Raw genomic sequence first — 121,896 nt, 5'->3', positions numbered from 1 at the left:
TCGCCCAGCACCAGTTTCAGCGCTGTGGGATTAGGGAGCGCCCTTGCTCAGAGGACTGAGCACGCAGCTGGAGCTCAGTGCAGGTTTAGAGAACGAACGATGAGGCACCACAGGAGGCGGAGCAGCCGGCAGGCCTAGTGAACCCAGACGCTGTCCCGTCTCCCCGTTCACTTTGCACGGCGCAAAATAATGGCAACGTGCGACCCCAGGGGAGCAAGCTCGGCCTCCCCAGACCTGGGCTTCCTGCCCCGCAATCTGTGCGCAAACAGCAGAGGGATACGTGAAAGATTCCTTCTTCGGGTCTTGGTGATTCCCAAACCCGGCGTGATAACAGAATCTAGCTACACTGCACCAAGAGCACACTAACGCCTTATTACAACCTCGGCTCGGAAGCGGGAGAGAAGCCACGCCCCCGACTCTAACCATCCAATCCAAGCTGCCAGACTCAGTAGCGCGGTGTCTTCTGGGACTCGTAGGCTCCTGAGCTTAGGAGCTGCCAGACTCAGTAGCGCGGTGTCTTCTGGGACTCGTAGGCGCCCGAGTTTGGGCCTTCCTCCGGATGCTGACTACAATTCCCGGAGGCCACTGGGCTCCGAGGCCAGCCCTCCTTTTGGGGGAGGAGCCCCGAGAGCCCGGGGGCGGGGCCGGCGGGCCGTGGCGCTCTGTGCTTCGCGTGGACGGTAGTGGTAGGAGAGCACCGGCTGGCGAGTCTCACGTGGTGGGGTCTCCACCCGGGTAGCCGGGTTTGGTCGTGTTTGACTTCCCGGACCCTTGGGTCCGAGTCCTGCCGAGATGCCGAAGGTTAAGTCGGGAGCCAAGCGGCGGGAAGAGCGCCGGGAGCTGAAGAGCGCCGGAGGTGCGACTGCGGGGGCAAGCAGGGTCGGTCGGCGTCTTGCGGCGCTCGCCGAGGTCCGAGCCGCGGCCGGAGGCTGCACGGGCTCCCGCAGCGTCGGCCCAGGCCTGCGCGCCGCGGCCGGGTGGACTGGGCGCCGTTCGTCAGCCCTGCCCCGGACCCGTGGGGCTGTCTTCTCCCGGACGGCCTAGCGTGTCCTCCGCGCTGGGCAGTGACGGCTGCGTTGTGTTTTCTTCCAGGACTCGTGTTCAACAAGGGGATCGGGCAGCACATTTTGAAAAATCCTCTCGTTGTTAACAGCATCATTGAGAAGGTGGGTGTAGACGAGGAACGGGGAGAGTCGTTCTGTTGGTCTCATTCGCAGGAATGTGTAAGCCCAGAGTGTGCGCCCGGCCCGAGCTAGATGCCAAGTCTTCACTGAGTGGATTCAAGGGTTGTTTAGGATTCAGACCCTGCGGAGTGTGCCGTGGGTCTGGGCTTCTCCCGACCCAGTTCTCTCGCTGAGGAGTCCCTGCTTCCTAGCTGGACGTTTGTACTTGTTCCATTCCAGACTCTTCTGTTCTGATGGCTTTTCTGGGCACCCCGTCACTGTTAGCTTTTATTTACTCCGGAGTTTAAAACAGGGTTAAACCATGCATTAGGAGGTTTGTTCCCCAGAAGAAACCACCCAGCTGGTATCATGCAAGTTATTTGGAGTCTTTTTTTCTTTCTTTCAAAGATTTACTTTATTTATTTGAAAGAGTTACAGAGAGAGGTAGAGACAGAGAGAGAGGTCTTCCATCCACTGGTTCACTCCCCAGATGACCGTAATGGCCAGAACTGAACCGATCCGAAGCCAGGAGCCAGGAGCCTCCTCCGGGTCTCCCACGTTGGTGCAGGGGCCCAAGGACTTGGGCCATCTTCTACTGCTTTCCCAGGCCATAGCAGAGAGCTGGATCAGAAGTGGAGCAGCCAGGTCTTGAACCGATGCCCATATGGGATGCCACTGCTTCAGGCCAGGGCTTTAACCAACTGTGCCACAGCACCGGCCCCTGGAGTCTTTCTTCCTCTTGGGTTACTGATATGCTCTCTCTCTCTCTTTTTTTTTTTTTTTTTAAGATTTATTTATTTATTTATTTGAAAGTCACAGAGAGAGCAGGAGAGGCAGAGAGAGAGAGAGGTCTTCTTTCTGCTGGTTCACCCCCCAGTTGGCCGCAATGGCCGGAGCTGTGCCGATCTGAAGCAAGGACCCAGCTTCTTCTGGGTCTCCCACTCAGGTACAGGGGCCCAAGGACTTGGGCCATCTTCTGCTGCTTTCCCAGGCCACAGCTGAGAGCTGGATTGGAAGTAGAGCAGCCAGGACTCGAACCGGCACCCATACAGGATGCCGGCACTGCAGACAGTGACTTTACCCACTATGCCACAGCGCCGGCCCCAGACTTAGTGTCTTTTGTGCAAAGAGGGTTGCTGTAGCTTTTTAACCTTTTTTTGTTGTTGTTGTTACTTATTTGACAGGTAGAATTAGACAGTGAGAGAGAGAGAGAAAGGTCTTCCTTCCATTGGTTCACCCCCCAAATGGCCGCTACAGCCAGTGTTGCGCCGATCTGAAGCCAGGAGCCAGGTGCTTCCTCCTGGTTGCCCACGTGGGTACAGACGCCCAATCACCTGGGCCATCTTCCACTGCCTTCCCGGGCCACAGCAGAGAGCTGGACTGGAAGAGGAGTAGCTGGGACTAGAACCCAGCGCCCATATGGGATGCCGGTGCCGCAGGCGGAGGATTAACCAAGTGAGCCATAGCGCCGGCCCCGCTTTTTATGGATTTCTTTTTCTGATGAAACCTGTGGACCTACAATATCACAGTTGTGTGCACACACATACCCAGTTTTCTGTACAATTTCTCCTACCCTTGTATCCCTGAAACTATACATGGCGTGGGAATTAAGAAATGCTGGTCCAACAGGCTGTGATTCACAGAGAAGTTCATCATATATAGTCCTCTAATTGAACTTGATATGATCCAGTTTGGTAACAAGAAGCTATTGCAATCATTCCCAAGACAGAAAACAGTGTCAGTCCCAGAAAGAACTGCTGTTGAGAAGTATCCCCCATTTTAGGAGGGCTGTTAGATTTTCATTTGTACCTCTTGTTATCAGGGTGATTTTGTTAGCCACATGAATCCTGATGAACTCTAACACAGGAACCAGGTAAGGCCTCAGATCCCAGAGCTGCAGCTGTCAGGTATGTGTGCAGACGTGCTGTGGGTGTTAAAGTGACTGTGCTTGCTCTTAGGCTGCCTTAAGACCAACAGATGTGGTGCTGGAAGTTGGACCTGGAACTGGCAACATGACTGTAAAGTTGCTAGAAAAGGCAAAAAAGGTACAAGGGATTTAGTGTTTTGGTATTACGTTAACTGAATACAGGTTGAACATCCCTGATCTGAAAATTTGGCTTTCAGGGTATTTTGGAAGTTGAGTTTTTTTTTTTTTTAAAGTTTATTATTACTTTTTGATTATTTGAAGGCAGAGTGATAGAGAGATGATCTACCTGCTGATTCATTCCCCAAGTGGTCACAACAGTCAGGGCTGAGCTAGACTGAAGCCTGGAGCCAGCAACTCTCTCCTTGTCTCCCATGTTGGTAGCAGGGACCCAAGTACTTGTAGCCAGTATCTGCTGCTTCCCTTGGTGCACGTTAGCAGGAAGCTGGATTAGAAGTGGAGGCGGGACTTGATCCCGGGCACTCCTGAACAGAGGCAGGAAGTGATTCTAGGTGCTCAGGTGTGGGATGCAGGCATCCCAAGTGGTAGCTTAACCCACTGCACCGCAGCACCTGCCTCAGCATTTTGAATTTCCGATTTTCAAATTAAGAGATGCTTAAAATCTGAAACACTTCTAGTTCCAAGCATTTTCGATAAGGTACACTCAACCTGTAGTAATTCTTGATCCCTCACTCAGTTTAATGTTAGAAAGTATGAGGTACATCACTCAGGAAAACAGACCACATCAGGTTATTTTGATGGGGAATTTATTACTTATTCATAGTCTTTACAGTTTTCCTCATTTGACAGAGAGAGAGAGAATCTTCCATTTGCTGGTTTACTCTCCAGATGCGTGAAATAGCCAGGGCTGGGCCAGGCTGCAGCCAGTTTAATCTGCTTCTGCCACAGTGACGGAGTGAGAACTTCACTCTGCTGTGAGATGCCGGCATTCCAAGCAACGTCTTTTACCCACGTGCCAAACACACACCCTCAATAGGGAATTGAATACATGGGACTCGGTTACGTGTTTCTTAGACAACTGAAAGGGGAAAATGGGAACATTAACATAACCCAAAAATAAAACCGCAAGCAGTGGCTACCGGCTCCAGGCTGGAGGGAATAAAGCAGAATGGAGTTATTGGAACCCTGAACTTTGGAGGAGGAGACATGCAGGGCTGGAGCCCAGGCCAACCTGGCCACTGCTGATGCCCTTTTTGTGTCTTGGTTGACCTGGCTTCCAATTAAATGGAGACATTGTGTCCCTGGTGGAAGCAGGCAGCTTATATAAAAGGGCTTATCTGAGAGTTTAATGATGTCTGGGAGTGGGGTTAAGGGAACCAGTATATGTCAGTGAGTCACTGGGGACCAGCCCCAGCAGGAAACAGGAGACATCCAGGCAAAGGGAGAATTCTCCAGAGCCCAGTGAGTGGGAGCCGCTGAAGAGGGGCACTCGTGGCGAATGCGGCCACTATGAAAATTGCAAGGCAAAGGCTAGCCATTGGAAAGTAAACGCCCAGCCTAGCACTCCGCGCCCTGCAGCGCCGGTGCCTTTCACTGGCTGATCCCAGCCAGAAGTAATGGGGCTGCCTGCATTTTCTGTGGGGCACAGAGAAAGTAGAGCATGGATAGGGAAGCCACACAAAATAAGCAGTACATTTTCTACCCTGTGTCAATGAAGCCTCAGCTAATATTGCAGTAAAATCATATTCTTTTTTTAAACAAAATGGCTGCAACAGCCAGAGCTACACTGATCAGGAGCCAGGAGCTTCCTCTGGGTCTCCCACGCAGGTGCAGGGGCCTAAGGACTTAGGCCATTTTCTGCTGCTTTCTCAGGCCATAGCAGAGAGCTGGATTGGAAGTGGAGCAGCCGGGACTCGAACCAGTGCCCATATGGGATGCCGGCACTGCAGGCGGAGGCTTTACCTGCTATGCCACAATGCTGGCCCCATCATTTTCTCTTATTTAAGAAGTTATCCATACTGTGTGTTCCGGATCTCAGTTGATGAGAAGAGCAGTGTACCCTCCTAAGAACTGACAACACAGACACATTGTGTGTTATTTTCATCATCTGTTCAGTTACAAAACATGGAGACAGATGAAGCATGGTAACTCTTGGTTATTTTGGGGGGGACTCTCACATAATCCCTTTTTCTGAGTGGTGGTTTTCGTTGTTTGAAATGGTAGAGTACAGTGGAAAAAGAAGTTTAAATCATTTAAGAATTTCTATTGGGATAAGAATAAATCTGCACTCTGTAATTAACCTAAAGAATTTTTTTTTTTTTTTTAATTCAGGTCATCGCCTGTGAACTTGACCCAAGGCTAGTAGCTGAACTTCATAAAAGAGTTCAGGGCACGTGAGTAAACATAATAAAATTAAAGTGTATTTCAGTCTCATGACAGAAACATTCTTAAATTTCATCCTTTTTACTTTCTTATTATCAGGCCCTTGGCGAGCAAACTCCAGGTAATGGTGGGCGATGTGCTGAAAACAGAACTACCATTCTTCGATACGTGCGTGGCCAATCTGCCTTATCAGGTACGTCTGCAGACTGTCAGGAAGTCAGACTGTTTCTGGTGTGTCTTTCTCGGTAGTAACTAGTTAATTCTCTTCCAGATCTCGTCTCCCTTTGTCTTCAAGCTGTTGTTGCACCGACCTTTTTTCAGGTGTGTGACAAGAGACCAGAGTTACTGCCAAATTTGTGAAAGACTGACAACTTGGGGTGTGAATACAGTTGAAAATGAAAGTCAATTGGAAAAGTACTGGAAGAATTTTTGTAGAAAATATTGACTTGTTTGGGCTGATGTCTCTCCCTCTCTATCCTCCCCACTCCCTGCCCCCTTCCCCCTATTCCCTGCCTTCTCCCCAGAAGTTACTTGGGGACGGTATGGTCTACGTTCTGTTTCAGAGACTAGACAGTGTTTCCCTGCTTTCCAACCCTCTTGCCATTGCCTAGGTCTGGTTTTTATGACCGTATGGACAATTGCAGTGGCTTGCTGACTGGTCTCTAGTCATGCCAGTGGCTTTCTAAATGCAAGTCAAAAACACCTCAGTGGTTATAAAATATACTTAGTAAGTCATGACCATCCTGTTTTTTCAAATGTTTATTTATTCGAAAGGTAGAGCAACAGAGACAGAGAGAAAAGAGTGATCTTCCTTCTGGTCCACTCTCCAGCTGCCTGCAACAACCAAGGTTGGGCCAGGCTGAAGCCAGGAGCCCAGAGCTCCGTCTGGGTTGCCCACATGGGTGGCAGGGACATGGGAGGGACTCAGTTATTTGAGTTATTATCTACCGCCTCCCAGGATCAGAGCAGAGAAGGTGGGCTGGAGGAAGAGTGGGTGGGACTCTAACCAGGCACTCCCATTGCTATTCTGATGTCCCAAGCAATGACAATTCCTGCCCCTCCACTCCCCCTAATGACACGGAATGGAACTTACCAGAGGGCACTGCATGCGGTCCAGGTGGCGTTTGTTTGAGGTATACGAACACGGATACATACAGGTATTTGTCAAATCTCTTTTTTGCTGTGATTCATCATCAACGTCCTTTGAAAGTGGAAGGCCTCTTTGCAGACGCTTTGCCACTTGGCAGCCTCCGCAAGGCCTAGCGGCTCACGGAGGAAGCAGCCCGTGTCCCTCACCCGTGGACACCAAGCGTCACCTCCTCCTTGAGGCGTCTGCTGCTTCGTGAGTGGATTCTGCTCTTGCAGGAAGGGAGATGGACTGACAGGAGCTGATGAGAAAAACTGTCTCATCCGATCTCTGAGGGCTTGTGTTTGCAAGGCATCTTTCTCATGGTTATGAAACAAAACCAGCTGTCTCATCTTGTGGTAATAAAGACTGAAAGTTTCCTGCCTTCTAACCAGCTGAGTTATCATTAGTAACATGTTGAAAATTCAGTACAGATAAAATATACTTACAGTTGAAAGTGACCATTTCCCTTGCATGAAAAAAATTAGATCTTTCATACTTGAAAGAGGTACAGAGAGCAAGTGAGCATTTTTCACTGACCGACTTACCAAATGCCGACAACAGCCCGAGGTGGAACTCCGTTCAAGTCTCCCACGGGGGTGTCAGGGGCCCTAGCACCTGAGCTGTCATGTGCTGCCTCCCAGGGTGAATTAGCAGGAAGCTGGACCAGAAGCAGAGTGGCCAGGACTTGACCTAGGCACTCTTGACATGGGATGCAGGCATCCTATGTAGCAGCTTAATCTGCGGTACTGCAACACTCACCTTTCCCTAGTGTATTTGTATGTATTCTTTTGAAAGACAGAGCCTTCCATCCACTGGTTAACTCCCCAATTGTCTGCAACAGCTGGGATTAGGTACTCAGTCTCCCACGTGGGTGGCAGGGATCCAGGTATGTGAGCCGTCACCTGCGGCCTCCCGGGGTACAGAGCAGCAGGAAACGGAATCGGAAGAGGAATCGGGTCTCAAACCCAGGCACTGTGATGTGGGACGCAGGCATACAAGTCGTGGTTTAACTGCTGCACCAAATGTCTTCTGCTTTCCTTTCAGATGTGCTGTACTTATGTTTCAACGAGAATTTGCTCTCCGACTGGTTGCAAAACCTGGAGATAAGTTGTACTGCAGACTTTCAATTAATACACAGCTGTTAGCACGTGTGGATCACCTAATGAAAGTGAGTGGTTTTTACTGAAACCACCTTTTATTGAAACTTTCAACATCTGGCTGTCCCTTCTGTGAAAAGAGCACCTTTGATTCCTAATGAAAAGCTGCCTTTGAGAGGAATACTTAAACATTTTCTGATCCACAGGTGGGAAAGAATAACTTCAGACCACCACCAAAGGTGGAATCCAGCGTTGTAAGGATAGAACCCAAGAATCCACCACCACCTATCAATTTTCAGGTGAGGCTAAAGTACTGGACATTTTGTAAAGGAAAAAAGCAGTCCAGACTGGAAGACACTGTGTCCACAGAAGCAGAAAAATACTGGGCCAACCTCAACGTCCAAATGTAGGAAAATGTTCATTGTAGTAAGTGTGACAAGTGATGGGGCAGAAGGAATAATCTGACAAACAGTTATAAAGACCACAAAAAAGCATGGGAAATATTTGTAAAAAGTAGGTTAAAATGCAGTTTATTTCCTTCAAACTTACAGTCATAGAAAACAAAAGAAAATTTGGAAAGCAAGGTAACATGAAAATTGTTCAGAGTAATATTGTGGGTGACACTTTTCGATCAGACTTCATTTTGCAGTTCCCACAGAAGCCAGCCACAGAGCACCTGGTTTAAACCTGCTGCAGTCACCTTTGAAACACCGTGACTGCGTGCCAAAGTGCTGCTGAACAGCCTGTCAGCAACTCCATGGAGGAGGTGTAGGTGTGTTAAATGGGCTACATCCTACACCATGTCTGTTTTGTTTTTTTTTAATAGAGAGGTAGAGACAGACAGACAGGTCTTCCATCTGCTGGTTCACTCCCCAAATGGCTGCAACAGCCAGAGCTGCGCCTCTCTGGAGCCAGGAGCCTCTTCTGGGTCTCCCACATGGGTGTAGGGGCCCAAGGGTTTAGGCCATCCTCTGCTGCTTTTCCAGGCACATCAGCAGGGAGCAGGATTGGAAGTGGAGCAGCTAGGACTCAACTGGCGCCCATATGGGATGCCAGCATTGCAGGCTGGGGCTTTAACCCGCTGTGCCACAGCGCTGGCCCCATGTCAGTTCTGAATCTTATTTTTGAAAAACAACTTAAGATTTAAATAAGTACTGTATTCTTTGGTCAGATGTAGAAAATTTTTATAATTTTTCCAATTTTTAAGAAATTAAGGATGAAATACACCAATGAGGTGCCTAAAAGTACAGAAGTCAAATATGTGTACCTCTTAAGTCATGCATGTATGCCAACCAACTCAAGACAGAATATTTCATCATTCTAGAAGGTTCTCTCTAAGGTTTTAAAAAACAACACCTAACAGGCATGGACAAGTTTGAGATGCTCAGGAAAATACCTGTCTTCTGTTCCAGGAATGGGACGGTCTAGTAAGGATCACCTTTGTTAGGAAAAACAAGACACTGTCTGCTGCATTTAAGTAAGTGTTTGACGCATTCCTTGTGCATTGAAGTCCAGTGACCCAGATACTGTGCTAGACTCTGTTCTCTTCCTGAACAGCTACCCCAAAGCATAAAGATTATCCACGTGCCAATACACTTCACCTTTCTGACTCATACTTTGGAAGGTGAGAGAATTTAGAGAAGAGTTCCTGTATTTCAGAGTCAGATGGTTTTTAGGTAAAAGGAAAACTCCAAAACTCTTTTTTCTGTATTAAAACATTTATTAATTTTGAGAGGCAGAGAAAGGGAGAAAGAAATCTTCCATGTGCCAGTTCTAAATGCCCACAACAGCCCAGGCTGGGCCAGACCAAAGCTAGAAGCTGGGAACTCAATTTAGATCTCTTACATGGCTGGCAGAAGCCTGACTTCTGAGGCTGTCACCTGCTGCCTTCTTAGGATCTGCATTAGCTGGCAGGTGCAGCTGGGACTGGAACTGAAGCACTGGATGCTATTGTCCTGTGGCTTAACGACCTCCGCACTCTAAGCTCTTGCCTACACATCTGTTTTGGGGTTTGTTGAAAACTGGGGTGATAAGGGACCTCTTCCATACTTGTGAACAATTTGTGCCATCTTATTAACTTGGGAGAATGTAACACAGCGGGGGTAGAAGTGTGATGGCCCGTTTAAATGAGGACTCCGTGATTTCTAATATTTGGGGGAGGGTCTAGGAGAATAAGAACTAAGATGCTTATTAGGACTTTACTTTTAACTATGAATGTTTGTAAGTTTAAATGTTCAGCACTTTTTAATTCCTTAATTTTACCTCAAGTATTATGGACTTAATCCTGTACAAACTCAAAGGAAATTATGTATGATCAGTGATTTTGGAATAATGTCACTTCTTTGTGCTATAGATCAAGTGCAGTGCAACAGCTATTGGAAAAAAACTACAGAATTCACTGTTCGGTCCATAACATTGTAAGTAGGAAATGTTTCTGTAGTTCCGTGTTTTCTTTTAATGTCCTATTTTTTTATTTTTCATCTGTCATTGAGATGTCTTGTTTTGTACATCCTACAGGATACTTAAGATAGTGTATACTGCACAATTAGGTAATTCTGACAGGTCAGTGTTGTGTATTCTGTGAAAGAGCTAAGAGTAATCTTTATTCCTATACTCTCCTCTTTGAGTCCTAACGAGCAGATTCAAGGGTGGGTGTATGGCCTAACAGTAAGACACTGGTAAAATGCCCATGTGTCCTAATGGACTATCTGGGTTCAATGCCCATGTCCAGCTCCTGACTCCAGCTTCCTGCTAATGCAGACCCTGGGAGGTAGTGGTGATGGCTCAAGGAATTCCTGCCACTCACAAAGGAGACCTGGACTGGGTTTCAAGCTTTGGCACAGTCCTGGTTGTTGCAAGCATTTCAGTGCATAGGAGCTCTGTGTCTCAAACAAATAAAAAACAATTTAAAAGCATTCAGCTGAGTTGTAACTTCCTCAAAGCGGTAGACATGTGGTTTGTTCAACTTAAAATAACTGCACAATTTGGCTGTTTCCTGAATTTTCTTCATCCCTTGTTTGCAACAATTACTAGTTAACTGTTTTCTGATGCCCAGGAATTGGAATAATTAAAAGTGTAGGCAGAATGGCGGATTTCAGGTTTTGAGTCTCCTGCCTCTTATCTGTGCAGTGCTCACAGCTGTGGGTGCATCATGCACAGGCACTTACCTGTGTCATGAACACCTGATGTCTGCTAACTTTTTGGCTCTTTCAGTTTAATTAAAGCTGACACAGGCAAATTGCTTTTCTATTTTTTGGGGTGACTTTGATCTCATTATGGTTTGATGCTCCAAAACAGAATCTCCACTATTATCTTCTCTGGACAAGGAGTCATTAAATAGCTGCCTAAATAAAAAAAAATATTTAGCTGGATTAAGAAAAACCTTTACATAGATGATGTGAGTTAAATATGAAACAGTATTTTTGAGGATTAAGAAGTTAACACTGAGAAAAATTAGCTGGTTAGGTATAATGTATAATTTTGAAAGGAGTAACAGTTGCTTTAAGAGTTTATAATTTTATGAGGTCAGAAACTAAACTATTTGAGAATTTTAAAGAAAAAGCATAATGTACATGATTACTCACTCAAGGTATTCTAAGTATTTGTTACACAATAAAGATTAGCCACCTACCTAGATATGTCATATCAGAATCATCAGGCTTTTCAAACTCATTAACACATACGCTAAGATGACTATTTTATGACTTACTGAACTTAAAAAAAGAGTCAAAGTGACTTCATTAAAGATATGTTGTTCATTTATTCTGAATCTTATATTGATAGATAATACCAGAAGATTTCAGCATAGCAGATAAAATACAGCAAATCCTAACCAGCACAGGTTTTAGTGACAAAAGGGCCCGTACCATGGACATAGATGACTTTATCAGGTAATGACATTTTTCTGTTTTCCTGTTTACATTTCTTTACTGTGACACCTTCTGATTAGAGTTAAAGGCTTTAAAGCGGTATAAGGTGCTACTTGGGAGAGTTATTGCATAGCACTTCCATGGCATGGAATAGTATTTGGTGTAGAAGATGGAGGCTAGTCAGCTGCAGCAAAATGAGCATTTTTTTAAGAACAGTAATAAAGAACAGTCCGAGCCAGAAGTTTGCCTCTGTGTTGATGTGTACAGTGATGCACGTGTCCCTCCCCTCTGCTCCCCTACGACTCCTACTCATTAAGTCTTAATAGCTTATGCCTCCAGAGTGGACAACACACTACAGAGTAGAAAAATTTGTCATACGTATTATTCATTTAATAGGATTAGGTTCTGTAGCCTGAGGCAGGTTCTACACATATCTAGCACATGGGTATCATGATTATCTGGGCAGGTTATGCCAAAATATATCTTCTCTGAACTAAGCAAGTGAGGCTTCAATTCACTGCCCACTTTAACTTTCAGAAGCTCCTGACTATTTAGCCAATTCATATTTAGAATTTCCATGTTCTACAGGCTACGAGTAAACTAGAGGGCAGATTGTATGTCATTTGCTTTGATAAGGTAGAAACACAATATACTATGTAACTAAGATAGATGGAGTTAACGTTTTCTTGGCTGGCTGGCAGTACCACTGAGTCTGTTAGAGAATCCTAGGAGTAGAACACTATTCCTAAGTACCTGCTTTGCTTTTTCGACACTAATCCATCTGGACTTATTTGTATGGGCCAGCCTGAAAATAAACTCAGGCCTAAATAGGAATATTTTCTTATTGTCCTTCATTCTCAATATATATATTTATCAAGGTCATATATCATATGCAGTTGGCTACCCAGAGTTGGATAAGTACTTAGGTATGCAGAGAAACCATGTGTATTCAACCTCAATAAAAGGTAGGGGAAGAATGGGCACGTAAGCTTGGGCATTCATCTGATTTCTGCCTTAATTTCTAAGAGTTTCTTGTAGAGTTACCATGTTGAAATGGAACAAGTGTCAGTGAGCTCACAGGCCTAAGATAGGGGAAGTCTAAGATAATCAGTGTCACATTCATTATTGTAACTTATGATATACAGGCTGTAACCAAAGAGGTATTAGTAGAACCTGGTTTTAACCAATATAAACCTTATAAATTTAGTTAGGGATGAGGTTTCTTTAATGAGTAGTGTTAGAAGTGGTTGGGCTGCATTTTAATATATTGATAGCTTCCTGTTTTAGAATTCATGATACAAAATATACATAACTATTTGCTACAATATTAGCTTTTCAATACCTTCCCTTTTTGGTTTCTTTTTTCAGACTTCTACATGGATTCAATGCAGAAGGTATCCACTTTTCCTAGCTATTTGGAAAACAGAATAATTCAAGGTCAAGAAAAGAAGCAAATTATATATTTTTAATATTTGAGAAGATGAACTATGCTATTGTTCCTCTGGGACATTATCTGCATGATAATTTTTAATACTACTGTTGTCATCTTTTACTATTCTGAATCTTTAAGGTGGTCAGTTCTAAGTTCCCAAGTGTTTTGTTGTTCTTGGTTTGCTTTTAATATACATCATGATATACAACATAATCTTCAAGTTTAAGAGCCGCAGATGCGCACAACTTTACACTAAAAGTTATTATTTCTAACAGTTTATTGTATGAAGATGTTAGTTAATAACCTTTTTTACTGTGTTATACGATGAGGCCATCTTTAGGCATTAGCTGTCCCTTAAGTAGTAAAAAAATTAAAATATGCTTAACTAAACCGCATAGTCCCTAAATCATTTCTTCTTGTCATTCATATGTACAGTAAAACAATTAGTTTTTTGTTTGTTTGTTTCTCTCAACTGTTTCTCTGTTTATCCTATACAATTTCTTTTCTTGTTGCTTGCCTCTTTAACCATCCCATAGCACATAGTCTACATGAAGGTTTGGGTAAGCCTGAGTTTGCTGCTGCCATGATGCAGTGCCAGACATATTCTGGGGCAGGGCTCAGCCCATGAAACAACGAAGGTTAAGTAGAATTAAATTAATTAAATAAAGTATAGAATTACATGCTTTCTTGGGGAAATAATCATAGACATAGCAAAATTATATATCAAAGTAGGTTTTAAAGTTAAAATCTCTACCTTCAATCTCATTAAAACAAAACACCCATTTTTCCAGTGTTATTGGTTCCCATTCCCAGTATTCATATGACATCGGAATAATTAAAATTTCCAGTACTTTTTCATATACCTGATGCTTACTTTAAGCTATTTTTAAATTGTCAGAGTGAGAATGTATAAACAAGGTTAATTAGCTACTATGTTTAAATCTGTGCAGTACCAAGTGTTGTTAACATATTTTAATAAAATTATAGTAGCTATTTTGTTTATATAAGAAAATTAATAAAAATATCTTAATTGACATTTGGCTTTCTGTATACATGCCAATAGGAGAGTTTACACTTAATTTCGCAAAGGTACATTGAGTAAATCTAAAAGAGAAGAAAAGCTGTTTTTGTCCGACAGATTTTTCTGAGTTCTAGCTTCAAAGTCATTCTCATATAGTAACAGGGACATATGCTTTCAGGTGTGAGAAAGTACTGTTTAATTCAGAACAAAAAGTTTGGCTGCATTAAGCCATTTTTGTCACATGAACATTAAATATACTCAAGGGTAAATTTTTTTTTCTCTCATAAAAACACTTCTCCAACATTCATTTGTACCATCTCTATACTTACATAAAAATGTTAAAATTTAATTCTACTTTCTGAGGTTATTTTTCTTTCCCCTATGAAATGCTGAATTTACTCCCTTTTCTGGCCTTTACTCTCCCGTCTGTAAAGCTGAGGGAGTGGACTGCAGTACCGCCAATCTTTGCAGGTACTGGGTTTTTAAATACCTTGACTGCTGATGAGAAGGAAGTTGTGACAGTATAAGGCAGCACGTTTGACTGGAAGGAGACTTCCCAGAGACAGCAGCCATCAGCGCAAACACTAACGCGTTATCTGCTATGCTTTACAGCGAGCAAGTTCTCATGCCTGTGTTGCTCTCGGAAGACTGGTCATTCTCAAAACCCATCCTTTTAAACAGCCTCTCTACAAAATCAATAGTAACAGCTCTCCATTCCTCCTCTTCTCAGAGACAGAATGTACCTTAAAACTGAAAGAAAACCTGAGTCCCTTCCAAAACAATGATGACTGTAGTGAAGTAAACTCTCAAACTCATTCCCTCATTTTATTAATAAGTATATTGTGAAAAATGTTTACAGAGATTTGCAACTTGGTATCAGGATTTCTCACAAGTGCTCTGGGTTTTATGAACAGTAGCATGGAGACTCTGGCTCAGGTGACTGTCATAGCTCCCCTTTGGCCCATATGGATGACTTGTAGTTCCCTAAGGGAAACCAAATGAGACACCTCTGGGAGGTTTTTCATGGTCAATCTACTCCTGGACTCTATCCTGGAAACCAAGGGAAAACTAGAGAGATAGAAATCTTTTAACAAAATATTTACAGGAAAAGTGGCCAGTTTCCTTGTTTGGAGTAGCAATCTGTAAAAATAAATGCTGCCATTTAAAAAGTAGCATACCCTACACCAATCTATTGGTGAGAATTTGGTAATTCTCACCAAATAGTTGTAAAACATCACATATCAGGTACAAGGTGGAGCTTGGAGTAAATCTGCCTTTTAAGGCAAAGTCAATTGTTTTTTTCAGCTTAATTCTTTCTCAAAGGAGTTTAGTACTGTCTACACTTGGCTTAAGCTAACTTCTATTATGGGCTACTTTCAATGTACATGTAAATGTTCATGCATCAGAAGCCAATTTCTTTTAACAGTACATTAAAAAGGTATGTTCTGGGGAGCTAATGGACATTTCAACTTAAGTAATGGTATTGGTAAGGATCAAATTGCACTATTAGTCTTGTTAATACCACACTGGCACACACACTGCATATATATGTATTCTCCTAAGATAAAACTCTTCTCAGAATTTTATTACTTTTTATTATACACCAACTAGTTTATATTTTAGTTCTTTACAAAGAAAAATGCTAAGAAAATTAAAATCACATGTTATATGGTTTTAAATCATAATTCCAGATTTCTTTACATATAAGATGGAATGGTCCAGCAGCTATGTCCACTGTCACAGACTTTAGTTCCGTTCAATGATATGGCACATCCTGCAAAATTAACTAGTCACACACAAAAATGTCTCAAATACAGTAAAAATGTACACACAATAAAGGTAATTTACAATGACGAATAAGGAATGTAATTTATCTTGGCTGTGCTTCAGAAATTCAGGGTCAATAGCCTTAGTCAAGGCACAAAAGCAGGAAGAGGTGAGCACAGCTGTCTCTAGAAGTGGGCCAAGTATGTACAATCACTGATGAGGTATGCATGCACGCAAAGGATTGAAAACTGCTCAGTCTTGCAACGAAAACTGAACTGAGTTGAAAGGAAATGCTGTGGCTTCCCCCTACTATCCACCTCTGGATCAAGTCCACAATTTACTTCATCATATAGAAAATAAAATTGGCAAGGATCTCCAAAAGTAAATCACTATTTGGGTAAATGAAACATAATGCTTCACTAATCCCAATTCTTGGTTGTGCCTCCTGGACTAGAAGCATTTTGGAGACAGAGGTGTTTCACAAAATTGAAATGTCATTCAGGTGAAGGACAAGACATTTTCCACAGACACTTAAACTCTTAAACTTTCAAACGGCCCTTACAGCTAAACCATTGTACGTTACAGTAGTAAGGGTGCTGGGGGTCCTTTAGCAGCAAATGCCAATTTAAAGGGCACGGGGTCTCTTCGGGTTGATTTGCTTGCTGGCTTGTTCTTCTTCTTGTAGGGCAGCACGAAAAGATTTCACTTTATCTTGGAAAAAGAAAAGAAGAGAATAAGTATTGCATTTATATGGAATACAGTGTGCAGCTAGCTTTGAGTGCTATCAAGTCAGCTTTCTTATTTCAGGAATGGTCACTCAGAAGTTTCCCTTTTGTTCTTTGTGGTCTAGAAATTCAGGAGTAAAGCCAGTGCTCAATTACAGCAACAGTTTCATTACAAATTCCTGGAAAACACATGTTACAGTGTGTTTTCATGTATTTGACTTCCTTTTGGAGTACACACAGGCTTTAGACATATAAAAATACACAATCATGTCCAAAGGGGAAAGCACTGCGTTTCAGTGATTTTTGCCTCACAGGGGAGATGCAGGAGTGTCTAAAGACATTTTTGGTGATCACAATTGATGTGGTGCCACTGTCACCTAGTGGACAGAGCCCAAGGATACTGGAAAACACTGTCGTACACAGGACTGCACTGGCTCAGAACGTTCAGTGCCAAAGCTACAAAACCCTACTCCATAATCGTCAGAGGAAAGGGAAACAGAGCAAGAATCTCCATTCCCTTCACCTTTTCAGAAGTGCACTGATCTTAAAAATGTAGGTGTTTAGGGACTTCTGAATTTGCCGCCTCCTAATGACAGCTCTAAAACATCTATTAATCCAAAATTATCTCTGTATGGTAAAAGATAGGTAAGGGCTGAATAATGCAGTATCTAGATGGCAAACTTCTTCAACGTGATGGAAGTGCTTGATAAGTCTGAACTTTGAAAAAAATGGAAAAGAAATCAAGTCGAATACTATGTATTACAAAAAAACAAAACAAGTGCATTGCGGTCTCTTCTGAATACAATGCACATACAAAAGCTATTTGTCGATTCTTAGATTAGAAAACTGATCACTTTAAATCAAGGCTCACATATGAATATAAAAGACATATACTGCTGACTATAGGATGATTTTGTGCCCGGCGCCGTGGCTCAATAGGCTCATCCTCTGCCTGCGGCACCAGCACACCGGGTTCTAGTCCCGGTTGACCCTCTTCCAGGCCAGCTCTCTGCTGTGGCCAGGGAGTGCAGTGGAGGATGGCCCGAGTGCTTGGGCCCTGCACCCCATGGGAGACCAGGAGAAGCACCTGGCTCCTGGCTTCGGATTGGCGCGGTGCGCCGGCCGCAGCACACCAGCCATGGTGGCCATTGGAGGGTGAACCAATGGAAAAGGAAGACCTTTCTCTGTCTCTCTCACTGTCCACTCTGCCTGTCAAAAAAAAAAAAAAAAAAAAAAAAAATTTGTATGACCAACTTCATGAAGGGGTTAAAAACTTAAGGAGCTTATTTTCTACTAAAAACTAGTAATTTAAATCTGGTTTCATGTTGCATTGTGTGTGCACATACATATGGATGCCTGCTAACACATAAATAGCCAATAATTTGCCAATGGCTAAGAAACCAGCACATATAAGAAAGAAGTATCTGAGCTACAGAGGTGAGCCTATTAAAAGCCACAAAGGCATAGCATGCAGGTGGCCACATGCTTCTCTTCGTCCCTTTCATTTAAAAAGGAAAAAATGTAGTGTAAGATGGCACAGAAGGGAGAAGCAGATAGAAGACCTGAAAGAGGACCCTGAGTAGACCGGAACCGCGGGGAAAAGCCTGCCAAACCCAAGATCTAAAGGGTATATAAATATGTACAATTTGTTAAATCCCTACTCTTTATCTTCCCAAAAGAATAAAGAAAACCCATGATTAGAGAACTGGAAATGACACTCCATATTTTTAAAGAAAAAAATCCAGAGAGTTGGTTTGTCTATTTGTGAAAAGGTGCTACCCGGTGTCAATAATTTTCACTTAATATTTCCCCTTGAGATAGGAAAGCCTCCCGCTAATATACATACCAATACCAATCAGATTTCAAATACTAAGAACTAAAATGAAAAGAATTACCCCGCAGCTCAGTTAAAATGTCTATTTTTTGCTCAAGAATTGCTTCAAGTTGTGTAGCATATGAATCTACATCATAATCTACTTCTTCAGTCATCTCTAGAAGAGCCTTTTCGTCTTCTAACCACCGAATAGATTCCTAAAAGAACAAAAATTCAACAATCCAGTAAACTCTTAATTGTTAAATATAACCCAATGTATTAAGATGGTATTCTCTAAAATATTAATAGACATAAAACATCTTTATTCAGACAGTAAAAAAAATTCAAACAGGAATACATGTATAATGGTGGGTCAAGCAAGATGGGTTCATTTCTCTATTTTGACTCCACCTCAAGTGGGAATTTGGGGAAGGGAATGAATCAAACACATCAACGTCACTGGGCAGAGTAAGTTTCAAAACCTTAACAGCTGTCCCTAAAAAAGGTTAAGAACAGGCATAATTAAACTACTGAGCAATCCGCCCGGGGCTACAGTAGCCTAAAACTTCTGAACTATCTGGAAATAACAAATCCACCCGGGCCTCAGAGTAGCTGGGCCAAGAGGGAACTAAATTCTAAACACCAGCTCTTCAAAATTACTATAAGGGACCAATGGATAGCCATTTCTATTTTTAATTTTAACTTCTATTCTTTTCATTTTATTTGAAAGGCCTGAGAGCCATACAGAGATATTCCATCTGCTGGTTTATTCACAAAGTGCCTGCAACAGCCAGGGAAGGCCAGGCCAAAGCTAGGAGGCTGGCCCAAGCTGTAACTCCATCAAGGTCTCCCATGTGGTGGGGAGGCAGGTCTGAGAGCCATCATCTGCTGATTTCCATGGTATGCACCGGCAGATCAGAGTAGAGTAGCTGGGACGCGATCCTGGTACTACAATAGGGAATGTGGGCATCTCAAGGGGCAATTTAACCACTGCATCACACGTCTGTCCCCTAGTTGATTTTAAAAAAGATTTATTTATTGAAAGGTAGAGTGAACAAGCAAGCAACCAGCCGCTGGTTCATTCTCTAAATGGCCACAAGGGCCGAGGCTGGGCCAGGCTAAAGCCAGGAGCTTCTTCTGGGTCTCCCAGGTGGCCTCCCACCGGAGTCCAAGCACTTGGGCCATCTCCTGCTACTTTCCAGGTACATTAGCAAAGACCTGGATTGGAAGTGGAGCAGCCAGGACTTGAAATTGTTTCCATATGGGATACCAATACTGCAGGCGGTGGCTTAACCCACTACTCCACAGTGCCAGCCCCCAACCAGTGTCTTAACACCTACACCACTCACTCACTCACTCCACAGGTGTCCATTCTTAATTTAAACACCTAATCCTCTAAAGAGATTCTCACCAAAAGAGTTTGACTAAAATTTATTTTAATGAATGCATATCTGAATCCAAATTAAAGTGTTCGCTCTAATGTTTGAGCCCCAGAGTTTCTTAATTTTGCTTGCAAATAACAAGATTTCTTCAACATTAGAGAAGGAATATAGATAAACAAGGAGACTGAGTTATTGTTTATTTTTTCTCAAGAAGTATTCATAATACTATAGGAAGCAGGAGGTGTGGTAAGAAAAGTAAAATAAACCAATTACACACAGTCTTCACAAAAATATCCAAACGACACCTTCACTTCCTCATGAATATCACCATCTCGGATATTATCTTGTGAAAATAACAGCAGAGGTTATATAGTAAAAGTACTGTAATAAGTTGAAGACACATTGGGATGAATGCCTAAGGAGTTACTGCTACAGGCAGGAACTTTTAAACCTTTCTCCCAGTTCAGAGCAGTAACTGTCTCCTGAGGAAGTCTTTTTTGCTTGCTGCCATCAAATAAACAGGAGTAATGATGGGCAGAAGTTCAACTCTTCTCTAAAACTGGACAAATGTCAAAAACAAAGTAGAGGGGCCGGTGCTGTGGCATAGCTGGTAAAGCTGCAACCTGCAGTGCCAGCATCCCTGGTTCAAGTTCCGGTTGCTCCACTTCTGATCCAGCTCTCTGCTATGGTCTGGGAAGGCAGTGGAAGATGGTCCAAGTCTTTGGGCCCCCTGCACCCGGGAGGGAGACCCAGAAGAAGCTCCAGACTCCTGGCTTTGGACTGGCACAGCTCCGACCATTGCAGCCATTTGGGGAGTGAACCAAAGGATGCAAGACCTCTCTCTCTCTCTGCCTTTCAAATAAATAAATAAATCTTTAAAACACAAACAAACAAACAAACAAAAACAGGGACCAGCGCTGTGGCACAGAGGGTTAACGCCCTGGCCTGAAGCGCCGGCATCCCATGTGGGCGCTGGTTCTGGTCCTGGCTGCTCCACTTCCAATCCAGCTCTCTACTGTGGCCTGGGAAAGCAGCAGAAGATGGCCCAAGTCCTTGGGCCCCTGCACCTGCGTGGGAGACCCAGAGGAGACTCCTGGCTTCAGATCAGCGCAGCTCCAGCTGTTGGGCCACCTGGGGAGGGAACCAGAGGATGGAAGACTTCTCTCTGTCTCTACCTCTCTCTGTAACTCTGTCTTTCAAATAAATAAAATAAATCTTTAAAAAAAAAAAAAAAAAAAGAAGAAAGAAAAAACAAAGGAGAAGCGCAGCAAATGAAGCAGATGCTTTTACCACGAGGCAAAAGAAATGCTATCTGCATCCATCAATCATTCTATTTAAAATCTATCATGCTTTTTGCCACCTAAATATAAACACGCACATATTTTTTAAAAAAGAATAGTATGACAGTAAAAGAATCATGAAATCAAATTCATATCCAGATTTCATAATTTTTTTCTAGATTTTTAAAGAAAGGCAGAGCCTTTCTTTATCTTTTTTTCCTTTGTTCTTCAAAGGTACTTTCTTACTTTACCTGGAACACGGCTCTGTGATCTTCCACAACTTGTTCTTCCATTTCTACCATTTGTGAAACAGCTTCATGGAAAGTAAACAACTGTGGAGAAACCTCTTCTTCCTTAAAATAAAAACAGCATAAAAATTATTACATAAAGCATGTATTTTAAATGTTTTAAAATTAGTTTTTCAATGTCATTTTGAATTTGAGGAAGCCTGAATGCTAAGGACAACTAAAATACAGATGGCTTAACTTTTTTTCTTAAAAGAAATGTAAGATAAAAGTCTTTTACGATTGTGATTATCAATTAGTGTTCTGAGGGACTCAACTCTTAGTAAATCTGAATTTCCTAATTACAATTTGCTTGCCAGTTTTATGGAAATATCAACTGATAGTTCACAACTTTATGTCACTAGAAAGGAAAAACTCTACACACAATCTTGTACTTCATAATGAGGTTTGGTTGATGATCATATATGATGATGGTCCCAAAACATAAAATGGAGCTTAAAAGTCCCCATCATCTACTGAAGCTATAGCCGTTCTATTGGGGTAGCACAACACTTCACTCATGTGTTTGTAATAATGCTGGTATAAACAAACCTATGGTGCTTCCAGTTATAGAAAAGTAAATAAAGCACATACAATTATGTACTGTACATTACACAATATAAACCATATTACTCATTGATAGATTATATTTTAAAATTATTCAACTTCTCTATATAGGAAAGCTTATTATAAAATAGTATATCATGTTATGCTAGCAGCAGCTTCACACACCTTCTATTTACTGTTTCTTCTCTTGTCCTTGATTTAATCTCATGTTTTTATTCATCATGGCTCTTGAAGCAATAGGATATAGCACACATATATGTATGTCCTTATACATACAGCCTGTGTGTGTAGTAGGCTATACCACAACCATATGTTTTTCTAAGTACACCTTTTATGATTGATGTACAACAATGAAATCGTCTGATGCATTTCTCAGAACATTTTTGACTGTATATACGTAACACATTCGTATTTTGGTCCTACATTGAGTTAAAACTTCTCTGGATTAGCTTTCTTTATGAGCCAGTGTGTCTAATGACTTTTTTATTTCCAAACCTTTAGTTATATAGGCAACCACGTAGGCTATGTAAAATTGTTCAAAAAAATAAGCAGAAAATTATTTTTCAAATAAAATACATGACTCTAAGCATATACACATATTTTCATTAAATAATTTAAGTACACATTTGACTCTTTCATCAATAAATTTTAGATAGTCAAGTTAGCTGAAGAATTATTTTATATTATTTTCAGGAAAATATGTACTTATTAACACTATATGCTGGAATTTTCTCAAATTCTCTCTCTCCTTCTGACACACACACACACATATACACACTCATACATTCTGACCACCTCTCCACCAAGCCCAGAATATCCTTTCTTTCCCTTGCTTCAAGATTCTAGACAAAGTTCTTTTATTTCCATAAAGTCTATTCCAAATACTTTATTTTGCACAAATTTCTTCTACCTCTGAAATTCCAATACACTTCTAATTTGTCTACCAGTATTAATTTTCTCTACAAAGGATGTTTTAGATACTATTCTAATCTTCCCTGTTAAGACTTAATATCACAATAAGAATATGTACACTTGTACCAATTTTTAACTAAAAGCTAATATTGAACCATCTCAAGATAGTCTCCTGAGAGTAGCAAAGCTGAAAGAAATGTAAGTTGTCTCAAACACAGAGCTTGCAAGAAGGCATGAACTCCTTGATTGGTTTTGCATCTAGCCAACCTCTCCAAAATAAGGTGTTAACAGAGGCCCAACAGATGCTCCGAATAAAAAGGGAAGCTATACAATAGAGAGTGCCTGTCTTGCTCTGGATTTCCAACTTTAGGAAGTACTTTATCTAGGTGCAATGGGTGGCAGGAGAGGTTTGCTTTAAACAATCTAAGAGTTGGGAGAGGGCATCTGACAAATGCCTGCATTCCATATGGGAGTGCCTGGTTTGAGTCCAGGTTCCATAAAGTTTATTTACTTATTTGAAAGGCAGAGTTATGGAGAGGCAGAGGCAGAGAGAAAGAGAAGTCTTCCATACGCTGGTTCATTCCCCAAATGCCTGCAACAGTTGGAGCGGGGCCAATCCGAAGCCAGCAGTCAGAAACGCCTTCCGGTCCCAACGTGGGTGCGGGGGCCCCAGGACTTGGTCATCTTTCACGGCTTCCCCAGGTGCATTAGCAGGGAGCTGGGTCAGAAGCAGAACAGCTGGGACTAATGCCCCTATGCTGGCGCTGAAGGCAGTGACTTTGGCTCTGGTTCCTCCACTTTTAATTTAGCTTCCTGCTAATGGACACTCTGGGAAGCAGTGGGTAACAAAGTACTCGAGTCCTTGCCATCCACGTGGGCAATCCAGATGGAGTTCTAGGCTCCCGCATTTGGCCTGACCCAGTCCCAGCTGTTGTAGGCACTTGGAGAGTGAACCAGTGCATGGAAGATCTCTCTGCCTCTCCAATAAAGTGAAAATAAATAACATTCTAAGAGCAACTAGTCTCCTTCAAAACTTCTGGAGACACATGACAGTAACTGACGTCAGGATCTCATTTTTAGTTCTTTATCATCTATAGTTCCAAGTTTAGAACTCTTTATCTTACATCAGATTTCCCTAATCTTGGAACTACGGACATTTTAGGGTGTGTGTGGATGCGAGAAACAGTCTGTGCACTGTATGATGTTTAGCAGCATCCCGGCCTTTATCTACCAGCTGCCAGCATGCTATCTCAGCTGTCACAAATAAAAATGTATTCATATGGGGGCCAGTGCTGTGGCACAGTGGATTAAGCCCCCACCTGCAGTGCTGGCATCCCATATGGGTATCAGTTTGAGTCCCAGCTGTTCCACTTGCAATCCAGCTCTCTGCTATGGCCTGGGAGAGTGGTAGAGGATGGCCCAAGTCCTTGGGCCCCTGCACCTGTATGGGAGACCCAGAGGAAGCTCCTGGCTCTTGGCTTCAGCTCCAGCCATTTGGGGAGTGAACCAACAGACGGAAGACTTCTTTCTCTCTCTGCCTTTTAAATAAATGAATAAATCTTTATTTTTTATTTTTTTGACAGGCAGAGTGGACACTGAGAGAGAGAGAGAGACAAAGAGAAAGGTCTTCCTTTGCCGTTGGTTAACCCTCCAATGGCCGCTGCAGCCGGCGCACCGCGCTGATCTGAAACCAGGAGTCAGGTGCCTCTCCTGGTCTCCCATGGGTGCAGGGCCCAAGCACTTGGGCCATCCTCCACTGCACTCCCGGGCCACAGCAGAGAGCTGGCCTGGAAGAGGGGCAACCGGGACAGAATCCGGTGCCCCGACCGGGACTAGAACCCGGTGTGCCGGCGCTGCAAGGCGGAGGATTAGCCTAGTGAGCCACGGCGCTGGCCAAATGAATAAATCTTAAAAAATAAAAAAAAAAAAGTATCCATACAGGGGTCAAATTACCCCTGGCTGAGAACCACTGCTTCAAACTCTGCTTTAGTAATAGTGATTTAGAACAAAATAACAAAAAGTAACTATGCCCATATAATGTATACTTTATTTCTTTAAAAATATATTTATTTTCATTTTATTTAATAGGCACAGAGATAAAAAGATCTGCCATTCATGAGTTCACTTCCCAAATGGTCACAAATAGCTAGGACTGCGCCAGGCTGAAGCCAGGAAACCAAACTCAACCCAGGTCCATGTGGGTAGCAGGGACCCAAGAATTTGAGCTATTAGCTGCCAGCCTGGGTGTACATGAGCAGGAAGGTAGATTCAGAAGCAGGGCGGAGACTTCAACGCAGTCACCGCAATGTGGAATGTGCACAACCCAAGCAGTGTATAACTGCTGTGCCCAAGTCTACCCCTACAATATTTTAGACTTACGACCTGCTAGAAACTATTACAGCTAAAGTTGTGCGTCTGCATGTTTCAAAGAATCGTGCATTGCAAGTAGCAATAAGTTTAGCTGACGCAGATTTGGCTCTGGGTTCACAAAGATCTAGGTTTAAATCCTACCTATGTCACTCACTACTTGTAAAATAATCTTGGTCAAGTTACTTACACCTCTTAGGATATCAGTAATAAAACCAAGAAAACCACAGCACCTACCACACTGAATTGTGAGGATTAAATCAATAAGTAAAATACTTAGCAAATGAACATCACATAGTAAGCAACTAATAAATTCTACCTTTTAACATTTTGAGAAAATGTCAGGATAGGTGTCCTAGTGTGAAGAGTCATACAAAAGTACAAAAACATTTTAAAAATGAAGTTTAAAAAACTACATAATTTTTATATATCTCATAGAAAGGAATCCTCTCAATACATTAAAAGCAATTTTGTGAAAGTATGTATTATTTGTGTTTTTAATATATAGCTTTCTGTCCTTATAATGGGCATATGTATCATTATTATTTTTTGAGTAATTGGGCAATCAAATTTTTAAATTAGGAAGTACCATTGAACATCTCAAACACACAGAAAACAACCGAATTTAACAGATGTTAGCATTCTGCTGTGTTTACATAGTTTCATTCATACTTTTAATGCATATGTATATAACCCAGTTTCTTTTTTGTTAAGCTTTATAAATGATATACTAGTGGATGAATGAGCAAAATTCTTAAGTTTGCTTTTCCCCATGCTATTTAAAAAATTCCCAAATTTTAATACTGGCATAAACTCTGGAAAAACAACAGTTTACATCAGAGGATCAGAGAACCTGATAGTATACATTTTGAGTTCGTGAGTCATACATTCTGTGACTACTGTTGTGCGAAGTACCCAGACTACTATACGTGAATAATCACGTCTGTGTTCTAATTCAACTTTACTAATAAAAACAATGAATGACCTACAAACTATCATTTGCTGACACTTGATTTAGATGATAATTATCAATCTAAATCAGTAGTTTTGTCTCTCACGAAATGAACCCAGATTAGATCAATCACAACTATATTAAGTCACTCACGTTTTGTTCACAAAGAAGTTTTAGATCATCTCTTTGAGGGGAACTCCCCACACCCCACTGTGTCTCTAAATCATCAATCTGGTTTGGTGGATGGTGTATTATTGGACGTACATCACCAGCAGCAGTTGGATCTACAGTCAATTCTTTCACCCTATAAATATATAGGAAGTATCTAAGATTAACAAAGACTTGTGAAGAAGAGTAAAAAAATACCAACATATTTAATAGAAAGGCAATTCAATTAACATACTATGATTAATGATGTCACCTTTATAGGTCTAATTTAACATTAATCTGTGTTGAAACACTTAAGGGGATGTTGGGTTGTTTAATTTTAGGAATTTACTTCAGCAACTTTACAATTACTTCAAATATACTCACTGTACATAACAAATGATAATTAGCAAAGTACACAGTCAGTATTTTAAAAAAATGTTTTTGCAATTAATGGCATTTAGGTCAACAAATGGATCATTGCTGATACACATTTTGTAAATTTCTGATAGTAGTGATATTAATAAAAATAGCTCTATGTGAAAAAAAATTATTTCTGATTTAAACAGTTTTTACATTCCATCACTTAAAAAAATGTTGACTCATTATAGTTAAATTTAAACATTTGGGCAAGAGTACAGCTTCTCAGTCAAAAAGATGCTTGGTTTTTCCTTGCAGACAAAGAAATTTGTAAGAGCATACAGAATAAAAGTAAACTCTTCATTTTAATCAAGACAATTTATCTTTCAAAGGTAAGTATGCAAAAGTGACATCATATTTAAAAAATATGAGGGGAACAGGAAGTCTGAATTCTAACAACATTTTAAAGCAAATAAATTAATAAAGGACACAAAAATGCAGATCATGCATTAAAACCACCACCTGTCAAATGAAATGAATATGAAAAATAAAATGGCTTAGGACGAAAGTAAATGAAATGCTTATATACAGCAAAATTCAAAGCAACTATTAAATATTAAAACAAACAGCTTATGTATAGAATGAAGTAGACCTGGTAATCGAAGGAGAAAAGTCGTCATACTCATAAGAAGGAGAGAGATCGGGACGACTGCCACTACCCTGTGAGAAGGGAATGTCTGATGGACTAATTCCAAACTCCTTTACTCTGCAGCACCAAAACAGCAACAAATTAAAAGAAAAATGCTCTTGTAAACACAGCAATGCACAGTTCACGTTTTCATTTAGTATTCAGTTTTGTTTAGAAAATGAGAAACGTTGTGTAACAATGAATTTAGAGTATCGTTTTACAAATAATGATGGAGTTATGAACCATTCTGTCCTACTCTAGAATTCTAAATCCTTCCTTTCTCGTGTGCTTTCCCCTTGTCTCATAATCTTAGAAGTTTAACTAGGCTAGCACCTAAATCTGGAATGTCCCTTATTCTAAGTACACGACCATCCAAACTAACTTCTTCACATGGTCAATTCCATGAATATTTTGTTTATTAGCATTAATCAACACTTTTGCAGTCTTTCTCAAACAGTATTTGAGAGAATTAAGTTTCAATGTCTTAAGTCATTCAATGTACCAAATTAATTTTTTTCCTATGCATCTAGAATAGTATTAGCTGTGAAACATCCTTGGGACAAATGAGAAAATAGTCACTCAGTTTTCTGTGGCTGCTGATTCAGATGAAGAACCTACATTGAGAACAGTCTTTGGCAATGGAATTTACTTTTGCTAATGTTTCTAATGGTTATATTTAACCAAGTTACGACTTTTCTGAACACATCTATGTGAATTCCCTATTTCCTTTTTGGTTCAACCTCATTTCAAAGCAGTAAGTATTTATTAAGTACTTACTATATGTCAAGATTAGTAATTTTTAGGCATTATATTATGTAGTCTTAATAACATCTTATAGTATTATCTCCATTTTAAAGATGAGAAAACTGATCCAGAGAAAGGAAGTATCTTATCCAAGGCCTTTCAATAAGAAATATGGCTTATGAGGCTCAAACTAAGCCCTGAATACAAACCTTATACTCTTTAAGCATTTCAATATACTATCCAAATTCTGTTTTTCTCCTTACTTCTCTAAGGTTGACTAAATGGGATTTCCTTTCTTTTATACGTCAAAAAGTCCAATAGCAGTAATTCATACACATTAAATTAAAACAAGAGTATATCTTCCACTTAAAATAGCTGACTTATTGGTAATATCTACTGTCAAAGGTTCAATATTATATCCACATATCATTTAGCCTTTAATAGTCAATCTAAAAAGTTTATTTTACCACATGCACTTTTAAAAAATCTAAATTTCTAATACTAACTTAACTCCCAGCCCCATTTCCTATCTGCTTCAGAATCTAATTTGCACACTTTTAGTCCCATCTACGTATTTTTCTTCCATCCAAAATCTTCTTATCCAAGGCAAACTAAATTATATCCAGGAACTGTACTCCTCAAATATGCTATTAAAAAACTCAATGATTCTTCTACCCAAGGACCAATCACTAGAACCTCTTCCGTTACAAAAAGATTGCAGTCTCAGGCACATGCTGTGGCTTATTAGCGGGTTAAGCCCCACCTGCAATGCAGTGCTGGCCTCCTGTATGAGAGAGCCAGTTCAAGTCCTGGTTGCTCTGCTTCAATCTAGTTCCCCGCTAATGCACCTGGGAAGGCAGCGGAAGATAGCCCAAGTCTTTGGGCCCCTGCACCCACTTGGGAGACCGGGTTGGACTTCTAAGATTGGTCCAGTCCCGGCTGTTGCAATCATTTGCGGAATGACTAATGCAAGATCTCTTACTCTGTGTGTGTGTGTGTGTGTGTCATTCTGCCTTTCGAATAAATAAATATTTTTTAAAAATATACAATTACAAAAAAGATTGCATTCTTTGCTTCAGGACAGAAGCGACTATGTTTCTGACTTTTACTTCTTTATGGGACAACTACTACTTCTGAAGGTCTTGTGCTTTACTTCCCTCTAAAATACTTCAGTTTTCTCATCTGATTTTTGTTCAAAGATTTATTTATTTATTGGAACAGAGTTACAGAAAAAGACAGAAGTAGATCTTCTATCTGCTGGTTCACTCCCCAAATGGTCCCAACAACTGCTGCTGGCCCAGCTGTCCCCAGGAGCCTGAAACTCCATCTGAGTCTCCCATGTGGGTTGCAGGGGCCTCAGTGCTTGGGCAATCTTTTGCTATTTCCCCAAGCACATCAGCAAACTGCCTACTGAAGTAGCAACATAAATAATGATTAATACACTTAAAATATTCCAAGCACTATGCTAAACATTATACACAGACCCATCCCTTTTCATCCTCAAAACAATGCTTTAAGATGGACATGATCATTAATCTCTGCGTTCAAACGATAAGCAAACAAGGACACAGAAAGGGTAATTAACTTTCTTGAAGCTTTTGCTACCATTAAGTACTGAAGGAAGTATTAAACCCATTTGGTCTTGAGAACGGAAACTCTTCAATCACCATGCTGAGTCTTAAATCCAAACTGTAAACAATTAAGAGATTTCCTAAAAATGTAGAAATTTAATGTAATACTACTATCACCTTAAAATACTTAACTAAACAACACGGGGTAGATTTAATACTAAAGAGGAATGGATTCTCATTAATTGTAAAAAGAGATAAAGAAACAGTTATTCACTCTTAATGTTATAAAACAATGCCATGAAATTATCAAGGGAAGGTGAATATCTTTATTCCTAAACATATGGAAGTAATTTTTCCTAGATGGTTGGTCATACTGAGTTACATTATGTGATAAATGTTAAAATATTTTACTTGGACCAAAACAAACTAGACAAATATACAGCTATAGACTGATCATCCCTACTCCAGAGAAATGAAACCTTTAGCTTAAAATCCAAAATTTTTTGAGTATCAACATAATGTCACAGGTGGAGAATTCCATACCTCATGTGAAGAGTGGCAGTTAAAGTGCATGTGCACTAAAAATACTGTATAAAATTACCTTCAAGCTACATGTATGAGGTGTATATGGAACAGAAATGAATCTTGCCTTTATATCCGGGTTCCATTCCCAAGATATTTTACTATAAATATATATAAATATTCCAAATCTGAAAAACACTGAAGTCTCAAAACACTTCTGGTTCCAAGCATTTGAAGAGATACTCAACTTGAACAATATTTTCGTATTAGGGGTAATCCTCTGCAATCTGAAGTTTTAAAACACAGAGGGCTTTTGTTTTAGTTCTGTAATATATTTTACTATACTAAGCCCTTCACGTTTCCCAGGAAATATTTAAAAATAAGCAGCATTTTACATTAATGATAAAAAAATTCCACATCATCAAAATGAACAGAACAGTTTACAGCCAGGTGCTCATAATTCAAACTTAAAGACATTAAATTTTGAGGCCGGTGCCGTGGCTCACTAGGCTAATCCTCCGCCTTGCGGCGCTGGCACACCGGGTTCTAGTCCCGGTTGCCCCTCTTCCAGGCCAGCTCTCTGCTGTGGCCAGGGAGTGCAGTGGAGGATGGCCCAAGTCCTTGGGCCCTGCACCCCATGGGAGACCAGGATGAGTACCTGGCTCCTGCCATCGGATCAGCGCCAGCCGCGGCGGCCATTGGAGGGTGAACCAACGGCAAAGGAAGACCTGTCTCTCTGTCTCTCTCACTGTCCACTCTGCCTGTCAAAAATAAATAAATAAAATAAATTAAAAAAAATTTTGAAAATGAAGTTCTATCACATTTTTAAGGAGTATTATATTTTAATATCTTTTAACAAAAGGTCAATACATCTACACTTTCCATCAGTATTTACTACCATTCAGAATCTCTTTAGCTGAAAACAAATGCAGCAAGGAGAGAACAATCCAATATGGGAAGCAGGATACACAGCAGACTGATAGAAAAACAGCACTCTGGCCTCAGAAACAGCCCTTAAGGCATTTGGATCTGGCTGAAGAACTCATGAGAGTATTTTAGGCATGGAAAGCCAAGACACTCTGGCAAAAACAAACAAACAAACAAACAAACAACACCCTATATGAAAGATCTCTGCGAGGGAGATCCCAGTAGAAAGAACAGACCATCAAAGAAGGAGGTACCTTTCTCTGAAGGGAGGAGTGAACCTCCACTTTGATTATGACCTTGTCTAAATAAGATCAAAGTCGGTGAACTCAAACGGCTTCCATAGCCTTGGCAACTCATGACAAGAGCCTAGGGAGATTACTGACGCCATAAACAAGAGTGTCAAATTGTTAAGTCAACAACAGGAGTCACTGTGCACTTACTCCTCATGTAGGATCTCTGTCCTTAATGTATTGTTCAGTGTGAATTAATGCTATAACTAGTACTGAAACAGTATTTTACTGTTCTGTGTGGGTGCAAACTGTTGAAATCTTTACTTAATATATATTAAATTGATCTTCTGTATATAAAGATAATTGAAAATGAATCTTGATGTGAACAGAATGGGAGAGGGAGTGGGAGTTGGGAGGGTTGCAGACGGGAGGGAAGTTATGAGTTTAATTTAATATTATCAGCAATACTTTTTAGCATATACCACAACAATTAAAGGAATACAGAATGGCCCCATCACTTTCACGTACTTTTTGCAGGGGTGGGAACCAGCCTGCTGGCCTTAAATCATTTGCTCTGGCTCTGCCAAGGCAACTGCAGGCAGGACTTGAAATTCAATCTATACCAGGCTAGCTTTTAGGCTGGTAACTTTGTATGGTCTGGGAATTAGGTTATAAATATCCAAAGGGCTGTTAAAAGAAAATGTTTTCCCAACCCTGCTTTAGAGTATTAACATAGTAGGAAGAATCTGCATGATTTAAATATATAAATTATAAAATATAACTTGGTTGAAATGGATAGAACAATTTTACTAAAGTTACCTATACCTCTTCCAAATTATAAAACACATTTTCATTTATTGCTAGAATCTGACAAAAATGATTCTAAATATTATCTGAAAGAATTAACATGCAAAAAATGTTTTTCAAAAACTGAAAGAGGGCTGGTGCTGTGGTTCAGTGGCTTAAAACTGTGGCCTGCAGCACTGGCATCCCTCATGGGCACCATGTCGAGTCACAGCTGCTTCACTTCTGATCCAGCTCCCTGCTAATTCAGTGGAGGGTGGTTTAGGTCCTTGGGCCCCTGCACCCACATGGGAGACAATGGAAGCTCCTGGCTCCTCTCTTTGGCCTGGCCCAGCCCTGGCCATTATGGCCATTTGGGGAGTGAACCAGCAAATGGAAGATCTCTCTCTGTCTCTCCCTCTCTGTAACTCTGCCTCTCAAATAAATAAATAAATCTTCAAAAGCTTTGGAAAAATAAAAGACCTATAAAAAATTTGAAAGAACAATGTAGTTAAGGTTTGCTCTATGAGATATTATACTATCCACCACATTAATCCTTTCAAATCTCAAACTGAAGAATCACCACTCATACCTATTTGCATATCTTAATGTATTGAGAGTATTTTCACAGGATGCCATTCCTGGAGAGATTGTGGCAATCTAGGAAAAAAATCCAAAAATTAAGAAATGGCTGTAAAAATGATCAAGAGAACAATACTAACAAAAAACTTATATAGATAATCCTACCATTGTTATTTAATAAAAATAAAGAGTAATGATGTCTAAACTCTTACGATAATTTGCCATCTCATATCCATAACCAGATAATAAACATAAAGCCCGGTTGATACTTAAGAAACGATCTAAAGGCATCAGCAAATAATAAAGACCCAGCAGCAAAAGAAGAAGGGAACAGTATGAGGGACTGCCCCTCACCTATCTCTTACACTTGGAAATGGCAGAACGTATTATAGCTGCAGAATAAGCCACCCCAGAGGGACAAGGGACTACATCTTAAATACTACTATATTTCTCACAACAGGAGTGAAATTACTGTCATTAATATACTTTATAACTATCTACAGATACTGTCTAGTTCTTTCTTCAGGATTAAAATGAAACAAACTTACCATGCAGGTACGAGAATTTTCACCTATGAATGAATCTCTTAACACCTGAGTGAGTTTACTTGCTCGGAAGGGAGTATGAGGTTTATTTCTACCTAAGGCTCTGATGCACTCCTGAAAATTAAGAAAGCAAGTCACACAGATTAGACTTTCTTAAAAAGAGGAACCCTGGTTAACATAGTTTAAGAAGTCTCTTAGTACAAACTGTTAACACTGAAGGTATGTTCAGGTCTGAAAATATGAAAAACTGTTTTATAGCATAGTAAAGATGTTTCCAGAAATGCTAATTCAATAAAATGAACAACAAAACCAGCTTTATTATTCCAAAAGATAATTCTGGAAATGACTAGTGTTTAAAAGTGGCCAGCAGTAAGATAATTGTAAAAAATTAAAATTTAAAAGTGTCACTCCAAAAGAAGAAAAAAAGAATGTATTACTGTGATTTTTTTTCAACTTTTGTTTTTCTAGGTAAAAGAAGAGATATAATGTGTGCAAATAAAAACTCTAGGTACAATAAAATCTGTAACTACAAGAACAAATAACTAAACTTTAAAACTTCTCTTTTTACTAGGTAAAACTACTCTTATTTTGCAAGTGAGTAAACAAAATTAAAGTCAAAAGTAAAAGACCTTTCACAATTGAATAAATTTTACTTACCTTGAGTGCTAAAAGGCTTTTATTAATTTCAGCACCTTCAAGCCTCGTTTGCCTGTCTGCACTGGAAGTATCAGCTCCTCTTTCATTTCCAGCCAAATCAATGAGAGAAAATTTGCCATGTAGTTTTCCTTTCCTTCTAAGAATAATCTGAAACACCGCATGGCTCCGAGATGAATGTGCATTGGCAGATGTTTGACCAGATGTTCTACAATGCGATCAAGGACATCTTTAATTTACATGTTCAAACCACGACGGTTTTGTTCAAATAAAAAGCAACATGCCCCCGCCCCCATCTAGCCATTCTTTTTTTTTTTTTTTTTTTTTTTGACAGGCAGAGTTAGTGGAAAGAGAGAGAGACAGAGAGAAAGGTCTTCCTTATCTGTTGGTTCACCCCCCAAATGGCCGCTATGGCCGGTGCACTGCGCCGATCCAAAGCCAGGAGCCATGTGCTTCCTCCTGGTCTCCCATGCAGGTGCAGGGCCCAAGCACCTGGGCCATTCTCCACTGCCTTCCCGGGCCACAGAAGAGAGCTGGACTAGAAGAGGAGTAACCGGGACAGAATCTGGCGCCCCAGTTGGGACTAGAACCTGGGGTAACAGTGCCGCAGGCGGAGGATTAGCCACGTGAGCCACGGTGCTGGTCCATCTAGCCATTCTTTATCATTAAATACAGAGAGACTCTACTTAACATTAAATATAGTGAGATCAAACAATTTAATCTGACATACTTTGAATATATCTGCAGTATATTATCAATATAATACAACCCACTCTAGTTTATATGTAAAGTAAGTTTTTAATATTTTTATTTCCAAGATGTGTTGAAGAATACACGTGCTTTGTTTTTTATGCTATACCCAAAGTATTTTTAAAGTGAAGTTTCTCTTTCTTAATCAAAGTGAGACCTACCTGCAGCTGTTGCCTATGTCAATGAGTTTCAGTACATCTTCAACACACTTGACCTCACGTTCCTGTAATCCCACCACTTGAACTTGCTGTTTTCCATCTTCTAGAACTCTCAATTTTGTTTTCCTATTTAGCAGGTCAAACACCTATGAAAAATCATATTCAAGTTAGGAAACTAGTTTTAAAAAAAAGAATCCGTTTCATAAAAATGAATCATCAGAATAAAAATTTCATGATGAAAATAATGGTCAGAATAATAATATTTAATGGAGTTTTAAATTCATTAAAAAAACATAACATAAATTCTAACATAATATTCCAGATACACATAAAACATTTGTGTGGGACCGTGTTGTGGCACAGCGGGTTATACTGCCTCGTGTAATGTAGGCATCCTATTTCAGAGTGCCAGTTGAGCCTCAGCTGCTCTGAAGCTTCCAATCCAACTTCTAGTTAGTGTGCCTGGAAAGGCAGCAGAAGATGGCCCAACTACTTGGAGTCTTACACCCATGTGGAAGACCAGGATGGTGTTCCTGGCTCCTGGCTTTGGCGTACCCCACACCCTGCTGTTGCAGCTATCTGGGGTGTGAACCAGCAGATGGAAGCTTACTCTCTGTCTCCTCACCCTCTGTCTCTCCCTCTTTCTGTTGTTCTGCCTTTCAAATAAATAAATAAATCTTAGAAACAAAAGTTTTGTAGTAAAGGCTGCACAACAATGTGAGTGAACTTAATGCAACTGAATAGTACACTTAAAATGATAAAATGGTTAAATTTTGTATGTAAATTTTACTACAAAAATTAAAAATTCCCATTTACCTTTCCACTATAAATTTCAAAAAAGGTTGCATATACTTGAAGTTCTAGCTTCTTATAGTTTGGCTTCTTTAGCATTAAAAAGACATCTCGAGCTGTTAAGAATTTCATATACAGAAAGTTGTTAAATACAGCAATATTCTTTTTAACAAAACAATTCATATTTTCTATTTTTAGAGAAGTTAATCTTTTTCTAGGAATACAGCATTTATGATGAAAAATGAAGACTAAAGGGAATATTAATTTTACCAAAAAGTAGGGTTAACAGTAGCTACTCTCCCTTATATTGATAAAAACATGCTACTATTTATCCTTACAAATAACATAAAATTATAGGTAGTAATAATTATTTTCATTACTATGCCAAACAGAATCTTTTTTACATTTTAGTGTTTTGACAGTTAGTACTAACCAACAACATACCAGACAGACTACACTAACATAAACAGGAAAGGACCTCAAAAACTTCATGGAAAAATAGAATTAAATATTTATTCTAGTAAAAAAAAAAATTGATGGGGCTGGTATTGTGGTGTAACAGGTTAAGCGTCTGCCTGCAACACCAGCATCCCATACAGGTGCCAGTTCAAGTCTCAGCTGTTCCACTTTCAATCCAGCTCCCTGATAATGCCCCTGGGAAAGCAGTAAAAGATGGCCCAAATTCCTGGGCCCCTACACCCATGTAGGAGACCCGGATGAAGCTCCTAATTCTTGGCTCCTGGCTTTGGGCTGGCCCAGCCGTGGCCACTGCAACCATTCGAGGAGTGAACCAGCAGATGGAAGATCTTTCTATCTCTCCCTCTCTTTATAACTCTGCCTTTCAAATAAAGAAAGTAGGTCTTAAAATTTTTTTTTGAAACTTATGCCTAGTTTTGTTATAATATGCATTTTCCCAGGAACTCTGAAAAGCACCCTCATATAATGAAGATTTCTATCCCCCAAAATTTAATCTTACAGTTCCTTTTAAGCAATGGATGACCTAACAGTGACATAATAAATAGTAGTAAAGTATTACAGTTGCTGGATAATATCTTAAAGTCTTATTTCAAGCTACCTGAATAATGTCCAAGAATATTACCAATTATATGAAAAAAGGACAGTTACCTGCTAATGCATATATTCCTTTAGAACAATCTTGATTCTTTCCTGAAAAGTCACCACCCATGGTCTGTATTTTAACAAGAGAATAAAGAATAACAGTCATTAATCAGGAGTAAGTTATGAGAATTTAGATCTTAGAATTAAGCTGTAAGAGAGAAAGTGCAGCTTCATACCAGGCTGTAACATGAATGAATTACTTACATGAGTTTTTCCACTTCCAGTCTGCCCATAAGCAAAGCATGTAGCCATCCCCCTTTCAAATATAGTTTCCACCAGCGGTCTAGCAGTAAACCTTAAAAACAGAATGCAGCAGTCAGAACATGTTGCCAGTATTTAAGTGAAAGATAAAAGCAATACCAAAAATACAAAGTTTACGTTATTAATACATAAAATTTACAGCAAGATTTTAAACAAATCTTTTTGAAAAATTTTAAATAACCAAATGGGGTACTTAAAAAAGTTTGTAAAAAATGGAATTTAAAAGTTTATTTTGGTGCAAAAAATTTTGAATGCACATATGAAAGGTCTTCAAAAAGTCTAAGAAAATGCATAGTAAGAAAAAACTATGCATGCATTTCAAAACTTTTACACAAAAATAAACATATCTTCTAATTCCATTTTTCCACCAAGTTTCTGACATACCCTCATATCTGAAAATTGCTTATAGACACTTAAAGCATTTCAAGTAATAACTTCAAAATAAAGAATGGTCATACTACTAATTTATATAAAATGAAAACAGAAAGTTTCAATTACAATTCTGACAGAAAACAAAATCAAAGAGTAGTAACTTCTTTAAAAAAATTTTTTTTCCATTTTATTTGAAAGGCAGAGAGACAGAGAAAGATCTGTTTCACTCTGATACCTGCAACAGCCAAGAGCAGACCAGGCTGAAGTTAGGAGCCCAGAACTCAATCCATGTCTCTCATGTGGGTGGCAGGGACCCAAGTACTTGAGCCATCATCTGCTGCCTTTAAGGACTCACATTAGAAAGAATTGGATGGGAAACAGAGTACCTGATACTCAAACCAAGGACTATGATATGGGATGTGGGCATACCAAGCAGTGTTGTAAGCTGCTGTGCCAAATGCCTCTCCTGGAGTGGTAATTATTCAATGTATTCTAAACCAGTAGAAAAGTGATGACGACTTTGAATATGCATATGCACAGGTAATTTATACTTAAGGGAAAAGAATATAAATAGCGCTTATAGGACACTGAATCTGAGTTGACAGTTTTGATTCAAGAAAAGGATGGCTAAATATGATTAAGTTTTCAAACATATTGGTATAATCCACTAGTAGAGTTGAAATAAAAAGGTACACAGGGGAAAGAAATATGACTTCAGAATGCAGAGCACTGAAAATTACTATTCAAAACAAATCTACAGATGGAACATTTTATATACCTTCACTGATTTTTAAGATAAAACTGGAGAAGGTACAGAATAAAAGGAGAAATTAGAGAATTAGAAATGAGTATGCAGGGCAGCTAACAACAAAGAATGTGTAACTCCTCAATCCACAAAAGTTAGTCTAAGAGATAGAGAATAAAGACAAATATTGGAAAAAAAACCATAAATACAGGGTGAGACACATTCAGATATGCTGAAACATACCCTTATTTACAATGAATTCTTGAAAACTATTATAAAAGTCAAACAGACTGATATTTTATGGGGCAGAAGTAGGAGGAGGTGTGGAGGGACAGGACTCTATTCTCAATAAATTAAAAAATACACAATTCACAACTGTAATTCTCTTTTCCGTAACATTTTTCACAGCACCTTTATGGGCAGCCATATGCTAATTGTGTTTTTGTTTTGTTTTGCTTTCCAACTGAACTCCCAGTTTACTGGCAAAGCCCACTGAAGTTGGTCTCAACAGTATTTCATGTGGTTGGTTTTATTCAAATTAATAAAGGAACAGTGGCTTTTCTATTTACACTTACTGAATTATTTATTTAATGGCAGGTTTAGCTTGTGATTATAAAGTAAATTTAAAGCATGTCATTGTAAAAATTAAAAGGAGTAAAGGAGGGAGGGTAGGGTAAGAAGTATCATTATGATCTTAAAACTGTATTTGTGAAATACATGAAATTTGCTATCTTTGTATAAATAATTTTTTTAAATTTCTTTGAGAGGCAGAGAAAAGAAGAGAGATATCTCTCCAATCTGCTGGTTCATTCCCCAAAGGCCTAGGAGCCAGAAACTCAATTGTCTCCCACATGGGTGGCAGTGTCTCAACCATCTGAGGCATGCATCACCTGTGCACTAGCAGGAAGCTAGAGCTGGAAACAGTACTGGCATCCCAAACCAGGCACTCTGATTTGGCAAGCAGGCGTCCCAAGCAGCATCTGAACCACCGCACCAAACACTAGCTCCAGCAATATTTCACATGTAACACCTTCAGTTACAAGGATTTTTTTATAAATTTTGTAAGGTTTATTTTATTTATTTGAATGACAGAGTTACAGAGAAAGAGGTAGAGACGGAGAGACATCTTCCATCCACTGGTTCACTCCCCAAATAGCCACAAAGGCCATAGCTGAGCCAATCTGAGGCCAGGAGCCAGGAACCTCCTCTGGGTCTCTCATGGGCCGTCCTCCACTGCTTCCCCAGGCACATCAGCAAGGAGCTGGATCGGAAATGGAGCAGCCGGGACCCGAAACGGCACCTATATGGGATGTTGGTGTTGCAGGCTGGGGCTTTAGCCTGCTGTGCCACAGTGCTGATCCCTTTTATTAACTTTTAATGTTTGGCTTTCCAGTCATTTTTATAAAATAAAAGAGCAGTAAAACATAGCACAAGTAATTGTAAAGATACTTCTATGTAGATTAAGATAGCAATGCTGCTAAAACGAGTCTATTATAATATCAGAAATGTTCATAAATTGACTAAAATCTGAATGACATAAAAATTTGGAATATCCATGTTTAATACATGTAAGGCTGGAATTGTTTATAAATTGAATATATAAACATAAAAAAATCTCATTTACTAAAAATGACCCTAAGTTTAAGGATGATAGAAAATATAGGCAAAATGCAAGAGGATTTACAGAACTTTTTTACTTTAGATGGTTGTACATGTTAAAAAGACTTAGACAAATAGTGATTGATGTGTACCAACAGGTATTTCAAATTTCTTTAACAGTAGAATGATTACAACATAAAAACTAAAATCCTCTACCTACTACATCCCATTCCTAGGAGTTATATTAACATTTTTCATAAATTTCTTATCCAAATATATGGTGCACATGTGATACATATACGTTAATCAACAACTACCAATGAAAAAACTATGATTTGGGGGTTGCACTACAAAGAATCACTATTAACATTCACTTAGCATTTACTACAATTTCTTCCATTTAAATCACAATGAAGAAGTTTATTATATCTCCAGAGAGCCATACCAAGAAAACATTAAGTTTCAGTACGAGAACAAAACTCAGACTTAAAATGAATTTACCTACCTGTAAACCATTTCATTAGGAGCTGAGTCATCAAAGGCATAATCAAAACGAAATGTTTGGTTTTCTAGGTACCTTGTTAAATCTACTTTTTGTTTTGGTTCATGTACCATCACAACATCTTTACTAGGGATTGTGATTACATCAAGATCTTTCATTTGAGTTTCTGAAAGAATAAATGAAAATCAATGCTCAGTGATCTTCACAGCATTTGACTTAGTGTACAAAAATTATTTTAAGAATAATTCAAATAAAAACAGTATATTTCATAAATGTAAAATCCAAAAAAAAATGCCATTCAGTAAGACAGAATATTTCAATAACAAAGTAAAAAAATAAATCAAGATTTTTATGAAGCAAGAACCATGAGTGGAAATAATTCAGAGCACTGCCAAACCAACAGGTCTAGCCACAGAAATGTGTAGAACAGTCATGTACATATGAAATGAAAGGACTTACATTTTAACTGTTCCAAACCAAATTTATTTGTGCTAATATCAAAATACATTAAGAGTAACATAAAAATCAACCTTGTGTTAGAACACACTAAGCAGCCTACCTTTTTTATTGAGTGGTCGTTTTCTCACACAAACACATATCCTATGTTCATCAATCTAGGAATAAACGATATTTTATTTCAGTGATTATCAACAATTCTATTAAATCCTAACACCTGCCTAACAGAAACGTATTTTTGGTAACTGACACACATTCTTATTTTATTTCTTCTTTTTTCTTTTGGGAACAGTTTTAACAGAGTCAGAACTAAGGAAGAGAGAATAGTTTTACTGGAGTTGGCTAGAAAAATGACAGTCACCAATTAGACAAAACTATCAAAAGAGAATGCTGCAGGTTTTAAACAGATTCTGAAGATAATTTCAAAATATTATAAAAACCTCACTGCTTTAACAAAGGCTCCGATTCTACTTCTGTCACGGAGAAAAGAGCTGTGGAAGCTATGGGGTTCTTGTCTTCACGCAAGAAAGAATTCAGGTGTGAGACAGAGAGTGAAGTACTAAGGTTTTAGTGGGGACAGGGCATCCGTCAGACGAAAGGGACCGATAGAGAGCGCCCAGTCCCTCAGACTGCAGGAGAGCGAGGTTACACAGTGGAATGCAGAATACACCTGGGCAGGCCAGGCGGCCGGCCCAGCAGAGAGCAGAGGGCTGAGCGCACTAACACACATTCTACTTCTGCTGGGTCAGATGGATTATCCATTCTGAGTACCAATTACTCACAAAAATATCCCTTGTGTAATCAATTCTCATTTTTTAATAGGAAAGGAATTGAGCAGTAAGTGAGTAAAGCATTTTTTCCAGCAGGTCTTTCATTCACTGAAGTCTTCAACAACCATCATTTACTACTGAAGGTTAGAAAAACATTTACTTTGAGTAATAAGTTAATTAACAGCAAACTAGAACGATGGTAGGATCTACAGTGCAAGCCAAAGAGGAGATATACTTGAAATTCAAATTAAAGTACAAGTGGTGGTCAGAAAGTAAAAGTGGGGTTTCCGACATGGCTCCTTTAAAAAAGGGCAGACCCTCCCTTCCACAGGAGGTTTTGCTCTGAAAAGGACGTCCATATCTATCACTTTTATGCTCTAATATATCAAATTATAGGGGATAAGCATAAATATGTAAGTTTTCTTGATCTTAAAATTTGGGAAATGAACACCCATAAGGAAGGGGAAACTATACAGCTAAAAACAATATAAATTTAGTCAGTATAAAACACGTTATTATTTAGAGCAAAAAAGAGTCCCAAAACAATCGTTTACAAATAAAGAACCTTACAGGATCTGCTGTTGTTAATGGTCTATAATCCAAACTTCCTCTAAAGTCTCTGATCATACACATAATTTCGTAATTCGGATTTGTAGCATCAACATCCTATTAGAAAACAGAATTGATTATAATAATGCTATATGTTGCATGTATGTCATACATGATCTGAAAATTAGAATTGTGGCATTTTCTCATGACCAGCCCAAAACTCAAACTGAAGATGTGATCCTGTTAACTACAAAAGAAAGATTTCTGATTAAAGCCATCCTCTACCTATTTAAAAAAAACCTATCTGTTATACATATACTTTAATTATCCTAGAAAATGAAGGAAACATGGGACCATTATTGTGGCACGGTGGGTTAAGCTTCTGTCTGCAACACTGGCATCTCACTCACAGATGGGCACTGGTTTGAGGTTTGGATGATCTGCTTCTGATCTAGCTGCCTGCCAATGCAAGCACCTGGGAAAGCAGCAGAAGCTGGCTCAGTCTTTGTGTCCCTGTGCCCACAGGGGATACCTGGATGGAATTCCAGGCTCCTAGTTTTAGCATAACACAGCCCTGGTCATCATGGCCATTTGGGGAGTGAATGAGTGGATGGGAAAGTATCTTTTTTTTTTCTAACTCTGCCTTTCAAGTAAAGAAATAAATAAATAATTTAAAAAAAGGAGAATGGAGAAAAAGAAATAGTGCTCATTTAAAACTGGCAAGGAACACTAGAAAGGTGGGAATTCCAGAAAAATTCATTTAGAAAAATTCATTTAATCAGTCTTTTTTCAATTTCTTAAATCAGTGTTTCAGCAAAGGAGAAACACAGATTCAGTTGTGTTCACTTCCTATTTTTGTTGGTTCACTGAAAAAATGTAAGGCATGGGGCTGGCGCCTTGGCTCACTTGGTTAATCCTCCGCCTGTGGCGCCGGCATCCCATATGGGCACCGGGTTCTAGTCCTGGTTGCTCCTCTTCCAGTCCAGCTCTCTGCTGTGGCCTGGGAAGGCAGTGGAGGATGGCTCAAGTGCTTGGGCGCCTGCACCCGCGTGGGAGACCAGGAAGAAGCACCTGGCTCCTGGCTTCGGATCTGCGCAGCGCTGGCTGTGGGGGCCATTTGGGGGTGAACCAACAGAAGGAAGACCTCTCTCTGTCTCTCTCTCTCTCTCATTGTCTGTAACTCTACCTGTCAAATAAACAAATAAAATCGTAAAAAAAAAAAAAAAAAAAAGAAAATGTAAGGCATGGTGAAACAGCCCTAAAGTAACAGCAGACAGAACTTAAAGGAAGCAAATGCCAAGATTTTTTTTTTTATTTTTTGAAAGGCAGAGTGGACAGTGAGAGAGAGAGACAGAGAGAAAGGTCTTCCTTTTTGCCGTTGGTTTATCCTCCAATGGCTGCCGCGGCCAGCGCACCGCACTGATCCAAAGGCAGGAGCCAGGTACTTATCCTGGTCTCCCATGGGGTGAAGGGCCCAAGTACTTGGGCCATCCTCCCCTGCACTCCCTGGCCACAGCAGAGGGCTGGCCTGGAAAAGGGGCAACCGGGACAGAATCCGGCGCCCCGACCGGGACTAGAACCCGGTGTGCCGGCGCCGCAAGGCGGAGGATTAGCCTAGTGAGCCGCGGTGCCGGCTCGCCAAGAATTTTTTTAAAGATTTACTTATTTACTTCAAAGTCAGAGTTACAGAGAGGCAGAGGCAGAGGCAGAGATAGAGAAGTCTTCCATCTACTGGTTGACTCCCCAAATGGCTACAAAGGCCAGGACTGGGCCAGACTGAAGCCAGGAGCTTCATCTGACCCTCGCACATGGGAGCAGGTACCCAAGGACCTAGGCCATTCTCCACAGCTTTTGCAGGCGCATTGGTAGAGAGGTGGATTGAAGCAGAGCTTCTGAACACAAACCAGCGTCCATACCTACTATGCCACATCGTCAGCCCCCAATAAACCTTCTTCTAAGAAATATTTCCAACTACTTCCATTGAAAAGCAGAATGTGAAGTGAGACTTAAGTGGTCACCAAGTCAAAGTATGAAGTACCCACAGGAAACACCAGGTGGCATCTGTGCTCACCTATTTTATGCACTATAAAAGCTGATTTATTCAGGTTCACTATTACAGTGCGTACACAACTGAATAACATGACATGTGAACTAGTAGTTTAACACGGTTAAGGGCATTTGAATATATTACTAAATAAACAACCTTACGTTTTATTACAGGAAACAAGTTTTAAGAATATAATAGATACAATATTAGCAGTAAGCATAATGGAGGAGTTATATGAACAACAAAACTTCTACTATGTGAAGACCTGTAAACGGATTTAAAAAACCCACCTGTCTCTCCAATTTTTCTATTCTATTAAAACTTTCACTACCACCTAAAGGGAATGCCACAGGGACACAATGGAGATCACCTCTCAGCATCCAGGACAAATCTGAATTCAAGAATTTCTCCCCTTCTTCCTTTTGACTTTCATCACTTTCTCTGATAGTCTCATCCTTGACTGATGCATGAACAAAAGTAAACACATGTTTATGTTTATGTTACACATAAATGTTTATGTTACACACCTGGGCTCTTTTTTCTCTAAGTTCTTGCTGTTGCAGTCTCCTTTTTTCTCGTTTTTCTTGTAATTTTTCTACTTCTTTCACACAATTAGATTTTCTACGTGCTGAAAGAAAAAGATAAGCTATAGAAATATAGTTTTCTTTGTAGAGTACTGTAATTACAAACATTTTATGTGTCCCTTCACCACACAGACCAACAAAGAATACAGTGATGAAGCATGACTTTAACAATCATGTGAAATTACTTATGAGCTGCTTTTAACAAAACTGGGAACAGGACAATATACAAATGAGAGTCAAGAAAAAATGACTCAAACATACTGATACATGTCATCTCTTGGTTTGGGATCACAGATTTTTCATTGAAAGGAACAAGAAACACAAGATTTTCTTCTATCTCACTTGAAAAATTATCATCTGGCCAGAATTTTAAATTCAAAGCAAGTTAAATATTCTAATTTTATATTTACAATTTTTTCTCCAAGATGCACATTTGGAAACTCAATTAACAGACTAAGGTAATGAGAAAAAATTAAATTTTTCACAGTAGCAAAACAAAATCTGCAATCAAGTTTGTAAATGATTCTGTTTACCATTTGGGGACTTATATATAAAGGTGACCAAGAGAGAATACATGTATGTCTAAAATGACTGAATTCTTTGATATGTAATTTACATACAAGGGGGTCCAAATTCCTTTTTTGCAGCTTGAACTGGAGATATATCTGAAACACTACCATTCTGTTGTGCAGAAGACGACTGCTCAGGAAGCTGACTAGGCCGTGCACGTGCAGAACCAACCACTGTGTGTGAAAAAATTTAAATTAAAAAACAGAAAATTAGTAAAATTTGACCTTGGTAAAAAGAAGACACACCTAAAAGAATCTGAAACTTAAATGCTGCATTAGCAGATTACCAAGTTTCCTACTTATATATGCGTTAAGAGAATATAGGCAGTTTCTGTCCAATAAACTGACATAAACTGAAAGAGGTTTTCAAAATACTATGCACAGACTTACCTTCCACCAATGCAATTTTAGCTGTAATACTCAACCTGGATAATTTACATAAAAACCAAAGTCAAACATGATTTTTAATAAGCACTTAAAAATTGATTGACACTATTTAGATATATAGAACATAGAACTGAAAATTCCTTCATTGCTTCCAATATTCCAATATTATTCTTTATTCCTCAAACATAAATCTTCAGTAGAGAATATAGGTATTTCCCAATGTAGATGTTATAAAATTGGAAAAAGGAATCTAAAATTAAATATAAATAACACATTTTACAAAGAAATGCAATTTTTCAGAAGACTCAGATAGTCTTTAAAGGAAAGACTTTTCCTCTACCTCTAAGGTCTCCTCTACTCCCTCTGGCGGTCCTGTTTGACTAGCCAAAGACACACAGAAACATTATCAGAAAGGGTACTTCTGAATGGTTAAATGTAGAAATTAATTACGCTTTACATCTTATGGCTGAATACGGAAGACTTGTAGTTAACTACAATTTATGCCAATTAAACTCTGTAACTGATTCCAAAGCTAACCATTATCCTTTTTTGGAAGCCCTTTAGCCAGAAAATCATGGCAAATGTGAAGATTAAATACATTCTTGGAAATTCTATCAACTGACTCCTTGCCAACTGCTTTCCTTCTCATACACTCTCTTCAAATATACTGAGTAGTTGAAATTAATAAAAGATGACATTTAATGGGGTTTATATTCATCACAGCCATTTATAAGTCATCTTTTTTTATGGACATCACTGCACTAGGATATCAGGAAGATACCACATTTTAAAATGAATCACATAAATTTAAATGAATAACAACATCAAGGATGTTTAAGTAATTTTTTAAAATTTACTTTTATTTATTGAAAGCCAAGAGACAGAGAGGGAAAGGCAAAAGAGGGAAAGAAGGAGACAATAAGATCCTAAGCAACATTCTGAACTCTGCACCACACACCTGTTCCAGTATTTACTTTTGGTTTTCCTTATTAAGGACATACTAAGAAGTAGACAGGCAAATTAAGAGATAAATTTTTACTTTACCTCTGTTATCTCTTGGGGGAGGGTCATTTTTAATAGAAGCCACAGTTCGTCGATTCTACAAAAGAAAAAAAGTTTGCTCTATTTTTTCTCTTCATGCCAGGATTTCATATTCTTTGACAGGCAGAGTTAGTGAGACAGAGAGAAAGGTCTTCCTTCTGTTGGTTCACCCCTCAAATGGCTGCTACGCTGGAGCTACGTCGATCTGAAGCCAGGAGCCAGGTGCTTCCTCCTGGTCTCCCACGCGGGTGCAGGGCCCAAGCACTTGGGTCATCCTCCACTGCACTCCCAGGCCACAGCGGAGAGCTGGACTGGAAGAGGAGAAACCAGGACAGAAGCCAGTGCCCCAACCGGACTAGAATCCAGAGTGCCGGCGCCACAGGCAGAGGATTAGCTTAGTGAGCCGCGGCACAGGCCAGGATTTCATATTCTTTTAATTAAACAAAAAGCAGACATATAGTAAAATAAAATGAAATTGAAAAAAAAAAAAAAAAAAAAAAAACCTCAAAATTTTCTGATGAGTTACTTCCATAGCTATCAAGTCAGGTTCCTTTATATATTTTTCTTCCTCCCCCACACCCAAATAACATTCAGAAATTAATATGAGCCGGGCCCTATTCTAAGGACTTATTATTAACTGTGCTTATGGTGCAGTGGGTTAAAGCCCCAGCTGCAGCGCCAACATCCCATATGGGTGCCAGTTCGAGTCCTGGCTACTCCTCTCCGATCCAGCTATCTGCTATGGCCTGGGAAAGCAGTGGAAGATGGCCCAAGTCCTTGGGCTTCTGCACCCGTGTGGGAGATCTAGAAGAAGCTCCTGGCTCCTGGCTTCAGATCGGTGCAGCTCCAGCCATGGAGTCCAACTGGGGAGCGAATCAGAGATGGAAGACTCTCTTTCTCTCTTTCTGCCTCTCCTTCTCTGTGTAACTCTGATTTTCAAATAAATAAATATTAAAAAAGCAAACCAATAAATCCTTTAAATCTACTCTCCACAGCATACCAATTTCAAAGCAGTGCACACTTGTGTATACACACACACACACACACTCCTTCCTCTAAATTTCATCACACCAACCTTTACAATTTTGTTTACTTTGGATGAAGATGTTGGAGGTGGAGCCACTTCTGGACTGGGTTCAATTTCTTCATCAGGTACGAGGTCAGGATTAAGTGAAAAGATGCTTTCCAGGTCAATCTATTTAAAATTGATATTGTAAAAGAGTATTTTGACAAATTAATCTTTTATTTTTGAAATAAATTTAGACAGAGTAATTCTTAAATGAGTTCAGCATAATGAATGGCATTGCTTTGCAAAATAATTATTTATAATTATAGTCCATATATATTTAAAATATATCTCTTAAAATAGTATATAATCTGATTATATAAATAGCTAACACAGTGACCAACAGAACCAATTAGTTTTACAGTAACTTTCAAATGTTTTGAGTTGGGTTAAAATAGTATATTTCATCTAGTATAATAGGAGTGACATGTGCAATTACAAAAGGTATGTAAGAAAGAATCTGATTGAAAAGTTTAATCATTTCAAAATTTTCAAGAAATTATAAAGAATACACATACTATATGAAAGGTACACATTTTTGTGTTTTCTTGACTGCAGGACTACAAATAGAATTTAACTTAATGATCATACCTCTTTGCCTTTTGTATCTCCATTTTCTATCCATTCAACAGTTACACTTTCATTATCTTCATTTAAAGATGTTACCATTGCTTGATGTATTCGGCCTAAGTGGGAATAAAATACATATTTTTAAAGCTACAAATTACGGCATTCCTAAACACTGTCAGATATATTTTTATAACTTAAAAAATGATTTAATAAATGACTACCGAACACAGAAAAAAATCATAAGCCAATTTAATACTATACTTATATATTTTCACTCATCATTTTTAAAAAATTATTTTTTATCCCATACTGTGCAAACCGATGAGATTGTTTTATATATTCTCAAAATAGTCATTTGAAAGGCAGTGTGACAGAGAGCTAGCGAAGAGACAAAGAACAAGAGGTCTTGATCTGATGGTTCACTCCTCAAATAGCCAGAAAGGCAGGGGCTGGGCTAGTCCAAAGTCAGGAGCACCACCCAAGTCTCCCGCATGGAAGGGGCCCCAGTACTTGGCTCATCTGCTCCTTTCCCGGGCATACCAGCAGGGGGCGGGATCCTGAACCAGTGCCTTGATATGGGATAGCAGAGCCCATGTGCACCTGAGGAGGCACTAGTGATTGCTTGAGTAACTGGGACACTGCTGCCCATGTGTGAGACCTGAACTGAGTTCTAGGCTCCTGACTTCAGCCCGACAAGCTTCAGCTAGCTGTTGTAGGCATTTGAGGAGTGAAACAGTGGATGGGATATTTCTGTGTTTCTGTAATTAAAGTAATAAATAAAATTTTAAAAAAATCAAATGTTCTCTTTTAGACGTTATCTATCTAAATCTATTTTACTCCTTACTTTGCCTGACCACTCCAGTCTTCGCTTTCCCACTCTTAAAAGATTGTATATCTTACTGGTTAACAACTATAGAGCCGGGGCCAGTGCTGTGGCATAGTAGGCTAAGCCTGCAGTGCCGGCATCCCATATGGGCACCAGTTCATGTCCCAGCTGCTCTTCTTCCGATACAGCTCTCTGCTATGGCCTGGGAAAGCAGTGGAAGATGGCCCAAGTGTTTGGGCCCCTGCACCTGCATGGGAGACCCGGAAGAACTATCTGCTCCTGGCTTTGGAATGGCCCAGCTCCTGCCATTGTGGCCTTCTGGGGAGTAAACCAAGCAATGGAAGACCTTTCTCTCTGTCTCTCTCTGTAATTCTACCTCTCAAATAAATAAATAAAATCTTAAAAAATACTATATAGCTAAATAATTTTAAATTATTACCTAATATTCCATTATATTTATCACAAGAATGTTAACCTTTTGGTTTTTAATGTTTTCAAGGTTCGTTCCCAGGAGATTTTTAATTATTATCATTTATTTATTTATCTGAGAGGGGGGAGAGAGAGAGACCCTTCCCAAGTGCCTGTAATTGCTAGGCCTGGACTTTATTCAAAACTGGGAGCTAGTAACTTGACCTAGATGGTGGTAAACCAATCACTTGCACCTTCACTGCTGGATTAGCAGGAAGCCACTGAAGTCAGGTGTGGGGAGCAACTCGGACTAGACTAAGTTACTGGAATTAAGACTTATTCTATGCATCTGCTCTCCCACAATATGGCACTGGGAGAGGAGAAAACAATTTCTACACAGCTGCCTCTCGCCAACTTGACTGATGAGCTGCAGGAGCTGATCTTGCTCCTGATTGGAGGAGAGCAGCGTGCTCGGCGTGTGGGTAGCAGAGTTGGGATTGGTGGAAGAGGACTATAAAGGAGGAGAGAGACAACATGCACCAGGAACATCCGGATAACATCTGAGCAGCCCCCGAGAGAGCCGGCCGGCGGTGTGCCGCTCCCCCGCAGAAGCGGGGAAAGTGGCAGGGGGAGCCGCCCCTCCACGGAGGTGGAGGGGTCGGCAGCCAACCCGGGAAGGACCAGCAGCAAACCCGGGAAGGGCCGAGCAGACAAAAGAACAGCGCAGGGTCTAGTGTCGTTCCTCCATGAATGGGGGAGCGACAGTCAGGAGTCAGGAGTCACCCCTAACCTAACTCTCATGTGAGATACGAGAATCTTAACTGCTACCCTAAATGCCCACCCTGCAATGTTTTTACTATTATAAACAATGCAACTGAGGCCAGCGCTTTGGCATAGTGGGTAAGCAACCGCCTGCATATGCATCCCATATGGACGACAGTTCAAGTCCTGGCTGTTCCACTTCGGATACAGCTCTCTCCTATGGCCTGGGAATCCAGAAGATGGCCCAAGTGCTTGGACCCCTGCACCTGCATGGGAGACCCAGAGGAAGCTTCTGGCTTTGGATTGGCACAGCTCCTGCCATTGTGGCCATCTGGGGAATAAACCAGAGATGGAAGACCTCTCTCTACCTCTGCCTCTCTGTGACATTGCCTTTCAAATAAATAAATGAATGAATAAAATCTATCTAAAAAAAAAAAAAATAAAGCCACTGCCTATAGTGCTGGCATCCCATATGGGCACTGGTTTGAGTCCCGGCTGCTCCACTTCTGATCCAGCTCTCTGGTATGGCCTGGGAAAGCAGTAGAAGATGGTCCAAGTCTTTGGGCCCTGCACCCCTTTGGGAGACCTGGAGAAGTCTCTTGGCTCCTGGCTTTGGATTGGAGAAGCTCCGGCTTTTGCAGCCAATTGGGGAGTGAACCAGCGGGCAGAAGACCTCTCTCTCTCTATCCTTTTCTCTCTGTGTAACTCTGACTTTCAAGTAAATAAATAAATCTTAAAAAAAAAAAACCCAATGCAATGAATACTACTATATATCTGTTATTATACATTTGTCAATTATTTCCTTAGAACAAATTCATAAACATGCACATTTTTACTTATTTCATCAATTTCCACTTATTCTTCTATTTAGCAGTCAGCAAAAGGTAGGAACTCTGTCTATATCTGTATCCTCAATATAACCTAATAAAATGTTTAACACGAAATTTTCATATGAATTTCCTAATGAAATACTTAGGGTACCTATAATTTACTTTAGGATAATTTACAGCTCTTTAAATGTCTAAAATAAAAGATATGCAGGTCCTCCAAAAAGTTTGTGGAAAACTGAATTAGTTTATTTAGGTGTAAAAATGTATATTTATGCATAGTTTTCTTCTTCTTCTTCTTTTTTTTTTTTTTTTTTTTTTTTTGACAGGCAGAGTGGACAGTGAGAGAGAGAGACAGAGAGAAAGATCTTCCTTTTGCCGTTGGTTCACCCTCCAATGGCCGCCGCGGCAGGAGCCAGGAGCCAGGTGCTTTTCCTGGTCTCCCATGGGGTGCAGGGCCCAAGCACCTGGGCCATCCTCCACTGCACTCCCTGGCCACAGCAGAGAGCTGGCCTGGAAGAGGGGCAACCAGGACAGAATCCAGCGCCCCGACCGGGACTAGAACCCGGTGTGCCAGCGCCGCTAGGCGGAGGATTAGCCTAGTGAGCCACGGCGCCGGCCAGTTTTCTTCATAATACACATTTCTTGTGAACTTTTTGAAGATCCTTGTATGTAGTACATAAGACAATATTATTGTAATAAGGCATAGGGTATCATTTAAAATATACTGTAATAATTAATAGTAATTTCATATATAAACATATTTACTAAATTATTACAGTGAAAGATATAAGGATAAAAGGTAAAAGGAGGAAGAAAGAGCACTGGACACGGATGCAGATCTGAAATCCAAGAAAGGAAGGGGACTTGAAGCAGGCTGGGTAGACAAAGCCTCAGACCTGGATGCAGATCTAAGCAAGTCTTGGCCAACACGGCAGGGAGCTCTGGAGCAGACTGCCCCTTAGAGGTCCTGCACTGGCCAAACTGATATGCTCTCCCTCTTGCTGCGCTTTGTTGGAGGCTTCCCAAGAAATGTGAAGTATCCCCCTAAAAGCTAAGGATCCAGAAGGCACTAACAGCTGGAAGCTGTCAGGTATCCCCTACTCCCTGAAAATGATGTTCTTTCTTAGAGGGACATCGTAACAGCATATCCACATAGTTGCCAGAGAATGAAAAAGAATGAATTCAGTTAGTAGTGAAAATGAAGGGTGAACCCCAAAGAGCCAGGAGAATCCCCATCCCATTCTGTGAGGAGGAGCTACAAATGCTGCGTCAAACCCTGCCTCCCTCAGTCACTGTGTGCACAACAGGAGGAGTAAGGGTGAGACCTAGCAGCCACCTTCACCTTCAGCGCCTCAGTTACTTCACAAGGACCAGCAGGGCACACGACTACTGCAAGGAAGGTTTCGGGAAAAGTGAAAGGGATTAATGTAAGACCATGATACGAATTCATCAACATGAAGGAAGGCATTCGAACCCAGGCTAAAAATATTTGAACACCAGATTAATAATCCTCAGCAGGAAGCTGAGAGGCTGTGAATGAGGCTGTTGAGGAAAAATGTGGAGATGAGTCCCTGGCAATCAGCAAAAGAATTACCAAAATAACAAGAATGAGGGAAACTGTGCAGATTCCAAAAGGCAAGACCATATCATTGCTACTCTTAGGCATTTACCACAGTATTCCAACCTTCCTGGGCAACCAGGAGTCACTTAGGATACTGATAATTTGGTGTGCAAAAAAGGTAGACCACCAGGGCAAAGTTATCCCTGATAAATTGTAACCTATGGTCTTCTATCCAGAGACAGCACAGAGAGATTGGTAGTGACAGAATAAAGAAAATCAAAGAGAAACCACCCAATTTGAGCAGTCTGTTCAACACTGGAACCTCCACAACTTTAACTGCCAAGGCAGACACCCAGAAAGCCTAACTACCATAAACAGGGTCAAAAACAGCCTGATCCACTCACTACTCAAGACTCAACTAAACAGATGCTGAGCAGGGGAGGACTGAGAATATGTTGTCTTATTTCTGTTAGAATCTAATCTCCAAGGCTGGTGCTGAGGCATAGAAGGCTAAGGCTCTGCCTGCAATGCCGGCATCCCATATGGGCACTGGTTTGTGCCCTGGCTGCTCCATTTCTGATCCAACTCTCTGCTAATGAGCCTGGGAAGGCAGCGGAAGATGGCTCAAGTGCTTGGGCCCCTGCACGCACACAGGAAAACTTGAAGAAGCTCCTGGCTCCTGGCTCCGGCCTGGCCCAGCCCAAGCTGTTGTGGCCATTTGCGGAATAAACCAGCAGATGGAGGATCTCTCTCTGTCTCTCTTCTCTTTCAAATAAATCAATAAATCTTAAAAAAAAATAAAATCCAATCTTCTCATCCAACAACAGATGAATACAAATTTCCAGCAGTAAGAAGTTAATAAGAATGCTAGAGCTGAATGAAAGCTTAAGGGCTTGCTTTGGTTGGCAGAAAACCAGAAATACCTGGGGGCTTTCGTTTTTAACAAAAGACATCTCTAAGGAAAAGATTTTTTTATAAAAGCCTGAATTTTCCCAAAATGTATTTAAAGATCGAGATCCGGAAGAAGCTCCTGGCTCCTGGCTTCAGACTGGCTCAGCTCTGGCTGTTGTGGCCATCTAGGGAATGAACCAGCAGATGGAAGACCTTTCTCTCTGTCTCACCCTCTCACTGTCTGTAAGTCTACCTTGCAAAAATAAGTGAAATTATATATGTGTGTGTGTGTATATATATATATATATATATAATCTATTTGAAAAGCAGAGCAACACAGAGAAAGGGAGATATGGGTGTCCCAAGCAGCAACTTAACCCACTGTGCCATGACTCTCATCTCTAAAGAAAAGAAAGAAAAAAAAAAAAGTGGGGCCGGCGCCACACTAGGTTAATCCTCCGTCTGTGGCGCCAGCGTCCCATATGGGTGCCGGTTCTAGTCCCGGTTGCTCCTATTCCAGTCCAGCTCTCTGCTGGGGCCTGGGAAAGCAGTGGAGGATGGCCCAAGTGCTTGGGCCCTGCACCCGCATGGAGACAAGGAGGAAACTCCTGGCTTTGGATTGGCGCAGCTCCAGCCGTTGCAGCCATTTGGGGAGTGAACCAACAGAAGGAAGACCTCTCTCTCTCTCTCTCTCTCTCTCTCTCTCACTGCCTATAACTCTACCTCTCAAATAAATAAATAAAAATCTTAAAAAAAAAACATTTATATATAGTTTTCAATTCTGATACTCAAGTACTTCCTAACTGGAATAAAAATTTATAATTTGATATTTTTGGCCGGCGCCATGGCTCAATAGGCTAATCCTCCGCCTGCGGCGCCGGCACACTGGGTTCTAGTCCCCGTCAGGGCACCGGATTCTGTCTCAGTTGCCCCTCTTCCAGGCCAGCTCTCTGCTGTGGCCCGGGAAGGCAGTGGAGGATGGCCCAAGTACTTGGGCCCCTGCACGCACACAGGAAAACTTGAAGAAGCACCTGGCTCCTCGGCCGCAGCACGCCAGCCACAACAGCCATTGTGGGGTGAACCAACAGCAAAGGAAGACCTTTCTCTCTGTCTCTCTCTCTCTCTCACTGTCCACTCTGCCTGTCCAAAAAATATATATATATATAAAATTTGATTTTTTCAAACGTCAAATAGCAAGCACCAGTTAGCAAAAGTGCTAAATTATAAAATTAGAAGAGGAGCAGGTATATCTGAGATCTTTCAAAGGAAATCATGATATGGTGATAACATGCAGGGTAAGAGCAATGTTCCGGACCTGGGGGATTGGGAGAATGATAGCACTGAACAGAACGATGAGATATTTTATCCTAAGTCTCATAAGAATCATGCAAGGATGTTAATAAGACTATTACAGATCCACAACTTAACTCAGAGACAAATCACCATTGGAAATATCTTTTCTTAGAACCTGGGATAATCCTCCCATATACTATTCCTCCAAATACTATTCCATTTCTCTGGTACGTTGGAGAAAATTCCTGTATTCTGTCTTCACTAACTCACTGTCCTTTGGTACTCTGAGTCCCCATTTACTCTACTGTGAATTAAATCTTGTATTGCCTCGTTTAAAAAAAAAAAAAAGAAAGAAAAGAAAAGAAAAGAAAAGAAAAGAAAAGAAAAGAAAAGAAAAGAAAAGAAAAGAAATCCCAAACACTTGTGAACCAATTACCAGTCAGGTTAAAAAAACAATACTTTTAGACTCCATATACCCATCTCCCTAACTGAATCTCCCTCCCCAGGGGCAACTGCTACCCTATGTTTAAGGTACTATACTCTAGCTTTTCTTCATATTTACCACCTATAAATGTACAGCGTGCATGTGCCCATGCGCACGCGTGCATACACACACAGGCATACACATACAAAACACAATAGTTCACCTACTTTTAAAAACATAGATGCTGGGTACTGCATCCACGTGGAGACCAAGAAGCTCCTGGCTCCTGGCTTCAGATGGGCCCAGCTCTGGCCATTGTGGGCATTTGGGGAGTGAACCAGCAGATGGAAGACCTTTCTTTCTTTCTCTCCCTATGTAACTCTACATCTCATAAAAAAAAAATAAAACATGAACTAACATTACATAGACTCAAGCACTTGGGTCATCTTCTACTGCTTTCCCAGGCCATAGCAGAGAGCTAGATTGGAAGAGCTGCCAGGACTAGAACCAGTAGCCCAGTGCCCATATGGGATGCTGGCACCACAGGAGGATTAACCTACTGTGCTACAGCACCAGCCCCAGACTTGTTTCTATCAACATTTTTTCTGAGATTCATTGTATGAGTGTACAACCACTATATATGTGTGTGTGTGTGTGTCACTCATTTTTACTACTGTATAGTATTTCATGGTATGAATATCCCAAAGTTTACTCAACTACTCTACTGTTGATGGAAATTTGAGGTTTTTGTTTTGTTTTTGCTGTTAAGAACAGTGTTGGGGCCAGCGTCTGGCACAGTGCAGTGGGTTAAGCAGCTGTCTGCAATGAAGGCATCCCACATGGGCGCCAGCTGAATCCCAGCTGCTTCCTTCTTATTCAGCTCCCTACTAACATGCCCGGAAAAGCAGCAGGGACAGCCTAAGCACCTGCTCTCCTGCACCTGTGTGGGAGACCTGGATGTAGCTCCTGGCTTCTAGCTTTCGCCTGGCTCAGTCCCAGACCTTGTGGCCATCTGGGGAGTGAACACGGTATCTCTGTCTTTCTCTGTAACTGCCTTTCAAGTGAGTTTCTAAAAAATCTTAATAGGTGCCGGTGCTGTGGTGTTGTAAGTTAAGCATCTGCCTAAGGCACCAGCATACCATATGGGCACTGGTTTGAGAGCTGGCTGCTCCACTTCCAATCCAGCTCCTGCTGATGGCCTGGGAAAGCAGTAAAGACCGCCCAAACGCTTGGGCCCCTGCACCTTCATGGGAGATCCAGAAGTTGTTCCTGGCTTCAGCCTGGCCCAGCTTTGGCTGTTGCGCACATTTGGGGAGTGAGCCAGAGAATGGGGAAGACCTCTCGCTGTCTCTTCCTCTCTCTCTCTTCCTCTCAAGTAAATAAATAAATCTTTTTTAAAAATTTAATAAAAAAAAAGTATTACAGGATTCCAAGGTGGCCCAATAGGGAAAAGACATACTGCTTTAGACAAAGGGAAAATGTCATGAGAAAAGTGGAAGAACTGCATCCCCAGGGGAGAGCTGGAGAGAAATATGCGGTGGAATCCTACAGAAAGTGGGATGCGGTGGAGCACAGAGGAAGGTGCAGACATACCGCAGTGAGCACGGACGCCACACGTGACCACTACAGTCAACAGCTGGAGGATACGCCAGCTTTGGAAAGCGATGTGAGAAGACTGCAGCAGCCCATGCCACTGGTGATACTGCCCGAGGGAGAGCCTTGCGGACCACACTCTCAGTCTGGCCTGGAGCCCTAACGGAGGGCAGGGTGCCCACCTAATCCAGTAAAGGAAAAGCACATGTCTTTTTCCCCAGCACCCAACAAGGGCACCTGTCAACTGATGGGGAAAAGGCATTATTCTGACACCAGTAGTGGCTACTGAGGCTCTTGTGCACGTGTGTGATCAGGGAGTTGTAACAGAGGGAAAAGTCTGCATTTCCCACTGACTTCGAGTCTGGCTGAGAAGGTTGAGAGGTGGCTGGGCACCCACTTAGGAATGTGAGGTGCCCCCATCTTCTCAACATATCAAAGGCTCTAGAGCTTGCTCAAACTGCCAAGGCAGAGAACCCAGAGGCAGTTGGCTCTGGGAACATCTCTGCTCTGTGTGTGGACGGAACAGGCTAGCGGGGCAAAGATCCTCTGCATCCCGTGTCTGTGGGAGCCTTGTGTGCTGTGATTGTGGGAACCCTTCACAACAGAGTGCATCGTGTAGTTGGGTCTCTAGGCAGTGTGGAGACTCAGAGCTCCCTGCTTGCCTGGAGTGGGTCATTGCAGACAGATCCATGTTCACACTGAGGACTGCACAGATCCTTTATGCAGTTCATGATGCAGCGTGGTGAGTGCTAGACCCACTGTGAGCTAACCCCAGGCACTGATCACCTTGGAAGAGAGGAGGTGAGGGTGTGACTAAGCCTACAGAAGTGATCGGACCCTCCCCACTGCAGACAATAGATGAGTTCTACCACGCCCAACTTGGGAGTCACCCTAGATACTCTGCCCACCCTGGATCACTGCCCACACCCAGCACCCACCTCTGGGTATTTGCAGAAGGAGTAGACACTCCACTAAGCTACAGAGGCAAAGTTCAAAGAAAAATTCATCAAAGGAGAAAACCAAGTACTTCCACAAAAGCCTAAAAATAAACACAGAAATTCAAGAAACAAGAATAAGGAAGATAACATGACTCCCCCAAAGGAACACAACAATACTTTCATATTAGAATGTGAAGATGAAGAGATTGATGAAATGCCTGAAAAGGAGGAGGCGGAGGTGGAGGCGGAGAAGATTGGAAAGTAAGGGACATCCAAGTATACAAGGCACACAGAACTCCCAAGAGACACAATCAGAAAAATCTTCACCATGACACACTGTAGCCCAACTTTCAACAGTAAAACATTAAAAAAAGATCAGATGTGCACTAGAGAAATGCCAAAGGATCTTCAATTAAAACTTATAGCTGATTTTTCAGCAAAAACCCTACAGACTAGGAGAATGGAGAGACATAGTCCAAGTCTCAAAAGAAAAAAACTGTCAACCCAGAATTTCGTACCCTGCAAAGCCATCATTTATGAATGAAGGTGAAATAGACTTTCTATAACAGAAATTGAAACAATTTTGTTACCACTTCTCCAACCTTATAATTAATGCTTCAGGATGTGATACACACAGAAACACCAAAAAGTAGTCATCATTATGAAAGAATGTGAAGGCAGAAAATCTCCTAGAAAAGTATAAAGGAAATCCAAAGCAAACTATCAGAATATCTATGGAAAAATGTCAGGACCAAGTAGTTACTTATCAATAGTAACCTTGAATATAAATGGCCTAAATTCTCCAATGAAACAATACAAACTGGCTGAATGGATTAAAAAGCCAGACCCATCTATTTGCTATGTACAAGAAACACACCTCTCCAAGAAAGACACATGAAGACTGAAAGTGAAAGGATAGTAAAAGACATTCCATGATAACAGAAACCAAAAAAGAGCAGGCATAGCCATCCTAATATCAGACATAATAGACTTTAAAACAAAAATTGTTAAAGGAGACAAAGACGGGCATTATGTAATGATTAAGGGGTCAATTCAGCAGGAAGATGTGACAATAGTAAATATATATGCACCCAATGCCAGGGCGCCTGGCTGTTTAAAACAAATGTTAAAAAAAAGTTAGTGGATCTAAAGGAAGACATGGACTCCAATACAATAGTAATGGGGGACTTCAACACCCCACTTTCATCAACAGACAGAAAATCAACAAAGAAACAACAGAGCTAAACAACAACTATAAACCAAATGGACCCAACTGATATCCACAAAACTTTTCATCCCACTGTTGTAGAATACACATTCTATTATTTATTTATTTGAAGGTAGAGTTATAGACAGTGAGAGAGACAGACAGAAAGAAAGGTCTTCCTTCCATTGGTTCACCCCCCAAATGGCCACTATGGCTGGCACTGCGCTGATCTGAAGCCAGGAGCCAGGTGCTTCTTCCTGGTCTCCCACGCGGGTGCAGGGCCCAAGCACTTGGGCCATCCTCCACTGCCTTCCCGGGCCAGAGCAGAGAACTGGACTGGAAGAGGAGCAACTGGGACTAGAACTGGAGCCCATATGGGATGCTGGCCCCGCAGGAGGAGGATTAGCCAAGTGAGCCATGGCGCCAGCCCAAATATACATTCTTCTTTTTTTTTTTTTTTTGACAGGCAGAGTGGACAGTGAGAGAGAGAGAGAGACAAAGAGAAAGGTCTTCCTTTGCCGTTGGTTCACCCTCTAATGGCCACCGCGGCTGGCGCGCTGCGGCCGGCGCACCGCGCTGATCCAAAGCCAGGGCCAGGTGCTTCTCCTGGTCTCCTATGTGGGTGCAGGGCCCAAGCACTTGGGCCATCCTCCACTGCCTTCCAGGGCCACAGCAAAGAGCTGGCCTGGAAGAGGGGCAACCGGGACAGAATCCGGCGCCCCGACCGGGACTAGAACCCAGTGTACCAGCGCTGCAGGCGGAGGATTAGCTTACTGAGCCACGGCGCTGGCCCCAAATATACATTCTTTTCATCAGTGCATGGAACTTTCTCTAGGATAGACCAAATGCTACGCCATAAGCAAGTCTCAGCAAATTCAAAAAAACTGAAATCATGCCATGCATCTTTTCTGACCACAATGGAATGAAGCTGTAAATTAACAACTCAAGAATCTCTAGAAAATATGCAAACACATGGAGACTGAACAACACACTCCTGAATGCACAGTGGGCCACAGAAGAAATGAAAAGGGAAATGAAAAAATTCTTGGAACTAATGAAGATGACAAAATGACATATCAAAACATGGGATACAGCAAAAGCAGTGTTAAGAGGGAAGGTTATAGCAACGGGTGTCTACATCAAGAAATGGAAAGGTGGGGCCGGTGCCATGGCTCACTTGGCTAATCCTTCTCCTGTGGCGCCAGCATCCCATATGGGCACCGGGCTCTAGTCCTGGCTGCTCCTCTTCCAGTCCAACTCTCTGTTGTGGCCCGGGAAGGCAGTGGAGGATGGCCCAAGTGCTTGGGCCCTGCACCCACATGGGAGACCGGGAGGAAGTACCTGGCTCCTGGCTTTGGATCAGCGCAGCGCCAGCCGTAGCGGCCATTTGGGGAGTGAACCAAAGGAAGGAAGACCTTTCTTTCTGTCTCTCTCTCTCACTAACTCTGTCAAATAAATAAATAAATAAAACCAAATAAATGAGCTATAAATGCACCTCAAGGGCCTAGAAAACCAACAATAAAGCAAACTCAAAATTTTACGAGGAAAGGGATAATTAAAATTAGATAATCCCAATTAATAAAATCCGAGATGAAAAAGGAGATGCAACAACTGATACCACAGAAATAAAAAGACTACATTAAAACAAATCGAAAAATCAAGAAGGAATGGACAGATTCTTGGACACCAAATATCACCTACCAAATACAAGTTATGAAGACAGAAAACCTAAACAAACCAACAACCAAAACAGAGATTGAATCAGTAATAAAGACCCTCCTAACAAAGAAAAGCCCAGGACTGGATGCCTTCACTACTGAATTCCACCAGACTTGTAAAGAACTAATTTCAATTCTTCTCCAGCTATTCAACACAACTGAATTATAGAGAATCCTCTCAAATACCTTCTACTGAGGCCAGCATGACCTTAATTCCAAAACCAGAAAAAGATACAACACTGAAAGAGAACTATAGACTAATATCATTGATGAATATAGATGTAAAAATTCTCAACAAAATAGCAGCCAATCAAATCCAACAAAACATTAGAAAGACAATTCACCTGGACCAAATGTGATATATCCCTGGTATGCAGGGATGGTTCAACATACACAAATCAATAAATGTGATAAATTACATTAACAAATTAAAGAATAAAAACCATATAATGATCAATAGATGCAGAAAAAGCATTTGATAAAATACAACATCCTTTCATAATAAAAACCATAACCAAATTGGGTATAGAAGGAACATTTCTCAATACAAGGCAATTTATGACAAACCCACAGCCAGGATCTTATTAGATGGGGAAAAACTTATCCTATCAAATGGGGAAAGAAGTATTTCCACTAAGACCCAGAACCATACAAGGATGCCCAGTTTCATCATTGCTATTCAATGCAGTCCTGTAAATTAAATTTAGCCACAGGCATCAGGCATGAAAAAGTAATCAAAGGGATACAATTTGGAAAGCAGGAAATCAAACTATCCCTGTTTGCAGATGACATGATTCTATATATAGAAGAACCAAAAGAGTCCAGTAAGAAAATACTGGAACTCATAAAAGTTTGGTAAAGTTGCAGGATATAAAATTAACACACAAAAATCAATAGATTTGTATACAATGCCATGGGTGACAAAGAACTTCTAAGATCAATCCCATTCATTCATAATAGCTACAAAAAAATTAAATACTTTGGAATAAAATTAACCAACGAGGAGAAAGACCTCTATGATGAAAATTACAAAACATTAAAGAAAGAACTAGGTGGCCAGCACTGTGGTGTAGTGGGTAAAGCTGCCAGATGCAGTGCTAGCATCTCTTATGGGCACCAGTTTGAGTCCTGGCTGGTCTACTTCCAATCCTGCTCTCTGCTTTGGCCTGGGAAAGCAGTGGAAGATGGCCCAAGTCCTTGGGCCCCTGTATCTGCGTGGAAGACCCAGAAGAAGCTCCTGGCTCCTGGCTTTGGATCGGCACAGCTCTGCCCATTGTAGGCAGTTGGGGAGTGAACCAGTAGATGGAAGACCTCTTTCTCTCTGCCTCTCTCTCTGTGTAACTCTTTCAAATAAATAAATAAATCTTAAAAAAAAAAAAAAAGGAAAGGACTAAAAGACACAAAGAAATGGAAAAATCTTTTAAGTTGTAGATTGTTAGAATTTATATCACCAAAATGTCCATAGTACCAAAAGCAATTTACAGATTCATGCAATCCCAGTCAAAACATCAACAGCATTCTCAGATCTAGGAAAAAAATGTTAAAATGCATATGGAAACATGAGAGACCTCCAAACAGCTAAAGCAATCTTTTTTGCCCTGAGAAATGGAGTGGGGGGGAGGGGGATCTTCCATCCACTGCTTTCCCAGGTCATAGCAGAGAGTTAGATCAGAAATGGAGCAGCTGGGACTCGAACCGGCACCCATATGGGATGCTGGCACTACAGGCAGCAGCTTTACCTGTTACGTCACAGCACCAGCCCCATCTAATGCAATATTAAGCAACAAAAACAAAGCTGGAGGCATCATAATACCAGATTTCAAGGCATACTACAGGGCAGTTAATATCAAAACAGTCTGATTCTGGCACAAAAACAGACATGTAAACCAATAGAACAGTCTCTTCAACAAATAGTGCTGGGAAAATTGGATTTCCACATGCATAAGTATGAAACAAGACCCCTAACTATACCGTACACAAAAATCAACTCAAAATGGATCAAAGATCTAAATCTATGACCTGATACCATCAAATTTCTAGAGAACATTGGGGAAACTCTGCAATACATTAGCATATGCAAAGACTTCTTGGAAAAAACCCCAGAAGCACAGGCAATCAAAGCCAAAATTGACAAATGGGATTATATCAAGCTGAAAAGCTTCTGTACTGCAAAGGAAACACTCAGGGACGTGAAGAGGCAAATGACAGAATGGGAGAAAATATTTGCAAACTATGCAACTGAGAAAGGATTAACATCCAGAATCTATAAAGAGCTCAAGTAACTCAGTAACAATAAAACAAACAATTAAGAAATGAGCAGTTTAAGAAATGGCAAATGACTTGAACAGGCATTTTTCAAGAGGAAATTCAAATAGCCAAAAGACACATGAGAAAATGCTCAGGGTTACTAGCCATGAAGGAAATGCAAATCAAAACCACAATGAGGTTTCACCTCAACTCAGTTAGAATGGCTCTCATACAGAAATCAACAAACAATAAATGCTGGGGACAATGTGGGGAAAAGAGTACCCTAATCCAGCCGGCGCCATGGCTCAATAGGCTAATCCTCCACCTTGCGGCGCCGGCACACCGGGTTCTAGTCCCGGTCAGGGCGCCGGATTCTGTCCCGGTTGCCCCTCTTCCAGGCCAGCTCTCTGCTATGGCCAGGGAGTGCAGTGGAGGATGGCCCAGGTGCTTGGGCCCTGCACCCCATGGGAGATCAGGAAAAGCACCTGGATCCTGGCTCCTGCCAACGGATCAGCGCGGTGCGCCGGCTGCAGCGGCGGCCATTGGAGGGTGAACCAACGGCAAAGGAAGACCTTTCTCTCTCTGTCTCTCTCTCACTGTCCACTCTGCCTGTCAAAAAAAAAAAAAAAAAAAAAAAAAATAAGAGTACCCTAATCCACTGTTAGTGGGAATGTAAATAAGAACAGCCATTGTGGAAGACAGTAAGGAGGTACCTCAGAAAGCTGAAAACAGATATAGCAATCCCACTTCTGGGAATTTACCCAAGGGAAATTAAATCAGCATGTGAAAGTTATCTATACTCCCATGTTTACTGCAGCTCAATTCACAATAGCTAATATACAGAATCAACCCAGAAGTCTTTCAATTAATTCCTGGATAAAGAAATTGTGTTATACATATATAGTATGGAATACTACTCAGCTGTAAAAAAGAAATCCTGTCTTTTGTAACAAAACGAACGCAACTGGAAATCATTATACTTAGTGAAATAAGCCAGCCCCACAAAGACAAATACCATGTTTTCCCTGATCTGTGGTAACCACTAGAGTACCTAAAATGTAAAGTATAAGAGTGAAACTGACATAACTCTACCTGTCAAATAAAAAAAGAGAAAAAGAAAAGGCCGGCGCCATGGCTCACTTGGCTAATCCTCTGCCTGCAGCACCGGCACCCCGGGTACTAGTCCCGGTTGCTCCTCTTCCAGTCCAGCTCTCTGCTATGGCCTGGGAAGGCAGTGGAGGATGGAGACCAGGAGGAAGCACCCAGCTCCTGGCTTCGGCCAGCCGTGGCGGCCATTAGGGGAGTGAACCAAAGGAAGGAAGACCTTTCTCTCTGTCTATAACTCTACCTGTCCAAAAAAAAAAAAAAAAAAAAAGAGTGAAACTGACATTTTGAGATTCGATGATTATTTATAGCCCTCATCTCTATTGTTGAGGACAGTGTTTTTTCTTTTTACTATCTGTTGAACTGTTGAACTCTTTACTTAGTGTAGGGTTAATCTTATGACTATAAAGTAAACAAAGTAAATCATTGTAAAAATTCAGAGGGAATAGAGAGGAAGGAGAAGGAAGGGTGGGGGCATGGGTGGAAGGGAGGACAGGGTGTTATCACTATGTTCCTAAGTCTGTATATATGAAATACATGAAATCTGTTTACCTTAATTTTTTTATAAAAATTAACAAAATATTTTCAACACACGACTAGAAAAAATTTTTTCAAAATAGCAATGCTATGGGCATTCTTACATATGTTCTCTGGTACAAATGTACAAGAATTCTTCTGGGGTATATTAAAAAATAAATTCAGAATACTAGAATTTACACACTTAAAACTTCTCTAGTTAGTTTCATGTTATTTCTTATCATGCTAAATGTGCAGTGATTTGTAATTCCATTAGCAATTACCTTTCATCTACAATAATGCCTAATGGTTGTCAGATTCAACATATAGTGGTTGGAATTCTATTCAGGTCTCCCACATGGTGGCAGAGACTTAAGTACTATGGCTATCATCTGCTACCTTCCCAAGTGCATTAGCAGGAAGTGCTAATACTGTTCAAAAGCAGAGTTGTGGAGACTCAAATCAGGTACTCCATTACAGGATGCAGGTGTTGCAAGTGAAAGCTTAACCTGCTGTGCTGTAATGCCTGCCCCAGGTTTGTTTATTAATACATCTCTCTATTCTTGACCCAAAATTAGTCTTAATTACTGTTACAACTTATTAATAAGCCTTGCTATCCGCTAGAACAAGACAACCGTCCTGCCTTACTATTATTGTTCTTCTAAGTTTCTTTGATCCTCTTGGCCTTTTGCGTATGTATGTGTAAATTTGAGAGGCAAAGGGAGACAAAGATCTTCTAACTGCTGATTTGCTCCTCAAATGCGCAAAATAGCCACAGCTGGAATGGGCTGAAGCCAGAAGATAGGAACTCAAATCCAGGTCTCTCAGTAATACAGTTACTTGAGTCATCACTGCTGTCTCCCATGGTCTGAATTAGGAAGAAGCTAGCATAAGGAGCTGCCCAGGCATCAAACCCAGGTACTTCAGTAAGGAGTTTGAGTGCCTTAACACCACACACACACACACTTTTTAAAAATATGTACATACATATGAGCCTTAGAATCAGCCTGACAAATTTCAATAAAACTAACAATAACAATACTAACGGAGATTCTGATTGAAACTGAGTATACTATTTTATTTTAGCTTTCAGCATTATTAAGAATGATACTGGCCAGCAGTTCACCTTTCTTACACCAGCCTGATTAGACTGTGCTGTCATGGTTTAGTCAGCGTTGCAAAATGCTTCTTTATGGCGAATTTCTCCCTTTCCACACGCTGGACTATAGTTAGTGTAAAATTAGTTTTTGAACGTTGACTGTTTGGTAGGTACTGGTTAAAACCATGTTGGCTTTGGGCATTGTGAGAAGATTCCAATTCCTTTAATTACAATTAATAACAACCTTTATTTTTTAAATTTTAGTTTGTTTACTTTTTAACAGATTCAATATAGTATATAGATACAATCCTAAGAAGATAATATTCCCTCCCTCCCTTCAGATTTTTATTTTTAAGGTTTATTTATTTATTTGAAAGGCAGAGTTACAGAGATGGCAAGGCAGAGAGAGAGAGAGAGAGAGAGAGAGAGGAAGAGAGGGAGGGAGGGAGGGAGGGAGGGAGGAGAGAGATCTTCCATCCACTGGTTCACTCCCCAAATGACTGCAACTGCCAGGTCTGGGCCAAGCTTCTTCCAGGTCTTCCATGTGGGTACAGGGGCCCAAGGAGTCGGGTCATTCTCTGCTGCTTTCCCAGGCCATTAGCAGGGAGCTGGACTGGAAGTAGAACAGCTAGGACAGGAACCAGCACTCATATGGGACACTGGGGTCACAGGCGACAGCTTAACCTGCTATGCCATGATGCCAGCCCTAGATTTCCAAATATCTTAAGCCACAGTAATTCTCAGAAAAAAAAAAAATCATAGTCTCTACTAAACCACCTGCCCAAAAAAGTAATTTCACATAGTCCAACCAATAGAAAAGTAAATTTTACCCCAAACTATATGTGAAAATAATTTAAATATATAATTTGCTAAATCAAAGAATATAAGTAATATTTTAAGACCATCATTTATTTCAAAGTCATTTTATGTTTAGTTTGCATTATGTAAGTTTCAACTTTCAGTGTTTTTAGTAACTGTTGTAAATATTAAGAAAGACTTATTTAAAGAAGAAAATCACACACAAATGACTGATCAGAAGAACACATCCCAAATTCAAGTCATCTTTTCCCTAAAGAATAAAAACAATAAATAAATGGATTCAATAATTCAGGACTTTCTAATATTTAACATTAAAATGCTTACTTAAGATTGCTATTAGTGCTATTTAACTGGCAGTAAGAGCTCATACAGATTGAGCTGTCAAAAACAAGCTTTACATGGTTGACAATTGCCTTTTGGTCTCTGAAAACAGGATCCTATTATATGCTTCCTGGTTCACAGCTGAATTCACAGCAGCTGTGAAGCTAAGAAATGCCAGCAACCAATTAGGCTGGCATAAACCTTGTCTAGCATGTAAAGTATAATTTGGTTGCAAATGTAGAAGATAAGAGCCAAAATAAAACAGCCAAGAATACTAATAAAATTTCATTACAAGTATTTAAAAGTCAGAATATTTAGTATGCAAGAAATATATATTTTTTTTCTAAAAGGATACAGTAATGGATATTAAAAACAATATGAAAAGGCAGTTCTTTTCAGACCCCAGCAGCTTTTTAAAAAGTAAAAATACATTTAAAAAATAAATGTATCTATGATTACAAACTCAATGTAATTTTTCTGGTTCTAATTACCTTAATCACATAGTTGAGATATATAAGAACAGACATAGGACGTTAATGTTATTGTTCATTTTATCAGTTTTCTTGAGATGCTTCTTTTCACACTTTTAAGATATTAAGACCTTAATCAAATTTTCAAAACCTACTTAGGTAAGAGTAATACAACTAAAATGATTAATAAAGGCTGAATTTCAGCTACAAAACCGTTGGGGCTGTGCCGTGTTAGCATGTCATATGGGCACTGCTTCCAATCCAGCTTCCTGCCAATGGCCTGAGAAAGCAGCAAGGGATGGCCCAAGCGTTTGGGTCCCTGCACCCACACGGGAGATCTGGAAGAAGCTCCTGGCTCCTGGCTTCAGATTGGTCCAGCTCCAGCTGTTGCAGCCATCTGGGAAATGAACCAGAGGATGGAAGATACCTCTTTCTAACCTTGCCTTTCAAATAAATAAATATTAAAAAACCAAAAACAATCAAAAAAGCATGCTACAACCTGTTACAATGGCAACTTCCAAACTCTCTGAATAGAAACTTCAGAAATCAAACCACAAATCTACAATCAACTTATCTTTGACAAAGCAGCTAAAATCAACCCCTGGAGCAAGGACAGTCTCTTCAACAAATGGCGTTGGGAAAACTGGATTGCCACATGAAGAAGTATGAAGCAAGACCCCTACCTCACACCTTACAAGAAAATTCACTCAAAATGGATCAAAGACCTAAATCTACAACAACCCAATACCATCAAGTCATTAGAGAACATTGGGGAAACCCTGCAAAACAGTTCTTGGAAAAGACTCCAGATTCACAGGAAATCAAAGCCAAAATTGACAAACAAATAATATTACATCAAATTGAGAAGCTTCTGCACTGCAAAAGAAACACTCAGCAAAGTGAAGAGGCAACTATCAGAATGGGAGAAATTATTTGCAAACTATGCAACTGATAGAGGATTAATAACCAGAATACATAGAGATTAAGAAATTCAACAAAAAGACAAACAACTCAGTTAAGAAATGCACAAAGCACTTAAAAAGGCATTCTTCAGAAGGGTAATCCAAACTGCCAACAGACACATGAAAAAATGCTCAGGATCACTTGCCATCAGGGAAACACAAATCAAAACTGCAATGAGGTTTCACTTAATCCCCCCCACCCCCAAGGTTAGAATGGCAAGGAAGTGGGAAAAATGTACTCTAACCCACTACTGGTGTGAATGTAAACTGGTACAGCCACTGTGGAAGACAGTGGAGATACCTCAGAAATCTGAATATAGTCCTACCACATGACCCAGCCATCCCATTCCTGGGAAATTCACCCAAGGGAAATGAAATCAGCATATGAAAGAGTTATCTGTGCCCCCCCATTTTTATTTATTTATTTATTTATTTTATTTTATTTTATTTTTTTTTTGACAGGCAGAGTGGACAGTGAGAGAGAGAGACAGAGAGAAAGGTCTTCCTTTGCCGTTGGTTCACCCTCCAATGGCCACCGCGGCTGGCGCACCGCGCTGATCCGATGGCAGGAGCCAGGAGCCAGGTGCTTTTCCTGGTCTCCCATGGGGTGCCCCGACCGGGACTAGAACCCGGTGTGCCGGCGCCGCTAGGCGGAGGATTAGCCTAGTGAGCCGCGGCGCCGGCCCCCCATGTTTATTTAAGCTCAATCCACAATAGCTAAGATATGGAATCAACCCAAATGTCTGTCAACTGAAGACTGGATAAAGAAATTATGGGGGCTGACACTGTGGTGCAGTGGGTTAACGCCCTGGCCTGAAGCACCAGCACCAGCATCCCATATGGGCGCCAGTTCAAGTCCCGGCTGCTCTACTTCTAATCCAGCTCTCTGCTATGGCCAGGGGAAGCAGATGATGCTCCAAGTCCTTGGGCCGCTGTAGCCACGTGGGAGATCAGAAGAAGCGAAGATGCAATGACTTTGTTTTTTTTTTAATTAATTTATTTATTTATTTATTTATTTTTTTTTTGACAGGCAGAGTGGACAGTGAGAGAGAGAGACAGAGAGAAAGGTCTTCCTTTGCCGTTGGTTCACCCTCCAATGGCCGCCGCGGCCGGCGCGCTGCGGCCGGCGCACCGCGCTGATCCGATGGCAGGAGCCAGGAGCCAGGTGCTTTTCCTGGTCTCCCATGGGGTGCAGGGCCCAAGCACCTGGGCCATCCTCCACTGCACTCCCTGGCCACAGCAGAGGGCTGGCCTGGAAGAGGGGCAACCGGGACAGAATCCGGCGCCCCGACCGGGACTAGAACCCGGTGTGCCGGCGCCGCTAGGCGGAGGATTAGCCTAGTGAGCCGCGGCGCCGGCCGATGCAATGACTTTGAACAGTCCTTCTCTTGACTGTTGGGGAACAAGTTGTTTTTTTTTTTTTTTTTTTTTCCCATATCATTTGTTGAACTTACGTGTATAAAGTTAACTGAAAATAGATCTTGGTGAAAAGGAAGACTGGTGCTGAGGCACAGAGGGTAAAGCTGCCACCTACAGTGCCAGCATCTCATATGGCCGCTGGCTCCTGGCTGCTCCACTTCCAATTCAGCTTGGGAAAGCACCCCACAGCTGCGTAAAATGACCCAAAAAAAAACTCCTGGCTCCAGATCAATGCAGTTCCGGCTGTTGAAGCCAACTGGGAGTGAATCAGAGGATGGAAGACCTCTCTCTCTCTCTCTCTGTCTCTCCTTCTCACTCTGTGTAACTCTTTCAAATAAATAAATCTTTAAAAAAAAAAAAAAAAGCAAGACTGGGAATAGGAGAGGGAGGAGGAAGAAGGGTGGGATATTCCTAAAGTTGTATTTATGAAATGCATTAAGGCTGGTGCCGTGGCTCAATAGGTTAATCCTCTGCCTTGCGGCGCCGGCACACTGGGTTCTAGCCCCGGTTGGGGCGCCGGATTCTGTCCCGGTTGCCCCTCTTCCAGGCCAGCTCTCTGCTATGGCCCAAGTGCTTGGGCCCTGTACCCGCATGGGAGACCAGGAAAAGCACCTGGCCCCTGGCTTCGGATCAGCGCAGTCTGCTGGCCGTAGCGCGCCAGCCGTGGCAGCCACTGGGGGGTGAACCAACGGCAAAAGGAAGACCTTTCTCTCTGTCTCTCTCACTGTCCACTCTGTCAAAAAAAAAAAAAAATGCATTAAGTGGGGCTGGCACTGTGGCATAGCCAGTAAGCCACTGCCTGCAACGCTGGCATCCCATATGGGTGCCAGTTCAAGTCTCAGCTACTCTACTTCCATTCTCTCTCTCTGCTATGGCCTGGGAAAGCAGTAGAAGATGCCCCAAGTCCTTGGGCCCCTGCACACACGTGGGAGACCCAGAAAAAGCTCCTGGCTTCAGATAGGTCCAGTCTGGCTGTTGGGGCCATTTGAGGAGTGAACCAGCAGATGGAAGACTTCTCTCTCTCTCACTCTGCCTCTGCTTCCCTGTAACTCTGCATTTCATATAAATCTGAAAGAATGAAAGAACGAAAGAAGGGAGGGAGGGAGAGAGGGAAAGAAATGCATGAAGTTTGTATAGCTTAAATAAAAGTTCTCTGGGGGGAAAATCTGGTCTTGTTTAAGGTATGATAGATTTTCAAATATTCTCAAATTCATGCTTTATAATTAAAATATAATTTTAAAACCTGTACACATACTTTGAAAAGGCTAGTAGTCATCATTGATGATTCATGTGTATGCAGCCATGCAATAAAAACTAATGTAGGGGCCAGTGCTGTGGCATAGCGGGTAAAGACGCCACTTGCAGAGCCGGCATACCATATGGGCTCCAGTTCAAGTCCCGGCTGTTCCATTTCTGATGCAGCTCTCTGCTTGGCCTGGGAAAGCAGTAGAAGATGGCCCGAATCTTTGGGCCCCTGCACCTGTGTGGGAGACCCGGAAGAAGCTCCTGGTTCCTTGCTTTGGACGGGTGCAGCTCCGATCATTGCGGCCAATTGGGGAGTGCACCAGAGGATGGAAGACCCCTTCCCTTCTCTCTCTCTCATCTCCATCTCTCTCTCTCTGCCTCTCCTCCGTGTAACTCTGCCTTTCAAATAAATAAATAAATATTTTTAAAAAACTAATGCAAAAATCTAGTTTGTTACAAGTCCAACTCTTTTAGATACATAGTTATCAAGTATATTTATACTTGATAAAGCCTCTATCAACCTCCTCAATTCATAATTTAGGAGTTTTCTTGAATTAGCCCTTTGGCATAGTGGGTAAAGCCACCACCTGCAGTGCCAGCACCCATATGGTTGCTGGATCAAGTCCCAGCTGCTCCACTTCCAATCCAGCTCTCTGCTATGGCCTCGGAAAGCAGAGGATGCCCTAGGTTCTTGGGAACCTGCACCTACATGGGAGACCCAGAGGAAGTTCCTGGCTCCGGATTGGCACAGCTCCGGCCATTGCGGCCAACTGGGGAGTGAACCAGCGGATGAAAGACTTCTCTCTCTCTGCCTCTCCTCCTCTCTCTATGTAACTCTGACTTCCAAATAAATAAATAAATCTTAAAAAAAAAATGTTTTCTTATAGGCTCTGAAAAATATGCTAACAAAAACTAGTTATGTCCTCCGTATTTCTCAAGCAGAGATTAACAAGGAAACATGCATAAACATGCATTCTCTGGAGCAAAGGTGACTTTCATAATCATGCTTTCAGACCAAGTGCCTGGAATAACGGTGTCTCCAGAGGGTCAGCAAAATACATAGGCAGAGGCCAAATATTTGGTAAACACAAGTTTGGAAAGAAGCATTTTCTTCCACATCAGTCCCTACCGGAAGAAAAACCTGATAAATCATCAGGTAACACATTGATCTCAAAACTTTTGCCATATATATATATATATATATATATGAATGATTGATTAAAAACTGTCTTAAACAGTTATCTCATTTCTCCTTAACTAAATACTGTATGAGGTACAGACTATAATCAACTAGATATTTATAGTTATAAATAAAAAATTTTTAAATTTTTCAGAGTCATAACAAAACACATTACACTAATTACCTTTTGTTATCTAAGGAATTCTGAAGGATGCTACATCAGGAACATGGAAAACTCAATCTTTAATTAGCAATACAGTGACTTAATATTGGAGTAAAATGGAAAATTCCAGAAAATCAAGACTGCCAAATGCTTCTTTAAAATAGACTAAACACAACAAAGATACTTAAAAAAAAGTGAGGGGGGGGCATTGTTTAGAAAATCGAAGATGCAGTTATTAAGCAGTAATAGTCATACATTAATTTTTTGTCATACTCCTCAAGACAGTTTATAATTTATTATTTATAACCTCGCTTACATTAAACGTCAGTCTGTTCTTAGATGCCAGAGACCAATAAATGAGGGCAGAAAGGAAATCTGGTGATTTGTGAGAGATCATATTGGCAGACCAGCAATAGATCCAGCAGAGTCAAACTCTCAAATTCTGACATCCAGGTTTTGTTGGCTAATCTAAGCACTGATGAAAAGAATCCTTAACGAAGACTATGTAAGCACCACACCTTCTTCAATGGCTGTGATGGAACAAGAAGCCATTACAGAAGGACACAAATAACGCCTCAGCTGACACTGTGAACAGTGCTGCTGCTGTTTAGCAAATCCCTGGGGACTGTGACTTCGCCAAACAGAGCTTTGTTTTGGCTTATCACACTTAAGATGTTACTGTTTATAACTAAATTAAAAAGTTCTAGCATTCTCTTCTTAGACCTTAAACACAAAGTTAGATTTCTGACATCAGAGAAAAAAAGAGAATGATACAGATGAGATTTTCATGAATACAACTTAAAAATGGGGTAAACTTTACCCACATTGCATACAAGCTGCAAATTTTCAAATTCTGATCTCATCTGTCCATGTTTTGAAACTGGATGTGTAAATGTAATACTGCTCAGTTCCTTTGGGTTGGCCAGAAAGCCTCAGATGTGTTGGTTTTTTTTTTCCTATGGGGTTGGGGGGTTGATGTCTGAATTGCACTGTATAGTAACAATTTGGGTACAAGTATCATTGAAATTTGCATTGAAGGCATTAAGTGAAACATCATAAAAGGGGCTCTATCTTTAGAAATATTTAATCACTACAGTTTTTCAGTATTACTTTACATGTTTGGTATAGGGAGAATGGGAGATTAAAAAACTGCCTGAGGGGGCAGGACTGGTGCAAGTCCCGCTTACACCTTCCTGCTAATGCACTGGAAAGGCAACAGATGAGCGCCAAGCACTTGGGTTTCTGATAACCACAGGGAGGTCTGTGGAGTTCTGGCTCCTAGCTTCATCCTAGCTGTTGCTGGCATGAAAAGTGAACCAGTAGTTGAAAGATAGCTCTGTCTCTCAAATAAAAATAAATAAATCTTAAAAACAAACAAAAAAAACCCCACCTGTAACCACTTGTAAAGAGAATATAAAAACCAAAATTCTAAAATCATAACATTACAGAATTATAAATCTAGCTAATAGTAACACACACACACACACACACCCAAAAGACACACCATTGTACGTTTATTCATTTGTTAAAGAATTAAAAGATGTTGGGGGTCAGCGTCATGGCGCGGTGGGTTAATCCTCTGCCTGCAGCGCCGGCATCCCATATGGGCACCGGTTCTAGTCCCAGCTGCTCCTCTTCCTATCCAGCTCTCTGCAATAGCCTGGGAAAGCAGTGGAGGATGTCCCAGGTGCTTGGATCCCTGAACCCCCATGGGAGACGGGAAGAAGCACCTGGCTCCTGGCTTCAGATTGGTGCAGCTCCAGCTGTTGCGGCCATCTGGGGAGTGAACCAACAGAAGGAAGAACTTTCTCTCTGTCTCTCCCTCTCACTGCCTGTAACTCTACCTCTCAAATAAATAAATAAAAATCTTAAAAAAAATTAATGTTATCCAGAATAACACAGTTTTACAGTGATAGTGTTGAAACAAGTCACTGATAATCCAGTTTTTAAAAACTACCTGTCATAGATGTTCAGCTCCATGGATTCAGCAATGCTATTTAACTGCTCTCTGGCTTAAATTATTATTCACTCAAAAGAGAATTCCATGGGGCTGGCCCTGTGGCATAGCGGGAAAAGCCACAGCCTGCAGTGCCAGCATCCCATATGGGCGCCGGTTCGAGACCCAGCTACTCCACTTCTGATCAAGCTCTCTGCTATAGCCTGGGAAACAGAAGATGCCCCAAGTCCTTGGGCCCCTGCACAGGCATGAGAGACCTGGAAGAAGTATCCTGGCTCCTAGCTTCGGATAGGCCCAGCTCTGGCTCTTGCGGCCAACTGGGGAGTGAATCAGAGGATGGAAGACCTCTCTCTCTGCCTATCCTTCCCTCTGTGTGTAACTCTGACTTTCAAATAAATACATAAAAAAATCTTTAAAAAAAGAAAGAGAATTCCACACCACTACTCATATGGCTGCATTTTTATATGAACTTTTCACAGCAACATGTGGCTATCATCTTCTATTATTTTTAAATATATTCTAACACAAGAAAGAGATCTCAGGGAATGCTTTACAACAGTCAGTGTAGTATCAATACTTCCTCCAAGAATTTGATGCTACAATCTGTGATCCATTTTACCTATGGAAGCCTATTATGGGAGTAGCTCTGAAACAGAAATTTCTACTTCCGACACCTGGCCTATCTAAGAGAAAACATCCTCACCAGTCTAAGCTCCTTGTGGTATAGCAAAGTCATTGTGGCTAGAACGAAAGGTACAAAGAAAAAAAAAAAAAAAGAATGGAGTCATAGAACCTCAGTGTGGAAAGAAGGGCTAACCTCAGACACCATGAGTGGGGTTTTGAACACATTACGTTTGAGATATCTATCTAGTATAGGTATCAACTAGGTTGTCTGATATGCTGGGGTGGTCCAAATTGAACACAGAAGTTCAGTAATTATCAACATACAGATCACACATTCTCAATAGGGTTGATATCATCCCCAAAGGGGTGAAAACTGGCTCTTTGTAGGGGAAGACCTTAGCTATTACAACGGTTTGTGGTCCTTTAAAGGGTCCTAGGACACAAACAGATACACAATATTTCTGTGGCATTAAAATTTCAGTGAGAGGCAATGATAACGAAAAAACATAAAAGAAAAGACTCTTGAGTAGAATAATCGTGCAAAATGGTTTGCAAAACACTGATATAAACAGTATTTAAGGCAATGAAAGTGGACGTGATCACCAAGAGAGTAAGGGTAGAAGTTCTGGTCTTCAATGTATACAGGTCAAGGAAACAAGATAACAAAGGAAATCAAGAAGTCACCAGAGAAAAAGAAAAACTAGGTAAGTAATCCTAGAAGCCAAATGAAGAAAGTATTTCTAATGGAAAATGAATTAACTGTCCAATGCTGTCAAGTCAAAGCAGAGCAATGCCTACAAATGAAAGCAGGGACAAGAAGTCAAATGGAAGAAATTTCAAGTAAGTTAATGAGAATTCAGTAGAGAATGAAAACAATTAATGATGCAACACAGAGAGATCTACTAAGGTGATGACTTCTGGCACCTGCAAGGGGTTAAGTTTTAGTGCAAAAGAAGAGGAAATAGGCCTAAAACAGAAACAATGCACCCATACCAAAGAAAGGAAGGCAGAGAGACAAACATACAGGCAAACAGGCTGCTTCTAATTCTCAGTGGTATAATAGCAAGCAAGGTCATTGATGGAGAGTATATAAGTGAGTCAGTAGCAAAATTCCTCAAGAATAAAAGGAAAGCTGGTAATGCCTACCAAGTACGTTGCAAAACTTGGTAAACAGTGTATCCATTAACTACTATACAGAACACAGAAGTACAAAATATAGGAATAAAGTCAATGGATTTCATTTTTATGTTTAAGACATTGGCAGAAAATCCATGTGATGATGTCTTGAAGGCAGATCTGAAAACGGAAAGGTTAAGAAAGGCAGAGGCATTTAAAAAAATTTTATTTACTTATATACTTGAAAGACAGAGTGACAGAGATCTTCTATCTGCTGGTTCATTCCCCCAAATAGCCACAACAGCCAAATCTGGGCCAGGCTAAGGCCAGAAGTGAGGAATTCCACCCTAGGCTCCCAAGTGGGTAGCAGGGGCCCAAGTATTTGGGCCATCCTCTACTGTTTTCAGGTGGGTAAGCAAGATGCTGGATCAGAAGTAGAGTATACAGAATTCAAACCAATATGGGATGCTGGCAACACATGCAGTAGCTTAACCTGCTGTGCCACAATGCCAACACACAGAGGAATCTTTTCAGAATAGTTTTATTTTTTAAGATTTTTTATTTATTTATTCGAAAGTCAGAGAGTTATACAGAGAGAAGAAAGGCAGAGAAAGGTCTTCCATCCGATGGTTCACTCCCCAATTGGCCGCAACAGCCAGAGCTGCGCCAATCCGAAGCTAGGAGCCAGGAGCTTCTTCCGGGTCTTCCATGTGGGTGCAGGGGCCCAAAGACTTGGGCCATCTTCTACTGTTTTCCCAGGCCAAAGCAGAGAGCTGGATAAGAAGAAGAGAAGTCGGGTCTCAAACCAGCGCCCATATGGGATGCTGGCGATTCAGGCCAGAGCATTAACCCGCTGCACCACAGCACCGGCCCGGAGAAAAGTTTTTATAAAAAATTTTAAAAATTATTATAGGCCGGCGCTGCAGCTCACTAGGCTAATCCTCCGCCTTGCGGCACTGGCACACCAGGTTCTAGTCCCGGTCGGGGCGCCGGATTCTGTCCCGGTTGCCCCTCTTCCAGGCCAGCTCTCTGCTGTGGCCAGGAAGTGCAGTGGAGGATGGCCCAGGTGCTTGGGCCCTGCACCCCATGGGAGACCAGGAGAAGCACCTGGCTCCTGCCATTGGATCATCGTGGTGCACCGGCCACAGCGCACCGGCCGCGGCGGCCATTGGAAGGTGAACCAACAGCAAAAGAAAGACCTTTCTCTCCTCTCTCTCTCTCTGTCCACTCTGCCTGTAAAAAAAAAAAAAAAAAAAAAAAAAAAAAAAAAAAGAATTATTATTAAAGACTGCAGACTTATATATTATATTATATATTATAATCCCCTATATTTACCTTCACCAGTTTTTCAATACGTAGCCATCCTATTGCCATTCCTACCACCAACACACTGAGTTATTTTGAAGCAAATCCCAGAATTCTGAGACCAATTCACCCACATTTAGTTCAGTATATATTTAGTTTTATGGGTTTTTAACATTTCCCCTTTTTTTTTTTTTTGACAGGCAGAGTGGACAGTGAGAGAGACAGAGAGAAAGGTCTTCCGTTTGCCGTTGGTTCACTCTCCAATGGCCGCCGTGGTCGGCGCACCGTGCTGATCCAATGGCAGGAGCCAGGTGCTTCCCCTGGTCTCCCATGAGTGTGCAGGGCCCAAGGACCTGGGCCATCCTCCACTGCACTCCCTGGCTACAGCAGAGAGCTGGCCTGGAAGGGGGGCCGTGGCTCAATAGGCTAATCCTCCACCTAGCGGCACCGGCACACCGGGTTCTAGTCCCGGTCGGGGCGCCAGATTCTGTCCCGGTTGCCCCTCTTCCAGGCCAGCTCTCTGCTGTGGCCCAGGAAGGCAGTGGAGGATGGCCCAAGTGCTTGGGCCCTGCACCCATGGGAGACCAGGAGAAGCACCTGGCTCCTGCCATCGGATTAGCACGGTTGCCCGGCTGCAGCGCGCCAGCCGTGGTGGCCATTGGAGGGTGAACCAACGGCAAAAAGACCTTTCTCTCTGTCTCTCTCACTATCCACTCTGCCTGTCAAAAAAAAAAAAAAAAAAAAGGAAAAAGAAAGGGCTACAGAAAGAGAAAAGATATCTCTCATCTTCCATGTGCTGGCTCACTCCCAAAGATTTCATCGTAATAATCTTTACCATAGTTGAAATTTAAATTACATTTCCCATGCATCTTTAAAATTTAAAAATATGTATATTTATCTATGAAAGGCAGAGAGACAGAGACAGATGGAGAGAGATCTTCCTTCCTTCTGCAGGTTCACTCCTCAAATATTCTAACAGTCAGGGATGGGCTAGGCCAAAGCCAAGATCCCAGGAACTGAACTCAGTTTGGGTCTTTCACATGGTGGCATAGACCCAAGGAACTGAGTCATCATCTGCCACCTTTCTATTAGCAAGAAGCTGAATAGAAAGTGGACTGGACGCATGCCACTAGCCCCCCAATTTGGAATGTGACTTAACTGCTGCACCACAGGCCCCCACCACTATGCATCTTTCTGTGCTTGGTTTTATGCTATGCTTACTACGATTTCTCTAAATTCAAGCACAATTACACGTGCAGACCTGCACAGAAAACAGGTGACCTTACCCCATTCTCAACTCTAGTAACAAAGATAACCTCAGGGTAAGGATTTCAACATACTCCATATTGTAGGAAGATGTACCTGAAAAACTAAATTAAAGAATATCTCATAACAGAATGTGAGGTTAAGATAATAAAGAACCGGGGCCGGGGCCGTGGCTCACTTGGTTAATCCTCTGCCTTGTGGCGCCAGCACCCCGGGTTCTAGTCCTGGTCGGGGCGCCGGATTCTGTCCCGGTTGCCCCTCTTCCAGGCCAGCTCTCTGCTGTGGCCAGGGAGTGCAACGGAGGATGGCCCAAGTGCTTGGGCCCCTGCACCTGCATGGGAGACCAGGAGGAAGCACCCGGCTCCTGGCTTAGGATGGGCACGGCGCCATCCGTAGCAGCCATTTGGGAAGTGAACCAACAGAAGAAAGACCTTTCTCTGTGTTTCTCTCTCTCTCTCACTGCCTATAACTCTACCTGTCAAATAAATTTAAAAAAAAATAAATAAAGAACCACAAAGGCACTCAGGTTTCTGACTTGGACAAAAGGGTAAATGAAAGGGATGAGGGATAATGAAAAAGTAGATTTGGAAGGGGGTGATGGATTCAATTTTGGACACACTGAATTTGAGGTGTTCATGAGACATCTAAATGGACATATCCAGTATTCCATACATGCATAAACAGTACACATCTTCAGTTAAGGTAGGCTTAAGAGAAGCATTCAGTTTACACATAGTACATTATGTTACAGATACCACAGCGTTAGGACCAAATCCTGAGGTTACATGAACACTAAACTAAAACAGATAAAGAGGCACCTGTAAAGATTAACTAGGAAAGGTCTCAAAGATGGAAGGAAAATAATAAGTTCTACACACTTGTTTTGTTTTTTTTTTTTTTTAAAGATTTGTTTTATTTATTTGAAAGACAGTTACAGAGAGAAGGAGAAACAGATAGAGGCCTTCCAGCCACTGGTTCACTTCCGGCTGCGATGGCCGGAGCTGAGCTGATCCAAAGCCAGGAGCCAGGAGTTTCTTCCGGGTCTCTCATGTGGGTGCAGGGGCCCAAGGACTTGGGCCATCTTCTACTGCTATCCCAGGCCTTAGCAGAGAGCTGGATTGGAAGAGGAGCAGCTGGGACTAGAACTGGCACCCATATGGGATGCTGGCGCTTCAGGCCAGGGCTTTAACCCACTGCACCACAGCGCAGGCCCCAAGTTCTACATATTTGTAAAAGGAAAGGCTCTTAAAAGAAACCCAAAGGGGCCGGCACTGTGCTGTAGTAGGTAAAGCTGCATCCGTATGGGCGCTGGTTCAAGTACCAGCTGCTCCACTTCCAATCCAGCTCTCTGCTATGGTCTGGGAAAGCAGTAGAGGATGGCCCAAGTCCTTGGGCCCCTGCACCCACGTGGGAATCCCAGAGGAAGCTCCTAGCTTCGGATCAGTGCAATTACAGCCGTTGCAGCCAACTGGGGAGTGAACAAGCAGTTGGAAGACCTCTCTCTCTCTCTCTGCCTCTCCTTCTCTCTCTGTGTAACTCTGACTTTCAAATAAATAAATAAACCTTTAAAAGAAGAAAAAAAGAAATTAAAATGTAACTCATATAAACTCAAAGGTAACCCCCTATTTAAATTTAACCCTAAATGATTTCAAGGATGCAACTTTTAGACAAACTGTTTGGATAGCTGTCATGGGATTTGAACCATAAACTCAGTATGTCCAGAGTCTGAAGAAAGAAACTGGGCTAAAATTGTCACACCTAAACTTACGTCATCTAAACTCTCCTCATTGCATTATGGCTTATTTAAGACTTTTTCTTGTCCACATTCTCAGACTCCTTTAATGGCCAAAAAACTATGTATTGCAAAAACAAAAAGCAAAAATTTACTGTAATTGCACACATAGGAGGGTACCTCATTAAGTTATTGGACAATGGAATTAAATGTTTATTTTAGTGCAATTATCAAATCTATGCACATTTATATGATTCTTAAAATTCTTAAAATATTATTCGTATCACTAATTTCCAGAGCAGCTTTGGTTTTTAACACTTAATGTTTTCATATCCTCTGAAATGGAAAGTACAAAGACTTCTCATATACCTCATTCCCCACCTTACACACAGTATAGACATTCTATACCAGGTACACCTGTTACAATAGATGAACCTATACATTATTGCATCTGAAGTACATAGTTTATAGTAAGGTTCATTCTTGGTTTTGCACCTTCTATGGGTTTTGGCAAATGTGTGACATGTATTAACAGTATCAGAGAATAATTCTACTGTCCCCCAAATCCTCTGAGCTCTGCCTTTTCATCCCTTGCCTTTTTTTTTTTTTTTTAAGATTTATTATTTATTTGAAAGCTAGAATAACAGAGATAGAGACAGAGGAAGCCCTTCAATCTGCTGGCCTGCTCCCCAGATGCCCACTACACCCAGGGCTGGGCCAAGCAAAGCCAAGAACTCTATTGGTTCTCCCACAAGGGTGGCAGAGACCCAAATCTTTTGGCCATATCCATTGCCTCCCAGGCGCATTAGCAGGAAGCTGGATTATAATTAAGGAGTAGACAGGCAAGCTGACACTACCACATGGCTAAGTGGCAGCTTAACTTACTAAGCTATAATGGCCCACCCTTCACCTACTTTTTTTTTTCCCTAAGATTCATTTTATTTATTTGAAAGGCTGGTGACAGAGAGGGAGGGAGAGACAGAAAGAGAGCTCTTCCATCTGCTGGTTCACTCCCAAAATGCCTGTGACAGCCAGAGTTGGGCCAGACCAAAGCCAGGAGCCTGGACCTCCATTTAGGTCTTCCACATGGGTAGCAGAGGCCCAAGTACTTGGACATCTTCCACTGCTCTCCCAGGCGCATTAGCAGGGAGTTGGACTGGAAGTGGAGCAGTTGGGACATGAACCAGTGCCCATATAACATGTTGACATTGCTGGTGGCAGCTTAACCCACTGTGCCACAAAACTAGCCCCTCACTTATACCTTTTTAAGACCTAAACTGTAAACAGCAGTTGAAAGATTCTAAACGTTGAAATGACATTCAGAATCTTGAGGATGAAAAAGGGAACTCAAATACCAGCACAGAAAAAAATAGGCCAAAAATAAGAGCAGAAAAAATTTAAGGATGGAGCAGCTGCATTTCAAGAATCAAAAATACTTCATCCCTTAAAGAAATGAATTCTTTAAATACTCAGTTTTCCCTTCCCATCATATCCTAGGAATTCTGAGATGGTCTTGGCTCAGTCTTAAGAAGGCAGAGTAATGGCCGGAGCCGCGGCTTACTAGGCTAATCCTCCGCCTGTGGCGCCGGCACCCCGGGTTCCAGTCCCAGTTGGGGTACCGGATTCTGTCCCGGTTGCTCCTCTTCCAGTCCAGCTCTCTGGTGTGGCCTGGGAGTGCAGTGGAGGATGGCCCAGGTCCTTGGGCCCTGCACCCCAATGGGAAACCAGGAGGAAGCACCTGGCTCCTGGTTTCAGATCAGCGCAGTGAGCTGGCCGTAGCAGCCACTTGGCGGGTGAACCAACGGAAAAAGGAAGACCTTTCTCTCTCTCTCTCTCACTGTCTAAACTCTGCCTGTCAAAAAAAGAAAGAAAGAAAAAAAAAAGGCAGAGTAGTTACTTATAGCCTAAGTACATTCCCACAGCTTATAAATATTTGTTGAAAGGGACTCATACCTTCAATTCACTTAATTTCAAGACACTGGTGGCAAAAACTGTAAGTTGCCAGAACTGGATGCTCTCTTTGACATTACACTGTATACAGGCTCTCAGGTTCTCTACCCTGTGTTCATGAATAGGATTAACCTGATTAAACAGAACTGAAGAGATTTTACAACCTAGACTCAGGCTCTCCAAATGTGAAGTCCATTCCTTTCCACTCACTTGTCCTTTATTTGACACAATTAGTACACCTGCTGTATAACATCCATTCTTTCTGCAATGCGCTCTGCATCTCATCTGTTTCTTAACCACTGCTAACTCCCCTAGACTGATGCAATCTTATCCACTTCAGCTCTCATTCTGAGTACTACTATCCCTCAAGTCTAATCTATCACTAATCACTGGCTAACTCCAATTACTGCTCTTAAGTCCAACAGCAGTTTCCAAGTGTCCTAGAAATTAATTCCAAGATCCTTACCTTTGTTTCCAAGCATTTAGTAAGGTGTCCCAGATTACCCCTCCTTCCTCATCTATTACCCTCCCATCTTCATGTTTTTAAAAAAGTTTTGTTTGTTTTTATTTGAAAGGCAGTGCAAAAGAGAGACAGACACACACAGAGATATTCTAATAGCTGGTTCATTCCCTAAATGCCTGTACCAGCCAGGGATGAGCCAGGCTAACGTCAACAAAGAGCATGGAACTCAACCCAGGTCTTCCACATGGGTAGCAGGGATCCAACTACTTGAGAGTCACCAGCTGCTGCCCCACAGGGCACATACTAGCATTCTGATATGGGCTGCCCAGGGGGTGTCTTGTAGGTGCACCCAATGCCTATCTATTTTAAATGCCCTTTACCTGACAGCCCTCAACTTCCAGCTTAGGAATCTCACATGTTGTGCCACAGGCCTGGAACAACTCCTTCTCCTCAAGGCAATCTACTGTTCATCTTCCTCCCCTCACTTAAACTTCAGTCTCCAGTAAGTCTTACCACAATGTTTCACTAGGACATGCTGGTTTTTTTTCCTAAAATAATGGATCACAACCTTAGATATACAATGTTATTACATATTATAACATTATAACCAGTGTGTGTCTGTGAAGTTAGGTTTCACCAGTGTGTGAGGCATTTTAAAATAAAATACTGTGTACTCTGAATATATCCATATCACATCCCTAAAATACATTCAGCCACAGTCTTTTTTAAAAAAAAAAGATTTATTTATTTATTTGAAAGTCAGAGTTACACAGAGAGAAGGGAAGGGGGGTCTTCCATCCACTGGTTCACTCCCCAGATGGCCATGAAGCCAGGAGCCAGGGTCTCCCACGTGGGTGCAGGGGCCCAAGGACTTGGGCCATCCTCTACTGCTTTCCCAGGCCATAGCAGAGAGCTGGATTGGAAGAAGAGCAGCCAGGACTCAAATCAGTGCCCACATGGGATGCTGACACTGCAGGCGGCAGACTTATCCACTACACCACAGCGCTAGCCCCTAGCCACAGTCTTGACCCGTGCATATAAGCTAAGTAAATGAAATAGCCTTCATAAATCTTGAACACCTTCCAGTATAGTTGTATGATCTGAGCATAAGGCTCCTCTTCTATAAAATGGTTCTACCTTATAGGGCTGTCATGAAAACCAAAAAAAGATACTACACATTTAGCAAAGCAACTGGCTTACTAAAGGCAAAAATGTTACTTCTCTTCAGGTATGGGACTAATACCTGGATAGACTTTTAATGAAACAATTAACGTGGCAACACGCAAGAAACAGGCTATCTGAGTGAGGATGACTAGGTAGCTGCTGGCCAAGAGTTATGATTAAAAGGGCCACTCATAGAACAGCGCAGACACATAGCAAATATCACAAGTATGCTCCCCTCCTGATGTGCCTTTCTTTCCTTTTAAAATGTTTGTACAGGTAAAATTTGGTACAAGTTAATGCCAAAACCTGTAAGTACCTGAAAATAAAATCTTTGGAAGTAAAAGCCTAGGAGGCACCTGATACTCTGGCCACAACTGCAAGGGCTTGGTGAGGCTAAAGCCAGAAGCTTGGAACGCCATCTCAGTTTCCCAAGTGGGTGGCAGGGGCCCAAACACCTGGGCCACCTTCTGATGCTTTTCCCAGGCCATTAGAAGGGAGCTGGATCAGAAGTGGAGCTGTTAGGACTTTAACAGGCGCTCATTTGAGATACCAGCATCATGTTTAACCTGCTGTGCCACAATGCCAACCCCAGGGCACCTGCGTCTTACAGTCCCTTGGCTATACTATAGAGAGGTTAGTCCCAAATTACACATCAGTACCACTAACTGGTAGAGTAGCTCTGCTTTCATGTCACTTCCTTGGTCTCCATATTTGTAAGTTACATAGAGAGAACTCTGTTGTCAAGGGTTGATCTGCCAGAAACTTAAAACTGAACAAATCTTATTCCTTTATATATTTTAACTGTGGCCACAAATTATCAAATGGGTATTAGAGAATACGAAATAGGCCAACAATACATTGCCTGGAGAGTTGCCCGGTAAAATATCATTCAAAGTGGGGTACCTGCGGGTATAGAACTGGGATTTTCTTCTTGCACTATTCAGAATTGCTGTTTTTCAAAAAATATAATAAGCACAATAAAAACAATGAAGCTAGTAAAATTACTGCAGAAAAGAAAAGTCAGTAATGAAAAATGATACCAATTTCAATTCACTGGCATGAGCTATCAGCACTGATAATAGTGTATTAGGAATCCGTCAGGAAAGCACAGCACAAGGGATAATAGATGTTGGTCACAGTAAGAGGCAAGAGGGACAGCATGTATGACATATATTTTCCATCCAGGGGACCATAACTTTAGGTCTAAGTTTCTATCGGTACTAATCACATTATAAATGAATCATTCACTTATTTGAAACCCATAACTATTTTTGCCTTATTCTTTTTGGTACCTTAGCACCTGTAAGAATGCCAGGTATATATTATAACAGGCTGCTAATAAAAGTGTATTTAGGGGCGGGCACTGTGGCATAGCAGATAAAGCTGACGCCTGCAGTGCCGGCATCCCATATGGGTGCCAGTAAGACCTGGCTGCTCCACTTCCAATCCAGCTCTCTGTTACAGCCTGGGAAAGCAGCAGAAGATGACCCAAGTCCTTGGGCTCCTGCACTCATGTGGAGACCTGGAAGAAGCTCCTGGCTCCTGGCTGCAGATTGGTGCAGCTTCGGCTGCTGCGGCCAACTGGGGAGTGAACCAGCAGATGGAAGACCTCTCCTCTTTCTGCCTCTCCCTCTCTCTGTGTAACTCTGACTTTCAAATAAATAAATAAATCTTAAAGAAAAAAAGTGTATTTAATGAAGTCTGCAATAAGAAGAGAAATGAGGCCACATAACTTTGATATCCACAATTACTTAAGGTCTGTATTCCAAAACATCCCACACTCTAGGAAATAACCATCTGAACCACAATTTTATTACAAAGAGTAATGAGGAAAATAGGTAGTGCCAAAAAAGAGAAAGAAAAGGTTTGGTTTAAAAAAAAAGTATGTTTTTTTTTTCACCCATTTATTTGAGTGGCAGACACAGAGATGGAACATAAAACAGACTGGAAGAGAGAGGGAGAGAACTTGCGCATCTGTTGATTTACTCCCCAAATGCCTCCAAGAACCAAACCAGGTCAAAGTCAGGAGCAAAGAACTCAATTTATGTCTCCCATGTAGGTGGGAGGAACCCAATTACTTAAGCCATCACTGCCCATGGTCCACATCAGCAATAGGCTAGAGTCAGGAGCCAGAGCTGACTAATGAAAAAGTGCTCTTATGTGGGAGGCAGGTGTCTTTTTGTTTCAAGATGTATTTATTTATTCAAAAGGCAGAGTGACACAGGGAGAGAACAGAACATCCATCCACTGGTTCACTCCCTAAATACCCATAACAGTTAGGGACTGGGCTAGACCAGGCCAAAGTCAGGAAGCTAGATCAGAAGCAGAGTAGTCAGACCTCTAACCATCCGATCGATATGGGATGCCAGCTCCCCCTCTGTAACTCTTTCAAAATAAATAAATTAATTAAAAAACATAAAAAGGGGGCCACCGCTGTGGTTTAACAGGTAAGCTGACGCCTTCAGTGCTGGCATCCCATATAGATGCCGGTTCATGTACCGGCGGCTCCACTTCCAATCCAGCTACAGCCTGGGAAAGCAGTGGAAAATGGCCCAGGTACACATAGGAACCCGGAAGAGGTTCCTGGCTCCTGGCTCCAGATTGGCCCAGCTCCGGATGTTTGTGGGCATAGGGAATTGAACCAGTGGATGGAAGAATGCTCTCTCTGCCTTTCAAATAAATAAATAAATAAATCTTAAAGGAAAAAAAAAAAAAACGGAAAAAGAAAAACAAAAGAAAAAGAAATTGGCGCTCAAAAGTGAGATATTGCCAGAACAAAATTCTAAAAAAATTTTAAAAATAAAGAAAAAAAAGACACTTCCTCCTTCATTTCACTTTTGGGAAACAGTAACAAAATGCTAATAGGGTGATATTACATTTCATGTATTAAGTTTCCATCATGCAGGATCTGAATGACCATGAATTCGGATTTACTTAGTTGCCTAAATTAACTTGAATGCTATGCCTGGAATAGCAACTATGTGTAATCAAGTACTTAAATATTTAATATGGTGAAATTCTAATGTCTATTTCTACTTACAAGAGGAGTATCCCTTATCTGAAATGCTTGGAACCAGAAGAATTTCCAATACTCCCCCCTAAAGACTTTAGAGTATTTGCATATACACAATGAGACAGCTTGGAGATGAGACTCAAAATTCATACCCAAATATAAATACAAAATTCACTCATGCTTCCTAAATACTTTATGAACACAGTCCACAGGTAATTTTACATAATATTCTTAATGCACTTGCATTTTGACTGAGACTTTTCACTTGAAGCCAGGGATAGAATTCCTTCACGAGTGTCATCAAGTTAGCACTCATGTTTTGGATATTGGATCAATTCAGATTTCAGAATTTTGGATAAGGGATGCTCATTCTGTATAATATTACCATCACATTAGCTAAAAGAGTTGACATGTGATAGAAGGGCAATCTAACTGGTAATTGCTCTAAAACTGGACTGGCAGGGCTTAAGAGTTATGTATATTCTGAACCTAAGAATGATGACCTCAAAATAAGTACCTTAAAAATTATTTTAAGTTATGGAACAGAGGTTATAAAAATCAAAGTGAGTAGCTGAATCCAAGAAGTAAGCCTAGGGGTCAGCACTGTGGAACAGCAGGTTTACACCCTGGCCTGAAGTGCTGGCATCCCATATGGGCGCTGGTTCGAGATCCGGCTGCTCCACTTCCAATCCAGCTCTCTGCTATGGCCTGGGAAAGTAGTAGAAGACGGCCCAAGGCCTTGGGCCCCTGCAGCCATGTGGGAGACCCAGAAGAAGCTCCTGGCTCTTGGTTTCAGATCGGCGCAGCTCTGGCCGTTGCGGCCAGTTGGGGAGTGAACCAGCAGATGGAAAACTTCTCTCTCTCTCTCTCTGCCTCTCTTCTCTGTGTATCTCTGGCTTTCAAATAAATAAATAAATAAATAAATCTTTAAAAAAAAAAAAAAAACGCCACTTGCAATGTTGGCATCCCACATGGGTGCCACTTCGGGTCCCAGCTGCTCTACTTCCGTCCGATCCGGCTCCCTGCTTATGTGCCTGGGAAAGCAGTGAAGGACTGCCAAAGTGCTTGGGTCCCTGAACCCACATGGGAGACTAGGATGGAGTTCGTGGCTTCTGGCCCAACCCCAGCTGCTGCAGCCACTTGGGGAGTGAACCAGTGGATGGACGATCTCCCTCCCTCTCTAACTCTGCCTTTCAAATAAATAACAAATCTTTAAAAACAAAAAGTAAGCCTGCAAATGATTAATGAAATACTTTGACTAGAATAAACAGGTTTGCATCCCCATTCTGCTCTGGATTTCTTACTCATACCTCTTTCCCTAGGGTTAACTGGCTCGTTGCTATTTTATCTAGCATCTTCCTTTACAACACAAAGAACAAGCTGACACAGTTCTCCACAAAGTTCCAAAATTTCTGTCATAAGAATCAAGAGGTTAGGCAATGAAGACAGATTTCTGGCTTTCTTTGGTATTACTGAAAGCAACAAGTGAGTGACTATTAAAAAGAACTTGAAAACCTTAGAAATAAACAAACAAGCAAACAGAATGCTGAATTTTTTCTTATTTATTTTATTTATTTATTTAAACTTGAAAGGCAGAGAGACAGAGTTATCCTCCATCTGCCGGCTCACTCCCCAAATGCCTGTAACAGCTGGGGCTGGACTAGGCTGAAGCCCTCAGGTGGGTAGCAGGGACCCAACCACTTGAGCCAAGACTTGCTGCCTCCCAGGAGTATATAGCAGAAGATGGATCAGAAGTGGAACTAGGACTTGAACTCAGACACTAATTGATATGGGGTGACCAAATGTCCCAAGTGGCATCTTTAAAAAAAAAAAAAAAAAGGATTTACTTATTTGAAAGGCAAAGTTACAGAAAGAGAGGCAGAGGCAAGGGAGAAGTAAAGATATATCTTCCATCTGCTGGTTGACTTCCAAAATGGCCACAATAGCCAGGGCTGGGCCAGGCTGAAGTCAGGAGCATAAATTCCATCTGGGTCTCCCACATGGGTAGCAGGGACCCAAGTACCAGAATTATCATTTGCTGCTTTCCCAGGTGCATTATCAGGCAGCTGGATCAGAAGTGGAGCAGCCAGGACTAGAAGCAATGCTCATATGGGATGCTAGTAGCAACTTAACCCACTGTGCTACAAACCTGATGGCCCAAGTGGTTTCTCAAATGCTACGCCAAGATTACTGAATTTTGATGTTTATGATTGATAAAATATCAGAATTTAATCTGATCTCAACAATTTGGTCAATTTAACCTATATTATTAACTGTAGGTTTTTTAAATGAGCCTCTTTGGTGGTGGTGCAAAGAATTTTACTACAGGGACTTGTATGTCTCAAAAAGGGGGGGGGGGGAGGACATCACTATGCGTAGCGGGTAAAGCCGCTGCCTGCAGTGCTGGCATCCCATATGGGTGCTGGTTCGAGTCCCAGCTGCTCCACTTCCAATCCAGATCTCTGCTATGGCCTGGGAAAGCGGTAGAAGATGGCCCAAGTCCTTGAGTTCCTGCACCCACGTGGGAAACTTGGAAGAATCTCCTGGCTCCTGGCTTCGGATCAGTGTAGCTCCAATTGTTGCAGTCAACTGGGGAGTGAACCAGCAGATGGAAGACCTCTCTCTGCCTCTCCTCCTCTCTCTGTGTAACTCTAACTTTCAAATAAAATAAATAAATCTTAAAATTTAAAAAGGAAAGAAAAAATTAATCCAAGTGCCAGGACACCTAGCTGCTTCACTTTGGAACCAGCTTCTTGCTAATGCACCTTAGAAGCCAGAGGAAGACGGCCCAAGTACTTGGCTTCTGCCACCCATGTGGTAGACTAGGATAGTGCTTCCGGCTACTGGCTTTGGCCAGGCTCCAACCTGGCTGTTGCGGTCATTTCGGTAGTAAATGGAAAATCTCTTATTTCTCTCTCCCTGTGGCTTGCCCTTCAAATAAATAAATCTTTAAAAAAAAAAAGAAAAAAGAAAATACACGAGGTACACAACTTCCTACCACCATCTGCAACCATTTGCCATTATTCAGAGAAGTAGGAATGAATGGATCTAGGCTTAGGCCTGGTTTTATCATTTTTTTTTAAAGATTTATTTATTTATTTAAAAGCCAGAGTTACACAGAGAGGAGAGGCAGAGAGAGAGAGAAAGAGAGAGAGAGAGAAAGAGAGAGAGAGAAAGAGAGAGAGAGAAAGAGAGAGGTCTTCCAGCCGATGTTCACTCCCCAGTTGCTGCAACAGTCAGAGCTGTGCCAATCCGAAGCCAGGAGCCAGGAGCTCCTTCTGGGTCTCCCACACAGGTGCAGGGGCCCAAGACTTGGGCCATCTTCTACTGCTATCCCAGGCCATAGCAGAGAGCTAGATTGCAAGTGGAGCAGCTGGGTCTCGAACCAGCGCCCATATGGGATGCTGGCGCTTCAGGCCAGGTGTTAACTCTCTGCGCCACAGCACTGGTCCCGGTTTTATCATTTATTAATAATATGATCTTGGCAAGCAATCGAACGTCAAATTCTTCTCCTGTAAAATAATGATATCTGCCACATTCCTACTAGTATTGCCCACCTCACAGGCTTTCTGTGAGAATTCAACATGTCTGCAGCACTTGGAAAACTATGAAGACCTAACCAATACACATATGGAATCACTATTGTTCTAGTCACCATACAAAAGGAAAAAATTTTTTTAAAGATTTATTTATTTTTTTGGAAGTCAGAGTTACATAGAGAAGGAGAGGCAGAGAGACAGAAAGGTTGTTTTCCATCTGCTGATTCACTCCCCAATTGGCCGCAATGGCTGGAGCTGTGCTGATCCGAAGCCAGGAGCCAGGAGCTTCTTCCAGGTCTCCCATGCAGGTGCAGGGGCCCATGGACTTGGGCCATCTTCTACTACTTTCCCAGGCCATAGCAGAGAGCTGGATTGGAAGTGGAGCAGCCAGGACTTGAACCGGCACCCATATTGAATGCCGGCACTGCAGGCAGCAGCTTTACCCACTATGCTACAGTGCCTGCCCCACAAAAGGAAATTATTAATCCACAAATTCCCCATTCCATCCTACCCCCATAATCAATCACATACTTCTAACTAAAGAACAACTGTATTATTATGTGACTCATTTTTATTACCTAAGTTCAGACTATTTTTCAAAAGCTATATAAATGACATGTAAAGGTAAACTAGCAGAATAAAGTGTCAAAATGTATAAGGGTTAGGTCATTTAAAAATATTTTCTAAAAACTGCCGGCCCTAAGTTGCAAGATTCCTGATGAGTAAATTCAAATTTGGTTTCCTCTGGATTTCAGAACTTTAATGAAGACACCCATTTTATCAACTTTGAGAAACAATATTTTCCTCCTACAATTTTGGGTTTTGAGACCCAAATACCGTATCACTTTTCACTAGTGAACATTCCAGTAAGTCTCTCTAATACTACTCTCTGGTGCCTTTTCCAAGGGCAGGAAGTCATTTTCTACATCTTGATCAGGCTATAGAAAGCTGTATAAAGGTCCAAAATAACAGAGAATTCCTCCCTTACTCTCATAGTTCTTGATAGACATTAATAGACAGAGGGACCTCACTTCCTGGTAAAATTCCTATGCAACGGTTAATGAAAATAATGTTTGAAGACCAAAAACGGGCTGGCACTGTGGCGCAGAGGGTCAAGTCACCATTTGCAATGACAACATCCCATATGGGCACTGCTTCAAGTCTTGGCTGCTTCACTTCCGATCCAGTTCCCTGCTAATGTGCCTGGGAAAGAAGCGGAAGATGGCCCAAGTGTTTGGGCCCCTGCACCCACATGGGAGACCCAGATGAACTCCTGGATTCAGCATGGCCCAGCCCTGGCCACTGTGGCCATTTGGGGAGCCAGAAGATGGGAGACCTCTCCCTCTCTCTCTCCTCTCTGTAACTCTGCCTTTCTAATAAATAAATCTTAAACGAGAGAGGGAGGGAGGGAGGGAGGGAGGGAGGGAGGGAGGGAGGGAAGGAAACCAAAAACCCAGTAATGGAGAAAGATTCACTTAAAAACTACATGCAGGGGCCAGTGCTGTGGTGTAGCAAGTTAAGCCTCTGCCTATGGTCCTGGCATCCTATATGGGCACCAGTTTGAGGCCCAGCTGCTCCCCTTCCAATCCAGCTCCCTGCTAATGGCCTGGGAAAGCAGCGGAAGATGGTCCAAGTGCTTGGGCCCCTGCACCCACATGGGAGACAGGGAAGAAGCTCCTGGCTTCAGAATGGCCCAGCCTCAGCTGTTGTGGCCATCTAGGGAGTAAACCAGTGGATGTAAGACCTCTCTGTCTTTCCCTCCCTCTGTCTGTAATTCTGCCTCTCAAATAAATTAATGTAAAAAAAAAAAAAAAAAACCTACATGCAGAGTAGTAGTGGTGTGTAGACTAAGACTCTGCCTGTGATGCCTGCATCCAATATGAGCACCAGTTCATATCCCAACTGCTCTTCTGGTCGGCTCTCTGTTATAGCCTGGGAAAGTAGTAGAAGACAGCCCAGGTGCTTGGGCCCCTGCACCTTCATGGGAGACTCGGAAGAAGCTCCTGGATTCTGGCTCCGGATGGGCCCAGCTCTGGCCGTTGTGGCCATTTGGGGAGTGAACCAGCAGATGGAAGATATTTCTGTCTCTCCCTCCGTAACTATATCTTTCAAACAAACTTCAAAAGAAAAAAAAAAAAACTACATATAAAGAACTCTGCTAGGCACTTTGGGGAAATGATAACGATAAATTAATTGAGGTTTTTAAAGAATCTATTAGCTAACTATTATAATCTTGTAATATCGTGGCTCTGGTTGAAGTGGGTGTGGATAGCTGGACACCCTTCCATTGCATTCCCTATACCACCTCTTGCCCCAGGATAGCTTGAAAGCATAACACTAAGAATTATGTATCCAAATATTAACTTAAGGAAATATGCTGTCTCATGAATGATACAGAATGACTTAGGAATTCAGAGGCTAACAGGCCATCTGGTTTTAGTAATCAGTGAAGATTTATCAGCTTTTCCTTTTTTTAACAGGATCTTGAAAGACAGGAACAACCTCATTTTGGTTTACCTGTTTGCCCTTAGAATATATTTTATTGATAAGCGAGCACTACTGATGGGAAAAGCGTGGTCTGGAACAGACAAGGATCACCACCAACAGGAAAGCAAACATCGTCACCGGTTACCAACAGTCCTTCACTTGCGTGATTTTCATTGTCTCAAATACTTCACCAGTGTTCATCTAACCAGGAAGCTTACTTTTGTTACAATAATCACCAGTATTTTATCCAACACAGATCTGTTACAGAAGTGGGAGGAAGTAAAACAGCTTCTTTAAAAGTGAAAAACGGAAAGGCTGGGGGGAGTCTCCTAGCTGTTTCTTCTGTGAAACACCGCCATCCAAGCGAATGATCATTTCCTCCTTTTCCAGTCTTCCACCTACTGTGTGCCTTCCACCGACTCATCAGGCACCCAAGGCACATCAGTGTTTACACTCTGTATCTTAGGGTAATATACACTACAGTGATGTCCATTATTTCTCACGAGACTCTGCTTTCTAAACACGGATCTAAGCTACTGTCACTTATACAAGAACACAGAGCTCTTGCAGGTGAAGGCTGAAAGAGTATTATAAACTACATCCTAGACACCTCCCCCCCAAAAAAAACAAAACTGGTTCATGTCCAGGAAAAATTAAAACATAGAAACCTCTTGAATGTCACATACTAAATCTGACAAAATTTTATAGTTAACACCTATCAGTTAAACGTTTTCAAGAATGTAAAATCATGTCTTTTGGACCTAAGATTTTAAAAATATACAAATCCTACTTTTGTTAGTATACAGAGAATTCACCTAAAGATGAAAGAGAGCTGGCAGCAATTTGAAGAGGAAAAAAAAAAAAAAAAAGAAATCCCAACCCAAGTACTGGAGAGCTCTCTCTTCCACTAGTGTTACTGTTAACTTCTAAGCCTCCAAATAGTTACGACTTTTTTCACATATAGGACAATGCTGCTTCCAGCTGGTACCACAAGTGACCTCACATACTCACATATAAGGGGAAAAAAAGTCTACTAGGGTCTTCCAATATGTCACAGAGACAACATGAAAAATCAGGGTGGTTTCACGAAACTCGGTCAAAGTAGGTAAAACTGAGAGGGTGCGTAAGTGACAGCAACATTACTACTGAGCTAAAGGACAACAAATAAGCCCTAAATAAAAGGAACGGGAGTGAAAAGGACGGGGGTCAAGAATACGCATGAGTCTAGATACTACACATCTCTTGTTACTGAAAGGGAAAAATCTCCCTCTGCGCATTTTCTCATTACAACATCAGTGATGTGCAGATCTGGCTGGCGTGCCTCTCTCCACACCCCAAGCGAGTGACATAAAACATCTTCCCCCAGAGGAAGCAACACGAAAGATACCGGAGCCTACGGCTGTAAAAAGGAAGAAGGGGTGGGGTGGGGGGGACGACCTAGGCTCGTGCCTGCGCCTCGCCCGCACTTCTCTCAGTCACCTCTCCCGAGGGTGCGAAAACATCAACATCCGGCCGCCCACCCCCACCGCCCGGTCGCGCGGCGCCTTGACCGTGTCCATCCTCCCCCGTCACCTCGGAGCGGCTCGGCCGCGACTTCTCCCCACCCTGCTTCATGGCCAAGCGCGACATTCCCTCCATCCCTCTCCCAAGGAAGACTCGAGCTAAAAAAAAAAAGAAAAAAAAAAAAAAAAAAAGCGTGCTCGATCGCCAAAGGCGAGGAGGCCTGACAACCAGACGCCAGTGTAGACCAACCGGATTGGCCCTCGCCGGCGCTCGGCCTCTCACCGGTGGTCGGCTCCCTAAGCCCTGGAATCCCGAATCCCCCGCTCTGCACGCCCCCCACCCCGACCCCCACCCACCCCGCCAGGTGAAACCCAGAGGCCGGGGCGCAGCGCGAGGCGGGCTCATCCCCAACGAAGCCCGCTCCCTCCCGGGCTGGCTGTCCCCCCACCCAGGGGAGGATGGAGGTCCTGCGAGCAACGAGGGGCGGCCGCCCCGGGCCCCCACAGGCCCCCTCGGCCCGCGACCCCCCGGCCGCCTCCCCTGCGGCCCGGCCCCCCGCACTGCAGCGGCGCCCGGGCGGACCCCACGCCGGCCTCACCCGCACACACGCCGCACACAAAAGCGCCGCGGCCGCCGCCTTCCCGCCCCCACAGCCCGGCGGCGCAATCAATGAGGCGGCCGGCGCCCGCGTCCCCTCCGCGCACACGCGAATGCGGGGCCCGGCCAGTGGGGCCGGCGGCGCGGCTCACCATCGCTCCGCTTGATCTCCACGTAAATCCCGATCTGGATCTTGCCGAAGTTGGCCGCTGCCATCACCTCATCTGGAGCAGAAGCGGCGGGCCGCGGGAGGGGGACGGGAGGGCGGAAAAGGCGGGGAGGGGGCGGGGTGGGTGTGGGAGGGGGAGCGGTTGCCCGCGGCCGCGCCGGCCCGGGCGACAGCGTGGACGCGAGCGGGGCCGCGAGGGGCAGCGGCGGGGAAGCAGGCGGAGGCCCCGGGCCTGCAGGCCGGCGGGAGGACGCGCGCGCGCCGGGGCTGCGGGGTGAATCGAGGGCCGGGGCCGCGAGGCGGCGCGGGGGAGAGTGGGAGGGCCCGCGCCGCCCGGCCGGGAGCCGACGCTGGGGAGGCGGGGCGCCGCGCGCCTGCGCAGAGCGCGTCTCCGGCGTCTCCCCGCTGGACCCGCCTTCGCCGGTGGCCTCGAGGCGGCCCCGCCCAGCTCCGCGGCGGGCCGGCGGGCGGCGGCTGCGGCTGGGCCAGCGGAGGCGGCGGAGCGCGCGCGGCCCGGCCCCCGACGAGCTGGCGTCGCGTTTGATTTCGGCGCGCGGCCTGGAAGACGCGGGAAGCGGCCGGCCTGTGGTCCTCTGATTGTTTTTCGGCGCTGTTGCCGACATGGATTAAGGGCCGCGCGGCTTGCTTCCTTGCATGCCTCCCGCGGGTCCGAGGGAAGTGACCTGCCATTGACACTGTTGGTTCACTTCGCCATCTGCCGTCTGGCCTTCGGGGGCGACTGGCCCAGGTAGTCCTCCCGGCACGCGCCTGGGCCAGGTTTTCCACCCCGAGTCGGAATGAGGATCCGCTTGTGCGTGGCCTTGGCCGCACAGCTCAGCTCCACTCAGACGAGCCCTGCCGTGGGGCAGCCCTCACTGTCCAGTGTTGGGTGCATCGGGGCTGTGTCCTGTTTGTGCCGTGGGGGTCAAGACCTGTGTGCCCTTGGCCCGGAATGGCGATGTCAGGTGGACTAAGGAAGGTGCAGTTTGCAGGCACTTGGCGAGTCTGCCGGCATCAGCAAGGGGGAGCCGGAAGGCCATGTGGGACGGGCCCCCGACAGGCGTGGTGAGACATCCAAACCTGACTCTTGCCCCAAGTCTCCGGACTGAATTCGGAGGGAAGAAAACACTTTTCATGCTCTGTCTTCCCTAGTTGTCAACCTTCCTGTGAAAAATAAAGTTAAAACTTTAAACTCTTAAAATTTAAGAGTCAAAAGCTGGCAACTGGACTTAGATGTGTGTGTGTGTGTTTTCAACCTAATGATCCTAAAAGAAGTTGTTAGAAAAAAGTCAAGGAGGTACTTAAAAAAATTGTTACAGCTCTATCTGCAACTCAACCACTTTAAAAGGTATCCTTGCAAAAGAACAGCCTTTTAAATCCCTCCTAACGCAGGCAAAAACACAGGGTAGGCAATGCAATGTATAAAGTAACTTCTGCTTTTACAGTCCAGGAATGACGTCACACTTCATGACTTTTCTGTTTCAAAACAAGGCTGGACAAAACCAGGCTTCCGTCTTTGTTTTGTTTTTGTTCTATACTCTTTTTTTATCTGAACTTGGAGCTGCTTGCTGTCGAGTAGAATTTATTCTCTGATCTCTCTGTAATTGAGATACAACCCATCATTTCTTTGCTTGCAAATTCTTTAAAGAATGCAAAGAAGCGCAGCTGCACGGCTCTGAATTTTAAATTGCCTCATGATGTACTTCGTTTTATTACAGTTGCTGACACATACCTTTACTCTGTTGGTTGTATAACTAAGAAGTTCTAACCTTTAATCCATATACAAAGGCGTTTTAAAAATATGTGCATCATATTGTCTCATAAAAATATATGAGACATGACACTTGTCAAACACAAAACATAAAAACCTTTCCTTTATGTCATACCCAAGAGGATTATGATTTTTGGTACACTCCAGCATAATATTTACCAAGACTTGTATTATAGGCTTTGTATGCAAGTGGCCTTTTGAATAGCAGCTATAAATGCATGCAGTGTAGCTATGTTTCCATCAACACCTAGGATTAAAGTCTCTGACTCTGACTTAGGAATTAGCAAGAAATACAACCCTAACTAGAACTACCGTTATTAAGCGCCTCAATAACTAAATACCATGATATATAAACGTACTTCCAAAGTTCATGGAAATGGGTGTTATGAAAAGATTGTGATTCCAAATTCTTTTGCAACAAAATTTCATTTTTTCTGCGAATTTCTTGAAGTACCTTCATTCAACTTAGCTAAGAACTACATTAACAGGGGCCGGCGCTGTGGTGCAGTGGGTTAAAGCCCTGGTCTGAAGCGCTGGCATCCCACATGGGCGCTGATTCTAGTCCAGGCTGCTTCTCTTCCGATCCAGCTCTCTGCTATAGCTTGAGAAAGCAGTAGAAGATGACCTAAGTCCTTGGGCCCCTGCACCTGCGTGGGAGACCTGGAAGAAGCTCCTGGCTCCTGGCTTTGGATCAGCACAGCTCCAGCCATTTCGGTCGTCTGGGGAGTGAACCAGTGGATGTAAGACCTTTCTGTCTCTACCTCCCTCTATAACTCTGTCTTTCAAATAAATAAAACAAATCTTTAAAAAAAATACATTAATAAATAACTAAGATATAGAACCCTACTAGGAACTACTGTTCTAGTTAGGATTGCATAGTAGGCATTCAGGCATTTGTTCAATGAGTTTTTTCTTTTTTTTTTTTTTTTTTTTTGATTTTTTTTATTTACTTGAAAATCAGAGTTACAGAAAGGCAGAAAGAGAGAGAGAGAGAGAGAGAGAGAGAGAGAGACTGCTGGTTCACTCCCCAGTTGGCCGCAACGGCCAGAGCTGAACCAATCCGAAGCCAGGAGCCAGGAGCTTCTTCCGGGTCTCCCACACGTGTGCAGGGGCCCAAGGACTTGGGCCGTCTTCCACTGCTTTTCCAGGGCATTGCAGAGAGCTGGACTGGAAGTGGAGCAGCTAGGACTAAACTGGCACCGGCCCCTTCAATGAGTTATTTCTTTGATCAACCTGGAATCACAACTTCCTTTCTGTCAATCACAGAAAATGTTTGTGAGGATAAATGAAATAAAATGTGATAGTGCTTTGATTTTTTTGTAAAAGATTTGTTTATTCATTTGAAAGTCAGAGTTACACAGAGAGAAGGAGAGGCAGAGAGGGAGAGAGAGGTCTTCCATCCACTGGTTCATTCCCTAGATGGCCGCAACGGCTGGAGCTATGCTGATCTGGAGCCAGGAGCCAGTTCCCGGTCTCCCATGCGGGTGCAGGGGCCCAAGGACTTGGGCTATCTTCTGTTTTTCCAGGCATAGCAGGGAGCTGGATCAGAAGTAGAGCAGCCAGGACTTGAACCGGCGCCCATATGGGATACCGGCACTGCAGGCAGCGGCTTTACCCACTATGGCACAGGGCTGGCCCCAGTGCTTTGATATTTATAACAAGTAACAGCATCCTATAAAAAATATTCCGGTACTCTATTAGAATCCTCAAATAATTAAAATTTTATGTGATATAAAATTAAACACACATTAGCAATTTGGCTCTGGCCCTTACAACCTCACATCAAGAGGATAACAGCTTTACAGATCTGTTTGTATTCTTTTACCCACCCTAGTCTGTTCATTCTACCCTTAACTGATAAAAAACCTCTAGGGCCGATGTTGTGTACTGGATAAAGTTGCTGCCTGCGAGGCTGGCACCCCATATGAGTACCATTCACGTCCTGGCTGCTCCACTTCCGATCCAGCTCCCTTCTAATAGCCTGGGAAAGCAGCAGAAGATGGTGCAAGTGCTGGAGCCTCTGCCATGCACACCGAAGACCTGGATGAAGCTCCGGGCTCCTGACTTCTGCCCCAGCTCTGGCCATTGTGACTGCCTGGGGAGTGAACAAGCAGGAGAGAGAGCTTTCTCTGTCTCTGCCTCTCTCTCTCTCTCCCTCTCTCTCTCTCTCTCTCTCTCTCTCTAACTCTGCCTTTCAAATAAATAAATAAATTTTGAAAAAAAAATGAATTCTGAGTTGAAAAGCTATTTTTTAAAAATCATAGTTCTGGTAATTCAAACAAGCTAATCTCTTTTTTAAACATAGATCATTAAAAAATCTTTCTTTATTGGGACTCCGGTGCCTAAGCTTTGAAAAATGACTCCAAGGAAAGGTGGTTAAGTTAGTGAGTGAGGTTTGAGGCTGACAATGACATCACCTTACCAGGTACCTGCTCCTCTGTGAAAGAGCAGAAATACAGCTTAGCTCCTCTTCGAGCTCAAATTATAGTGGTTTGTATCCTGTGACTTGAAACATTGCCATTCAGTTTTTGCACCTATTCTGAATTATTTCCACAAAATTTGTGGATCTGGGGTGGAGTAGAGAAATTCAGGAGTAGGGCTGGCCGGAACTTCTTTTTCCTTCATTGTCCACTCATGCTTTGAACTTTTTTTGAGAGTCTGTGATTTCTATGAAACCTACCCAGATTTTCATTAGAATTAAACTGGTATAAGCACACTGTAACTTATTTTAGTTCTAAAACAAATACATTAAAAAACACTTGAGAAATACAAATCCTAATTTTACCCTCTCTCTAAAATATCCCCTCTTCTCTGTTGGATTCCTCTCCACTGCCTGCAAACATATTTAGGCTCCCTTCTCCGGGAGGAACAAAAAACTACTCTTGATCCTGCTCTTCCTATTTAAATTCTGTTCTATTTTTTACTTTCTCTCCCTGCCAAGTTCTCAGATGAGTGCTGTCTGGTCTATTTTATGTTGCTGTGACAGAATACCTGAGGTTGGGTGATTTATAAAGAGAAGAGATTAGGCCGGCACCGCGGCTCACTAGGCTAATCCTCTGCCTGCGGCGCCTGCACACCGGGTTCTAGTCCCGGTCGGGGCGCCGGATTCTGTCCTGGTTGCCCCTCTTCCAGGCCAGCTCTCTGCTGTGGCCAGGGAGTGCAGTGGAGGATGGCCCAAGTACTTGGGCCCTGCACCCCATAGGAGACCAGGAGAAACACCTGGCTCCTGGCTTTGGATCAGTGCGATGCGGCGGCCATTGGAGGGTGAACCAACGGCAAAGGAAGACCTTTCTCTCTGTCTCTCTCTCACTGTCCACTCTGCCTGTCAAAAATAAATAAATAAATAAATAAAGAGAAGAGATTTATTTCTCATGGTTCTAGAGAGTGGGAAGTCCAGGAGCAAGACACTGACATCTAGTAAGGGCCCTGTGCTGTGTCTTCACGTGGAAGCAGGGAAAGTGGGTGTGTGAGGGAGAAGAAGTGGGGCCAAACTTACCCTTTGCACCATAACTCACTCACTCCCATGATAATGATATAATTCGTTTATGATGACAGGCAGAGTGGACAGTGAGAGAGAGAGACAGAGAGAAAGGTCTTCCTTTTGCCGTTGGTTCACCCTCCAATGGCCACCGCGCTGATCCGATGGCAGGAGCCAGGAGCCAGGTGCTTTTCCTGGTCTCCCATGGGGTGCAGGGCCCAAGCACCTGGGCCATCCTCCACTGCACTCCCTGGCCACAGCAGAGAGCTGGCCTGGAAGAGGGGCAACCGGGACAGAATCCGGCGCCCTGACCGGGACTAGAACCTGGTGTGCCGGTGCCGCTAGGCGGAGGATTAGCCTAGTGAGCCGCGGCGCTGGCCCTATGAGGGCAGAACTCTAACCTAATCACCTTTCTAAGGTCCAGCCTCATTTTTTTTTAAAAACAAGAGTTCATCTCTTTATAAATTATTTATTTATTTACTTCCATTCTATTTGAAAGTCATTGAGATGTACAGAGAGCTCTTCTAGCTATTGGTTCACTCCCCAGACGCATGGAACGGCCAGGGCTGGGCCAGGCATAAGCCAGGAACCCAGAACTCAATCCGAGTCTCCCCTGTGAGTGACAGGGACTCAGCTACTTGAGCCAGCACCTGCTGCTTCCCAGGGCGCACATCACCAGGAAGCTTGAATCAGGTACTGTCAAATGGGATGAGTGGAACTGCTGGCCAAGCAAATACCTACCCATTTCTTAATGCTGTTACAATACCAAATGAATTGTAACATGGATATTGGAGGGGACATTAAAGCTATAACAAGTACTTTAAATACCCACTGGTTTGATTCTCCATCACCCATTCATTGCCTATCCCCAAAATCTGAATTCAATCCCCTACTAAATTGTATTTTTAGAAGTCAGAGATTGTTTTTTAAGTACTACATGCAGTGGACACTCTACCTTATTTATCTGCGTTAAATTCTTTGTGGAGTGGTCTACTTACTCTCCTCATGGTAACTTGCCCATTCTTGTCTCTCCCTCAGCAACTGGGATGATTTGCCCCTCTCTTTTCCTCTCTGCCTATTTACAGCCTTCCCAGCTGGCGAGGCACAGCTGAAGTCTCCCTTCTTTATGAACTTCCTCCACTCAACCTGATCTATAGTGATTACCATGATCATCAGTATTACCCAAGAAAGTTTTAAAAACAAATATTAAAAGGCACAAACTCTACCCCAGGCCTACCAGTTTCAGATCTTTGGGAGTAGGGCTTAGGATGGTCTAATTTTAAAAAATTCATCAGAAAATTCTGAGATGTATGTCTACCTTGTCGACAATTGTTAATTAACCCTGAATTGTTAAAATTCAATATTTTCAGTAATTTTCTGCTTTGAAACTGGACACCAAAAAGTAATGAATATTTTTCTAATTCACCTTCTTTATTATGATTCTGTCACACTTAACATGTACGAAGTCTTTTAAGGTTATATTGGAGTTAGACTTACTCATATTTACTTATTGTCTATATTTAAGTGTTCTTAATCTTTGTACTTATTAATATAATGCTTGCTTTAATTTTAATTCACATGGTTAATTCCTCTAGGAAAGCATAAAGATTTCCACCTTATCCTAGATTTTCAACAATTTGATAAATATCAACTCAGAAGTAACTGAAAGTTATCTTTTCGCCTTTTGTGTAATTTATCAAAAACTAAAACCATTTGTATATCCTCACAACAGTTCAGAAGCTTACTCATCTGTGTTCTAACGTTGTCACAGAGCATCAGAGATGTAATACAAAGTGCTTGATGATGTGCTGTACGTCCTTATTTTTTTAAAAAACCATGAACTGTGTTAGTTTTCTGTCTAATGCAGTCAGTTTCAACTCAAGCCCAGCTAAAGAGAATGGGTTTCAGGCTCTTATTACTTTTTATTAAAGGATAGCACTTGATTTTTTTCATTGTGGATTTAAGCCACTTTATAGAATGCAAAGTTTCTAATAAATATGAAGCTCTAAATCAGATGGCATTTTTCTAATTTTTGTAAATACAAATATTTACTTATGGCTGCTCGACTTTTATAAGCTGAAAAATGTGTTATATAATGTCAATGGATAGTAGGTAGTACAGAGTAAATAAACTTTAGAACAATATAAATATAGTAAAAAACATGTAGAGTTAGTTCTCTGTTAAAAGATTTTGCTTTGGTTGACTTCATTTTTGTGAGTGTATGTATTCTGTAATATTTTTAAAATTTGAAATATGCAAATGTTAACTTATCTTAAAACAGGGTAGTCCATAAGTGAATGTTGCTTATAATATTCATTGCATTTATTTTGTTTACCTGATATCCTCTTTAAAACTATTTAGTACAAATTAAAATACAAAAATAGGAAAACTTTTCAAACAAATACATACATTAATGAACTATTATAAAAAAATCTCCCTATAATGAGTGCCATGCCAAGAAAGACTTCACTAGCCAAGCACCCCTACCCCACCCCAGCTCTCTCCCTCTCTCCAAGATTATCAATTTACCTAACTTTTGTAATAGTTACTTCTTTATATAATAGTGTTGTCTCCCAAAGAGCATGTCCAAGCTCTGAAGTTTATTTGAATCCTTTTCTTTAAAAGTTAACTTAAATCTTTTTTTCCTTATCTTATTATTTTTCTCCTGTTGAATAATCCAGGTATGTGACCTGCAGAGTTTTTTCTCTTTTAAAGTGTCTAACTTACAAATAAAGATTGCACATGTTCAAGGTGTACAAAGTAATATTTTGATATATTTATATATACACATTGTATAATAATTTTTCAATCAAATTAACTACAATATCTGTTACCATCCATACAGTATATTAGATCCCCAGAATTTGGTCATCTTATCAAAAAGTTTGTACCCTTTGGTCAACATCTTCCCATTCCTTGACTTCATTTCTTATGTCTATTTTATGTGGTTTTGTTGTTTTTTGATTTATTTTTTGTTTATTTGAAAGAGTTATAGAGAGAGGGAGAGAGAGATCTTCCATCCACTGGTTTTACTCCCCAAATGCCCACAATGGCTGGGGCTGGGCCAGGCTGGAGCCAGGAGCCAGGAGCTTCTTCTGCATTTCCCATGTGGGTGCTGGGGCCCAAGCACTTTCCCAGGTGCATTAGCAGGGAGCTGGATCAGAAATGGAGCAGCTGGGTCTTGAGCCAGTGCCCATATGGAATGCCAGCATTGCAGGCAGTAGCTTTACCTGCTATGCCACAACATCTGCCGCACATTTTCATGTTTTATAATCCAAGCACATAGTTTTTAACAATCACATAATATTCCATATATTTACAAATCCTTTTTTATTCACTTATACATTCACTGTATTATTGGGTTGTTTTAAATTTGCTACCAAAATAAAATCCTCATTATGAACCTCTTTGTGAAACTTATTTTCTTGTGGACAGATTATGCTAAGTGAAAATAACCTGGCCAAAGGCTATGAAAATGATCACTTAGAAATGCAAAAAAAGATTACCATTTCCTTAGTAAAGTCAATCACTGACTTCCTAGAATAAGATTTAAATTCTTTACAGAACTGGATATGAATTAGCTCTGGCTTCTCCAACTTTATCTACTGCCTGTCTCCTGCACACCCTGCTGTGTTCTTTCTGTCCTTTCGAAGGTCATGTTCTTCCCCCAGATTAGGACTGTTCCTTCTGCTTGGCTTTTCTTTTTCTTAGATATGTTTATTTATTTTGAAACTCTAAGTTACGGAGAGAGAGGGAGAGACAGTGAGAGATCTTCCATCTGCTCTTTCACTCCCCAAATGGCCACAACGGCCATGCTGGGGCAGTCAGAAGCCAGGAGCCAGGAGCTTCGTCAGGGTCTCCCACCTGAGTGGCAAGGGTCAAACATTTGGCCCATCTTATGCCACTTTTCCAGGCACGTTAGCAAGGAGGTGGATCAGAAGTGGAGCAGCTGGGCACCTATATGGGATGCCAGTGTTGCAAGCCCTGGCTTTACCTGCTAGGCCACAGCGCTGGGACTGCTCAGCTTTTCATACAACTAATTCACCTTTTAGGTCTCAGTGAAAAGTCACCTTCTGAAAAAGCCTTCTCTCACCCCACCCCATCAGCTCCCACTTCACACTCTCACATCACCCTGTTACCACAATCTGCCATTAACTTTAGCTCAGTTATTTACATTTTTTAGACATTTATTTATTTATTTGAAAGTCAGAGTTACACAGAGAGAGAAGGAGAGGCAGAGAGAGAGAGAGAAAGAGGTCCTCCATCTGCTGGTTCACTGCCCAATCCGCTACAACAGCCGGAGCTGTGCCAATCTGAAGCCAGGAGCCTCTTCCGGGTTTCACACGAGGGTGCAGGGGCCCAAGCACCCAGAACCAGGGTAAGAAGGGAGAGGGGGCCCAGAACCAGGGCAAGAAGGGGGAGAGGGCCCAGAATCAAGGTAAAAGGGGGGAGGGGGCTCCTAACCAGAGCAAAAAGGCAGATTCTGTTGCTAATCAGGGCACAAAGGCAGAGACGAACCAGGGGAAAAAGGCAGAGGGGGCCCCCCAATCAAGGCAAAAAGTCAGAGAGAACCCCCAACAAGGGACACACTCATCTTTAAAGTGGCTGCTCCAAGGTGATGCGTTTGGCCCTGAAGGATTGCTCGATGCGTACAGCTTTCTGGTCAAGGTCCTATTGGCCTCCAAAGTTTAAGCCAAAACCTCTGCCTTCCACGTTGTGGCCCCAACTTCACTATCTCAGCTCACTATACTTCCCCCTTCCACCTAGGTATTCGGACTTCATCGTAGAACCAGGCCTGGTCCAAAGTCTACTCTCCTTGTCTTAATGGCTGTCTATGATTTCCAATTGGTCTTTTGTTCCTCTCTTGTTTTAGTTTTTTTTTTTTTTAACTTTTATTTAATGAATATAGATTTCCAAAGTACAGCTTATGGATTACAATGGCTTCCCCCCCAATAACATCCCTCCCACCCGCAACCCTCCCCTTTCCCACTCCCTCTCCCCTTCCTTGTTTTAGTTTTACCATAAGAATAGCAAGGGAGTGGTACTACCCATCCTTTTGGGCTCCCTGCCGGCCACTGGAGGGTGAACCTACAGCAAAAGGAAGACCTTTCTCTCTGTCTCTCTCTCTCTCTCACTGGCCACTCTGCCTGTCAAAAAAAAAAAAAAAGAAAAAAGAAAGAAAAAGAAAAGACCCTCCAAGAAGACCTTGAAGCTCTAGTTACCTGTGGTCTGGCCTTGGGGGATGGCTTCCTTATCTCCTCCCCCTTGTCCCTTGGTCTCCATTGTCCTTGTAAATTTGTCCTTGTCTAAGATTGCATTGCGGTCCCGTTAATGGTGGTCCGACAACAATACGCCACTCTTTAAGAACTGGTTATGCCGCTCTTTAAGCGCCAGATTGGGAACTCTATACATCTGCCCACGGCCACTGCCAAGATGTAGAGGTATAATACATCATAGACTGAGTTGCTGAGGTGGTAGCCAATGACAGGTAAGATCCCCGGGACAGCCCTTAACAGCTGGAGTAGTAGTCAAGGACGGGTAAGATCCCCGAGGAGGACAACCTAAGACAGACATGCTCCCTAAAGGGCTGATCCCAGTCAGAGGGGACAACCTAAGACAGGCACACTCTCCGCTCAGTTCCTCTTCCTCTCTTTAATAAAAACAAAAACAAAAAGGGGGAATCTGTGGGGAAATTAGGCACACGTGGCAATTCAAAGATGGTGCCCAAAGGAAGTAAGGTGGGCGGTGTCCAAAGTCGTTTACCACCAAAGCTGATTGGCCATGCAGTATCAGGGGAGGTAACAACTGATGATGAGTGTACAGACATATGGCTGGTCCTGTAAAAAGTCGCCCTGTAAAATGACCTTTTAAGTAATTGGTTGGTCCTTAAGCCCTGCCCCAGTAATCATGTGGTCTTGTGCTTTAAAAGGCTTTGCCATGTGCCAATAAAGGGAGTTCTTGCTTGCTTGACTTGACTGCCCGCTGTGTCTGATTGTCTCCGGGATCGGGAGGCTGGGGAACGGGCGAACGGCGCACTTACCTTTCTTCGGACCCGGTCCATCCTCCTTCAGGTGGACTAAGACCCAGCAGGTCTTCCTTCCGTTGGTTCAGGCCCCAAGTGGCCTCTGCGGCTGATGCGCTGCACCGATCCGAAGCCAGGAGCAGGTGCTTCCTCCTGGTCTCCCATGCGGGTGCAGGACCCAAGCACCTGGGCCATCCTCCACTGCCTTCCTGGGCCACAGCAGAGAGCTGGCCTGGAAGAGGAGCAACCAGGACAGAACCGGGCACCTCAACCGGGACTAGAACCCGGGGTACTGGCGCTGCAGGCGGAGGATTAGCCTAGTGAGCCGCAGCCTAGGAATGTGCATTTTTAACATGTACACCAGATAACCTTGATACAAATGGTCAGGTGATGATGCTTTGGAAAATATTTTAAAAATTCCATTACATTGGCCTGCGCTGTGGCTCAATAGGCTAATCCTCCACCTGCGGCACTGGCACACAGTGTTCTAGTCCCAGTCGGGGCAAGGAATTCTGTCCCGGTTTCTCCTCTTCCTGTCCAGCTCTCTGCTGTGGCCCGGGAGTGCAGTGGAGGATGGCCCAAGTGCTTGGGTCCTGCACCCGCATGGGAGACCAGGAGAAGCACCTGGCTCCTGCCTTTGGGTCAGCGCGGTGCGCCGGCCGCAGCATAACGGTGCGGCGGCCATTGGAGGGTGAACCAACGGCAAAGGAAGACCTTTCTCTCTGTCTCTCTCTCTCACTGTCCACTCTGCCTGTCAAAAAAAATTCCATTACATTTATATAAATTTTCCCACGAAATTTCCTTTTCCACTTCTCCACCATATTGTGATGCAGTCAAGGGGTGGGAATGGGGGGCCTTGCCAGATACAGGGTCATACTGTTTAGATTTCCAGCCACCAGAATCATGAGCCAAATTAATCTCTTTTCTTTACTAAGTACCCAGCCTCAGATACTTTGCCATAGCAACACAAAACAGACTAAGGCAATCTCTAAGCAAATTCTTGGCCTGACAGCGTTGTTCCCACTTACAGCTCATGTACAAACCTTTTCTCAGGACTTGCTCCAGACCCCTGCTCTAAATTCATCGTCCAATTTATTTTTGCAATTTTCCTGGACTAGCTTTTTCCATACCTGCCTTTGTGATCATCAACTCTGTGAATCCACGCCCTATCCCAGGTCTCCATAATGTAATTCCACCCACATCCTGTCACCTATTCTAACACATAAAGAATAAACAATACAAATAATATGTAATTAAACACTAATTATGTGGTACGGGCTTTAAGTGGAGAGTAGACAAAAGTCAATAAGAATAAGAGCAGTTGGGAAAGGTTTCTTGGTGCTAAATTCTTTTAGTGCTTTTTTATGTTTTGTATGTGAGTTGGTAAAGACATTCAGTTTCAAAAGGTCACACTTTGACGTGACAATTTTGATTCCAGCAAGGACAGCCCAGGTAAGATATAAAAATTACCATTAGTTTTTTTTTTTTAATTTAATTTATTTGTTTGAAAGGAACAGTTACAGAGAGAGAGAGAGAAAGCAGGAAAAAGAGAAAGTTCTTATATCCACTTGTTCACTCTCCAGATGGCTGCAATGGCCGGAAGTGGGCCAGAATGAAGCCAGGAGCCAGAAACTTCTTTATGGTCTCCCACATGGTGCAGGGGCCCAAGCATTGGGCCATCTTATGCTGTTTTCCCAGGGATATTAGCAGGGAGCTGGATCAGAATTGGAGCAGCTGGGACTTGAAATGGTGTCCATAAAGGATGCCGGCTTCACAGGTGGCAGCTTTGCCTGCTATGCCTCAACACCAGCCCCCACCACTGCTTTTTTAACTAGAGTAATGCACGCAACCTGACAGCATGACCTAAATTTCATCCCCAGTGCTCACTGCAAATGTGATGGACTTCCATTTTCTACTTTAATTATTTTTATATTACTTGGTCTCTAGGTTAGTATGGCTGAAGTGTTACCATAATCATAAATTTTCCCTCAAAAATGTGGAATAATGAATGTGGGCACATTTATAGGAGGCAGACTGAAGAGTCATAGTTGATGACAGATGCACCTGTTGAAAGTAGCTGGAACAATCGTTGGTTGGATATAATTATGGTAAGCCTTAAAAGCCAGGCAGATGTTTACCCTTGATAGGGGCATCAGTAGGAAACTCATTTGAGAGCAGCCATGGCATGAGGTCATCAAACTATAGCATGACATAATGGAAGGAGCACAGGCTTTGAAGTGTGACTGACCTGGTTTCCAGTACCAGTTTTGCTACTTATGTTTGTGGCCTTGGGCAAATTACTGACTTTTTTCCATCACATTTTGTCATCTATAGGATGAGAATAAAACCCATGCTACAGAGTTTTAGTGATGATTAAATAAAATGAAGCAGGCAGGTACATATAGTAGGTTAGGCTACCTCTTATTGGAGTGCTGGTTAGAGTCTTGGTTACTCCATTTATGATCCAGATTCCTGCTAATGCAAACTGGGTGGCGGTAGATGATGGCTGAAGTGCTTGGGCTCCTGCTACCCATGTGGAAGACCAGGATGGAGACCTGTGCTCCTGGATTCAGCCTGGCCAAGTCCTGGCTATTGCAGGCATTTGGTAAGTGAACCAGTGGATGGAAGATCTCTCTCTCTCTCTGCCTTTCAAGTAGATGAAAATAAGCATTTTAAAAAGTAAAGCAAGGTAAGAGCTATAATTCACTTGGCACAAAGGAGACCCTTCAAAACAGTCACTATAATTATTTAAGAAACGTTAGTAAAGAAATATTTTGCCAAATAGATTTGATGGAGAAGAGTTTCATATTAGGACAGTGAGTAAGGAGGAGACTTGTGAAAAATCCAGGCAGAAATTACCAAATTTGAATTAGTAGGCTTGCAGGGAATAAGACAAAGAACCAACACACTTAAGTGTAGAATAGAAATATGATTTAGAAGAATAGAAGAATGACTTAGAATAGAAATATGATTTAGAAAAATAGATGAGTAGAAAAATGATTACATATGAAACATAGGGGATGAAATATGATTTAGAAGAATGACTTAGAATAGAAATATGATTTAGAAAAATAGATGAATAGAAAAATGATTACATACGAAACATAGGGGATGAAGGAGAGTGATATAAATAATCCTTTCTTAAAACTGAGAAGATTGTCACTACCAGATGTTGGATTGCTCTGGTATACAGTTATACAAAGTAAGAAGTAGTCTATATTGACATCACTATAAAATATGGTTTGGGAACAAAGAACCTGGAAACATGGAAGTCAAAGAGTATACAGTTATCACATAACCTAGAGGAGAATGATAAAGATACAACTTCAGAGGGCAAGATTTTGTTGGAAACTATTATTCTGGTTTACCTACATTACCCAATTCAATACCTGTAAGAAGAAATTTCCTACCAGTAACAAAAGGCAACTAAAGTGTATCTTCACCTAAAACCTTTTGAGAGTTTAAATTTATAGACTACAAAGCAAACCCCACATTATCTGAAGCTATCTTTCATTTTGTGTTCTATCCTGATAGAAAGCCCAAGTAGGGCTTGTGGCACAGCAGGTTAAGATGCCACCTGTGGGCCGGCGCCGCGGCTCACTAGGCTAATCCTCCGCCTTGCGGCGCCAGCACACCGGGTTCTAGTCCCGTTCGGGGCGCCGGATTCTGTCCCGGTTGCCCCTCTTCCAGGCCAGCTCTCTGCTGTGGCCAGGGAGTGCAGTGGAGGATGGCCCAAGTGCTTGGGCCCTGCACCCCATGGGAGACCAGGAGGAAGCACCTGGCTCCTGCCTTCAGATCAGCGCAGTGCGCCGGCCACGGCAGCCATTGGAGGGTGAACCAACGGCAAAAGGGAAGACCTTCCTCTCTCTCTCTCTCTCACTGTCCACTCTGCCTGTCAAAAAAAATAATAAATAAAATAAAAAAATAAAATAAAAAAAGATGCCACCTGTGATGCCAGCATATCGTATAATCACTGATTCTGATTTAGCTCTCTGCTAATGTGCCTGGGAAGGCAACAGAAGATGGCCTTAGTACTTGGACACCTGCCACCCACGTGGAAGACCCGGATGAGTTCCAGGTGCCTAGCTTTGACCTGGCCATTGCAGCCATTTGGGGAGTGGACCAGCAGATGGACGATCTCTCTTTCTGTCTCTCACTCTCTCCCTGTAACTCTGCCTTTCAAATAATTAAGTGATTCCTAGGGAAAGATAAGTCCCACTTAGGAGTGGATGTTTGGCCTTGTGGTTAAGACATCAGTTGAGATTCTTGCATGCTATCTTGGAATGTGAGAGTTCCTGTTGTAGTTCAGCTTGCGATTCCAGCTTCTGCTAATGCAGACCCTAGGAGGCAGCCGGTGATGCTTCAAGTAGTCGGATCCCTGATACCTACATGGGAGACCTGATCCGAAGTGAACCAGCAGACAACAGTTCACTGTCTGTTTCTCCCTTTCTCTCTCTCTTTCTTTATCTTTACCTATACAATGATAATTAAAAAAAAGAAGAAGAAGAAGAAAGAAAAAGAAAGCCCTAAGTCAGCCAATTTGAATTTAGTAGTATAATAAACATTTGTTATTGTGTTTTCCACAATTCCTCTCTCTTGCTGGCCGTACTTTGAATTTCTCAATCATGGGATCTGAGTAGGATTGGCCTTTCCTCCAAGAATGGGTCCTGATTAGCCAATGAGTGTATTTCATTTGTCCTCCTATCCCAATGATTGGTTCACAGGTGGAATCATGACCCACTCCAGGCCAATAAGGTGCCAAGAGTCTCAATCCTCAGAGTTATTCTTGAGTTACAGAGGATGCAAATTCCCTCTTTTATACTAAAAGTTGGACCTGGAAGAAAGTAGCTCCAAGTTGCTGGTAACCATCTTATGACCACAAGGACAGGGCCTGTCTGGTGAAAATGGAGTCAGCACCCACGTGGGAGTCCCGGATGGATTCCAGGCTCCTGGCTTCAGTCTGGCTCAGCCCCAGCCATTTTCAGCCACTGGGGGAGTAAACCAGCAGAGAGAAGTTATCTCTCCCTCCCTCTCTCTTTCTCTTTCTCAGTTTCTTCCTCTCTCTGTGACTCTGCCTTTCAAATAAATAATTAAATCTTAAAAAAAAAAAAAGAAAAGAAACAGAAAATGGAGTCAGCTTTGAAGAAGCAGAGCCAAAAATTTGGGTAAATACTTGTCTTATCCAAAAATTGGGTGGGTACTCGTCTTCATTCTGGAGCTCCTTGGGGAAATGAAAACTCATTTGAAGTTAAATCTATCTTTAAATTTTTCTGCAGCACAATCTACAAATTTACTTCAATGTTTTATCTGGTTTAAACTGGATTTCCTGCCTAACCCCATAATCAAAATATCTCCACTAAAATAAGTGCTGAGAGATTTCTAGATGCCAGTATTGTCAATATCATACATCATGCACAGTAAAAGGATTTGTCTGTGCTTTGTCAGGATTTATGGTAAAAGCTGGAATCACTGAGGTGCAGCTTTCCGCGGGATGTGGAAACTTTAACAGAATTTTAAGTCATCTTGTTAGTAGATACATTGCAATCCAACTTCTAGGAATATTTTCTGAAATTGCTTATCAAGTGTTGTTTTACTATTTAAGTGAATACTAGGAGAGAAGATGCTAAAACTGCGAAGCAACTGGAGTGAACTTCAGTTTATTTTCTAACCTCTTCATGAGAAGTATTCATGCTACAGTTAAGTGCGTAAAAAATGTACGATTTTAGTTTTCATTTTGAAATCAACTCCCTCAGTTTTCTGTAATATCCCAGCTACAATCCAAAGATATAAGATGCTATTTGAAGCAAGCTGTTGAGTAAATATATGTCCCTATTTTGAATTTGAGGATTTGGGAAAATTTTTCAAAGAAGTGATTTTTCTAAGGGTGTAAATGCATTTACCTGTGACTCATATTAGTCCTGAAGGGAATGTAGGAGTAGCCTCTAGCCTTGGGACATTTGTAGGAGCTGGGTGCTGTGAAGGGCTAGCCTGTGCAACGGTTAAAAAGGGCATAACTAAGAAAAAGGCTGAAGACCATCTGCAGAAAAGAAAAGAAAGCTCAAGAAAACCAGCAGCAGCTGTCAGAGAACCATGAAGGCTGAGCTCCTGGTGTGGAAGTTACATGACTGTAACTGACAAAGTCCATCACACCCATTCAGAAAGAAAAAGTCAATGAGTCTTGTGTGCTATGCTCTACTGTGTTCCCCAAAGTTCATATGTTGGAAACTTAATCTCCAATTTCATATGTTGATGATATTTGAAGGTGGGGCCTTAAAGAAGGTAATTAGGTCATGAAGGTGCCCCCAGCCTGCGGCAAGATCAGTGGTTTTATAACAGTGACCTGAGCTTGCGTCTTTTTACCTGCTTCCTTGCCATGTGATGTCCTCCGCCCTGTTATGACACAGCCAGGATGTCCTTACCAGTTGCCAGCGCCCAGACTCCAGAATTATAAGAACTAAGTCTCTGTTGTTTATATAATTTAGATATTATAGCTGCAGAAATCTGACTAAGGCAATCTGCAAGTTCTGGGAAGACGGAGCATTGGCATGGTCAATGACTGGGACTGTAGGAAAAGTCTTCAGGAACTGTGGAATTAAAAGAACTATAAGGGGCTGGTGCTGTGGTGTGGTGGGTAGAGCCGCCACCTGCAGTGCCAGCATCCCATAAGGGGGCCGGTTTGAGTCCTGGTTGCTCCATTTCCAATCCAGCTCTCTGCTGTGGCCTGGGAAAGCAGTGGAGGGTGGCCCAAGTGCTTGGGCTCCTACACCACGTGGGAGACCCAGAGAAGGCTCCTGGCTTCGGATTGGCCCAGCTCTGGCCGATTTGGGGAGTGAACCAGCAGATGGAAGACCTCTATCTCTCTGCCTCTCTATAACTCTGCCTTTCAAATGAATAGAAAAATCTTTAAAAAAAAAAAAAAAGGACTACAAAAAATGTTTTTGAGGAACAATTGGAGAAATCGGTACACATTCTGAATATTAACATGTTAACATATCATCATTAGTTAAATTAGGTATGATAATGATGTTGTCTTTCTGTCTTTTTAAAGCCCTTATTTGTACATGATAAAAAGAATAACAAAAACCAAAAAACCCTCGAATCCTACAGAGACTTTTATTGATGTGAAGAGAATGTAATTATTTTTGAATCTTTAATAAAGATGGATTTCTTAATCCTTCTAAGTTGAAGGATGGTGGACGAATGTCACAGGTCACGGACAACGGGAGATTTGAAAATCAAAAGTATTTCACGAATGTGCAGTGGAGACCTGTCCTGCTCATCAGCCTCGCTAGGTGGCCCTAGGACTGAGTACTGGCTAATGAAAATTTAGCGGAACTGATGGGTGCCTTTCAGGCAGTTTTCTCATTTCCTTTCTTCATCAGTCAGTTGAGGGACAGGACTCCTAGGAAAAGGTGGAGCCAAACATTGGAGAGTCTGGATTCCTGAATGTCTGGAGCCACGTCTGCCACACTGGCCCTCCCCACTGAACTGCAATGCACTCTGGGATAAGTAAGAAGCGAATTGTGTTGGATTATGCCACTAACGTCTTACTGCAAAGCTAATCCACTATGACTAATACACAGTCGCCATCAAAGTTTTAGGTTATTAAACGATAACTGAAAGTGATCGTGTGATTGAGACTGAAATAATTCTCCCAGGTCAAGTTCCCCAGAAACAGACTCTGAAATGGAGGTTAGCACATAGGGAATTTAGCAGGAAATGGCCTTGGATCAACATTTGTGGAAGAATAAAAACAGTAGGAGTGGGCAAAAGGAGTTAAACTGGGATAAGAAGCCTATGTTAAGATGTTCTTTCAAAGCTGTCTCCTGTTGAGATAAAGGAAAATTCTACAGGTACACATGGGTCAGTTTTTTGATAGGAGTACACGTGGGAGAGAGGAGTGGATCTTGGGGGAAGTGGACAATTCCTAAGGAGGAACTGAGCTGTGGGCCCTCAGTAGCCAACCCGTCCTACAACTGGACAAAACAGTGCCTTGGTCTCAAAGGTGGATCTGGGCACTGAACTGCAATCCACTTCAGGAATATTTCAGAAGTTGGCTCCTGAGTGGTGATACACTTCTGTTGAGCAGACCAAAGAGCTATTTATTTTTCATGAAAGAAGACCGTCTATGGAGGCCAAGGAGTAAGTGATGTCTGTATTCCTTGCCAAGGGATTTGGGGGAGATAATTAATATGAAGACACTAGAGGCTGGTAGATGGAAGAAGCAAGAGACCCTTCCCTGAGGTCCCAACTGAGGGATAGATCTGGCCAAAGATAACTGCATGGCATAGAACTGAGTGTTAGCCTCCAATGACACCTTGATTATCCATTTGATGATACTATTCAAGTTTCATGGAAAACTAGTTGGAGGCCAATGAAGGGCACATGATCAAAATGAGCTCACTGAGGTTTTTAAAAGCTAATTTTTATCAATACCTTTTTAAAGAAGCTAATCTTTCTCTTAATGAATCTTTATTATATGTTAGGAAAAAAATCTTGAAAGCATAGAAAGTTGCCCAAAGATAAACCCCATTTAGAGTTTAAGTCTAATTTTTTTTTATTTGACAGGTAGAGTTATAGACAGTGAGAGAGAGAGACAGAGAGAAAGGTCTTCCTTCTATTGGTTCAGCCCCCAAATGGCCACTACGGCTGGCACTGCGCTGATCCGAAGCCAGGAGGAGCCAAGTGCTTCCTCCTGGTCTTCCATGTGGGTGCAGAATCCCAAGCACTTGGGCCATCCTCCACTGCCCTCCCGGGCCACAGCAGAGAGTTGGACTGGAAAAGGAGCAACCAGGACTAGAACCCGGTGCCCATAGGGGATGCCAGCGCCGCAGGCAGAGGGTTAACCAAGTGAGCCACGGAGCCGGCCCCTAAGTCTAATGTTTTTAAGCTCTACTTGCTTCACTGAGACTAAATGAGTGTTGATAAATTAATTGAGGTAACATTGATCCAAGAGTAACAAAAGAACTTCAGTGATGGATTATCAATATTTTTTCCTTGAAGTTATTAACATATCCAAAAAGTAAAAGAACAGTACAATTAATATCTGTAGTCCCATCACCACTTATTCAGAAATAATCATTAGTTAACAAATAATTATAAATATTTTCTTCATAGACCAATGATCTTTTTTACTTACAAATCTTTTAAAATTAATTTTTCTTTTTTTAATAAAAAAATTGCCTTGAATTATACTCAACCATGATTCCCTTTCTAATTCACATAGTGACATTTACATAACCTTTGCTAATTCTTCAAATGATGAAAAAAGAAACTTGCCCAAGAGAGGAAAGCCCCTTGAGAATGTAGAGCTACATAAATAAATCCTTCGGGTAACTCCGTGGGTGCTTGGTTGATCTAGTTCATGTTTTCACTGGAGCGCTGACTTCAAAGGAAACTTCTTGAACCTCCCAAATACTGACCTCTTTCAGAAGCTGGTAATATGAAGCAAAACAAAGTTTCCAACAACTCCCGTTGCAATGAATTGTGCTTGAGAACAGACGGTTCCTGTTAGAAGTAACCGTACCCTATAATGTAAGCTAGCAAGCTGTCCTGGATCACCACATTTGAGAATTTCAGGTTTGCTTTTTCTAAATTTCCTATTTTAGGTAAAATCACTCTTTCCAATGGATACTTCATTGAAGCAGAAGTAATAGGCCTTACCTGTGGAATAAGGCATCTTCATAATTATGGGTGTGTATGAATATAGATAATAACAGAAATAATACAGAGCATGCCATAAAAATTACCACTCTCTTTTACTGGATATTATAGTTTATAAACTATACAGTGAATCTGCTGCCAAAGAATTCTTTCCCAACCACTTTTGGGGTTGAGGGTCCTGATGAGTAAATATCTATAAAATTATCCTTAGAGAGTTGTTCATTCATTCATTCAACACTTAATGAATGCCTGCCATGTGCCAGGAAGCTATCACCATAGGAGCATGGGATGCGTCAGTACACGGAGCAATGGTCTCTGTCCTCATGGGCCTTATATCCCACTGGGGGAAAAGGAGAGTCAATAAAAACATAATAAATGACTACATCATAAAGCATATCAGACACTGGTTGAGTTCCTGGAAAATGAAAACAGAAAAGGCAGAACAGATGAAGAAGATCCAGAGTGTTGGTGGGGCAAATTGTCTACGGTTTTCAAATAGGTGGAATGGGCAGGCTCACGGAGAAAGAGAGTTTGGCACAAAGCCCAGAAGGACATGAAGGAGATCAGCTCTCAGACCACTGGGCAAAGAACACTGCAGTGGAGGGAACAGCCACACAAAGGCCTGTCTGTCTGGTCTGAGGACCAGCAGGAGCAGGCAGAGGGAAGAGTCAGGCTGTGATACAGACATAATAACAGCCTTGGCCAACCCTACGGGGCATTAGAGCTAAAACAGCCCCTTAAAAGTGTCTGAGTTGGGCTGAAATGGCCAAGCCTTTCTGTCATTAGATATGGGCCCCTCTGACACGGGTGTGGCCTTGAGCAAGGTGGCTCCCTGCAGCCACAGGGGACAGGAGCTGCGGAGCGTCCCCCGACCTCACTCCTGGCAGCCTTCACTGAAGGGAGAGCTGGGAGGCACATCTCAGTATCAATCCCTGCGGCTTGCTTATTTCCAAGTTCACCTGTGCTCTAAGATAGCTACTCCAACTTCAGCAGCCACATCCCGTCCACCTGGAAGAAGGCAAAGACAGAAAAGGAACCATTCTGATAGTCCCATGTACTACTTCAGCTCACAGTCTGCGGCTAGAATCTGATCACATTGCTAAGTGAACCACGCCTGTCTACAAGGAAAGCCAGGCAATGCAGTCTTCATCTTGGTGGCTTGAGACCAGCAAATAAATGAAAAAGATACTGAAGTTTCCAGGAGCAGTCTCTGCCTCTATTCTACTCCCTAACTGTGTGGGAAAAGAGGGCTTGGCTTCACCCACATGGAAGAATAAATGAAATGCAGTCCTTTTAGCTCATCAGGATTTTGCTTTGGAGGGCAATGAGACATCACAATGCAGCCAAGAAACAATGTTGTCTGGAAGGACTCATATAAAAAGAGACTTTGGGGGAGAAGGGTGACAGTAATTACACAGACGGGGAGCTGAGCCTGTGAAGTTGGGGATTAATGTGATGATATTTGGATCCGTAGGCTGGTGGGGGCTTCAGGTCCATCAGGTGGCCTTTATGTAGCAAATATCATTGTAAAACTGCTTCTTTCTTGAACCCCTCCCTCCTCGAGTCTGCCATGTTCTCTACTGGCTCTTCTTTCCCATATTTTTTTTTTTTTTTTTTTGGACAGGCAGAGTGGACAGTGAGAGAGAGAGACAGAGAGAAAGGTCTTCCTTTGCCGTTGGTTCACCCTCCAATGGCCGCCGTGGCCAGCGCGCTCTGGCAGGAACCAGGTGCTTCTCCTGGTCTCCCATGGGGTGCAGGGCCCAAGCACTTGGGCCATCCTCCACTGCACTCCCTGGCCACAGCAGAGAGCTGGCCTGGAAGAGGGGCAACCGGGACAGAATCTGGCGCCCTGACCGGGACTAGAACCCGGTGTGCCGGCACTGCAGGCGGAGGATTAGCCTAGTGAGCCGCGGCGCCGGCTCTTCTTTCCCATTCTTGACCCTTTGAAGTTGATGTGCTCCTGGCTTCTGTCCTTAGTCATTTTCTCTTCTCACAGTGCACACTCCTTACCTTTGATGAGTGTGATACAGCTCTGAAAACATGAGGACCTTCAATGGGAAAGATAAGAAAAAAAAAAGCCTATCTGGAGCATCACCAGGTTCCTGAACAGAACGAACCTGATAGGGTGTACACAGGAAACGTTTTGGTTTGTTCCACTTATCTGTCTCCAGCTGTGCTGTAGCAGTTCTCCTGTACTAGATAGGTCCTTCACGATGTGTCAAGTAAACCCCAAAGTCAGTAGACTTCGATTAAGACTCTTACCACATCTCCACTCTTCCACCATCTGAGGGTTGACTCGTGGTTCAAGCACCTTCAAAGTCAGCTTTCGCTCTTTGCATCTCTCTTCTCTACGAGGCTGAAGGTCACTTATGGAAGGCAAGGGTTGCCTTTTGCATCTGATCTCCCTTTGGCTGTTTCTGGCCCTGCCGCCCTGTGGCTGGGCTGTGCCAAGGGGCTGGTCCCTGCTTGACAGATGACGAGTGAGGTTTTCTCTGGGTAATTCTGAGTCACCGTGGCCCCTCTGGTGCTGACGACCCCCTGCAGCCTCTTCTCCCAGCACCTTCTCTGCAAGGACACAATCTCTCTCAGATGGTGGCTTCCTGGACAGCCTTACAGCTTTGGCCTTGTCCTCTGCTCTCCCCCTGTTAGACCCTCTGAGTGAGGATGCTAACACGTCGAGAGGCACACCCCAAAGACTCAGAGTCCAGACCAGCTGATGCAAAAGCAAGAGGATTTATTCGGCGTCTGCGCAGACGGGCCTCCTGAACTCGGGAGTCCAGAGAGCGCCCCCAGCACAAAGCCACATGGTTTATATACCCGCAACGACCAATCAAAAGCACTATAGTGTCCACGCACACAGCAGTCCAATCCGCGAGCTGATCATGTGAAAGGCATGCGTCTTCTATCCAGTCAGCTACGGGATCACATGGGAGGCATGCACCTCGTCGCCATTTTGTTGTTTACTTCTTTAGCAGTTCCTTTCCCTCTCAGCGTCATCTTGTTCACCCTGAGGGGGGACGACGTCTCATTCCCTTCGTTCCCCAGGAGGGAGAGCAGCGTCCCGCTTCCCACACTGTTATTTGAGTATTAGGAGGCATACAAACTGGGTTAGGTCTTAGCACAGCCAGGCACAAGTGTTGCAGCTAGCTAAGCATAGGGTCCCTTATTTTATAGCTGCACCTAATTTTAGCTTTGGGGGAAAAAGTTTAGGGCTGTAATTTTAAACTTTAATTTTTATTTGGGGCAAAGGTGACTTCTTGTTTTTAATGGTATTGGCTTAGGTCACTCCATCTTGGTTTGATTTTTAAGGTTCTTCACCCCAGCTCCTTCAATAGTCTGCTTTCTGCATATAGTTGCACAAACCCACAACACTTGCATTCTACAGACAGATCACAAAGGAGGGAGAAAGAATGAGTGAAGCTACACACACCTCCAAGTTCACCTATTGGGTGATTCCTCTGGGGAAAGCTTCCTTGTTAGAAGAAGTCAATTCTTTTTTGGGATATACAAAGCTCTTCAGTATTTGGCCTCAATCATAGCTCCACTTTTTAAAAAAGATTTATTTGAAAAGTAGAGCAAGAGAGATAGAGATACATGTAGATTGATGAGAAAAGAAGAGAGGAGAAGAGAGGAGAAGAGAGAAGAGAGGAGAAGAGAGGAGAAGAGAGGAGAAGAGAGGAGAAGAGAGGAGAAGAGAGGAGAAGAGAAGAGAAGAGAGGAGAAGAGAGGAGAAGAGAAGAGAAGAGAAGAGAAGAGAAGAGAAGAGAAGAGAAGAGAAGAGAATATCCACTGATTCACTCCACAGATAACCACAACAGCCAGATGTGGACCAAGCTGAAGTCAGGAACTAGGAACTCCATCTTGATCCCCCATATGGGTGGAAGGGGCCCAATTTGGGTCATCTTCCACACCTTCCTAGGTGCATTAGCAGGAAACTGGACTGAAAGTGGAGTATCCAGGCCTTGAACTGACAATGATATGGCATGCCAGCATAGCCAGCACTGACTTAACCCACTGCACCACAGTACTGGCCCCATCATTCCAATTTTTTAATCCTAAAACCACCTCTTCAATTTGTGTGCTGGGAAGAACACTTTTCCTAATGAACTATTTCATGCTGTGTTGACTATGACTACACTGCTTTCTTAACTTGGAGCATTTTCCTCCCCCCAGCTCTGTTGAAAATCTATTTATCCTTCAAAACCTTATTAGAATTTCTTGTATATATGAAGGGACAGATGGACAAGGATGGATGGAAACCTATGTTCACTCTTTAGCTTGTGATCTTGGGGATAACAATATCCTGTAGAAGCAGGCACTCTTCAGCACAGAGATAAACATGCACATGTGGTCTGAGACTTGGAGGCACAGAGGGAGGATCCAGGGGGAGACAGAGAAGTTTCAGGTCCAGCTGCTGAGTCTCAGGAAAGAGGTGAGTCAGCAGATCAGCAACAATGTATGTGTTCAACACAGAAAGGCTGCTCCACATCTCAAGAATCCTCGTGGCCCCATGTAACTGCGAACACACAGGAAAATGAATGCTAGAAAATGTGTTTCTATCCACCAACATGACACATTACAAAGTTATCACACTGCTGGATTATCTATTTTAAGCAGAGTGGTCAGAGTGAGGTGAGATTTGCCTAGCAACTAAAGTGAGAGGTTGGGCCAAGAGATGACTGGGGTGTAAAATAATATCAAGATAGGGGGTTCTGGAAATGGGTCATATATCTAATCCAAAGATCCAATTGAGTCTCAGAAATATCCAAAACTAAGGACCCTGACACCATTATGGCTTTCTTTCCATCATGCTGTGTTGCCTTTTCCACTTCTGACTGGCTTTCTCCATCTGGTGTTAGCATGGTCATGGCAGTACATGAGTTTTACATCCTATACTTTTGGCAATCAAAGCAAGACTATCTTGATGTTCTCTGTGATAGTTCATCAAAAATTTGGAGAAAATTATCCATTGCCCTAACTTGAGTTAATTGTCTATCCTTGAACCCATCATGTACTGGTAGGATTACGGTAGAAACAATAATCTGTTCCTACAGAACAAATTACCCTCCAAGTTAACAGCTTTAACAATGATAAACCTTTATTATCTCCCACAGTTTCTGTGCAAAATGAATTTGGAAACAGCACAGCTGGGTGTGTGGTGCTGTCTTGCGTATGGAAGGATCTCAGGTGAAGCCACAGTTGGGGTGTCAGCTGGAGCAGAAGTCCTAACTAGACTGGAGGATCTATTTCCACAGGCATCACTCACAGTCCTGGTGAGACAATGAGGGCTGTTGGTGGGAGGCCTCAGTTCTATCCCACATGGACATATTCATAAGGCTCCTTGAGTGTTCTCATGAGGCGACATCAGCCTTCTTCCAGAGGGGGTCACCCAAAGGAGCAAGGTGGATGCTGTAATAGATAATGGAAGGCATGCTCTGTTTTTCCTTAGTAGCCCAAAAGTTACACAGGGAAGCCTCATTCAGTGCGAGAGGGGGCTACCTACTTGTGTAAATAACAGCAGGTGAGAATCATTGAGAGTCATTTTGGGGGATGAATACCAAGGCACCGCCATTTGCACATCTTGCATTAGTTTGCTTGCTCTTGTGGGCAGAGTGGAGGCAGAACAGAAAATCACATGATGGCCGGCGCTGCGGCTCACTAGGCTAATCTTCTGCCTAGCGGCGCCGGCACACTGGGTTCTAGTCCCGGTCGGGGCGCCGGATTCTGTTCCGGTTGCCCCTCTTCCAGGCCAGCTCTCTGCCGTGGCCAGGGAGTGCAGTGGAGGATGGCCCAAGTGCTTGGGCCCTGCACCCATGGGAGACCGGGATAAACACCTGGCTCCTGCCTTCGGATCAGTGCAGTGCGCCGGCCGCAGCGTAACTGCCGCGGTGGCCATTGGAGGGTGAACCAATGGCAAAGGAAGACCTTTCTCTCTGTCTCTCTCTCTCACTGTCTACTTTGCCT

At 42.4% G+C, this 121,896-nt stretch overlaps 2 protein-coding genes across 20 annotated transcripts; one reads left to right on the top strand and one right to left on the bottom strand.

The window, feature by feature from the left end:
* The first annotated feature begins 594 nt into the window (after positions 1–594).
* On the top strand, positions 595–13,347 carry DIMT1 (DIM1 rRNA methyltransferase and ribosome maturation factor). Of its 8 annotated transcripts, XM_070056748.1 has the most exons (14): positions 635–856; positions 1,093–1,166; positions 2,986–3,036; positions 3,122–3,208; positions 5,380–5,441; positions 5,530–5,623; positions 5,702–5,751; positions 6,471–6,587; positions 7,604–7,727; positions 7,863–7,955; positions 9,069–9,133; positions 10,010–10,073; positions 11,440–11,546; positions 12,894–13,347. In XM_070056748.1, the coding sequence occupies exons 4-14, from the start codon at positions 3,176–3,178 to the stop codon at positions 12,934–12,936; spliced, it is 852 nt and encodes a 283-aa protein (XP_069912849.1). In that variant the 5' UTR covers positions 635–856; positions 1,093–1,166; positions 2,986–3,036; positions 3,122–3,175; the 3' UTR covers positions 12,937–13,347. The 8 variants fall into 8 exon arrangements, with proteins under 8 accessions (XP_069912853.1, XP_069912850.1, XP_002714103.1 ...); XM_017344739.3 differs by lacking the exon at positions 2,986–3,036 and having other exon boundaries at positions 612–856; XM_070056750.1 differs by lacking the exon at positions 6,471–6,587 and having other exon boundaries at positions 613–856.
* Positions 11,397–95,325, bottom strand: KIF2A (kinesin family member 2A). Of its 12 annotated transcripts, none has more exons than XM_051853726.2 (21): positions 94,982–95,325; positions 48,139–48,233; positions 47,557–47,676; positions 46,485–46,539; positions 45,105–45,227; positions 44,428–44,528; positions 41,875–41,970; positions 40,638–40,692; positions 40,082–40,244; positions 36,804–36,894; positions 36,606–36,669; positions 35,505–35,596; positions 34,692–34,834; positions 33,784–33,988; positions 33,130–33,240; positions 32,592–32,659; positions 27,187–27,300; positions 26,181–26,331; positions 21,197–21,298; positions 18,366–18,501; positions 11,397–16,456 (listed from the first exon to the last, which is right to left on the bottom strand). In XM_051853726.2, exons 1-21 carry the CDS (start codon positions 95,043–95,045, stop codon positions 16,371–16,373), a joined length of 2,235 nt encoding a protein of 744 aa, XP_051709686.1. In that variant the 5' UTR covers positions 95,046–95,325; the 3' UTR covers positions 11,397–16,370. The 12 variants fall into 12 exon arrangements, with proteins under 12 accessions (XP_051709686.1, XP_051709689.1, XP_051709687.1 ...); XM_051853729.2 differs by having other exon boundaries at positions 45,162–45,227; positions 94,982–95,199; XM_051853727.2 differs by having other exon boundaries at positions 47,575–47,676; positions 94,982–95,179.
* Between the last annotated feature and the right edge of the window lie 26,571 nt (positions 95,326–121,896).

The sequence above is a fragment of the Oryctolagus cuniculus genome, chromosome 14, assembly GCF_964237555.1.
Source record: "Oryctolagus cuniculus chromosome 14, mOryCun1.1, whole genome shotgun sequence".
In the NCBI taxonomy this organism is placed as follows: Eukaryota; Metazoa; Chordata; class Mammalia; order Lagomorpha; family Leporidae; genus Oryctolagus; species Oryctolagus cuniculus.
The sequence above is the reverse complement of the archived record's forward strand: the minus strand, read 5'-3'. Positions and strand labels throughout refer to the sequence as shown.

Excerpts from the sequence above, each read along its gene's own strand:
- DIMT1 (XM_017344739.3), top strand. The coding sequence starts at position 793 with ATGCCGAAGGTTAAGTCGGGAGCCAAGCGGCGGGAAGAGCGCCGGGAG. Across the intron at positions 1,167-3,121 it reads TTAACAGCATCATTGAGAAG|GCTGCCTTAAGACCAACAGA; the intron begins GTGGGTGTAGAC and ends GCTTGCTCTTAG. Across the intron at positions 7,956-9,068 it reads CACCACCTATCAATTTTCAG|GAATGGGACGGTCTAGTAAG; the intron begins GTGAGGCTAAAG and ends CTTCTGTTCCAG.
- KIF2A (XM_051853726.2), bottom strand. The coding sequence starts at position 95,045 with ATGGCAGCGGCCAACTTCGGCAAGATCCAGATCGGGATTTACGTGGAG. Across the intron at positions 46,540-47,556 it reads AAGTAAACAAAATTGTAAAG|AATCGACGAACTGTGGCTTC; the intron begins GTTGGTGTGATG and ends TTTCTTTTGTAG. Across the intron at positions 21,299-26,180 it reads AACTTCTTTGTGAACAAAAC|GAAGAAGAGGTTTCTCCACA; the intron begins GTGAGTGACTTA and ends TTTTATTTTAAG.